This window comes from Coregonus clupeaformis, chromosome 10 (assembly GCF_020615455.1).
Source record: "Coregonus clupeaformis isolate EN_2021a chromosome 10, ASM2061545v1, whole genome shotgun sequence".
NCBI lineage: Eukaryota > Metazoa > Chordata > Actinopteri > Salmoniformes > Salmonidae > Coregonus > Coregonus clupeaformis.
In genome coordinates, this window is record NC_059201.1 from 48,648,783 (window position 1) to 48,792,961 (window position 144,179).

The following is a 144,179-nucleotide window of genomic DNA, read 5'->3' on the forward strand; positions in this document are numbered from 1 at the left end:
GGCATATTATTATTATTTTCTCAAGTGTTCTCTTTATTTTGGCAGCTACCTGTACATACATACAAATATAATAAAAAATAATGTGCTATATATATATATATATATATATATAGCTTTTAACCTTTTACATTAGAATATTGCAGTATCTTCTCAGGCGGTTTGTCTTCTCCTTATCAAAATAAAAGTAAGTGTCTGTCGCTGTCGCTGTCAGACGTTCTATGGTCAGACGAGTTGCCCCATCACGACCTACGTTGAAAAAACTATTTGACGTCATCGTGGGCGTGTTCCATCGGGAGAAATGAACGGTCATCAACACAATCCTCTCAGCGCCCATGTAAGTTGTAATCTGTAAATACACAATATAGTTTGATTGACTAACTATAATATCAATGTCGAGTGTAGATTTTCCAATTTTGTAGTTGTATATTCTCGAAAGAGGTGTATTGTTTATGAAGTTGTGTTCAACCTGGTGTTAGCTAAACTAGCTGTGTAATAGCTGGCTAGCTAACTAAAGTTAGCTGGCTACCGCTAAAACTAGCTAATTAGCTAGCCACCATTAGCTAACATTACTCTCAACCAACCTGTTCTATCTCGCTAGCATTAGTTAAGCTAGATAGCCGGTAACTAGCTAGTGTGGCTGTCTGGGTGCAAGCGATTTACTTTAATGTGTCGTTACTGTCCGGGCATGAGCTGACTAACGTTACGGTTTTTGTTGGGGTGTGTCAGCATTCAGATATGATCAACCATGCCCCTCCATTATCACACATTTCCAGTAAGCAGATTCGCCCTAGCTACATTGTCATTAAATTAAACTAGCTAACGTTTGCTATTAATCTTGGCTAAGTAAATAGGTACCTACAGTACCTAGCTAATTGTATAGCTAATTATTCAGTATGGTGTCAGGGAGGGAGTAACACGAACGCCATTCTCAGCCGGTGTAACGTCGGGATGTGCTGCGGTGTAAATCCATTGGCACAAACTTGCTAGCTAACGTTAGCTAGCTATGTCGTTACATCCTACAAACACCGGGTGGGTGGATATTTTCAGGCTGTCTGTGAGATCATTAGCCATACACAACACGCAACAACTAAAATGGTTTGCGTTCAGACACATTTTTCATGTTATCTGTCTGTTGCCGGTTTAGCATTTTAATTAGGTCTGTCCACAATAGTGGATTAAACATTAGCTAGTTAACTAGCTAGCTAGCCTCGATTCAAATCCACACCTATGCTAATAGCTAGCCATCCAGCTACATGGCTCATTCTCATATTGATAATGCTGGTGGTAGTGTTGTGTTTTGCCACTCACGGTGACAGTCGCGCGGCTGTTATTTTCAATTCTGAAATGGGATGGGATAATTGTTCTTCTCCACTTTATAATATCAGTAGTTAACATATGTAGTCAATTGCTTAGCAAGTAGCTTAACGTTAGATTGAAGTGTGATTGTAATTCGCTAGGTGTCTTATCGCTAGCTAATTACTCACTGGCCGGCTTTGGGCGTAAACACCTCCCGTAAACACCTCCACATTTCTTACAGCAAACACATTTATCAACGGCTATCTGTCTGATTACGTTTATCGGATTAATTGAGCTAACAGCTCTGTGTTTAGCTCGGCAGTCAACTAGCTAATGTCTCCTATTGTAAAAACAAACCCCACACAACGATTATTTCATTGATTGGAAAATCGATCTCAGTCACAGTTAGCTAAGAAATAGCAACCTCCCAGACATAGGCTACTCAGAGGAGGCAAAGTTCGCTATCTAGGTAGCCGACTGATTGTAGCAGTTGAACGAATCTCACACGATTTAGCAGGGATAATATTAGGCCCAGCTATTCTAGTGCTTTGTGTTGACAGGTAGGCCTATCACACCCCTTGAAAATGTTGGCATTGGTTTGCCTATCCCAGGCAAGTGTCTGTGCACCTGTTTTGTCTTAGTCTTCATGACAGCCCACTGGACTAGACAGAATTATATGCAGTGCAACAGCAAATTGAATCTGGAGAACGTACTTTATGACATTTGACCGAGTTTCTCATCTGCACTGTGAAAGTGAGTCCTTCAAGATGGACCTCATCTTGGATGTAAACATTCAAATCTGGTCCTCTGTAGCTCAATTGGTAGAGCATGGCGCTTGTAACGCCAGTGTAGTTGGTTCGATCCCCGGGACCACCCATACGTAAAAATGCATGCACACATGACTGTAAGACGCTTTGGATAAAAGCGGCTGCTAAATGGCATATTATTATTATTATTATTATTATTATTATTAAGTGTCTGATCAACCACACTTATGAGTGAGTCACAAATGTGTTTCTGAGTCGAGTCTGAAAGTACAGTATTGTACTGCAGCTAATTGAACTGCAGTGAGTTTCTCAAAAGCATTAAGATCATATTTAGCACTAAGATAATATATAAAGCCAATTTGTAGGCAATGGCTGAACCATGATCTCAACCCGATCAGTCCCGAGATCCCAGCAAAAATCGGCGTTTTCATATATCTGACTTTCATTTGTCTGCATGTTCAGCCCTTATATTAGCTTCACAATGAAGGTTTTTTAAAACTATTTTCTTTATAGGACAACCAGTGCTACAAGTAGAACTCAAAACAATTAGTCATAAACAGTTGCGTTCATGAGTTTTATTGACGAGGTCCGCCAAAGCAAAAACCTGATGAATGCTTTAAGTACAGAATTAGTTTGCTCACGGGGAAATGGATGTCCAACTAGTCATTGACAACTGTGTGGAGTTTGTGACAAACTGTGAGCTTATTACAGTATTATAGACACTATGTCCTGGGATTTCCAATGATTTTCTATGTAGAAGAACCCCTTACCTTCTAACGACGCTTGTGTCATAGAGCAAAACATGTTTAATAGTTTGTAGTGTAGCTCAAACTCTTTGGACTCTACAGAGGGATCTGCCCTTGTCTCACAAACACCACTCTAGCTCAGCCCCCGTTAAGCACACAGACTAATGGTTGGTATCTACGTATGCAGAAGAAATAGTCACACTCAATGGTACAACCCAGAAGCTCAACCAGAATGTTTAAAAGGGGTTAGAAGTCCAAAACGTGCTAGCGATACGGTGGGAGTCATTGGGTTAATGGTAAAGATGTTTGAAAACCTGCCCTGAAATATTTCTCCACTCTTTCCTTTTCAGCATGTGATATTCCTAAACATCAATGGAAACTGTTGACTGAAGAGAAAAGGATATCCCAGTTCTTTTACTTGGAAAGAGTGTTCAAAGGAAGTGGGTTTTGGAAATTTCCATGGAATACTTAGCCTTTTCCTATACAGAGAAATCCTAATAGGCCTGTTGATGACCGGCACTCAAGGTATGTTTCCTAGTAAAGCCAAACTAAAGTATCTAGCAAACTAAAGTGATCTTAGACTAATTGCCAATCGCACCTTTCCTAAAGCTATTTTTATAAGAAAGAAGGCTGCTCTTGAGCTTTAAAAATGGGGCCTGAAATATTTGTGGCATTAATGTTACAGCCATGTTGGGTTTCATCAGAATGAAGAATAGCTTTTGGTAGATGAACAGTGGTAAAAATAGATGAAAAGATGGATGATCAGCAGGCTGACACAGCACATTAAGACATTGTCATCTTACATTTACATTTAAGTCATTTAGCAGACGCTCTTATCCAGAGTGACTTACTTCCTGGACAAAGGGCCCTGCTGTAGATGCCATGTGAAAGTAGACTGTTATAGTGAATGGACAGATATGGTGATATGGTTGCCAATGTGGTATTTGCATGCAGCATCTTATCTATGTAGGCACAGGCAGTATAGACTGTAGTGAGAGACACACACAAACACACACGTTACACACATGCTGGTGTGACCTTGGAAGGCTGCATACTTGAGGCGGCCGAGGGAAAGAGAGGGAAGATCTCAATTGCATACTCCTCGCGTCCTCTCTCCTCATCTCGTCTCCTTCTCAAAACCCATTGGAGGAGAAGGTCAGAGGGAAGGGACCTCTGGCTTTCTCATCCAATGGGTTTTGAGAAGGAGACAAAGAGAGTGGATGCAAGGTGTATGCAATTGAGATCTTCCCAGTGATAGGTAAGTGTTGGCTGAGCCGCTTCAGACAGAGAAAATGTAGTGCCCTAAAGGAGGAAGAGAGGCTGGTTGTGTAATAGTGTCATGGTGTGTTTCACTGTGTGAATGTCTGTTAGTATGCTTGTCTATGTACTCATAATGTTTGAAACTGCAGCAGTGGATGTGCATTTTGGACTACATCTGTGGCAGTAGGTAGTCTGAAATTACAGCATTAGGTCTTGTGTTCCATACTTCCATTAGCCTATGGGCCTATCTGATTGTGGCAGGGGGTGTTTTATCCATAAGATGGTTTATAATAATAAATAATAATATGCCATTTAGCAGACGCTTTTATCCAAAGCGACTTACAGTCATTTGAGGTGCCTGCTTGTTTACAGTGACACACAATAGCTGTGCTGAGTCTTGGAGTCACTCCTCTGTTTGTCTGCTTAATAATGCATTCACAACACTATTAGACTCCCTTACCACTCTGTGGAACATGCATGTCACTGTGTGTGTGTAGCCTACCTGCTCACCTGTTAGCCACTGTGTCCCCTCAGTGATTTTGGGCCTGCAGATAGACCTATATATAGCAGGACCTTTCAGTCTGCCTTGCAATAAGTTAAACATGCGGTGAAATGAGGAGGGGAAAGGGTAAGCACATTAGGGGGTTTCCACTGATAGATGAGGAGTATGCAGACATGACTGTTGGTGATGCCTACTTTAGCCTATTTGGTGAGGTCAAGTGTTAGTTACACCGAGTGTGCAGCGCTTCTTGGCGAGATTAGCCATAGTGTTACCTCAGTGTTGGGTTAATGTTACAGGCTTAGTGTTATAGCTATGAGGAAGGGACTTACTCAAATGAAGCAATCTCTCAATCCTATCCATTTGGGATACTTTCACTCCATCATTAGTAGTGTTTTCTCTATGCTGTATTTGGGTGTTGCAGAATGCAGAGAGAAACTGCCTGCATAGCGAAATCTGCTAATGTGAGGGAAATTCTGGTGATGTATCATAATTTGCAAGTGGGTAGGGATTTGTGTGGGAGGCATCGTGTCCTGCTGGTGCCAGTAAACTGGTGGTGACTGAATTCTTTCCCTTTTCCTCTTCCTTAGTTGTGTGCTGATTGGGCAAATGCTGTGATTGGTGGGTTCCACTGACAGGCACTGACTCTGTCCCAAACGACACCCTGTCCCTTATCTGGTGCACTACTTTTGACGGGCTCTAGTCAGAAGTAGTGTACTATGTAGAGGATAGGGTTCCATTTGGGATGCAGGCATTGACTCAAAAGCAGGTTCTTTGCTCACTACATGAAAGGAGCTCCATTAGGTTATTGACAGCCTCTGCTAGTCAGTGTCTCTCAAGCTTTGTGTCCCTCATTACTTCCGTTATTTACTGTAACACTCATGATGTATCAGACATCTACTGCTCTGCTCTTAGCTCTCCTGAGTAATCTGGATGGAGTCATCACTGTGAGGTGTTCCACACACCTTCATGTCAGTCTCATATTTTGAGTGTACACTGGGCAGTGAAGATATTTGCTGTTAAGATGAGGATTTCCCATTAATACATTTTAGAAGTCACTGATGCCCCTCAAAGTGTGTGTGTGTACATGTCTCTTTGATTCTGTGCAGTTTGTACATGGCTGATTTGAGACGAGTCTGTGTGCCGCCATGCCAGCGTCATTTATTTGTATCTCGTCATTGGTTCCAATTTGATAGTGATTTTCCTCTTATGTTGACCTCTTCCTCCGCAGCCAACCCTGAGCTGTGAGTCCGAAGAGGAAAAGCCGGACAGATGGTAAGCTCTTTTTCTCTTCTCTTTCTTGCCACCTGTTTCTTCTTACTCTCTCCTTTTCCCTCGCGCTCTCTTCCTTCTAGATCTCTCCCCCCTTTCTCTCCCTCCCTCTTTCTATGCTGTTGATAAGTAAAATACAGTCTTTATATAAAGTGCTTTCCCGGAGCTCAGCTCTCAGATGTGGATTAGCTTTAGCCAGCTCCGCTCACAGCTCCATGTTTGATCCGGTCTCTGAGGTCAAAGCTCTCTACAGGGATATCATGGTGCAACTCTGGGTGCCTCAGGCAGATAAGACCCCACCAGAAAATGTGATTCTATTCATTTATATTTGAATGTTTCATTATTACTTATCATCCTTTTCATACTATTTACTATACTTTAAACTCATTCCAAATCCTCAAAGGATATATGGTTTCGCTCACCCATTTAGTAAATAAATAGTTTCTGAAATGCTGTGTATCTTATATTAGACTACAAACAACGACTTTTGAAGTAAATAACTCATTAAGGCAATGTTTGTTAACCTCAGCCTTACAAGGAAACCACAGCCAGATTATGCTAGTTAACCCAGGTCCTGTGACATGTGACACGCTTTCGTCCTCTAAAAGTGCATTTGCAATATGATACACTGAAGTGCCACAATATCTATGGAAACTGTACAATAAAGCCCCAGCATTTCAGAAATTATGTTTTTGGAAAGTATTTTGTTTAGCACGACACCGTCATTGTTGTAGAAGACTGCTTTCTTTAGAAGGCTAGTAGAGTTGTTTTGTAAGTGGGTTTGGACATCAGACGTTGTGGTTCATATGGATTTACTATACTGAACAAAAATATAAACGCAACAATTTCAAAGATTTTAGAGTTACAGTTCATATAAGGAATTCAGTCAATTTAAATAAATTCATTAGGCCCTAATCTATGGATTTCACATGACTGGGAATAAAGATGTGCATCTAATGGTCACCTTTAAAATAATGGCCCTGTGTCTTTGTGCATTCAAATTGCCATTGATAAAATGCAGATGTGTTCGTTGTCCATAGCTTATACCTGCCCATACCATAACCCCACCGCCACCATTGGGCAGTCTGTTCACAACGTTGACATCAGCAAACCGCTCGCCCACACGAGGCCGTACACATGGTCTGTGGTTGTGAGGCTGGTTGGACCTCCTGCCAAATTATAGTAGAGAAATTAACATTAAATTATCTGGCAACAGCTCTGCTGGACATTCCTGCAGTCAGCATGCCAATTGCATACTCCCTCAACTTGAGACATCTGTGGCATTGTGTTGTGACAAAACTGCAAATTGTAGTGGGCTTTTATTGTCCCCAGCACAAGGTGCACCTGTGTAATGATCATGCTGTTTAATCAGCTTCTTGATATGCCACACCAGTCAGGTGGATGGATTGTCTTGGCAAAGGAGAAATTCTCACTAACAGGGATGCAAACAAATTTGTGCACATAATTAGAGAGAAATAAGGTTTTTGTGCGTATGGAACATTTCTGGGCGCTTTTATTTCAGCTCATGAAACATGGGACCAACACTTTACATGTTGCATTTATATTTTTGTTCAGTGTAATATTCGAATAAAAAAATATAAAGAATATTTGAACATAAAAATTAAATAAATCGAGTCAACTAATAAATGTCTCAAAGCCGACACGAGTTCAACCTCTGACTGCCGCTTTTTGTAATCATTGTTTTAATTCTGGTGCTTTCTTTTGTCCCATCCACTCACTGCTGCATGTCATAATCCATTTTATTTTCCTTCTTGTTAGACGAGCATGACTTTGAGCCAATTCGCAGATGCATGCATGCGCACAGGGCCCAAGTGAGCGAGCGCCATACCCCCTGCTTCCCGACTTTGAAGCTGCCTCTCAAAGGGGGTGTGGTGTCGTGGCGTAGCTAGACCCCCGCACCCCCAGAGTTGACCCTGTGGCTGAGCGTCAGCCTGGCGCCCCCTGATGGATCAGGCTAGTAGTGAGCAGAATCCTGAGGAGCCGGATGCGGGAGGTCGGGTGGAGCAGGAGGTGGCCCGGAGGGCGTCGGAGTCCGAGCACGGCCTGTCCAAAATCACCCACAATGCACTGGAGAACATGGGCGCGCTTGGCCACGGCCTGAAGCAGCTCTTCCAGCCGCAACGCCGCCGCTCGTCCGTCTCCCCGCACGACGCCGCCGCCTCCTCCTCGGGTGGCCCCGCCCCTGAGCCCCCTGACGGTGGGGGGCCAGAGGTTGGGGACGCCCACTCGGTACCCGGTCCGGACTCTGACCCCCACACTACTTCCTCCGCTCCCCCTGCAGCTCTGAGCCGCGTTCTGCAGCAGATCCGTGGCGCGCCCCCCATAATGAAGCGAGGGACTAGTCTGCAGAGCCGCCGCAGCAAGGTGGGGGGGACCGGGGACCCCCCCCAGAAAGGCAGCCCCCAGATCCACCGGAGGAGTACCCAGGAAGTTATGCTGCTGCAGGCTGGCCGCCCGCGCTCCTCCTCCACCACGGACACGCCCACCAGCCCCGCCCTGGCCGACATGCTGCTTACCTCCGGGTACCACTCCACTGAGGAGCCTGATCGGGTGAGTTGAAACTAGGGCCCTACAGGGGTTGGTCCCCGGTAAAACCTACCCACTGGTGCAGACAGGCCACTGCAAGCTTTTCACCTATATTTAAAAACAAAACAAAAAAAAGCTACTACTAGAGAAACGCATATCTAAATGGAAGCACAGTATTTGAAGGTCAGAATTCATGATGATGTGATGTGAAATGAAATTGGTAATATTGGGCTAACTGGCTTGCCTTCCTCTGGATGTTCTTGGATGAAGGAGTGAAAGTAGCTGTCATTACTGGCAGGTCAGTGTGTGTGTTGGTCACTATGTGCTCTAAGCCTTTCTATATTTAGCTGTGGCTGTCTCCAAGTGTACTTCAGGTCAGCCAGCGAAGACTTGCAGGCCAAAACAAGCTGAAAAGTTTAAAGAACGGATTGTCCCCTGACATCTTTGACACTGTCCTCCAACATTTTAGATGTAGAATGGTCCTCACTGGAATTGCTCAAATCCATAGAAATCTGTAGTACACTGTATTGCAATATTTTGCAGGACAGTACATTTAGCAGGACAGTACATTTCAAAATCCTTTCAAAGCCTTTTACACTGTTAGGATTGAGTGTTGAACTCCTAGACAACTAGTACAGCTAGCAGCCCATTGTGTCTGAGGTATACCTGTCATGCCCAGTGCATATCCCTGGCAGTCACCTCACAATGCTTGATGACACAACTAAGGCTTTTGAGCAGTAATGGTATGAATCAGGCAGTAGGATGATGAGTCTAAGCCATCTGTTCCAACAGCAGACAGTGGACACCCTATTGTGTGAACTGTAATTAACTTGCATTATATGAGCAGCTATCGGGCTAGTGTCTAGCTAGCGTCTGGACAGGGCTGTGGTTGAGTGACTCAGTCTGTCTGTCATTCTTGGAGAAAGCAAAAGTCCTGTCCATCCCCCACTGGCTGTCTGTTACATAAGCTGTCTGAACTGACAGTGTTTGAAGGGGGATGGAAGTGCAACTCCACTGTAGTTAGTGGCCTACGTCTGTCCCAACTCCCCAGAACAGCCCAGAATGAATGATTATGTTCTGATCTCCAGCACCCCCATTCTAGAATGCCACCACATCTCTGTATAGCAAATTGATTTGAGAACATAACATTTCATTTTTCTGGTTGAGCCTCCCTCGTTAGCTTCTTCAGTTAAGCCACCTCCTAATTTACTGTGAATAGGGAAGGTGTACACACTGTATGGCATCCCTGTCTGATGGATTACTGCTCAGTATAAAGACATGGATTCCTCTGGAGATATTTATGGAAGGTACGACTCAGCTGTTTTTACAAATTATGATCATGCTCCTTTATGGTAAATCAGTCTGATAGGTAACATTATGTAGGGTGTCCAGCCACTGCCCAGAGTGGGTGAGAATGTCACTTTATGTTATAACAGGCAGAATCTACTGCAAACCCAAAGCTTCCTTATGCTATAAAATACATTTTACCAAGACAAATATGATTATTCATGTTCTGAATCGTTCAGTGGGGTCTTTCTCTAATGTATCATTAACATTATATCCAAAAAGTCTGATTTTGTAACTTAATATATCCGATAATAAGCACAGAGCTCTGACATAGCGCTGCAGGTTCCTCATAACTTTTATGATTTACAATTTTGTGGTTCTCGTCAAAGTTGTTTCTGCGGGTCGGAAAAAAAAAAAGCGTACATGTCATGTCTCAAAATCGATATCCATCTTACCTCTATTGTTTGATGTCCTGCGGATTTGAGAATGACGACAAGTTCAATGGGAAAGTGAGCTTGTCAGGTAGCCCATAGCCTTAATTTTTTCACAGAATCCAGCCTAGCTGACGCGATGCAATTTTCCTTATATATATATTTATTTATTTATTTATTTCTTGGTCATTGATTTAGTCACCCTAATTCTGGCCATCCTACAAGGGTAAAGACTCAAATAACTTTTGAAATGATTATGATAGAGACATGAGGTTTGGACCACTGGGTTTTCTTGGATGATTATCTACACAATTAACATTATTTTACACATTGGTCAAAATATGTGTTTTTGATTGGAGACCCTACATTATGATTATAAGATGTTGGTGTTGGCTGATTTTATAATGTTTGCCTTATAGTTTATAAAATGGCCCCTATTGATATAGGCCTCTTTCCACTCCATTTGGCTACTTTTAATGCACTTTCTCCATCTTACACGACAGTCTCTGATCTATCCTTTTCTCCTCCCCATCCTCCTATCTTCTCTTCCTCCTCATTACTCTCGGTCTTTCCTGGGTCAGCTGGATTGTCTGGATGGCTCCGGCCCGGCCGTATCGCCCAACGCCCTCTCCTACGGAGCCGACGGCTACGGGCTGGACTCGGTCGACAGCACCCCCGACCCCCAGCGCACAAAACAGGCCATCGCCCATCTGCAGCAGAAGATCCTCAAGCTCACCGAGCAGGTCAAGATTGAGCAGACGGCCAGAGACGACAATGTGGCCGAGTACCTGAAGTTGGCCAACAACGCGGACAAGCAGCAGAGTGCCCGCATCAAACAGGTGTTTGAGAAGAAGAACCAGAAGTCGGCCCAGACCATCCAGCAGCTGCAGAGGAAGCTGGAGCACTACCACCGCAAACTGAGAGAGGTGGAGCACAACGGGATCCCCCGCCAGCCCAAAGACGTGCTCCGGGACATGCACCAAGGCCTCAAGGGCGTGGGCGCTAAGGTTAGCGTTATGAACATTTTAATCATATATACTTTCCTGATGAGCTGTTTAGAGGTCATCCCGCTTATTTTTCACCAGTGTTATTTCTACCACTGTAGTGTGCCACTGCAACTGCTAATGTGAGTACTACCACCACCATCAAAATATAGTTTGTCTGGTTTTAGCCACCTGTCCTTTGCAGAGTAATTAGCAAAACAGTTTTGTAGAATATGTGTGTCTCAGACCTGGGTTCAAATACTATTCGAAATCATTTCAAATACTTTAGCTGGGCTTGACTGGTGCAATAACCTAGAGAATAGTCGCAAACCCCACCCATCTGCAACTCCAGGCAGACTAAAGCAAACGCTAAAAGTATTTGAAAGATTTCAAGTAGTATTTGAACTAGGGGTGTGAAACGTTAAAAAGTTTAAATGAAATTGGGATCCTTAACGTTTAGAAAAATCCCTAACAAAAAAAAAGAATCCCCACACAATATTAAAATGACAGTGCAGCTGGCTCGCCTGCTGTTTCTCTTTGCTAATATTGCGTGTGTGTGTGTTCAGTCTTCAGTCTGTTGCGTGTAGAATATACTACCTAGCCTGTTTATGGATAATAGGCCCTGGTTTATTGAAATTGCGAGACATTTCAAGCAAAGAAATTGCAAAATACATTGCGTGATACAGCTTCTGATTGCCGATATAGGCCTAGTGCACAGTTCTGACTGGCTGCCTGGTGGCCGACCTTCCTATACTCTGCCCCTCCCCACGCTAGCTCGCTAGGAAAGATGCAAGTGTTTGTGAAGTACAGCAACTAAACAGTCTCCTCCGTTTAAAAAATACTAAATCTTAGGAGTCGATTCCTATCGAATGATGTTTTCTTTCTACTAAATGTCTTGGTAAGTCATGGTATTTAACGAAATTTAGGCCTAAAGTACTTTTTTAGGAGACCGGTCTGTGTGCATGCAGGCAGTTCGATTATTTGATTGACAATTCTGGTTGCCTAGTGATGGACGTTAGTACCGCTTCAGTGGCATTCCTTTACAGACAAGTAAAATGCCTGTTCAGTGGCGCTTCAAAACTATCTCCAGAAAAAGTTTAGTGTCGACATTTTTAAAAAGCAGTAATGCACCCTTACAGACAAACAAACATGCCGTGACCGAGTCGCTTTCAAGGGTATATGACTGCAGTAGATATAACTTCATTGCCCGGCCCAGCAGTCATACATTAGGAAAATTATTCTGCATTGTGAATTGATGTGGAATTTTGAGATTTTTCTGATAAATTGTAAAAAGAAAATGGAAACGTTAAGCAAAATTCTCCATTTGTCACATCCCTAAGTTGAACCCAGGTCTGGTATCTCTATGTCCCTATCCATGAATCTGTTTTCACTACCCCCCCACCCCCCCAGTTAGTAACTGACCCATCTCCCCCAACAGGTGACCGGTGGCCTCTCCAGCTTCTCCCACGCCACTCACTCGGCGGCTGGGGCCGTGGTGTCCAAGCCTCGAGAGATCGCCTCCCTCATCCGCAACAAGTTTGGCAGCGCAGACAACATCTCTGCCCTGAAGGACTCCCTGGACGAGCCCCAGGATGATGGTCACGTTCTGGGGACGGGGGGGTCCAGGACACTGGGGGGGGCCTCTAGCCCCAAGTACGGCAGCGAGGACGACTGCTCCAGTGCCACCTCCGGCTCGGCCGGGGCCAACAGCATCACAGGGGCCCCCGGGGGCCCGCCCAGCTCTAAGGGCCTGAACACACTGGAGCACGGCCAGATCTTGGGCTTGGACACGCTGCTCCATGAGGTCCAGGAGCTCCGGAACAGCCAAGGTCGGCTGGATGAGTCGTTTGACAGCCTGAAAAGCCATTACCAGAGAGACTACACCATGATCATGCAGGCCCTGCAGGAGGAGAGATACAGGTAGCCACTGCATGCCACACACACCCTAGGACGCAACCGGTACTAAATAGACTAGACCAGTTGTTGTCGTGGAAAATTATCACTATACTTATTAAAAATCAAAGTTCTTCCAGACACTCGGCCCTCAGTTTATATACAATTTCCATTCCTGCTCGTTTTACATACTTTTTGGCTTAAACCCTCCCAGTTCAGTTTCTCCACTATTGTAAAAAATAACAGAGCCATCTCCTGGATCTGCTCTGTTTATTCCAAAACCTATCAATCGATACTTAAATATGGTTTAAACATGGCAGGTCCATAACCCATTCTCAACCATATACATTTAAGACATTCCTAATGCATTGCCTCATACATAACAGTATAATCAATCCAGAGCCATGTCCTGACTCTGGCTCAACCATAATATCTATTTAAGGCAGTTATCTTGCGGTTTGTATAAGCAATACATGAAATACTAAATCCTTTATAATATTATTCTTCATAATATCATCCCTTATGTTTTACAAGGCCTAGTAATGCTTGCTCCCTTTCGGACACCTCCCTAACAACCATTTTCTGAATCTAAGCTGAACCTGTTTAGGGGATTAAGATACATTGAAACCCTATGTTACATGCATATACTACATAGAGAAAACATGAGAGAGGCCTATTCTATATTTTTAGGATTCCAGGTTTTCCCCAGACGTCCTATATGGGACCCCTAGTTCCAACACCAAAATCAATTTAAATGTTACTCACCTTCTTTAATTAATGCTTAGACTCTTTATCATCACTAAAGCAATATGGAACAGGATTAATATCTCCATGTCCAGTGTGCTTCAGCTGTTGCTTGTCCTTGTGGTCATGACAAGCCCATCCTCCTCCTGCAACGACCCCATACAGACATTCTAGGTTGCCATAAGGGCAGTCAAGTTGTCCTCATTGTTGTGAGGGCCAAGCAGGGCTCTCTTCCGATAATGACTATCTGCTTCTGGGCCTCTACTCCGGGCCGGCGTTGGGTCCCTTTGGCTCGGGACCTTCTCTGTCACTAGGGTCTCGGCAGCCTCAGCTTTCTCATCTCTCGGTCGTCGGTTTCCATGCAGTACTCTGGTGCAGTGGTTTAGATGATACCAGGTCGAGCTCCCCTCAACCCTTATGGCAGTTGGTGTAGCCTGGATGAAGGTGTAGGGTCCCTCACGTCTCTGTTCGTTCCACTTCCTTCTGAAGACCCTGACGTAGACCTTCTCCCCCGGGACCACTGGTCGTGGTGGATTCGCCTCTGGTTCTGGAACTCTGCTTCTCTCCTGTTGGTATATAACTTCATGTATGATAGTTAGTTGCCTGATATACTCTTCTAATTCCCTTTCCATTTGCTCTAGAGGCAGACCCTCATATGGTCCCATAAGCACCGGCACTGGCATGTGTCGACCCGTAAGCATTTCATGCGGTGTTAGATGCGTTATTCTGTTAGCTTGCATACGATAGCTCATTAATGCCAGAGTTGAGGCCCCCCCCAAAAAACGACAACACTGTCTGTTAAATCAAAATAACAAATCAAACTAGAATGATAACCCTTGATAACACCTTAACTTAATTGTGTCCCTCATTCAGGGCTAGTTCTCTCGCTCTGTCCTTGTCATGGTATGAATCATTACATACTACATATACAGTGGGGGAAAAAAGTATTTAGTCAGCCACCAATTGTGCAAGTTCTCCCACTTAAAAAGATGAGAGAGGCCTGTAATTTTCATCATAGGTACACGTCAACTATGACAGACAAATTGAGAGAAAAAAAATCCAGAAAATCACATTGTAGGACTTTTAATGAATTTATTTGCAAATTATGGTGGAAAATAAGTATTTGGTCACCTACAAACAAGCAAGATTTCTGGCTCTCACAGACCTGTAACTTCTTATTTAAGAGGCTCCTCTGTCCTCCACTCATTACCTGTATTAATGGCACCTGTTTGAACTTGTTATCAGTATAAAAGACACCTGTCCACAACCTCAAACAGTCACACTCCAAACTCCACTATGGCCAAGACCAAAGAGCTGTCAAAGGACACCAGAAACAAAATTGTAGACCTGCACCAGGCTGGGAAGACTGAATCTGCAATAGGTAAGCAGCTTGGTTTGAAGAAATCAACTGTGGGAGCAATAATTAGGAAATGGAAGACATACAAGACCACTGATAATCTCCCTCGATCTGGGGCTCCACGCAAGATCTCACCCCGTGGGGTCAAAATGATCACAAGAACGGTGAGCAAAAATCCCAGAACCACACGGGGGGACCTAGTGAATGACCTGCAGAGAGCTGGGACCAAAGTAACAAAGCCTACCATCAGTAACACACTACGCCGCCAGGGACTCAAATCCTGCATTGCCAGATGTGTCCCCCTGCTTAAGCCAGTACATGTCCAGGCCCGTCTGAAGTTTGCTAGAGTGCATTTGGATGATCCAGAAGAGGATTGGGAGAATGTCATATGGTCAAAATATAACTTTTTGGTAAAAACTCAACTCGTCTTGTTTGGAGGACAAAGAATGCTGAGTTGCATCCAAAGAACATCATACCTACTGTGAAGCATGGGGGTGGAAACAACATGCTTTGGGGCTGTTTTTCTGCAAAGGGACCAGGACGACTGATCCGTGTAAAGGAAAGAATGAATGGGGCCATGTATCGTGAGATTTTGAGTGAAAACCTCCTTCCATCAGCAAGGGCATTGAAGATTAAATGTGGCTGGGTCTTTCAGCATGACAATGATCCCAAACACACCGCCCGGGCAACGAAGGAGTGGCTTCGTAAGAAGCATTTCAAGGTCCTGGAGTGGCTTAGCCAGTCTCCAGATCTCAACCCCATAGAAAATCTTTGGAGGGAGTTGAAAGTCCGTGTTGCCCAGCGACAGCCCCAAAACATCATTGCTCTAGAGGAGATCTGCATGGAGGAATGGGCCAAAATACCAGCATCAGTGTGTGAAAACCTTGTGAAGACTTACAGAAAACGTTTGACCTGTGTCATTGCCAACAAAGGGTATATAACAAAGTATTGAGAAACTTTTGTTATTGACCAAATACTTATTTTCCACCATGATTTGCAAATAAATTCATAAAAAATCCTACAATGTGATTTTCTGGATTTTTTTTCCTCATTTTGTCTGTCATAGTTGACGTGTACCTATGATGAAAATTACAGGCCTCTCTCATCTTTTTAAGTGGGAGAACTTGCACAATTGGTGGCTGACTAAATACTTTTTTTCCCCACTGTAGGTGGGTTGTGTGTGTGGTGAAACGTAGGGCAAAAACAAACAAATGGCTAGGCCTTATTTAATTTGGTAGCTCCCTTTTATGGCCTAATTATAAGATTGCTGAGTTTTACTAACTGCTCTCCTCAGATCACAGACCCGGGAAACATTCCAAAGAGATAATGAAACTCCCATTCTCCTGGAAAAGAAAGTGTACATTTCGTTAACATTCACTATAGTACATCTTAATCAGCCCCCCAAATGTTTTAATACAATCAAAACATGAAGATAATTCCACTGTACTCCATCAAATGAGTAATCGTTTGTTTCAATCTAATTCCTTGTTTATATAAATTGCTGTCCTTTGTAAATAAATGCAAACAAGTGTCTACTTTCTTATGCTAAAGGTACACTAAAAAATGCTCCACATAAGTCTATTACTGAGAAGCATTTTGCATCTGGTGGAATGTTTGTTAAGTGTGTGTGGATTGGACACCTGTGCTTGGTGGTCTTAAACTACTTCATTCACTGCTGTTTGTTTGTTTTTAGTACTGGTTCCAGTCACTCTGGGTTTTAACCAGTACTCCTGCTTTTATCAGTCCCTCTATTGTAGCTTGAATTCCTGCCTCTGCTTCCGGTGTCATTGGGTATTGCTGTTTCCATGGGGTCTTGTGTCTGCCTTTACTTTAATGCAAATTGGATTAGCTGATTTTACCCAACCCACATCTGTATCAAGTCTTCTGTAATCACACTTTTCATTTGTTTCCTTAGCTTTTCTTTTTTTTTCTTTTTTAACAACTGGTTCAAAACTGGCCTTTCCTCAGTTATTTCCACTTCCTGTTGTTCCCCCATCAGTTCTGCAAAGCATAGGACTTTAATGAGGTTTTTGTCAACAGACTGGAAAATGAATGAATTCTCTGTTTTCTGTGTATATAATTAGCCCATGCCTTCCTTAACCATAGTTGTTCTAGCAAATGATTTTGAAATGGATCATATTGCAGTGTATAATGATAGCCTAATTTTGGTACTCTCATTTCTGTAATTTGAGCCCTGATACATTTCCCCCACTTCTTTAATAACTCTTATATTGGTGATTCTATGTTCCCTATCCAGTAAACATTTGTTGTTTTTGTCTGTAGCCATCATCTGTGGGTGTACACCTTCCTATTATTAGTCCCTCTGATGTGCATTTAATTTGGATGCCCATTCGACACAGTGAATCTCTCCCTAATAGATTAACTGGAGTTTGTTCTGATACTAATATAGGTATGATGCAGGTAGCTTTTTCTCCTGCTTCTATTTTTACTGGAACTGTCATAGGCATTAGCTGCGTTTGTCCCGTACATCCTACTGTCTTTACATATTTGCCTGACATGGGGAGGTGAGAGGCATAATTTGGACTTACACATGAGTAAGTTGCTCCAGTATCTATCATCATGGGTGTGCCTCTATTCTTCACCTGAACCTGCAGCATAGGTTCTTCATCAGCCTGCATAGTTACTGCCACTAGCAGACCCTCCCCTCTAGGATTCTCTGGGCATCCCTAGTATCCCTGATTTGGTCCTCCCCACGGGTTCACTGGGCCCTGTGGAGCCTGTGTCTGAACTGCCGCCATGCATCTGAGCTGGTGTTATTTATTTGCCAATTACCCTGCTGTGGTTGCTTAGGCAGCAATGGGTTGGTAGGACAATTCCTTCTTAGATGTCCTGATTGATGACACCCCCAGCAGACACCTAGCGGTCCTCCTGGTCCACCATTTTGGTATGTCTGCTGTTGTGATCGGTGCCCTTGATTCTGGGGTCTGTTTCTATTTCCTTTGTTTTGCCACTGTCCAGGGGATTATTGTGTGTGTACACATTCACTATTGGTAAGGCAGGAGCTATTTGGCCTTGTGGTTGAGGCTGTAGTTGTGGACCTCCTTGGAGAACAGGTGCCATGGCGCCCTCTTCTGGCAGTGCTGGAGTAATCACTGGGGTCATCCCTCCTGTATTTCTCCATTGCGTGGATAATATGGTCGCAGAATTCCTTGTGTGATTTTGACGTTAGTCCCACCACATCTTCCAGTCTGCTTCTGACAGGCGTTGGCATTGCCTCCATCAGTGATGTCCTGAATAGTGTTGTCATCAGTGGATCCCCCTCTGGGTCTTTTTCTGTTTCTTGTCGCCACCTCTTGAGCTGATCCTCTAGGTAGCGTGCAGGGCTTTCTTTATCCCCCAATGGTTCCCCTCTCAGTGCTTTAGGGTGTATTTTTCTTGATACTCCATTCTCAGTGTGCCATAGTCCTATAATTGTCAAAGGCCACTCCATCCAGTAACGTCCTGTATGAGGCCACCAGCCTACAGGTCCTCCATTTTGGCCACTCCCACCACCCTAGCCAGCAATGCCTTCAAATCTCCCACTGCCAGTAGCTTCCCCATTGTTTGTTCTTCAAATGTTCTAATCCAGTTTCCTGCTCCTTCATGCATGTTTGGCAGTCTAGTCACCAGGCCTTCCAGGTCCCGTGATCCCCAAGGCACATAGTGAACCTTTGTCCCCTTTACCAAAATGGGATACTGGGCTCCATACTTGTCTGGCTTTTTTTATGTTCTTCTGTTTCTTAATTCTCTCTTAGATTTTTCCAGGTGGGCTTGCAGTGCTTCACCTAGTTCTGTTACTATAGATTTGCCTCCTGTGACTCCTTGCTGTGATAATTGTCTTTCTGTCTCACTCTGTTCTTGCTCAGTCAGCACACTGTTTTAGTTCCTCATCTTCCTCATTACTTGCATCATCCCACTCGCTCTGTCCATCACCATCTTGTTCATCTATCCCATAATTTTCCAGTTTGCTTAACATACCCCTCAGTCCCTCATAACAGTCTGTCTAAATGTGATCCTCTTTCTCCTGTTTTATAGTTCTTTATTAGGGTATCCATGTCCTCACACACTGTCACATCAAACATCCCTAAGGCCATTTTGTTGCTAGTTTTCTAGTTCTTATTTATCAGAGATTTTTCCAATCTCTTCTTTATTTTCTGGGAACCTTCTTTTCATGATTTCTACTGTCTCTATTCCCTGTATTCTTGGTCTCCCTGACGCTAGCCTTAGGTTTGGTTCAGTGTCTCTATTAGGGTGTAGAGTCAGCAATATCTTCCTTACTGTTTTTCTCGTTTACTTGTTTATATCTGGACAGCTAATCCCTATCCTGAATTCTCCTACCCAGATTTATTTTATTACTATTTCCTGTATCCTTACTGGATCAATGACATAAGTAATAGCTGTTTCACATTAGATTTAGCCTCTTTCTGATAATGTTATCATTGTAGCCTATTGCATTAATTTAGTCAAATATAAATGTGTTGTTTAATAAATCTAGAACCTACAACAAGTTGGTGCTATCCCATTAGTGTAATAGTCAAAACTACCTGCAATCCACTGTTCCATGTAATGGAAACAGATTATCGTTTTAGAATTCATTAACTATTTGCATACGTCACTGGTGTTACGCAAACTATAGAATTGAGTAATAACAATTTGTCAAAGAATGTTTCCCGATTCAACTATTATGACCTCTGCTTCAAATGTCCCTTACAGCCCGATACAGTCCAGCGAGTACGACTCTCTTTCACCCGCGAGCTAAAACATGGCATTTGTAAAGTCTATTCACAAACCACCAATAACTATTTGTATAACCTACAGGAATATTTTATTCTATAAAAGGGCCCAAATTTGGAATGTTAACCCTATCACATTTTATCATTTTACTGTGTTCAATTTTACCATAATCCTACATCACCTCTAAATTTCCAAATATAATGTCCGAAACACATCCTACAAGATTGGCCGAAATACAATGTGTAGACGTTATACAACCACACATGACCTGTTCCTCCAACAGGATTTATTCTACCCCTCCTGGTAACGTGAATTTTCCACACTCAGTTGGTCAATGAATATCCACATACCATTTATTATTCTCTTCCTAATGCAAGATTGGGCACGCCCTTTCTCCACCAGACATAGAAGCTTCAAGCGACCTTTAAATATAGTCCCTTTCCTGACACTTCCTCAACACAGAAAAGGCTATTATTTGCAGGGTTTCTTGTTATTTTCTGATCACCCGCACAGATGAGCAGCCACTCGTGCTTAACTGAATCAGACAGAATGACCAGCAGGACGAACGAATGAATCAGACGAATTGAACAAATACATCAGATGAACAATCGAGTGAATTTGACAGATTGAATGCACGAACCTAGTCAGACCAGTGGACCAAGATGAAAGAGCTACTTTCGCAATCCCAAGCAAGTCCAACAAGCCAGTCTTGTACAAAATGAGTCAGACAAAACAATCGAATCAAACAAACTGATCAAGCTGACCAAATGAGCAACCTAAATGAGATGGATAAAACATACAATTGAATGAATCACAGCCGCTCAAGCAAACCATTCACCCGCACGAGGTGAGCAGACCTACTCTATTTAACACTTTATTTATATTTTGAAGCCCTAGTGGCTATTTCACAACCATTCACCTACTCTGGATGACCGGCGCTACTTCCAATTTATGGTGTCACCTACTCAGGATGACCTACTTCTTTACCTGATTGGCCCTGTCTAATTATTGCATCACCACCACAGGATGATGCAACACCTACTCGAGCAGCCTCTAACAATGAACTCCACGTTAGAGCGGTAACCGTAGGCACCTATTCATGTACTGGCTAGCCACTGGCCCATTCAGCCCTCTGGAGTGCTAACCTTAGCTCTCCAAAGCGGTATCCACAGGATTTAACTTATTTGTAATTACCAACAATATTCAACAATCCATAACATTGCATGCATGCTTATTTCTCATGCCAACAAAAACTCTGTACTTTTCCTAAATTTAGTCCTTAATACTGGAGAGACCCCACGGTACCTGACCTTCAGAATCAGCTTGAACGAATCACACACTTTCAATGTTAAAAGTAGGAACGTTGCTTACCTCTTAACAGTGGCCACTGTATTTTTGTGTGTGATTCGTCCAACCTCCTCCAGATGGTGCAGCACCCCTGTGGTCTCTTTTCCCAGGCCCATCTGGGGTGCCAATTATGTTATGGAAAATTATCAATATACTTATTAAAAATCAAAGTTCTTCCAGAGTTTTTGTAGAATTAAGATAGACTTTATTACATACGCAATAGAGCCGAGGTGGTTTGCAAAACATCTGAACTCCCAACACTCGGCCCTCAGTTTATATACAATTTCCATTCCTGCTCGTTTTACATACTTTTTAGCTTAAACCCTCCCAGTTCAGTTTCTCCACTATTGTTTCCAGGCCATCTTTTGACCGCTCCGCCCACTCTCTTAATTTTTGATAGTGGTGAAATCTGACCCTATTCAGTCTCCTCCTTCTATTTATCTAGTTTGGAAACAATAGTGGTAGAACCAGGCTTTCTCATGTAAAAAATAACAGAGCCATCTCCTGACTCTGCTCTGTTTATTCCAAAACCTATCAATCGATACTTAAATATGGTTTAAACATGGCAGGTCCATAACCTATTCTCAACCATATACATTTAAGACATTCCTAATGCATTGCCTCATACAGTGGGGAAAAAAAGTATTTAGTCAGCCACCAATTGTGCAAGTTCTCCCACGTAAAAAGATGAGAGAGGCCTGTAATTTTCATCATAGGTACACGTCAACTATGACAGACAAATTGAGATTTTTTTTCTCCAGAAAATCACATTGTAGGATTTTTTATGAATTTATTTGCAAGTTATGGTGGAAAATAAGTACAGTGGGGAAAAAAAATATTTAGTCAGCCACCAATTGTGCAAGTTCTCCCAATTAAAAAGATGAGAGGCCTGTAATTTTCATCATAGGTACACGTCAACTATCACAGACAAATTGAGGAGAAAAAAAATCCAGAAAATCACATTGTAGGATTTTTAATGAATTTATTTGAAAATTATGGTGGAAAATAAGTATTTGGTCACCTACAAACAAGCAAGATTTCTGGCTCTCACAGACCTGTAACTTCTTTTTTAAGAGGCTCCTCTGTCCTCCACTCGTTACCTGTATTAATGGCACCTGTTTGAACTTCTTATCAGTATAAAAGACACCTGTCCACAACCTCAAACAGTCACACTCCAAACTCCACTATGACCAAGACCAAAGAGCTGTCAAAGGACACCAGAAACAAAATTGTAGACCTGCACCAGGCTGGGAAGACTGAATCTGCAATAGGTAAGCAGCTTGGTTTGAAGAAATCAACTGTGGGAGCAATTATTAGGAAATGGAAGACATACAAGACCACTGATAACCTCCCTCGATCTGGGGCTCCACGCAAGATCTCACCCCGTGGGGTTAAAATGATCACAAGAACGGTGAGCAAAAATCCCAGAACCACCCGGGGGTTCCTAGTGAATGACCTGCAGAGAGCTGGGACCAAAGTAACAAAGCCTACCATCAGTAACACACTACGCCACCAGGGACTCAAATCCTGCAGTGCCAGATGTGTCCCCCTGCTTAAGCCAGTACATGTCCAGGCCCGTCTGAAGTTTGCTAGAGTGCGTTTGGATGATCCAGAAGAGGATTGGGAGAATGTCATATGGTCAGATGAAACCAAAATATAACTTTTTGGTAAAAACTCAACTCGTCGTGTTTGGAGGACAAAGAATGCTGAGTTGCATCCAAAGAACACCATACCTACTGTGAAGCATGGGGGTGGAAACATCATGCTTTGGGGCTGTTTTTCTGCAAAGGGACCAGGACGACTGATCCGTGTAAAGGAAAGAATGAATGGGGCCATGTATCGTGAGATTTTAAGTGAAAACCTCCTTCCATCAGCAAGGGCATTGAAGATGAAACTTGGCTGGGTCTTTCAGCATGACAATGATCCCAAACACACCGCCCAGGCAACGAAGGAGTGGCTTCGTAAGAAGCATTTCAAGGTCCTGGAGTGGCCTAGCCAGTCTCCAGATCTCAACCCCATAGAAAATCTTTTGAGGGAGTTGAAAGTCCGTGTTGCCCAGCGACAGCCCCAAAACATCACTGCTCTAGAGGAGATCTGCATGGAGGAATGGGCCAAAATACCAGCAACAGTGTGTGAAAACCTTGTGAAGACTTACAGAAAATGTTTGACCTGTGTCATTGCCAACAAAGGGTATATAACAAAGTATTGAGAAACTTTTGTTATTGACCAAATACTTATTTTCCACCATAATTAGCAAATAAATTCATTAAAAATCCTACAATGTGATTTTCTGGATTTATTTTCTCATTTTGTCTGTCATAGTTGACGTGTACCTATGATGAAAATTACAGGCCTCTCTCATCTTTTTAAGTGGGAGAACTTGCACAATTGGTGGCTGACTAAATACTTTTTTTCCCCCACTGTACATAACAGTATAATCAATCAAGAGCCATGTCCTGACTCTGGCTCAGACTCCCTCCTTGTGTACCACTCGGTTACCAACCGGTCGATCGACTGGTCGATCTTCAAGGCATTTCTAGTTGATCACCAAACATTTCAGTAGAAAAGGCTAGTGGTTAAGAGGGTAAGGCCAGTAACTGAAAGGTTGCTGGTTCGAATCCCCGAGCCGACTAGGTGAAACATCTGTCGGTGTGCCCTTGAGCAAGGCACTTCACTCTAATTGCTGCTGTAAGTTGCTCTGGATAAGAGTGTCTGCTAAATGACTAAAATGTAAATAGAAAAATGATAAAGCCTTGTGCTCATATACATACATACATACATACATACAGTACCAGTCAAAGGTTTGGACACCTACTTTATTTGTACTATTTTTTTACATTGTAGAATAGTGAAGACATCAGAACTATGAAATAACACATGGAATCATGTAGGAACCAAAAGAGTGTTAAACAAATCAAAATATATCTTATATTTGAGATTCTTCAAATAGCCACCCTTTGCCTTGATGACAGATTTGCACATTAATTATTTAATAATATGCCAAGTCTTGCTCTGTTGGCTGTAGGTGCACTTGATTCAAAAGCCTGTACAGAATAAAGAATATTCCAAAACATGCATCCTGTTTACAACTTGTCCTGAATCCGAAGTGTTATGTTTGGTCAAGTCCAATACAACAACTTATTGAGGGGGGTTGGGTTAAATGCAGAAGAAACATTTCAGTTGAATGCATTCAGTTGTACAACTGACTAGGTATCCCCCTTTCCTTTCCCTTTACTAAGTACCACTCTCCATATTTTCATGCATAGTGGTGGCTGCATCATGTTATGGTTATGCTTGTAATCGATAAGGACTGGGGAGTTTTTCAGGATAAAAAATAAACTGAATGGAGCTAAGCACAGGCAAAATCCTAGAGGAAAACCTGGCTCAGTCTGCTTTCCACCAGACACTGGGAGATTAATTCACCTTTCAGCAGGACAATAACCTAAAACACAAGGCCAAATCTACAGTGGAGTTGCTTACCAAGAAGACAGTGAATGTTCCTTACAGTTTGGACTTAAATCTGATTTGAAAATCTATGGCAAAACTTGAAAATGGTTGTCTTGCAATGATCAACAACCAATTTGACAGAGCTTGAAGAATTTTGAAAATAATAATGGGGAAAAATTGTACAATGCAAGTGTGCAAAGCTCTTAAGAGACTTACCCAGAAATATGTAAACGCTGCCAAAGGAGATTCTAACGTGTTGAGTCAGGGTGTGAATACTTATGTAAATGGAGATATTTCATTTTCAATATATTTGCAAGAAACTCTAAACATGTTTTCACTATGCCATTATGGAGTATTGTGTGAAGAAAATAAATACATTTATTCCATTTTGAATTCAGGCTGTAACACAACAATGTGGAATAAGTCAAGGGGTATGAATACTTTCTGAAGGCACAGTACATACTCACTGAACTCAGCAGTTACTCAAGTTGTGAAGAGATGCAAAAACCCCTTGTTACTAAATTTAGAATAAAGGTATATTTTCTCACTTCAAAATAACTCTTATCACTCAGCTCCAGCAAACATTTCCACTACCTTCATGAAAGGGAGTGTTTGATTGGTACCTTGTGTGTGTGTGTGTGTGTGTGTGTGTGTGCGTGTTCAGGTGTGAGCGTTTGGAGGAGCAGCTCAATGACTTAACAGAGCTGCACCAGAATGAGATCCTGAACCTGAAGCAGGAGCTGGCCAGCATGGAGGAAAAGATCGCCTATCAGTCTTACGAGAGAGCTAGAGACATTCAGGTAGGTTCTGTCAGCTCTTGAAAATAGGGTTATTCTTACCTTATCCCTTTTAGGTCCTGGTGGAGCAAAGGGCCTACCGATGAATCTCCAGTAAACTTGTGTGTGTGTGTACATACACGTATATGTATACTACCGTTCAAAAGTTTGGGGTCACTTAGAAATGTCCTTGTTTTTGAAAGAAAAGCAATTTTTTTTTGTCCATTTTTAAAATATCATCAAATTGATCAGAAATACAGTGTAGACATTGTTATATTTCTAAAAGGCTATTGTAGCTGGTAACGGCTGATTTTTTAAATGGAATATCTACATAGGCATACAGAGGCCCATTATCAGCAACCATCAGTCTTGTGTTCCAATGGCACGTTGTGTTTGCTAATCCAAGTTTATCATTTTAAAAGGCTAATTGATCATTAGAAAACCCTTTTGAAATTATGTTAGCACAGCTGAAAACTGTTGTGCTGATTTAAAGAAGCTATAAAACTGGCCTTCTTGAGACTAGTTGAGTGTCTGAAGCATCAGCGATTGTGGGTTCGATTACAGGCTCAAAATGGCCAGAAACAAATAACTTTGTTCTGAAACTCGTCAGTCTATTCTTGTTCTGAGAAATGAAGGCTATTCCATGCAGGAAATTGCCAAGAAACTGAAGATCCCGTACAACGCTGTGTACTACTCCCTTCACAGAACAGCACAAACTTGCTCTAACCAGAACAGATAGAGGAGTTGGAGGCCCCGGTGCACAACTGAGCAAGAGGACAAATACATTAGTCTAGTTTTTGAGAAAGACGCCTCACAGGTCCTCAACTGGCAGCTTCATTAAATAGTACCCGCAAAACACCAGTCTCAACGTCAACAGTGAAGCAGAGACTCTGGGATGCTGACCTTCTAGGCAGAGTTGCAAAGAAAAAGCCATATCTCAGACTGTCCTGTCTTTTTTTTTATTGGCCAGTCTGAGATATGGCTTTTTCTTTGCAACTCTGCGTAGGTCAGCATCCTGGAGTTGCCTCTTCACTGTTGACACTTAGGTTGGAGTCATTAAAACTTGTTTTTCAACCACTCCACAAATTTCTTTTTAACAAACTATAGTTTTGGCAAGTCGGTTAGGACATCTACTTTGTGCATGACACAAGTAATTTTTCCAACAATTGTTTACAGATTATTTCAGTTATAATTCACTGTATCACAATTCCAGTGGGAAAGAAGTTTACATACACTAAGTTGACTGTGCCTTTAAACAGCTTGGAAAATTCCAGAAAATGATGTGATGGCTTTAGAAGCTTCTGATAGGCTAATTTACATAATTTGAGTCAATTGGAGGTGTACCTGTGGATGTACTTCAAGGCCTACCTTCAAACTCAGTGCCTCTTTGCTTGACATCATGGGAAAATCAAAATAAATCAGCCAAGACCTCAGAAAAAAATTGTAGACCTCCACAAGTCTGGTTCATCCTTGGGAGCAATTTCCAAACACCTGAAGGTACCACGTTCATCTGTACAAACAATAGTATTGGACCACGCAGCCGTCATACCACTCAGGAAGGAGATGCGTTCTGTCTCCTAGAGATAAACGTACTTTGGTGCGAAAATTGCAAATCAATCCCAGAACAACAGCAAAGGACCTTGTGAAGATGCTGGAGGAAACCGGTACAAAATTATCTTTATCCACAGTAAAACGAGTCCTATATCGACATAACCAGAAAGGCCGCTCAGCAAGGAAGAAGCCACTGCTCTAAAACCGCCATGAAAAAGCCAGACTAGGGTTTGCAACTGCACATGGGGACAAATATCGTACTTTTTGGAGAAACGTCCTCTGGTCTGATGAAACAAAAATAGAACTGTTTGGCCAAAATGACCATCGTTATGTTTGGAGGAAAAAGGGGGTTGCTTGCAAGCCGAAGAACACCATCCCAACCGTGAAGCACGGGGGTGGCAGCATCATGCTGTGGGGGTGCTTTGCTGCAGGAGGGACTGGTGCACTTCGCAAAATAGATGGCATCATGAGGAAGGAAAATTATGTGGATATATTGAAGCAACATCTCAAGACATCAGTCAGGAAGTTGAAGCTTGGTCGCAAATGGGTCTTCCAAATTCCAAGCATACTTCCAAAGTTGTAGCAAAATGGCTTAAGGACAACAAAGTGAAGGTATTGGAGTGGCCATCACAAAGCCCTGACCTCAATCCTATAGAAAATTTGTGGGAAGAACTGAAAAAGCGTGTGCGAGCAAGGAGGCCTACAAACCTGACTGCGTTACACTAGCTATGTCAGGTGGAATGGGCCAAAATTCACCCAACTTATTGTGGGAAGCTTGTGGAAGACTACCCGATACATTTGACCCAAGTTAAACAATTTAAAGGCAATGCTACCAAATACTCATTGAGTGTATGTAAACTTCTGACCCACTGGGAATGTGATGAAAGAAATAAAAGCTGAAATAAATTATTATTCTGACATTTCACATTCTTAAAATAAAGTGGTGATCCTAACTGACCTAAGACAGGGAATTTTTACTAGGATTAAATGTCAGGAAATGTGAAACTGAGTTTAAATGTATTTGGCTAAGGTGTATGTAAACTTCCAACTTCAACTGTGTGTGTGTAGGTATATTTAAAATATGTGTGTAGGTATATTTAAAATATACATACATACATGCATACATGCATACATGCATACATACATACATACATACATACATACATACATACATACATACATACATACATACATACATACATACATACATATACAGTGAGGGAAAAAAGTATTTGATCCCCTGCTGATTTTGTACGTTTGCCCACTGACAAATAAATGATCAGTCTATAATTTTAATGGTAGGTTTATTTGAACAGTGAGAGACAGAATAACAACAAAAAAATCCAGAAAAACGCATGTCAAAATGTTATATATTGATTTGCATTTTAATGAGGGAAATAAGTATTTGACCCCCTCTCAATCAGAAGATTTCTGGCTCCCAGGTGTCTTTTATACAGGTAACGAGCTGAGATTAGGAGCACACTCTTAAAGGGAGTGCTCCTAATCTCAGCTTGTTACCTGTATAAAAGACACCTGTCCACAGAAGCAATCAATCAGATTCCAAACTCTCCACCATGGCCAAGACCAAAGAGCTCTCCAAGGATGTCAGGGACAAGATTGTAGACCTACACAAGGTTGGAATGGGCTACAAGACCATCGCCAAGCAGCTTGGTGAGAAGGTGACAACAGTTGGTGCGATTATTCGCAAATGGAAGTAACACAAAATAACTGTCAATCTCCCTCGGCCTGGGCAACAAAGGAGTGGCTCAAGAAGAAGCACATTAAGGTCCTGAAGTGGCCTAGCCAGTCTCCAGACCTTAATCCCATAGAAAATCTGTGGAGGGAGCTGAAAGTTCGAGTTGCCAAACATCAGCCTCGAAACCTTAATGACTTGGAGAATATCAGCAATGAGGAGTGGAACAAAATCCCTCCTGAGATGTGTGCAAACCTGGTGGCCAACTACAAGAAACGTCTGACCTCTGTCATTGCCAACAAGGGTTTTGCCACCAAGTACTAAGTCATGTTTTGCAGAGGGGTCAAATACTTATTTCCCTCATTAAAATGCAAATCAATTGATAACATTTTTGACATGCGTTTTTCTGGATTTTTTTTTTGTTATTCTGTCTCTCACTGTTCAAATAAACCTACCATTTAAAATTATAGACTGATCATTTCTTTGTCAGTGGGCAAACGTACAAAATCAGCAGGGGATCAAATACTTTTTTCCCTCACTGTATATATATATATATATATATATATTAAATATGTTCTACGATAGGGTCTAGCTGTGTTTTGTGCTGAAGCGAGTTGGTGACGTTCCAAACTGTTTAACCATGTCCCCCCATGTAGGAGGCTCTGGAGGTGTGCCAGACACGTATCTCCAAGATGGAGCTGCAGCAGCAACAGCAGCAGGTGGTCCAGCTAGAGGGCCTAGAGAACGCCACGGCCCGGACCCTGCTGGGCAAGCTCATCAACGTGCTGCTAGCCGTCATGGCCGTGCTCCTGGTGTTCGTCTCCACCGTGGCCAACTGCGTGGTGCCCCTGATGAAGACGCGCAGCCGCACCTTCTCCACACTGCTCTTCGTCGTCCTCCTCGCCTTCCTGTGGAGGAACTGGGAGGTCATCTCGCAGTACCTGGATCGCTTCCTGCTGTCCCCGAGTTGACCTACGGGGGGGCTCTCTTAATAAATGACGAGGGGAGGCGACCTAGGGGTGGGGCTCCCAGAACAATGAGGGACGGAGAGGCGGGGCCTGGTGTGAGGGGAGGGGACTAACTAACAAACTCGTACACTGCCTCTGATGTAACTGTGGTGGCGCCAGCACAAAGGGCGGGCTTAGCGGAAAGGAGGAGGATGTGGAGCAACTGCACACTTTTATTTCTCTCTCTCTTCAAACAGTGAAATTGTTTACATGTGGAAGACGTTTTATTGCTTTAGAATTGATTCAAGTGGTATTGAATTTGTTCCTTCATGTTATTGCAGTCATGAATGGAGATGCTTGAGGGCTTTCTCTTGTGGCTGGATACGGAAGGTAAACAGCTGGCATTTTGATGATCCACATGGCAAGTGTCTTTCCCTTTTTTCGCTCTCCTTTTCTCTAACCCCAAAATCTCTCCTTTCTCCCTTCCTTTTCTTACTCCCAATATGTTCTCTTCCTTTGTTTCTCTTCCTCTGCCCCTCTCTTTGCCCATTTCACCAAATCGCTCTTCTTTCTGGGAGGATTGATGTGACTAACTACAGTGCACTACTGAGGACAACATCTAATTTGTTCATCACTGGATCAAGCAAGTAATGGGTTCTTGACTTGTTTCTATTGGACGCGACGTTGGGCCTGATTGGATCAGGACACTGAGTCGGAATATGCTCAGCTTGAAGCCCTGCAATCTTGGCCCTGCCCCTGCAGAGACTAAACTGAATGAACATACTTGAAGAGCTGTGAAACTGCTCAGACTTTCAGTGCTTCCGTACTGTTTATTAGTGACAATTAAATTAACTTTTTATTTTTTAAAACAAATAAAAATGCTGTTTTAAAAATGAAGGATTGACTTGTCATTGAGTCAACATCACCCAGTTTCTATTTCAACCTCATGTTTTTGTTGTGTAGCAAATATTGTCAAGCTAGTCGAGTGACCGCTCTAACAATGTCCTCAAAGATGGAAGGCAGGCGGGACCATTCTAACCAATGAGAGGGCATCTGTGACCGCTTCAATGGCGTTGCCTATGGTCTCCATGTTAAAGTATTCAATTTTCTCCAATGGCAGATTTCTCCCAACTCAGGAATTCCCACCCAGTTGACTACGTTAAAATAGTGGAAGCCCTCCATGGCAATGTCCATAAGTATCACAACAGACACAACTCCAATATGTAGTTTTCAGTTGCAGAAATGCCACGTGCATCCACTCTGCATAACCTAACAATTACAACAACAAAAAATCAATCAAAATAAGTCCCATGTAGCAAATTGGCAATTATTTGTTGACCAAATTTGACTCATTGACCCCCGTACAAATTCCTCACGTCGTGGACAGATTCTGGGCAGAGTAAAACCTTGCTTCGCCTCTGCCCGTGTATCCTTTTTCAAATCCAGGCCTTGAGGTCCACAGCATTAATGATTTATTATTCTCCTTAGGGGTGGTTGAGTAGAAGCTGGTTAAACTTCCAGGGAATAAAGAACCAGGAGCACCACCGGACCGCAATGCTCTGTTTTGGGTACCTTTGATCAGGAATATCAAACTGTGTCCACAAGGGGGTGCAAGAACTAATTTGGTATTCAAACTGAAGTGGTACAACATGTTCCATTGCACCATTGTGGGCACTGACCCATAACAGAATAGTTTAATAATTTCCCATGGCTTCATAGCTTTGGGAAATGTTAGTTTGAGATGGTTAGTTCTAACTGTACAGAAAGACTGCTGCTACCACAAACCAGCAGGACCAAAAATGCCATGGTGAAGAGAACAGCAAAAGACCAGTATAAACTGTCCCTCAGGAGACTAGTACCAAGATGTCATGTCCAGTGTGCCGGGCTCTGATTGGTCTCAGCCATGTGTACACTCACTGTACCAGATTATCCCAATGAATCGTGTCATGGTCATCAACCTATGATGGACGAACAACGAAGTCTTGACTGTATAGAAAACACCTTTGCCATCAATATTTTCCAGGAACAGGGGAGTCACTGTCCTAGTGAAACAAGTAACCTGGCAGAAGAGGGTACTCATTAAGCAGGTATAAGAAACAACTTTTTTTAAAAGCATCAGTGAATCATTAAACATCTTCACAAACCCCTAGCTACCATCAACGCTTTTCTACAGGAAAAGTGGAGACTGCACAATTACATTTTACAGCAGCCAGGTCTACACTTAATACCACAAACAAGAACTTCAAAAAACAAACTGCTTTATTCAAAAACATACAAAGTGAATCTTTAAAACCAACATTTGGATAAAAGGAGTGCAGTCACTCTGCTGCTGCCCTCTTGCCTCGTTTCCCTGTGGTTTTAGCTTCAGGAGCAGCATTGTCCCCTTCATCACCCTCTGCAGGCTTCTGGGAAGCTTTGGCCTTTGCACCCTTCTTGGCTGCTCCTTCACCCTTGGCAGCTTTGGTAGTCTTCTGTGCTTTGGGTTGATCCTCAGCTCTCCCTCTGCCTCTTTGTCCTCTGCAGGCCTCTTTGACCTGGGCTTCTTAGCAGGGGACACATTGGAAGCAGATGCTTTTGCGGCCTTCCTGAGATCTGCATCCTGATAGATAAATGACAGGTTTGCCAGACAATCACCCATTGAATATTTTAGGTTCATTTTAACCATAAAGCCCAAATAGGGAACAGTATCCATTATGACAATTATTAAAAAAATTCCCTATACACCAAAACCACTTGAACAATGCCAATAGTCAGAACATAACTGAAACCATACCTGCCTCTGAAGGTTTCTCCTTCTGCTTTTTCTTCTCAGCTCCAAGAGACAAGAGTTAGCAATGTATATAGACATGCCTACGCATGCAATCATGGACACCATGAGGAGAAGTGAGATACCCATACAAGTAATTGAATGAGCAATGTTAAATGCCCTCCATTGCAATGGGTGTAGCTCAATAACAATAATCCCATACAAGTGGGCAGACTATAGGGTGATCATAAATCTCTCAACCACAAATGCAGGGTTTTTGTAATTAAACTTTGTGCAGCTATCAAAAACTTAAAACAAAAGGTCAAAGATAAATATTTTACTCAGACAGACATGTTAGTCTGTTGGTTTTAAAAATCAAATTGACGCGAATAATGATACAAAATAATATCTGTTAAAGACATAGCTTTAATGACTGATGTGGTTCTCTGTAGCCCAGCTGGTAGAGCACGCGCTTGTAATGCCAAGATAGTGGGTTCGATCCCCGGGACCACCCATACACAAAAAATGTATGCACGCATGACTGTAAGTCGCTTTGGATAAAAGCGTCTGCTAAATGGCATATTATCATTATAAATGATTCTGAATGTTCAGCCCCCCTGTCCTCTGCAACATTAGCCCACACTTGCCATATGAGACATCTGTGGTTTTCCTGTGAACAAGCTCCACATCTACTTCTCTATTGAAACATTTATTCTATGTCCCAGTCACAGCCACCATATTCTGTGAAGTCAGACTAACAGTATGTATGTAGCTCTCTAAAAAATAGCTTTGTTCATCCCTGATATGGCTGGTTATCTGTTTTTGGTCATCCTCCTTTTCAGTGAGTTTTTCCTCCATTCCAAATTCCATCATCTGTTTGTGCTACAGGTTATTCCTCTTCTTCTTCTTCTTTCCCTTCTTTTAGTCTTTTACTTTAGGAACTCTTGATATTTCTACATTTTATGGTTATAATAAGTGTCTTATTCCATTGATCATCCAATTTATACATTTTTCTCTGTCATTATTTTACATTTTGTTCAGCTAAGGAGGACCACTGCTTGATAACATGGCCGTGAATGCATTACAGGCTATTCTGCTTCTCCAACTTGTGTAAAGTGTTCCCCTCTCATGTTTTCTTATTTTTCATAATGGTAAAAAGAGCATGATAATGACGCATTTTGTTATTTCTAGATACCTTCCAATACATCAAAGGCCAAGGTCAGTATCATTATTCTGAATTTAAAGCTGCAATATGTATTTTTTTGGGCTACCAGACAAATTTCACATAGAATTGTGAGTTATAGATCTGTCATCCGCATTGAAAGCAAGTCTAAGAAGCGGTAGGTCTGTTCTATGTGCGCTATTTCTATGCTTCCCATTTTTAAGTTTCGTTTTTGCGTCTTTTACTTTCTGTTTTGTACACCAGCTTCAAACAGCTGAAATTACAATATTTTTGGTTATGGAAAATATATTTCACAGCGGTTTAGATGGTTCAATGATTCTCTACACTATACTTGCTTGTTTTGTCACAAACTGAAATTAGGCGAACTATTAGAATTTTAGCAACCAGGAAATGGCGGAGAGATTTCTGTTTAGTGCATCTTTAAACTCAATCAATCAATGATGTCGCTCTTGCTGCTGGTGACGCTCGGATCCACCTCTATGCGGATGACACCATTTTGTATACATCTGGCCCTTCATTGGACACCGTGTTAACAAACCTCCAAACGAGCTTCAATACCATACAACACTCCTTCCGTAGCCTCCAACTGCTCTTAAACGCTAGTAAAACTAAATGCATGCTCTTCAACCGAACGCTGCTTGCACCCGCCCACCCGACTAGAATCACTACTCTCGGTGGGTCTGACCTAGAGTATGTGGACAACTACAAATACCTAGGTGTCTGGTTAGACTGTAAACTCTCCTTCCAGACTCACATTAAGCATCTCCAATCAAAAGTTAGATCTAGAATCGGCTTCCTATTTCACAACAAAGCCTCCTTCACTCATGCTGCCAAACATGCCCTCGTAAAACTGACTATCCTACCGATCCTTGACTTCGGCGATGTCATTTACAAAATAGCCTCCAACACCCTACTCAGCAAATTGGATGTAGTCTTTCACAGTGCCATCCGTTTTGTCACCAAAGCCCCATATACTACCTACCATTGTGACCTGTACGCTCTTGTTGGCTGGCCCTCACTACATATTCGTCGCCAAACCCACTGGCTCCAGGTCATCTATAAATCACTGCTAGGCAAATCCCCGTCTTATCTTAGCTCACTGGTCACCATAGCAACACCCACCCGTAGTCTGCGCTCCAGCAGGTACAGTGGGGAAAAAAAGTATTTAGTCAGCCACCAATTGTGCAAGTTCTCCCACTTAAAAAGATGAGAGAGGACTGTAATTTTCATCATAGGTACACGTCAACTATGACAGACAAAATGAGAAAAAAATATCCAGAAAATCACATTGTAGGATTTTTAATGAATTTATTTGCAAATTATGGTGGAAAATAAGTATTTGGTCAATAACAAAAGTTTCTCAATACTTTGTTATATACCCTTTGTTGGCAATGACACAGGTCAAACGTTTTCTGTAAGTCTTCACAAGGTTTTCACACACTGTTGCTGGTATTTTGGCCCATTCCTCCATGCAGATCTCTAGAGCAGTGATGTTTTGGGGCTGTCGCAAGGCAACACGGACTTTCAACTCCCTCCAAAGATTTTCTATGGGGTTGAGATCTGGAGACTGGCTAGGCCACTCCAGGACATTGAAATGCTTCTTACGAAGCCACTCCTTCGTTGCCCGGGCAGTGTGTTTGGGATCATTGTCATGCTGAAAGACCCAGCCACGTTTCATCTTCAATGCCCTTGCTGATGGAAGGAGGTTTTCACTCAAAATCTCACGATACATGGCCCCATTCATTCTTTCCTTTACACGGATCAGTCGTCCTGGTCCCTTTGCAGAAAAACAGCCCCAAAGCATGATGTTTCCACCCCCATGCTTCACAGTAGGTATGGTGTTCTTTGGATGCAACTCAGCATTCTTTGTCCTCCAAACACGACGAGTTGAGTTTTTACCAAAAAGTTCTATTTTGGTTTCATCTGACCATATGACATTCTCCCAATCCTCTTCTGGATCATCCAAATGCACTCTAGCAAACTTCAGACGGGCCTGGACATGTACTGGCTTAAGCAGGGGGAAACATCTGGCACTGCAGGATTTGAGTCCCTGGCGGCGTAGTGTGTTACTGATGGTAGGCTTTGTTACTTTGGTCCCAGCTCTCTGCAGGTCATTCACTAGGTCCCCCCGTGTGGTTATGGGATTTTTGCTCACCGTTCTTGTGATAATTTTGACCCCACGGGGTGAGATCTTGCGTGGAGCCCCAGATCGAGGGAGATTATCAGTGGTCTTGTATGTCTTCCATTTCCTAATAATTGCTCCCACAGTTGATTTCTTCAAACCAAGCTGCTTACCTATTGCAGATTCAGTCTTCCCAGCCTGGTGCAGGTCTACAATTTTGTTTATGGTGTCCTTTGACAGCTCTTTGGTCTTGGCCATAGTGGAGTTTGGAGTGTGACTGTTTGAGGTTGTGGACAGGTGTCGTTTATACTGATAACAAGTTCAAACAGGTGCCATTAATACAGGTAACGAACGAGTGGAGGACAGAGGAGCCTCTTAAAGAAGAAGTAACAGGTCTGTGAGAGCCAGAAATCTTGCTTGTTTGTAGGTGACCAAATACTTATTTTCCACCATAATTTGCAAATAAATTCATAAAAAATCCTACAATGTGATTTTCTGGATTTTCTTTTCTCAATTTGTCTGTCATAGTTGACGTGTACCTATGATGAAAATTACAGGCCTCTCTCATCTTTTTAAGTGGGAGAACTTGCACAATTGGTGGCTGACTAAATACTTTTTTCCCCCACTGTATATCTCACTGGTCATCCCCAAAGCCAACACCTCCTTTGGCCACCATTCCTTCCAGTTCTCTGCTGCCAATGACTGGAACGAACTGCAAAAATCTCTGAAGTTGGAGACTCTTATCTCCCTCACTAACTTTAAGCGTCAGTTGTCAGAGCAGCTTACCGATCACTGCACCTGTACACAGCCTTTCTGAAATTAGCCCACCCAACTACCTCATCCCCATATTGTTATTTATTTTGCTAATTTGCACCCCAGTATCTCTATTTGCACATCTATCATTCCAGTATTATACGAAATTGTAACTATTTTGCACTATGGCCTATTTATTGCCTTACCTCCATAACTTACTACATTCGCACACACTGTATATATATTTTCTGTTGTATTTTTGACTTTATGTTTTGTTTACCCCATATGTAACTCTGTGTTGTTGTTTTTATCGCACTGCTTTGCTTTATCTTGGCCAGGTCGCAGTTGTAAATGAGAACTTGTTCTCAACTGGCTTACCTGGTTAAATAAAGGTTAAATAAAAAAAAAAAAAACTGGAATGATTTTCAATTTTAACAATTCAGTTTACTATTTTTACTAAATAATATTACCACCAATCAATCAAAGTGATCTTTATCCACTGTAAATCAAAATGGCAACTTTGTCGTTCTAATTACCTTGTTAATACATAACTTTAGAGACTCTGTTGTCTATTATAAAACATGTTGTTGTGAATCAGGATGGCCAGATTGCTAGCCAGAATGACAAGAAACTGCCATGTGGGGAGTCATAAGTGGCTTGTTTCATCTTGTTATTGCTACCATGTCTTGTTTTGAGGTGTTTTGACTGATTTCATGTCAATGCTACTATGGCAAAAATGCGCTAGCTAGCTAACCAAAAACTGTACCTTAACGATGTATTTGAGAGACAACAAGCGCTCATTGTGCAAATTAATTTATATTTTCAATAAACATTGGAGACGAAATACAATTGACATGTTGTTTCTATAGAGATAAATAGTAATCACGTCTTTTTGTAGGCAATAACTCCGCCATGGTTCGTTGGACAAAGCCTATGAGGAAAATGTATGGGGTTTTTGGAGGGTTTTTGGATAAACACTGAAAGTAAGGTCTGTGGTAAACAGAGGCTTAGGAGATCTTATACGTTTTGTTCTATGAGATCATCTTCATCAGCTAACATCACTTTTTGTGAATTTTGAAGAATTTATGTAATAATAAAAAACACATAAATCACATAAAGACTTCATAATTTATAAAGGTCATGTTAACTGACTGCTATTATCTCATAGAATGAAACGTATAAGATCTCATAAGCCTGTGTTAAATTCAGACCTTATTTTCAGCGTTTATACCAAAACCCTATTCTTTCCCCATTCCTTTTTCCCATAGGAATGGCTGAACGAACCAGAGGGCCGTTTGGTATACTCAGTGTAGTTCCGACACAAATCTAGGGTTGGTACCCAAGCCGGCTGGTCAATCATTCTAAATGTTCCGTTGCCATGATGGCTGTCAACGTTCTTATCCCTTGCTTGCTAGCTAGGCAAATTCGGCTAACACAGTCACGTCCCACAGTGCAGCCAGAATAACAGCAAAGAAGCTGCATTTGCGTTTGTTAAAGCTGTTTTCTATAGATTTTTTGGGGGGGATACATCCATAACAATGAGCTAATGACTCGATGCGCGATTTCGACTGGCATAGAAAATGTGCTCTCTCTCCAGGACACTATTCAGAGGAGCCAGCCAACTACACAGCTAACATAATCATTTCAAACTGAAGCTGGAATGACAGCAAACTAGCTGGATTTTGTGTTCTTTATATATATATCCATAAAAATTATACTGATTCATGATTTCAACTGGCTGAGAAAAGATGCCAGACTGTATCATCCCGACACATTCGTTTATTACTATGGGACAGCTGGAGTTCGAATTTCAAATATTAGCGTTAAAAGATTTGGCATGGGTCCTCAGATCCTCAAAAAGTTTTACATCTGCACCATCTAGAGCATCCTGACTGGTTGCATCACTGCCTGGTATGGCAACTGCTCGGCCTCTGACTGCAAGGCACTACAGAGGGTAATGCGTATGGCCCAGTACTTCACTGGGGCCAAGCTTCCTGCCATCCAGGACCTCTATACCAGGCGGTGTCAGAGGAAGGCCCTAAAAAGTGTCAAAGACTCCAGCCACCTTAGTCATAGACTGTTCTCTATGCTACCGCATGGCAAGCGGTACCGGAGCGCCAAGTCTAGGGCCAAAATGCTTCTTAACAGCTTCTACCCCCAAGCCATAAGTCTCATGAATAGTTAATCATGGCTACCCGGACTGTTTATTATCTATGCATAGTGAATTTAACTCTACCCACATGTACTTCACAACACAAAATAATCTGAAACACAACCAAAACAAACAGCAAATGTATCCAACAAATTTGTAGAGTCACAAGCTTGATGTAGTCATTTCGTGCAATGAATGTTGGACCATATACTTTTGCTCCCCTAAAATGGGGGGACTATGTACAAAAATGCTCTAATTTCTGAACGGTTCACCCGATATGGATGAAAATACACGCAAATTCAAGTTGACAGTCTGCACTTTAACCACATAGTCATTGTTTAATTTTAAATCCAACGTTTTGAAGTATTGAGCCAAAATAATAACAAATGCTTCACTGTCCCAATAATTATGGAGGGCACTGAATTCACTGCAGTATTAAGGGTAACATTGAGTTTATGAATTATTGGCTAATATGCATATGCTTCTAACTTAGGCTATAGGCTACATCTCGAGTCTATCTTAATTGTTCTGTTGCTCAATTACGCACCTGTCCTCTCTGCTGCCACGGCTATTCCTTTTAAATCTTGTGGAGTCCCAGGAAAAGTCAGACTACAAAAACTTGTTGGACACTTATTTAGACTTGTTTTCTGTAGCCTATTGTAGCCTTTTGAAGGAGAGATGCATGCTTGCTCTTGCTTGCTGAATGTAAAATAGGGTACAGCATTAACGGGCGGGGAGTTGGAGAAGCCCATATTTTCCGATAGTAGGCCTATCTTAACACCGGGCTACATCCTGACAAAATAGGCCTACACCATATGAGTGGCCTGCTAATGTACCTTTCTGGACCTGCTGAATCTAAACTGTCGAGAATGGACCCAAACTGATCAAAATGGTTACATAATCAGGCCTAGGTTGTTGGCCTATGCAGTTATTTAGGCATGAAACAAAACATGACGCATGAGCGGTTATTCAAATTAGCACTGCAGTTTACAACCTATGTAGAATAATTGTGTATTCACTTGATAACAATAATACATTCTTCATTGCACTGTGTTGTTGTAGCCCAGGTATAATAATTGTATTGTCTAAAAACGTAGGCCTGATCAATAGTGGAGCTTTGCGAGCCTGAGGACAACATAGCAGAGCGTTGAGGAACGCACTACAGATCTACCATTTCATAACGTGTTAATTTATTTGACAGGTAAATATTTAGCCAACAGTCCTAATATTTAGCTAATGAATGGCATAATATCTAGCTAATATTTAGCTTCTTACTTCGGCTACACATCACTAGCCACTCTTCCAGCTGTTCCCGTTCGCAACAGGCTATAGGCTACGCATGCCTCTCCGCAATGGGACATTCCTATAGGCTGCAAAAGCTATAGGACATTTATTTTGATAATTGTTTATACTAGGCCTAATAGCCTATTTGGGGAAAGAAGCAGGCTTGCTCTTGCTAATTGCTGAATCTAAAACAGGCCTACAGCATAGAAAATGTATGTCGGGGAAAGTTGAGGAGAGAAAATGCATTGGTGTGATCACTTTTGGCCGGTTATGATAACATTGTTGCACTGATGTATTGCAAATAGTTGCACAGGACATACACAGATGAGCACAGTCAAAAAGAAGACCCAAAGGCATTGACAACCATTAGCAAAATGGAAATCACTTGCAAACCACTTGAGCAAGGAGGCAATGACATGCTGTAAAAGATTAGCAGGCTAAACAGCATTTGTTGTTGAATTGCTACATTTAAATACTATATTATTTTTCATTAGGTCTACATGTAGCCTACATTGAAGTATTAGTTGTAGTTGTCACTGACAATGAACACACCCTGAAAGCATTGAATGGTCTGAACCAGTACTTGAATGAAATAAATATAAAATTACACTTATACTTGTTTACTTGACATTCATACTCTATAAATGGACTCTTTTAAATAATTTACTCTGGCAAATTTGCCACCAGCGCGCTGCAGTAGGTAAATCAAGCAGAAGTCGAATCCATCACTTCCATTGTTTGGCTGTGCCCATATAGCAACGTTCGAAAATGAGGCGCATATGTTCTGGTGGAAGGATTAAATAAAGCAAATTTACTCATTACAATAACGTCTTTAATGAAAACATGTCCTTAATCTTCTTTTTTTTAATGTTGGCAACCATTTTATAAAAGCAAAATGACCCTCGAACCCGGGGATTGTTTTGTTATAACTTCCTCCTAAAGGCTGTTCCTGGCACAGGTTCTCATGGTTTATTGCTTAAATAGACAACAGTGACAGTTTTTTTTGTCTTTCAAACTTATATAATATTAAGTGGTACAGTATCTATATGAGTGGATGCTGCTGAGGGGAGGACGGCTCATAATAATGGCTTGAATGGAGCGAATGGAATGGCATCAAACACATGGAAACCATGTTTGATGTATTTGATACCATTCCACTTATTCCGCTCTAATCATTACCGTGAGCCTGTTCTCCCCAATTAAGATGCCACCAACCTCCTGTGATCTATATGAGTACTTAAACATTGAAAATTAATTCCTAATTAAATTAAGAGACACTCCATCATCCCTCTGATCTCACAGATCTTCCTCAGCCCAGTCTAACAGTGATTCCTGCAGTCATCAAAGAGAGAGACTCAGTTCAGCTGAACTGTCAGACTGCTCCATCTGTCTCTGAGTGTTACTTCAAAATAGAGGGGCAAGTGGAATTTACCCTACCATCACCCTGTCAACAGACACTCACAGGAACACTACTGTTGAGGTGGACAGGTCAGAGTTCACCAGCTGAGGTCAAAATACAATGTCAGTACATTGCTACAGGTTCACAGTTTAGATCCATATACAGTGAGCCTTCTACAGTCACAATTCAGGGTAAGAAGATTGTTTTTAATGGTTGTAAACTATTTACTGTTGTGCCATGATTACCATGTTCCTCTTGGGATATTTTATCATACTGTTTGTTGTAATAAGTTATTACATTAAGTAATCAAGCAATATATGATATCTCCTTAATTTCCCATAATGTCGCTACATGAGATAAGTCTGACATAACAAGGAGGGATTAGGCTGTCAGTAAATTTCTCAAAACCGCTAAATGCTTAATTCCCCTATTCTCACAGACCATCCTCAGCTGACAGTGAGTTCTGCAGTCATCAGAGAGAGAGAATCAGTTCAGCTGAGTTGTCAGACTCCTCCATCTCTCCATGTGTCTCACTGTTACTTCTACATAGAGGGGGTGAAGAATCTTCCAGACTCATTGTGTACGCAGACAATAACAGGAACTGAGCTGCTCAAGAGGGCGGGATCAACAATTCCAGCTGTGGTCAAAGTGAAATGTTACTACTCTATAGGGAAGTCTCACAAATCTCCTTTCAGTGACCCTGTCTCAGTCACTGTTCAGGGTAAGTAGGTGGTTTGTAAAATTATACACTTCACTGTTATACTGTATGCTCATTATGCTTGTTCAGAAAATTAGATCTTATGTCATATTTCACCAATGTCTTCATTTCACTTAATAGGTCTTACTGTAGGTTTTACTGTACTATGCAAACATAGATACTGATGTAGTTGAAAATGAAGAGTTCGACAGTATTTATAGATTTTACATACTGTTAGTGTGTATGGATTACCTGTAATGTTTTTAAATGCAACAATCAAAGAAGCACACTCTATTCTTCTGATCTCACAGACCCACCTCCTCCCAGGCTGACAGTCAGTTTTACAGTAATCAGAGAAAGAGACTCCTCCATCTCTGTGTCTCCCAAACTAACACACCAGTTCATTCCCGATCGGTGGCCAATGTTCATTTGGGTCTTTCTGAGCAGGGTTCGTCTCTTCCTCCCGAGCAGGGATCGTAAGTCGATGGCTGGTCTGGTAGTCGATGGCTGGTCTGGTAGTCGATGGCTGGTCTGGTAGTCGATGGCTGGTCTGGTAGTCGATGGCTGGTCTGGTAGTCGATGGCTGGTCTGGTAGTCGATGGCTGGTCTGGTAGTCGATGGCTGGTCTGGTAGTCGATGGCTGGTCTGGTAGTCGATGGCTGGTCTGGTGTTCAACGGCAGGTCGCCTACTGTCCCTCGCTCCGCACCAGCCCAGCTGCGTGGTAGAGTTGGGTTTAGCCTATCACAGCAGCGTCGGGCGTGTCCCCAGTGTCTGTAGTCGTGGGAGACACAAAACATACAATTAGAGCATGTACTGGCCAACAATTGGGGTAACAGTCACACGTTTGAAACAAGCACTTTCCTTTAGTACTGCTATAGAGAGCGTTGTGATTTGTGTCTTTCCCACAGCAGGGGACCAGCGGAGAGGAGCAGTGAGTCGGTCGAGAGGTCACTGGTCCAGTTCCTTTTAACTCTAGTTCTGGGGCGTGTTTAGTAATTTGTTTGGGGAGGGAGGAGTTGATAGAGAATTGACAACAGCTGTCTCAATGTCACTTTAGTCCATGCTAATCTGTGGAATCACAGGACACCATACAAGCAGGCAAAATAGTCCATGCGATTCCATTTGATTTCACACGTGAGAATGTAAGGAATTAAGTGAAAGGCAATTGTTGTAAACACACAGCACACATGATTTAAATGGCACTCATAAATATGCATGACAAACTATTCAGACACCTTCTATAGCAGGTAGGCTACACATTTGTTATTTTATAGTGGCACTGCTGTTATTTTAAAACATAGCAGGTTTCAGCAATAAGAATAGTTGTGTAAATGTGTAAATTAAGCTGTTCTGTTAGATAATTAAGCAGTTCTATAGATAGGACACCAGCCTCAACACCAATGCCTGGGATCATCAGCACAAGTAATATCATTTCTGTGTTCATCTAGTCGAGTGTTTAGATTGTATCTATGCACTGTTATGCTTCTGCTGTTAGATAACATGGTGATCTTATTCTAGGAAGCCGTCAACAACAATCAACACCTTATCTGTCCTGAAAGACTTTATCACCTTATGAATTGGTCTTATCATCTCTATAATGAGGAGAAATATAATCTACCTGGGCTAGAAGCAATCTGTCCGTAGTGATTTTTATAGTCCTACTTTGCCCACTTTGAAAAGACAAGTCATAAAGATATTTAAAAAGGCCAACAACAACATAATGATCATTAATATGATCATGAATAAAATGCTAATTGTATTAATATGCCTTCTCAGTGGGTTTGACTCCAGGTCCTAGATCTACTTTGCCGGCCACCACGACAGTGAGTCCTACAGAAGGTGTGTTGGTCCTCTAAATCACCATCTCTGCAAATACCAATAGTACAGTCAATGGTTTAGATTACGGGCCTGTAAAATTAAGTGACCAAAGTGTTAATGTAATACTGTATTCTTGTGTAATCATATTGCTTCTCACTAGTTTCAACTGTTACTTCTACTTTGACCCCAGACACCACAGTGAGACCAACTACCAGTAAGTAGGCCTACTAAGTTTAACTTACATCTATATTTTTGTTCACATTAATTCACTAAAGCTCCAACCGATTTATGAATTGACCCATTCATAGCTGCTTGTGATTTTCAGTCCAGATTTGGATTGATTGATCTGATTTGTAGATAATGTGTAGTGTACTTCTCTCTTTCTGCTTATTGAATGACCTTAGATATTACATTAATTTATATTTGTTTTTGTGTAATATGAGTTATCTCATCTCACCAGGTTTGACCTCTCCTTTGACCCTCAGTACAGCAGTGAATCCTACATCAGGTGTGTTGGTCATCTTTCTCTAGTTAGTAGATAGAACCTAAACAAATAGAATAGCTTTATCTTACCCAGGTTTTTTACTCACAAATGTTCCCTGTGTTATGTGAATTCTTTAACAAACTATTTTAGTGTCTCTGTGCGTCTCCCAAAAGGTTGTAAGTCTTTTGGGATTTAAGTAACGGCCAGAGTCCCGGTCTGCATGGTCAGAGATATTTATTCATTGAGAATTCTGCCATCACAATTTCAGAGTCCATCTTTTATACTCATACGTCATACAAAAAGAAATCCCTTCCCTCTGTAGGCGGGCTGTAGTTTTCCACTCCAAAACGGCTCTACTGACCTTCAGTTCACACACACACACATATACACACATGCATACACACATACATACACACACACACACACATATCCTACTCCCTGCTTTACTCAGTTATTGCCGTTCTCACAATATTCTGCACCATGTTTTCATAACAGTTTCTCCCCTCCCTAAATTGGGAGGCCTCTTTATCTTAGTTTCTCAGTTGTCTTTGTTGTCTGGCCTGACTCTTACTCACATTGCTAAATAGTGGCTCAATGCCATAGCCTTTACTGGTCCTACACTCACACATTATACACAGTTTCAGGGTGTAATAATTAGTCATTAATAATTAATCTATCAATTCCACCCTTTGACTAAATATTACACACATACAAAATATATGTTGTTATAGAAATGAATCACACTCATTGAAGTATATAAGTTGGTTTGCATATTAAAACATTACAGGTTCATCAGGGTTACCCCATGATTAAAAGCATAACGTTACTTTTTAGCAATGGTAACTAGTACATCATACTTAAAACGAGACTTTAATACACAAAAGATCATTACAATAACTTTTAAACTAGAGATTTATAGTTCTAGGAAAACATCCAGTCTCAAACTATCTGGATCGTCGTCGTCCCTCCACCAAGCCTGGTAGGTCATATCCTTCAGTCGGAGTCCGGGATTGGGCCGTATCTCACCATCTGTTGGGAAACCGCCTTGCTCACCAACCCTCAGACACAGGGAATAAGACAACATTCACAAAGAACAAGTATACCCATAGAAGCTATAACTTCACCCAGAATAGTTACAACAATAGTTTTCCATTTACCAAATATGTTATCAAACTAACCGTTTAGGGAGCTATCAATACCAGAGTTCTCAGCCAGTTCGTTCGCCAGCGTGGTGAGTCCCTGAAGCGCTTTGGTCACGGACCCGTCCGGTGCTGTATTGTTTGGGGATGAAAGTACAGCACATAGATCCAAACAGAACACAAACCCCGTCCCGCTCAGCCAAAAGCATATCTAAAGCTATTCTATTCTGCCATGTCATTAAGCTAGTTGCCGCTGTCTGCTCAGCTAATCCCTTTATTGCATCACAAGTGTGGTTTATAAATCTTTGCTGGTTATAGTAAACATAATTCATCCAATCTACGTTTTTATTAATTGTTGACCACCAGAAAATACTTGATTCAAACCCAGCTGCGATCTGATTGTGGATCCCATCAATATATATCCTTTCATCAAAGGATCCCGGGAGGAGGTCCTACTTTCTACGAGACAACTCACCAGTCTCTGACACGTTTGATTGTTTGCGTATGTAGGTAAGTTCACAATCAGTTATCACCACACAACCATCAGATGTCAGCATGGGCCTGGTTTTGGTTCCTAAAATCCTCTGGCTGCAACAAAGAGGAGAGATTAGTCATGGTCTCTTTAGGTGTGACATTCTCTGTGTGGGAGCAGGAGCTAAGATGCCCTACCCTGTATCCTATCCTTACTAGTCCTAGAAAAACAATAATAAGAATCCCCTGAGACTTCAAACGGAGGCAACCTAGGTTGGGGTGACTTTGTTATCAGGGGATACAGAAAGTGCAAGTTACTACAATACTATTTCACCACATTCCCAGGTGGCTTGCATGGAGGATAAACCTGACAGAGTCAAAGCCTGTCAAGGGGAACGGAGTAGTTGTTAACCCTGGTTTGGCTGTCCCACAGGCAAAACAGTCCTCTTTAGACATAGTTCTTGCCGTATACTGAATCCATTCCAACCACAGGTTAAGATTTCTATACCCCGTTTCCACCTGTACTACTTCCTTCAGGTCTATAGTTTGCACTATCTTCACCCCGGCCCCGGTCTCACTACCTCCCTCAGAGAGGTTTACTCTATAGGGTGCCCCAGTTGAAGAAGATATCTCACTTGTCAGGTCTGTAATCTGTTTTAGCATAGTTCAGACTTTCAGACAGTACCTACCCTCATATGGGTCGCACTGCCATTTCTGATAATTCCCTACTTTCACAATACTACACCTGTCCCTGAACTGTGTATGGAGATTGACATATCCCCCCCCGCTTGGTATAAGCAACTACATAGTCCCAGGATGTACATGGTGACATACATATGGTGATGTCCTTCCCTAAAGTCCCTAGAATTTCCCCTTTCCCTACGTCTAGCTGTCTCCTATGCCTTTTCAACTTGTGTTAGGTTAACTACCACTTCTGGCTGAAACAGGAGGGTCCGTGTGTGTTAGGAATATGGCCCCCACAATCAGACAGCTACCTACCGTCGGGAGACCTGTGAATCCCCACCCTCGCCCTGAGAACATGTCAGATGCCAGAGGCCAACCCATTGCTTTACCTTCTATCGAACTCACACAGGGATGATCAGACAGGGTAAGGGAATCTTCGTTAAGGAGCCAACCCCCGAGCCCTAGTGGTGATCGGATCTTTCTCCTAACTCTGTGTTTGTTCGTCAGGTGTAGCTGGTTTTACCTTTTTACAGTGTGTGACATGCACCCAGATGGATCTCTCAGCTATTCTGCTGGCAAAGGCAGTACTTGGTAGGGCCCTTCCCGCCAGGCCTGCTTCAGTCTCCTGGTTAGATAGAGTGGGTCACCTTCTCCTTTAATTCACCTGTGGGGGCACAAAACCTCTGACATACAGGTGTGGTTAATAAACGACCTTCTCACGTGTTCTGCTAGGGTGCTCTCTAGTTCTATGTCTGCCTGTCTGGTCCTGCCAACTGTGGCATTCTGTAAGGTCTTCCAAACACTTTCTCAAAGGGGGATAACCCATCTTTATCTGGGGTTACTCTAAATTTCTTCCCTTCACTCCGTGATAACTCTATAAAATCCATTTCCAATTGCTGGAAAGGGTACTTAGCCGGAGGATACTCACCCTGAGGTGCCCTTTGTCTGCCCTGGTGATTATTTTGAGCACAGATAACACATATTTTTTTAAAAATAATTAGTAATCCCATGTGCAACAAAGTGTTGTCTAATCTGTTCTACCATCCATCCCTCCTTTTGACACATGTCACTGCCCATGTGTCAATATTATCACCTACCTAACAATCACTTAGGTAATATTGGTAATTTATCATCCAATTGCCATCCCTTATTTTTATTTCTTGGTAAAATAAACTATCTTAAAGTCCTCCTCTCATGCCTTTAGAATTTACCAGTGTGGATGATTAATTAACACCAGAAAGTTAAAACAGAGTTCAGAGGTAATTGAAATACCATCCCATAGAATACCAAACATTACCATTATTCTAAATATTTAATAAATGTTACTTATCCCAAGTGTTCATTAATCCTCATGACATTCATTCTCATAAGAAATCATATATACCCCAAACTCAGCCAAAACCTAAAAAACTCCATAAAATTCACTGTGTGCTCCTCTAAGATCTATCACCCTTGACCTGCTGAAAACCCCCCAAAATTGAAACAACAAGGCTTTATAAACATCATACTAGGTGTGTTGTTTTTTATTTGAAAACCCCAATTAAAAAACAACAACCAAACAGCCAGGTCATGAGGACTCCTGATTTCTCTCTTCCCCTTCTGCCTACAGTTTCTTAACTGGTGCCCTTTCCTTGCACAGTAACTACACGGTTCCTCACATTCTCTAGCAAAATGTCCCGTTTTGTCACAATTGTAACACTTCCACTCACTCCTGTCTCCACTATTACCATTTCCTTCTTGTCTGTCTTTGCTACCGTAACCTCTCTTCTCTCCTAGGTATTGACTAATAGTCTCACTGTCTCTAATTCAACACAAAACCCCATCATCCAATGTACTCCCAGCAGAACTGAAAAAAACAAAACAGACTGTGATTTCCAGGACACTGCACCTTTGTTTCTGGCCTCACTATCTCCCCGGGAATTGGCCCTCCCTCAAGGTCCCTCCCAATCTGCTCTTGGTAAACTGCAAACCTTTTATTGCTTCTGGTTTCATAGGGTATTGCTTCTGATATGGCCTATGATTAGATTTGGGTATCACCTGTACTGGAATTACCCCTTTTATTAATCCTACGTCTGCTGGACCCCGGGACCACAAATGCTCTGGAACTTCTTTTAAGTCTGACTCCTGTTGTTCTGTCAACAGGTATTCCTCTCCTCAGCATCTGCTATTCTCATCTAAATGTACTATCTGTGGATGGGCTGTGTTGATCGCCACTCACAATATTGACCCAATCAGTGATCCTCTTACCCTTGGATACCCACTGGCCCATGTCTTTCCAGTCCTCTGCTGGCTCCTTTGCTAGGGACACATGTGGGCTCCATATTTCCCTGAACAGTCTCTGACTTTGGGGCCCTATTTCCACCTCCACTACTGCGTGGGTGTTGTCATAGTGAAACCATTTCAAGGCTATAGTCCTTTCTGTGGTTTTAAATAATGCTTTCTCATAGATTGCATCTGGACCTGGGTGTTTGTTATACCAGAGAGTACAGTGTAGGTCATCGGGGGACATTTTAGTGGGGCCTGGTACTACATCATCAGCAAGTTCCATCAAGGTTCGGGGAATATCAGTTATTCCCACCCTAAACAAATCTTGCCTATCCCAATAACATGGCTCCCCTTCCCCACAGACCACCATATTGTCTCTGACTATGTGTACTTCCATTCCCCTCTCAGCGGAAATGACAGCCACATTCAATTTAGTCATTACATCACGTCCTAGTAAATTTACCCGACACAGCTTAGATATCAGGATGGGTATGGTTGCCTCTCATCCTGATTGGTCATGTTTTAGGGTTATTGGGGCTGATAACCTTTCAATAAATTGATGACCAGAGGCAGATCGCACTATGATTTTCTCCCCATCAATCCTGACTCCATCTGGCTTGTCTGTTGCACAGGTTGCTGTCCTGCAGGCTCCCGTATCACAAAGGAATTTAATTTTCATACCCATTACTGTCAATGTCAAATAAGGTTTCTGTTCCTGTTGAAGTGCTAAGTCAATAGTAGCCAATTCAAACACCTCACAATTTGGATCAAAGGGTTCCTTAGTCTTCCCCCCACTAGAGTCTACTATTTCTCCCTCAAGGACTAGTCACGCCTTATCTTCCTCTTCCTCACGCTCAAAGCTGGGGGATGGACTTCTCTCTCTCTTTTCTCTCTTTTCTCTCCTGTCTGACTTTCTCTGCCCTTGTCCTGTACTCCTCTACCTCTGGCTCTTCCTCACCTTCATCTTCCCTTCCTCCTCCAGCCCCTTCTTCCTCATAGGGAGGTGGGGCCGGTGGGGGGCAACATTATTCCCCTGCACTCTCCTTCTCCTCCCTACGTATTCATCATCTGGATTTTCTCTCCATGCCTGGTCTGCCAAGTTTGGATATAACCTTTCTGCCCTCTGCTCTGGGGGAGGCACGGAGACCTCAACCTTCACTTCTCTTTCCCTCTCACTCACTTCTCTTTTCTTCCTGCCTTATCTCCTCTCTCTCCTAAGTTTCTAGTTCTACCCGCCATCTCTCCCAGAGTGGCAATTAGTTACTCTGCATCTTCCTCTTCTTTCTTGGCTCTGTCCTGTCTGTTATTCTGCTCATGATGGATTGCATGTCTCTCTGAGGCTATTACACAATTCAGTTATTTTCCCAACATACTCTCCGTAATCGGCCCATGGCAAAAGTGTCCTCTGGGCATCCCCTGAAACCCACTGCCCTCTAACGGCAGCCCAAACCTTACTATTCCTGTTTTGGGGTGGGTCATTCCTTCTACCGCTCTGGCCACGTCCTCTGTGTTCATGGCCTGTCTGCTAAATGGCATATTATTATTATTACTGTATACATCTAAGGTTGCTGGGGCCCCTTTCATTCCCCCCCCAATAGATTAGGTAAGGCTATCAGTGGGTACTGGCCCCCTCCTACTCTCTCTCTCTCTCACTGCTTATTTCTCCTTTACACACCTTATGTATCTGTTTAAGCATGGATTCGAGTTTATCTGCGTCTAGACGTCCCTCAAAACCATACCTCTCCCTCCACCTGGTTACATAATGGAGATTTCTTCTATCCCTGGATTCCATTTTAATTACATCAAGTATTTCTCGTCCCCAGTAAATTCTGGGACCTCTTGTGAGGATTTGCCCCCCCATGGTTGGTACTGTTAAAAATCCCTTAGCCACCTCTTCTATATAACAAGTCAATTTAACAAGTAATTCAAAATAGCTTCACACAACAACACCTTGAATCACCCCTTCCTGTATATGTAATCTTGACTAGTCCCCCAGAATTATCTCATACTTTTACAGAGGGATTGATCCCCACAATGTAATCTTGATAATTCCTGACAGTCTCATACAACAGGAATGGGTTATTCCTCCTCTAAACAACCACCTGGAATTATTCATGTGACTTTTGAGCAAACATTAGGTCTCACACGTATACAACCTTACATGATTATTGGTGTTGTATCGGTAACCTGGAGTTTATAAGGCTCCAGAACGGATAGAGTTACAGCAAAATCTACAGTTGTTTGTGACTTTTGACTTAACTAATATTCTATTTCTCACACATGCTATTTTAATTCCTTCTGGTGTACTTTTTGTATTTGTTTAACCCGGATTATTTGTTGACTGCTCAATAATCTCTTACAGGTTACAACCCATAGGTGTACTTTTAATAGTTCCTTCTATTTCAACACCGGGTAGTTTCTTTTGGTAATGGCCTATTACCGTGAATCATTACGGACCCACCACCAGGTTGACTAGTCCCCCAGAATTATCTCATACTTTACGGAGGAGTCTATCCTCACAATGTAATCTTGATAATTCCTGACAGTCAACCCCACATTTCACTTAAAATGGCTACGCATTGATCAATTTGCTACTTTTCAATATTTTAGCAAGTCCTCAAATCAATTTCACCAAGTTAATGAATAAAGACACACATGCATACACACATACATACACACACACACACACATATCCTACTCCCTGCTTTACTCAGTTATTGCCGTTCTCACAATATTCTGCACCATGTTTTCATAACAGTTTCTCCCCTCCCTAAATTGGGAGGCCTCTTTATCTTAGTTTCTCAGTTGTCTTTGTTGTCTGGCCTGACTCTTACTCACATTGCTAAATAGTGGCTCAATGCCATAGCCTTTACTGGTCCTACACTCACACATTATACACAGTTTCAGGGTGTAATAATTAGTCATTAATAATTAATCTATCACCCTGATAAAAAAATGAAGTTGATATTTAATTAATTAAATCAACCCATTTAGATATCTTTATTTTTGTATAGTCAGATCCAATGACTTTGCTTTGCACCAGGTTGGACTACTAGTTCTACTTTGACAACTGATACCCCAAAGTGGCCAAACGATTTTAGTTTAGTGGCGTAATAAGTTGTGTTGTGTGTTAACTGTTATTAAACAGTCTCTCTCTTGCATGTGCCCAGGAGGTCAAAGCTCCACAGAAAGCGTTCTGGGTAAGTATCCTTCTCTAGCTGACTACCTGTCTTTTCTCACACAAATGAGACAACCTCATAATTTAAATTTTGATCAAATCTTGAGATGTAATATTGACCCTGGGAATACAAGTTAATGACCTTTCCAATGTCACCAAACATCTGTGCAATTATGGCAGGCAGCAGTGGGTGTGGCTTCTGGAGTGGGCGCTCAAATACTGTTTCCACTTTTACCTTATGTCAAGGGTCTGTTTATTTTTTTGTGATCAACATTTGATTTTTATTTCACCTTATACAGCACACAAGGCAGGATCATGTTACAAATATTAGCAGACATGACAACACTAACATAAGATAAACTATTTACATACTGTCAGGAGTCAATTATTTGAGTGCACAATATGACATTTACAGGAAGGAAGTAGAGTTTACAAAAAAAAATATTCTATATTATTCTCAGAAAATAAAATGTCGTCCCCCCACTCCCTTACCATGTAGGTCCACTGCTTGGTCAAGAGTTGTTGATATCTGATAGAGTTTTGCATAATACATCCCATGCATCAACTGTATTTGCCCGAGCTTTGTTTATCACGGCCGCTGATCGCTCTATACGAACAATATCTTGATAATATGATAACCATGTTTGAGGCGAGAGGATTGTAGGGGTAATCCAAACACTAAGGATAACATTTTTTGCTGCTTTTAACCTCGCATAATGGCTTATTTTCTGAACCAGTTGCAGTACAAAGGAAGAGTCATCATTCAACAAAAATAAAAGTGGATCTTTGTTCACAGGGAAACATAATTTTTGGAAGGAAATCTGAAACATGTGACCAGAACATGTGCATTAGTGTTTCAACAGCATTCATACGGCATCTATCACATATTGGAGTAGGAATCTGCTTCATCTTAAAACATCTAAATGGGGTTGCATAACTTCTACGCGTAACCTTATAATGTATAAGCTGGTGTGCTGGGTTTTTAGAGGTAACAAATATATTTTCCCAAATGGTATCCCAGTTCAGGTCATGCCCCAATCCCTGCATTTCACAGTTCCATACTAGAGTGACACCCAATGTAGAGCATTTATCAGACAGCATTTACTCACTGGACAAAGATTTTTTCTTTAATGAATTGGAGGAGAAAGATTGACATCTCCTCTCGGACCAGGCCCCATCATTCGCATGAAGAGGAGACGCCGATACAGGGGCCGCAGATCCGGATGCTTGGTGAGAATTAGTCTGCAAGTGGATAATCCGCCTTTACCATCTGTCCCACTATCTTATGTTTCACCGAGTCGTGGCTGAACGAGGACATGGATAATATGCAGTTGGCTGGGTTTTCCGTGCATCGACAAGACAGAACAATAAACTTCCAGTAAGAGGAGGGGTGGTGGTCTGTGTCTATTTGTCAATAACAGCTGGTGCGCGATCTCTAATATTAAGGAAGTCTAGAGGTTTTGCTCGTCTGAGGTAGAGGATCTCATGATAAGCTGAAGACCACAATATTTACAAAGAGAGTTTATCTATATTTTTCATAGCTGTCTATTTACCATCACAAACCGATGCAGGCAATAAGACCGCACTCAACGAGCTGTATAAGTCCATAAGCAAACAAGAGAATGCTCACCCAGAAGCAGCGCTCCTATTGGCTGGGGACTTTAATGCAGGAAAACTTAAATCTGTTTTACTTCATCTCTACCAGCATGTAAAATGTGCAACCAGAGGGAAAACAACTCTAGACCACCTTTACTCCACACACAGAGACACGTACAAAGCTCTCCCTCGACCCACCATTTGGCAAATCTGACCATAATTCTATCCTCCTGATTCCTGCTAACAAGCAAAAACTCAAGCAGGACGTGCCAGTAACTCGCTCATTACGGAAGTGGTCAGATGACGCGAATGCTAAGCTACAGGACTGTTTTGCTAGCACAGACTGGAATATGTTTCGGGATTCATCCGATGGAATTGAGGAGTATACCACCACAGTCACCGACTTCATCAATAAGTGCATCGACGACGCGTCCCCACAGTGACCGTACGTACATATCCCAACTAGAAGCCATGGTTTACAGGCAACATCCGCACTGAGCTAAAAGCTAGAGCTGTCGCTTTCAAGACTAACTGTCGCGGGTAACTAATCCAGACGCTTATAAGAAATCCCGCTATGCCCTCCGATGAACCATCAAATAGGCAAAGCATCAATACAGGACTAAGATTGAATCCTACTACACCGGCTCTGATGCTCGTCGGATATGGCAGGGCTTGTAAACTATTACGGATTACAAAGGGAAACCCAGCCATGAGCTGTCCAGTGACGAAAGCCTACCAGACGAGCTAAATGCCTTCTATGCTTGCTTCGTGGCAAGCAACACTGAACTATGCATTAGAGCACCAGCTGTTCCGGACGACTGTGAGATCACGCTCTCCGTAGCCGATGTAAGTAAGACCTTTAAACAGGTCAACATTCACAAGACTGCAGGGCCAGACAGATTACCAGGACGTGTACTGAGAGCATGCACTGTTGGTTAAGGGCTGTAAGTAAGCATTTCACTGTAATGTCTGCACCTGTTGTATTCGGCGCATGTGGCCAATACAATTCGATTTGATTTGATTTGCACTGACCGACTGGCAAGTGTCTTCACTGACATTTTCATCCTCTCTGTCACGATCGTTAGAGAGAGTGGACCAAGGCGCAGCGTGATGAACGAACATACTTTATTGAAAGAGAGTTAACACTCGAACAAAACAATAAACGATACCGTGACGTCCAAAGGTTAAACACAACAACACGGAATAACCCAAAAGGAACAAGATCCCACAACTAATGTGGGAAAACAGCCTCTATAAGTATGGCTCCCAATCAGAGACAACCAGCAACAGCTGACACTCGTTGCCTCTGATTGGGAACCACTCTGGCCAACACAGAAATACAACACTAGAATCCCGACATAGAAACACAACACATAGAATATACACACCCTGGCTCAACATATAGAGTCCCAGAGCCAGGGTGTGACAGTACCCCCCCCTAAAGGCGCGGACTGCGACCGCATCTAAACATAAACAAACCAGGGGAGGGCTGGGTGGGCATTCCTCCTCGGAGGCGGTTCCGGCTCTGGGCTCGCCCACCACCCTCCAATAATCCCCCTGTAGCGCCCCTGATCCGGTCTGGCCCCGCTGGCTGGAGCTGGACTGGACATCGTAGGAGCGGATTGCTTAAGCTCCGGTGTGGAGCAGCTGACCGGTACCTGACCAGGCACCGGTGACCCAGGCACGGGTTGTGCCGGACTGACGACGCGCACCCCTGGCTTGGTGCGTAGAGCAGGAACGGGCCGACCGGCCTGACGATGCGCACCCCTGGCTTGGTGCGTGGAGCAGCAACGGGCCGGACCGGGCTGACGATGCGCACCCCTGGCTTGGTGCGTGGAGCAGGAACGGGCCGGACCGGGCTGACGATGCGCACCCCTGGCTTGGTGCGTGGAGCAGGAACGGGCCGGACCGGGCTGACGATGCGCACCCCTGGCTTGGTGCGTGGAGCAGGAACGGGCCGGACCGGGCTGGCGACTCGCACCCCTGGCTTGGTGCGTGGAGCAGGAACGGGCCGGACCGGGCTGACGATGCGCACTCCTGGCTTGGTGCGTGGAGCAGGAACGGGCCGGACCGGGCTGACGACTCGCACCCCTGGCTTGGTGCGTGGAGCAGGAACAGGCCGGGCCGGGCTGGCGACGCACACCGTAGGCTTGGTGCGAGGAGCAGGAACAGGCCGGGCCGGGCTGGCGACGCACACCGTAGGCTTGGTGCGAGGAGCAGGAACAGGCCGGGCCGGGCTGGCGACGCGAACCGTAGGCTTGGTGCGAGGAACAGGAACAGGCCGGACCGTACTGGGAACACACACCACTGGCCTTAAACGGGGATCAGGAACGGGCCGGACCGGACTGGCAATACACCTCAGTACCTCTCGCCGTGCCTCTACAACTTCCTTCCCTTCTCTCACCAATGGCTCCCGTAACCCGGTGGCCTTCTCTCCTCGTCTCCCATTTCGCCCTGTGGCAGCCTCCTGCTGCCCAGTCGCCCATGCCGTGTGCCCCCCCCCTAAAAATTTTCTGGGGTTGCCTCTCGTCTGTCCGATGACGACACTGTTGACGCCGTTGCTCCTCTCTCGCCAGGGCCTTAATCTTAGCCCATGGCCCTTTGCCCCCGAGCATGTCCTCCCAGGACCACGATTTGCCCACCTGGGCCATCGCCAACTTCTCCAGCTCCTTTCCCGGCGCTTCCTCCCATGTCCAGGCCGCCTGCTCCTGGACACGCTGCTTGGTCCTGGTATGGTGGGATCTTCTGTCACGATCGTTAGAGAGAGTGGACCAAGGCGCAGCATGATGAACGAACATACTTTATTGAAAGAGAGTAAACACTTGAACAAAACAATAAACGATACCGTGACGTCCAAAGGTTAAACACAACAACACGGAATAACCCAAAAGGAACAAGATCCCACAACTAATGTGGGAAAACAGCCTCTATAAGTATGGCTCCCAATCAGAGACAACCAGCAACAGCTGACACTCGTTGCCTCTGATTGGGAACCACTCTGGCCAACACAGAAATACAACACTAGAATCCCGACATAGAAACACAACACATAGAATATACACACCCTGGCTCAACATATAGAGTCCCAGAGCCAGGGTGTGACACTCTCCCTGACTTTCAAGCAAACCACCATAGTCCCTGTGCCCAAGAACGCCAAGGTAACCTGCCTAAATGAATACTGCCCCGTAGCACTCACGTCTGTAGCCATGAAGTTTTTTCAAAGGCTGGTCATGGCTCACATCAACACCACATCCCAGAAACCCTAGACCCACTACAATTCACATACCGCCCCAACAGATCCACAAATGACGCAATCGCTATTGGTCTCCACACTGCCTTTTCCCACCTGGACAGAAGGAACATCTAAGTGGGAATGCTGTTTGTTGACTGCAGCTCAGCGTTCAACACCATAGTTCCCCTTAAAGCTCATCAATAAGTTAAGGACCCTGGGCCTAAAATCCTCCCACTGCAACTGGATCCACGACTGCGTGGTCACGTACGACTCCAACACCATCATTAAGTTTGCCGACGACACAATGGTGGTAGGCCTGATCACCGACAATGATGAGACAGCCTATAGGGAGGAGGTCAGAGACCTGGCAGTGTGATGCCAAGACAACAACCTCTCCCTCAATGTGAGCAAGACAAAGGAGCTGATTGTGGACTACAGGAAAGGAGGGCCGAGCACGCCCCCATTCACATCGACGGGGCTGTAGTGGAGCGGGTTCGAGAGCTTCAAGTTCCTTGGTGTCCACATCACTAACAAACTATCATGGTCCAAACACATCAAGACAGTCGGGAAGAAGGCACGACAACGCCTATTCCCCAAGCTTCCTGCCATCCAGGACCTCCATACCAGGCGGGGTCAGAGGAAGTCCCTAAACATTGTCAAAGACTCCAGCCACCCAAGTCATAAACTGTTCTGTCTACTACCGCATGGCAAGCGGTACCAGAGTGCCAAGTCAAGGTCCAAAAGGCTCCTTAACAACTTCTATCCCCAAGCCATAAGACTGCTAAACAGTTAATCAAATGGCTACCCAGACTATTTGCATTGACCCCCTTTTTCACGCTGCTGCTACTCGCTGTTTATTACCTATGCATAGTCACTTTAACCCTACCTACATGTACATATTACCTCAATAACCTCCTGTATTAGCCTCATTATTGTTATTTTATTGTGGTACTTTCGTTTATTTTAACATATGTATAACTGTTTTAGCAAATATTTTCTTACTTTAAAAAAACGGCATTGTTGGTTAAGGGCATGTAAGTAAGCGTTTCACGGTAAGGTTGTATTGTAACACCTGTTGTATTCGGCGCATGTGACAAATAAAAGTGTATTTTATATGAAACAAATATACATTTTTCTTCCCATCTCTTCTCACCAGGTTTGACCTCTCCTTTTGCCCCCAGCACAGCAGTGAATCCTATATCAGGTGTGTTGGTCATCTTTAGTTAGCAAAACTGAAACAAATGGACTTCCTTTATCTTACCCAGGTTTTTTTATTTTTTTTCCCGATCACAAATTTGCCTAATTTCTAGAAAAGAGGTAGTTATTGGATTGATTAAATAATCCTATTAAGATACCTTATTGTATAACCAGATCCAATGACTTTGCTTTGCACCAGATTTGACTGTTAGTCCTACTTTGACATCTGACACCCCAAAGAGTCCAACTGAAAGTGAGTGTGGCCACACGATTTTAGTTTATTGGTATTTACTAAGTTGTGATGTGTGTTAACTGTTAACAAACCGTCTCTCTCTTGCATGTGAACAGGAGGTCAAAGCTCCACAGACAGTGTTGTGAATTCAAACGGTCAGAAAAGAGTTTTGGGTAAGTATCCTTATTGAGTAATCCCACAGCAAAAATGCACTTGTCTTTTCCTGCTAAATCAAATCAAATCAAATGTTATTTGTCACATACACGTGTTTAGCAGATGTTATAGCGGGTGTAGCGAAATGCTTGTACTTCTAGATCCGACAGTGCAGTCATATCTAACACTTACACAACATATACCCAATACACACAAAAAAGTAAGGAATGGAATTTAAGAATATATACATATATGGACAAGCAATTACAGAGCGGCATGGACTAAGATACAGAATAATATTATAGAATAGAATGCAGTATATACATATGAGATGAGTAGTGCAAGATATGTAAACATTATTAAAGTGACTAGTGTTCCATTTCTTAAAGTGGCCAGTGATTTCAATAGGCAGCAGCAGCCTCTAATGTGCTAGTGATGGCTATTTAACAGTTTGATGGCCTTGAGATAGAAGCTGTTTTTCATTCTCTCTGTCCCAGCTTTGATGCACCTGTACTGACCTCGCCTTCTGGATGATAGCGGGGTGAACAGGCAGTGGCTCGGGTGGTTGATGTCCTTGATTATCTTTTTGGCCTTCCTGTGACATCGGGTGCTGTATGGGTCTTGGAGGGCGGGTAGTTTCCCCCCGTAATGCGTTTGGCAGACCGCACCACCCTCTGGAGAGCCCTGCGGTTGTGGGCGGTGCAGTTGCCGTACCAGGCGGTGATACAGCCCGACAGGATGCTCTCAATTGTGCATCTGTAAAAGTTTGTGAGGGTTTTAGGTGATAAGCCAAATTTCTTCGGCCTCCTGAGGTTGAAGAGGCTCTGTTGCGCCTTCTTCACCACACTGTCTGCGTGAGTGGATCATTTCAGTTTGTTGGTTATGTGTACGCCAAGGAACTTCCAACCTTCTCCACTGTGGTCCCGTCGATGTGGATAGGGGGGTGCACCCTCTGCTGTTTCCTGAAGTCCATGATCATCTCCTTTGTTTTGTTGATGCTTGACACCACACTCCCAGAGCCCTCACCTCCTCCCTGTAGGCGGTCTCGTCATCGTTGGTAATCAAGCCTACTACTGTTGTGTCGTCTGCAACCTTGATGATTGAGTTGGAGGCGTGCTTGGCCACGCAGTCATGGGTGAACAGGGAGTACAGGAGAGCGCTGACTTTGCTGATAACTACTTTGTTGAGGGAAAATGTACTTGCTACGATTGTGATATGTTGTTGTCTCACCTAGCTATCTTAAGATGAATGCAGTAATGTCAGTCGCTCTGGATAAGAGCGTCTGCTAAATGACTTGTCGTGGAAATTACCACCAGGGACACCTGAAATCAATATTAAAATAATCATTCTTTATTATCAGCAAGCTGGAGAGGTTCCAACAAACTTAATGCACCATAGTACACGTCGGTTGGGAGCTGCGCCGGGGCAGTCCCGTTAGTTCTCTTATATACTGCTTACACAGACAAGTTATATTTGCATGATTTAGGTTATTACTTACTCATCATTAATTCATCATTAATATTTGGTTCATGCATGTGACCAACCAATACCTCACGAGGCTTCTTCTCTTCAAGCTGAGACCTTGAAACTGAGACACCCCGTTCTGTTCTCCAAACAATGTTTTGGGCGTACTGACAAATTGCTTATACTGATAGTGAGGATTCCTCCCATGCACGATCAATCAGTCACTTGCATGAACCCAGTTGAATTGTCTATTAGAAAAGCACAAACATAAAATGTTCTATCACAGATTGAAATGTAAATGTAAAATGTTTAGCTGACTACCTGTCTTTTCTCGTCAGCGCCAGGTTTGTTCCTGGCGCCGACGAAGATGGCGGCCTCGTGAGTAGCTCTTAGGAAACGTTGCAGTATTTTGTTTTTTTTATGTATAATTTTTTACATTATTAGCTCAGAAATTTTTTTGCATCATTACATACAGCCGGGAAAACTATTGGATATCAGAGCGGCGGTAACTCACTAGCATTACGACCAGGAATACGACTTTCCCGAAGTAGATCCTTTGTTTGCTCTACCCAGGGCAACTGAACTGATTCAAGCGGCTGACCCAAAACATCGCCGGCGGAGGAGAGGCACTCGGAGCGGCCTGCTGGTCCGACATAGGAGGCGCGCACACCACCCACCGCTTCCAAGTATTCTACTTGCTAATCTTCAATTATTGGTTAACAAAGTTGACGAACTACGGGCAAGGATTTATTTCCAGAGAGACATCAAGGCCTGTAACATACTCTGTTTCAAGGAAACATGGCTCTCTTGGGATATTCTGTCGAAATCGGTCCAGCCAGATGGGTTCTCAGTTCATCACGCAGACAGGAATAAATATCTCTCCGTGAAGCAGAAGGGCGGAGGTGTGTGTTTCATGATTAACGACTCATGGTGTAATTGTAGTAACATAGAGGAACTCGAGTCCTTCTGTTCACGCGACCTAGAATTTCTCACAATCAAATGCCGACTGTATTATCTCCCAAGAGAATTCTCTTCGGTTATAGTCACGGCCGTGTATATCCCCCCTCAAGCCGATACCACGACGGCCCTCGGAAAGAACTTCACTGGACCTTATGCAAACAGGAAACCACATATCCTGAGGCTGCATTTATTGTAGCCAGGGATTTGAACAAAGCAAATTTGAGGAAGTTGCCAAAGTTCTATCAACATATCGACTGTTGTACCCGCGCTGCTAAAATCCTCGACCATTGCTATTCAAACTTCCGGGATGGTTATAAGGCCCTCCCCCGCCCTCCTTTCGGCAAATCTGACCACGACTCCATTTTGCTTCTCCCTTCCTATAGGCAGAAACTCAAACAGGAAGTACCCGTGCTAAGGACTATTCAATGCTGGTCTGACCAATCGGAATCCACGCTTCAAGATTGTTTTGATCACGCGGACTGGGATATGTTCCGGGTAGCTTCCGAAAATAATTTAGACATATACACTGAAACGGTGACGGAGTTTATCAGGAAGTGTATAGGTGATGTTGTGCCCACTGTGACTATTAAAACCTACCCTAACCAGAAACCGTGGATAGACGGCAGCATTCGCGCAAATCTGAAAGCTCGAACCACCGCATTCAACCATGGCAAGGTGACTGGGAATATGGCAGAATACAAACAGTATAGCTACTTACTCCGCAAGGCAATTCAACTGGCAAAACATCAGTATAGAGACAAAGTGGAGTCGCAATTCAACGGCTCAGACACGAGACGTATGTGGCAGGGTCTACAGACAATCACGGACTACAAAAAGAAAACCAGCCACGTCGCCGACACCGACGTCTCGCTTCCAGACAAGCTAAACACCTTCTTCGCCCGCTTTAAGGATAACACAGTGCCACTGACGAGGCCCACTACCAAGGCCTGTGGCCTCTCCTTCTCCATGGCCGACGTGATTAAGACATTTAAGCATGTTAACCCGCGCAAGGCTGCCGGACCAGACGGCATCCCTAGCCACGTCCTCAGAGCATGTGCAGACCAGCTGCTGGTGTGTTCATGGACATATTCAATCTCTCCCTTTCCCAGTCTGCTGTTCCCACATGCTTCAGGATGGCCACCATTGTTCCTGTACCCAAGAAAGCAAAGGTAACTGAACTAAATGACTATCGCCCTGTAGCACTCACCTCTGTCATCACCTCTACCTTTCCTGTCACCCTAGACCCACTTCAATTTGCTTCCCGCCCCAATAGATCCACAGACGATGCAATTGCCATCACACTGCACACTGCCCTATCCCATCTGGACAAGAGGAATACCTATGTAAGAATGCTGTTCATTGACTATAGCTCAGCATTCAACACCATAGTACCCTTGTAGTACCGCGTCAATGCTGGTAATTATTGCTGTCAAACAAAGAGTCCGCTTAGGCTGTACTTTGATTATAAGTTTTATTTATATCACAAGATGTCAGCATAAGTTTACAGACCCTGCCGGGCTGGAGAACAGTGTCCAAAGATAATATGCCTGTTCTAACCTCTTCTTCGTTTTTACCCAGTATATATAATCTTCCCAAGATATGGGTGGCTCCCTCTACTGTCCAATCCCCTGTCTACAACACACACTTCCTGTCTGTTGTATGTGGCGTCACACTAAAACATTCCCTCTTGACACTAAAATAAACATCCTCTCAGGTTCCACTTAAAACCATTAACAAAGTCATAATCTTAATACACTACACCCTCCAAGCTCATCATTAAGCTCGAGGCCCTGGGTCTGAACCCCGCCCTGTGCAACTGGGTCCTGGACTTCCTGACGGGCCGCCCCCAGGTGGTGAAGGTAGGAAACAACATCTCCACTTCGCTGATCCTCAACACTGGGGCCCCTCAAGGGTGCATGCTCAGCTCTCTCCTGTACTCCCTTTTCACCCATGACTGCTTGGCCAAGCACGCCTCCAACTCAATCATCAAGTTTGTAGACGACACAACAGTAGTAGGCTTGATTACCAACAATGACGAGACCGCCTACAGGGAGGAGGTGAGGGCTCTGGGAGTGTGGTGCCAGGAAAATAACCTCTCCTGCGTGGGTGGACCATTTCAGTTTGTCGGTGATGTGTACGCCAAGGAACTTGAAGCTTTCCACCTTCTCCACTGCGGTCCCGTCGATGTGGATAGGGGGGTGCACCCTCTGCTGTTTCCTGAAGTCCACGATCATCTCCTTTGTTTGTGGTGAAGAAGGCGCAACAGAGCCTCTTCAACCTCAGGAGGCTGAATAAATTTGGCTTATCACCTAAAACCCTCACAAACTTTTACAGATGCACAATTGAGAGTATCCTGTCGGGCTGTATCACCGCCTGGTACGGCAACTGCACCGCCCACAACCACAGGGCTCTCCAGAGGGTGGTGCGGTCTGCCGAACGCATTACCGGGGGCAAACTACCCGCCCTCCAAGACACATACAGCACCCGATGTCACAGGAAGGCCAAAAAGATCATCAAGGACATCAACCACCCGAGCCACTGCCTGTTCACCCCGCTATCATCCAGATGGCGAGGTCAGTACAGGTGCATCAAAGCTGGGACCGAGAGAATGAAATACAGCTTCTATTTCAAGGCCATCAGACTGTTGAATAGCCATCACTAGCACATTAGAGGTTGCTGCTGCCTATTGAAATCACTGGCCACTTTAAGAAATGGAACACTAGTCACTTTAATAATGTTTACATATCTTGCACTACTCATCTCATATGTATATACTGCATTATATTCTATAATATTCTACTGTATCTTAGTCCATGCCGCTCTGTCATTGCTTGTCCATATATGTATATATTCTTAAATCCCATTCCTTACTTTTTTGTGTGTATTGGGTATATGTTGCGTAATTGTTAGATATTACTGCACTGTCGGAGCTAGAAGCACAAGCATTTCGCTACACCCGCTATAACATCTGCTAAACACGTGTATGTGACAAATACAATTTGATTTGATTTGATAATGACCTCTCCTGATGTCATCATGTCACCAAACAGCGGTGCAATTATGGCAGGCAGCAGTGGGTATGGCTTCTGGAGTGGGTGTGTTCCTGATGGGATTGACAGCTGTCTGTCTCTGCAGGAGGACCAGTGAGTACTTCTGATTCTGCATAACAAAAAATTTGCAAGCATTTTCCTTTCTCATTTGAATGTAAGTGCCTTTGACATGGGTTAATCTATCAACTCCTTTTGGTCATATTGTATAGGTTAGGCTATAATCAATCAAATTAATTTAGCCTAATTTGTTTTTCAGAGAAAAACTATTCCCAGAGGTAAGAATTCCCCTTGTGGATATTTTATGATGCAGATTCTATCAACCTTTAGTTCTGTATTGTCCATGATGAGATGTTCTTACCACAACCTTCTTATAATTGTATTTTGTATAGCCCTACAGCCAGACAGGATGATCACAGCCGATGTATGTTCCAAGAAAACATCAAACACTGCACACACTACTAACACAACTACACACATACATGTACAAACACATATTGTAATTACATTTTCATTTAGTATCTGTTCTAGATGATTTGGGGATGGGAGCTGTGAGCAGTGCAGGCATGTTGGATTCAAGGGATGCTGGGATCAATTCTCTCATCACCTTTGTACCGTCCACGTTTTTGCCCTCAGGTGAGTTTGTAACAGAATGTCTTCTGTCCCTGTCTTCCTGACCTGGGACGTGAATTTGGGACCCCCAGCACAATAACACTTGGTCACTCAATGCCAACCATACTAACTTAACATGTATTAGTCAGAGCATCTTAAGAGTGTGAGAACAGAGATGAAAGTCACCAGGGTGGTTTGAGTCAGGAGGAGAAGTGTGAAGTGACATCAAGCTCTGTTATTTTCACTTCTTCTGACCCCACCCCACCCCAACCCCCACACACACAACCTCTTACTTGTGGCTTTGTCTCTCTTGTTGACATGCAGGTCCTGTGCAGGTATCTGCAAATGAAGATGTAAGTACAGCAAAAATAATAACCTTGGATAGAGATACATACTTGTTTTCGGACGGACAGACAGACAGACTGAGGGATAATATGGATCGATCTCTCTCTCTTTCCTCCAGGTGGATTCAGAGAATGTAAGGATCTACAGCCTGATCACTTCTGTACCATCCACATCTATACCATCAGGTTAGTCTATTTGTTGTTTAGGCTTGGATTTTGGTCTGATGTAGTCACATCAGTAAGCATGTACAGTGGGGAGAACAAGTATTTGATACACTGCCGATTTTGCAGGTTTTCCTACTTACAAAGCATGTAGAGGTCTGTAATTTTTATCATAGGTACATTTCATCTGTGAGAGACGGAATCTTAAACAAAAATCCAGAAAATCACATTGTATGATTTTCAAGTAATTAATTTGCATTTTATTGCATGACATAAGTATTTGATACATCAGAAAAGCAGAACTTAATATTTGGTACAGAAACCTTTGTTTGCAATTACAGAGATCATACGTTTCCTGTAGGTCTTGACCAGGTTTGCACACACTGCAGCAGGGATTTTGGCCCACTCCTCCATACAGACCTTCTCCAGATCCTTCCAGGTTTCGGGGGCTGTCGCTGGGCAATACGGACTTTCAGCTCCCTCCAAAGATTTTCTATTGGGTTCAGGTCTGGAGACTGGCTAGGCCACTCCAGGACCTTGAGATGCTTCTTACGGAGCCACTCCTTAGTTGCCCTGGCTGTGTGTTTCGGGTCGTTGTCATGCTGGAAGACCCAGCCACGACCCATCTTCAATGCTCTTACTGAGGGAAGGAGGTTGTTGGCCAAGATCTCGCGATACATGGCCCCATCCATCCTCCCCTCCATACGGTGCAGTCGTCCTGTCCCCTTTGCAGAAAAGCATCCCCAAAGAATGATGTTTCCACCTCCATGCTTCACGGTTGGGATGGTGTTCTTGGGGTTGTACTCATCCTTCTTCTTCCTCCAAACACGGCGAGTGGAGTTTAGACCAAAAAGCTCTATTTTTGTCTCATCAGACCACATGACCTTCTCCCATTCCTCCTCTGGATCATCCAGATGGTGATTGGCAAACTTCAGACGGGCCTGGACATGCGCTGGCTTGAGCAGGGGGACCTTGCGTGCGCTGCAGGATTTTAATCCATGACGCCGTAATGTGTTACTAATGGTTTTCTTTGAGACTGTGGTCCCAGCTCTCTTCAGGTCATTGACCAGGTCCTGCCGTGTAGTTCTGGGCTGATCCCTCACCTTCCTCATGATCATTGATGCCCCACGAGGTGAGATCTTGCATGGAGCCCCAGACCGAGGGTGATTGACCTTCATTTTGAACTTCTTCCATTTTCTAATAATTGTGCCAACAGTTGTTGCCTTCTCACCAAGCTGCTTGCCTATTGTCCTGTAGCCCATCCCAGCCTTGTGCAGGTCTACAATTGTATCCCTGATGTCCTTACAAAGCTCTCTGGTCTTGGCCATTGTGGAGAGGTTAGAGTCTGTTTGATTGAGTGTGTGGACAGGTGTCTTTTATACAGGTAACGAGATCAAACAGGTGCAATTAATACAGGTAATGAGTGGAGAACAGGAGGGTTTCTTAAAGAAAAACGAAAAATGGTCTGTGAGAGCCGAATTCTTATTGGTTGGTAGGTGATCAAATACTTATGTCATGCAATAAAATACAAATTAATTACTTAAAAATCATACAATGTGATTTTCTTGATTTTTGTTTTAGATTCCGTTTCTCACAGTTGAAGTGTACCTATGATAAAAATTACAGACCACTACATGCTTTGTAAGTAGGAAAACCTGCAAAATCGGCAGTGTATCAAATACTTGTTCTCCCCACTGTATGTATATAAGTTATACAGTGAGGGAAAAAAGTAGTTGATCCCCTGCTGATTTTGTACGTTTGCCCACTGACAAAGAAATTATCAGTCTATAATTTTAATGGTAGGTTTATTTGAACAGTGAGAGACAGAATAACAACAAAAAAATCCAGAAAAACGCATGTCAAAAATGTTATAAATTGATTTGCATTTTAATGAGGGAAATAAGTATTTGACCCCATCTCAATCAGAAAGATTTCTGGCTCCCAGGTGTCTTTGATACAGGTAACGAGCTGAGATTAGGAGCGCACTCTTAAAGGGAGTGCTCCTAATCTCAGCTTGTTACCTGTATAAAAGACACCTGTCCACAGAAGCAATCAATCAATCAGATTCCAAACTCTCCACCATGGCCAAGACCAAAGAGCTCTCCAAGGATGTCAGGGACACGATTGTAGACCTACACAAGTCTGGAATGGGCTACAAGACCATCGCCAAGCAGCTTGGTGAGAAGGTGACAACAGTTGGTGCGATTATTCGCAAATGGAAGAAACACAAAAGCACTGTCAATCTCCCCCGGCCTGGGGCTCCATGCAAGATCTCACCTCATGGAGTTGCAATGATCATGAGAATGGTGAGGAATCAGCCCAGAACTACACGGGAGGATCTTGTCAATGATCTCAAGGCAGCTGGGACCATAGTCACCAAGAAAACAATTGGTAACACACTACGCCGTGAAGGACTGAAATCCTGCAGCGCCCGCAAGGTCCCCCTGCTCAAGAAAGCACATATACAGGCCCGTCTGAAGTTTGCCAATGAACATCTGAATGATTCAGAGGAGAACTAGGTGAAAGTGTTGTGGTCAGATGAGACCAAAATCGAGCTCTTTGGCATCAACTCAACTCGCCGTGTTTGGAGGAGGAGGAATGCTGCCTATGACCCCAAGAACACCATCCCCACCGTCAAACATGGAGGTGGAAACATTATGCTTTGGGGGGGGGGGTTCTGCTAAGGGGACAGGACAACGTCACCGCATCAAAGGGACGATGGATGGGGCCATGTACTGTCAAATCTTGGGTGAGAACCTCCTTCCCTCAGCCAGGGCATTGAAAATTGGTCGTGGATGGGTATTCCAGCATGACAATAACCCAAAACACATGGCCAAGGCAATAAAGGAGTGGCTCAAGAAGAAGCACATTAAGGTCCTGGAGTGGCCTAGCCAGTCTCCAGACCTTAATCCCATAGAAAATCTGTGGAAGGAGCTGAAGGTTTGAGTTGCCAAACGTCAGCCTCGAAACCTTAATGACTTTGAGAAGATCTGTAAAGAGGAGTGGGACAAAATCCCTCCTGAGATGTGTGCAAACCTGGTGGCCAACTACAAGAAACGTCTGACCTCTGTGACTGCCAACAAGGGTTTTGCCACCAAGTACTAAGTCATGTTTTGCAGAGGGGTCAAATACTTATTTCTCTCATTAAAATGCAAATCAATTTATAACATTTTTTACATGCGTGTTTCAGGATTTTTTTGTTGTTATTCTGTCTCTCACTGTTCAAATAAACCTACCATTAAAATTATAGACTGATCATGCCTTTGTCAGTGGGCAAACGTACAAAATCAGCAGGGGATCAAATAATTTTTTCCCTCACTGTACATAAAATAATGTGTTAGAGCATCTTGAAAGCATGAGAATAGAGCTGTAAGTCTACAGGATGGTTTGAGTCAGGAGGAGAAGTGGGAAGTGACATTAAGCACAGCAAAGTGACACGCAGTACCACACCCACACTGACGCGCGCGCACACACACACACACACACACACGCACACGCACACGCACACGCACACACGCATACATACATATATAAGTACATACATACGTACGTACATACATACATACAAACTCTAACTTAGTTTCCCTCTGTGTTGTACAGGCCCTTTTGAAGAAAATGGACAGTCATCTGAAAACGACAATGTAAGTTCAGAATCATCCACTGTGTTTGGTGATTGTGAACGACTCTCAGTTTCAGATTGATGTTACATCTTAGTATACACATTTACATGTACAATATTGTAGATTCAAAGGACTGAAGTTAAACTGTCTGTTTATTTTCTCTAGTCTGATGCGTACCACGTATACAGCTCAATCCCCGACAGACCAGCAACCTCAGCCCAGCCGGATGGGTTGTACAGTTTTCTGCAGGCACAATGAAACTACACCACTGGCTTTCTATAGCTATGTCTCACAGAAATACTCTTCTATGTAGGATGTCCTTTATTTATCATACAACATGGTACTGTGAATAAGTATCTAATACATCTACTGCTGTGCCGTTTCTAGTCATAAGAGACATAAGTGGCCGCTAGAGGCCCCCCCCACACCAAAAAAACGTCAGTTGGGGTCTCAAGTTACTGTTACTTAGGAAAGTAGAATACACAACGTGCAGTTTCTAAATGTGGTTCTGCATAAGCAGTTTTCCTCTTGTTATGTCACTGACAGTCACTCAATTAGCCCATGTCAGCTACATTTGATAGATTGCTATGCAAGTTAGTCTAGCCAGCTATCTAAGCCTTGTAGCAATGGCTAAATTACTGCCCAGGGGCCCTGACATCCAGGGGGCCCCAAATGATTTTGTTAGTCACTCTCACTCAGATATCAAATGAACATGGCATAAGTCATGGAAAAATGTGTAGAACTGTAGGAAATTAGCTTTTAAAACTGAATTGTATTATTTCAACCCCATGACACAATGTGTAGAATTGCAGGAAATTAGCTTTATAAATGCAAAGTTCTCTCCGCCCCATGGCAAAATGAGTAAAATTGCAGGACATTAACATTAAAGCTCTAAATGTTTCTCTCCGCCACCGTGAGGGAGGGCCACTAAATTGTTTTTTCCACGAGGTGGGCAAATCTCGCTTAGGGCCCCCAAAATGCTTGAAACTGCCCTAATCTACTGTATCACACATAGACACCTGGCTTGTGTTACATGCCTATCCATAATATGTTACTGTGTCAGTATTTTTATTTGGGGATTTTGGAGGGGTCCGGAGAATACTCTCTTTAAAAAAAAAATCTTATTCCCCTCCCACCCCAGTAAATGCTAAATATATACTGTATTCATATCTATTCTGTCATCTGTGTGATACCTCCTTCCATAACGGTTTGATACAATTGACTAAATAAAATGTATTTGGAATCAAAATCGATAGATACAGACAATTAAAAATAATATTATCGTCGATAAATACAGTGGGGGAAAAAAGTATTTAGTCAGCCACCAATTGTGCAAGTTCTCCCACTTAAAAAGATGAGAGAGGCCTGTAATTTTCATCATAGGTACATGTCAACTATGACAGACAAAATGAGAAAAAAAATCCAGAAAATCACATTGTAGGATTTTTAATGAATTTATTTGCAAATTATGGTGGAAAATAAGTATTTGGTCAATAACAAAAGTTTCTCAATACTTTGTTATATACCCTTTGTTGGCAATGACACAGGTCAAAAGTTTTCTGTAAGTCTTCACAATGTTTTCACACACTGTTGCTGGTATTTTGGCCCATTCCTCCATGCAGATATCCTCTAGAGCAGTGATGTTTTGGGGCTGTCGCTGGGCAACACGGACTTTCAACTCCCTCCAAAGATTTTCTATGGGGTTGAGATCAGGAGACTGGCTAGGCCACTCCAGGACCTTGAAATGCTTCTTACGAAGCCACTCCTTCGTTGCCCGGGCGGTGTGTTTGGGATCATTGTCATGCTGAAAGACCCAGCCACGTTTCATCTTCAATGCCCTTGCTGATGGAAGGAGGTTTTCACTCAAAATCTCACGATACATGGCCCCATTCATTCTTTCCTTTACACGGATCAGTCGTCCTGGTCCCTTTGCAGAAAAACAGCCCCAAAGCATGATGTTTCCACCCCCATACTTCACAGTAGGTATGGTGTTCTTTGGATGCAACTCAGCATTCTTTGTCCTCCAAACACGACGAGTTGAGTTTTTACCAAAAAGTTCTATTTTGGTTTCATCTGACCATATGACATTCTCCCAATCTTCTTCTGGATCATCCAAATGCACTCTAGCAAACTTCAGACGGGCCTGGACATGTACTGGCTTAAGCAGGCGGACACGTCTTGCACTGCAGGATTTGAGTCCCTGGCGGCGTAGTGTGTTACTGATGGTAGGCTTTGTTACTTTCGTCCCAGCTCTCTGCAGGTCATTCACTAGGTCCCCCCGTGTGGTTCTGGGATTTTTGCTCACCGTTCTTGTGATCATTTTGACCCTACGGGGTGAGATCTTGCGTGGAGCCCCAGATCAAGGGAGATTATCAGTGGTCTTGTATGTCTTCCATTTCCTAATAATTGCTCCCACAGTTGATTTCTTCAAACCAAACTGCTTACCTATTGCAGATGCAGTCTTCCCAGCCTGGTGCAGGTCTACAATTTTGTTTCTGGTGTCCTTTGTCAGCTCTTTGGTCTTGGCCATAGTGGAGTTTGGAGTGTGACTGTTTGAGGTTGTGGACAGGTGTCTTTTATACTGATAACAAGTTCAAACAGATGCCATTAATACAGGTAACGAGTGAAGGACAGAGGAGCCTCTTAAAGAATAAGTTACAGGTCTGTGAGAGCCAGAAATCTTGCTTGTTTGTAGGTGACCAAATACTTATTTTCCACCATAATTTGCAAATAAATTCATAAAAAATCCTACAATGTGATTTTCTGGATTTTTTTTCTCAATTTGTCTTTCATAGTTGACGTGTACCTATGATGAAAATTACAGGCCTCTCTCATCTTTTTAAGTGGGAGAACTTGCACAAATAGTGGCTGACTAAAGACTTTTTTCCCCCACTGTATGTAGCATATTCACACATAATGCAACAAACATCTAAATAGAAAATTAAGTTAAATTAATTGAAATTAAGTCATTAAGATCCAAAGTGGAATTTTCTAAAAACAAATGCAGATATTCTCCATGTTATTTTTTTTATTACATTTTACATTTACATTTTAGTCATTTAGCAGACGCTCTTATCCAGAGCGACTTACAGTTAGCGCATACATTATTTTATCGAACCCACAACCCTGGCGTTGCAAACGCCATGCTCTACCAACTGAGCTACATCCCCTGCCGGCCATTCCCTCCCCTACCCTGGACGACGCTGGGCCAATTGTGCGCCGCCCCATGGGTCTCCCGGTCGCGGCCGGCTACGACAGAGCCTGGATTCGAACCAGGATCTCTAGGGGCACAGCTAGCACTGCGATGCAGTGCCTTAGACCACTGCGCCACTCGGGAGACTCGAATCCAGGCTCTGTCGTATTATTGTTTTATGAACAATATAAAAATTACTGTATGCATCCAACATTGCTAATAGATTTTTCTTGGTGAAATTCATCTTGCCTCTAGCGCTTAAATTTACTTATATATGCACCCAAAAAAACTGAGGTAAAAATTAAATGTTAATTTAACAGTTTTTGCGGCAAAAGTTTGCAAACCCCAAAAGCCTTATCTTATAGCAAAAGCATTTATATTGATATTGCCCACACACTTTGCTTCATGCTACAAAATATAATATTTTAGTTTTAAAAGTGTTTACATTGTTGGCAACATCAGATCATCAAAACTTTAAATACAGATTTCCTAAATGCTATGCAAATCTCCCAATTTCCCTGTGTTTACCTGTTATTTTCCAAGTTCCCAGTTTAAATTCTATTTACTCAGCACTTCAGTCGCTCCTTCAATGTGCAGTGTTGTAGACACTTTCTAGCGTTTTAGTCCAATGACTGCGGAGTGGTTAAGATGCAAACGGTGTGAGACCATAACTTTCATTACATATTTTTATAGTTAACATGCGGGGATTAGCCTCGTTTGACCTTCCTGATCTTGTGAGCTTACATTCTGTTTTGATGCACACTTGAGCCCAGCGGTCAGGATGGTGGATCAGGCTATGGGGGCTGGCTTTGTTTGTTGAAAAAATGGGTGGCTCCCCCCTCACCTCCTATATAAATCCTTCTTCTATAAGACCCTTGAGGTACAGTAAATACAAAATCCTATGCTTTTTTGCTCTGTTTGAAATACTCTCTTCTGTAAAACAAAAAAGTAACATAATAAATTGACTTAAACCGTTCCTTCGTCTTTGTTAGTATTTTACATTATTTGATTTTGATTATTCAAGATAATGCTAAAAATATGTACTGTTATCTGTCACCTTTTTCTGGCCATTGGTGACTTTTGGATGTTGGCAATATATACTGTAGTTGTACATGAAACCTGCTTTTTATTGTGAAGTGTAGTTGTCATAATCAAAAAGGTTAAAAAGAAAGCCTGAATAAAATATAGTCATTTACTCTGACAGATAAGCAAATGGTTTTGGCTCATGTAAGGAGCAGGAGACATTGACCCCTGCCCAACCTCCCATCACACCAGTTGATTAACTTTCTTTGTGGTTTTCCTGTGAGCAAGCTCCTCATCTTTCGCTCTATTAAAACCATTCTCTCAGTCACAGATACCATACTCATTATGTAGTTTGTGACAGTCTGTTTCTCTGAAAAATAGCATTATTCACCCCTGATCTGGCTCGTCATCTGTTTTTTGTCATCCTCATTTGCTGTGAGTTATTCCTCCGATCCAAGTCTTATACTAGTATATATACTGTATACAGCTAGAACAATGGTATTGAGTGTCTAATTTGATCATATATCATGTGAATATTGTACACTGAATATACAAAACATTAAGAACACCTGGTCTTTCACCAATTTCATTGGATTTAGGTGAAAAGTTGGGTGAAAAAAAGATCAAATACATTTGCTGTATCTGACCGTTTCTGAAACACAAAAACAATTGCAAATATTTTTGGACCTGTAAACAGATCGTTTGCATTCAATAATGTTTTGCATTTACTTTTTACCTAAATATACTGCACTGCCTGCGAATTCTCAAATAAAATTATGAAAACTACAGTAGGCCTACTTGCAGTGGTAGCCTACACACTTCAATGCAAAAAACTGCCTGTTCACCTGTCAAATTCTACTGTAGGCCTGTGTTATAAACCGCGCTCCCTTTCGGATGCATAGAGCAAAAACAATAGATGCCTATTTCTAATTATTTTAGAATCCAAAGATAAAATAAATAGGCCTAGATTTGAACTCTTCTCACTAAAGGCACATGATTGCGTCTTGTTATTATATTTAGCTACCTGTTTTTTTGTTATGAATAAGAGTGTCATCATACACTGAGTGTACAAAACATTCCTAATATTGAGTTGCACCCCTTTTGCCCTCATAGCAGCCTCAATTCGTCGGGGCATGTACTCCACAAAGTGTTGAAAGCCTTCCACAGGGATGCTGGCCCATGTTGACTCCAATGCTTCCCACAGTTGAGTCAAGTTGGCTGGATGTCCTTTGGGTGGTGGATCATTCTTGATACTGTTGAGCATGAAAAAACCACCTTTCCTGGTCAGAGGAATAAGGCAACCTCACAGAGAACTAAACACACTAAATAACTTTATTTCCAGAGGACATATGAGATGGTGTCACGATCGTTTAAAGATTCGTGGAACCAAGGCGCAGCGTGATAAGCGTACATTTTATTAAAGAACTGAACACACGACAAAACAACAAACAAACGATACGTGAAGTCTCAAGGTACACCAAACAAACCTATACAGAACAAGATCCCACACAGACTGGTGTCAAACGGCTGCCTAAGTATGGTCCCCAATCAGAGACAACGAGCTACAGCTGCCTCTGATTGGGAACCACCCTGGCCAACATAGATCTAAACATAGAAAACAACAACACGGAATATCCACACCCTGACTCAACAATTAAACGTCCCCTGAGTCAGGGCGTGACAGATGGTTGTGGTTCTTTACAGAGAATAATATAAATGAATATACTAATAAACATAGCATGAGAATTAATGAGTAATAGCACATGAGCAATAATAATATTGACTGTATAAGGAGATAGTGACATAAGCAAAGGACTGTATAAATCACAGCATCAACTGCTATTAAAAACTAGCAATAGTAACAACCAACAGTAAATGCACAAGTTTCAATAACAACATCACTCACTTCTGTCCACGCACTCCATCACTCTTGTCCACTTGGAGAGAGACTGAGGAGGCTCTGACCTGAGCAGGCAGAAGGACTGTCAGGTGTCCTGCCCCCTAGCAACCTATTGGTGGCCTGGTAGCAGAGGTCACTGGGAGTTTGGGGAGACAGTTTATGATCGCCTAGTCTCTCTGGAATCGTTAGGGGATGGGTGGAGTGAGCTGCATGAAGTTATAAAACTCACAGGCAGGGAAATCTGTAACAGTGGGAAGGAACATTGCCTTTCACTTTCTATCACGCTGTAGCCGAGATCTTTAAATCAAGCCCCTTGTAACCCTTGTTTCATTATTAGTTCCTCGAGAGAAAAAAACATTCACCGAAAAAATCATCATATATTTGCAAAGCTTCTTGGTATCATCTAACAGACATATTCATGAAAGCTTTGATTCATTTCAACAGAATGAATCAGATCACACACACACACACACACACACACACACACACACACACACACACACACACACACACACACACACACACACACACATATTGAGAGACAGTTTGGGGGAAACTGATACATACCAACCACTGTCCAGTTACATCTGTTGCAAGTACTGTGCGATTTATGGTAAGTAGTTAAGATATTCTAAAGCGGAAGATATCTTAGTAAATACTGTTGCTGTGATAAATAATTAAGATGCTTATTGGACAGTTTCTTCTCACCAGGTTTGACTTCCGGTTCTCCTCCCCCCTTCAGCATGACAGTGAATCATCCAACAGGTGTGTAGGTTCTCTGAGAGAGCCTGTTAAAAAGTGTTTACATTAAAATCGGTTTTACATTACAAAATGTGAACATTTCTAATACACTACATGACCAAAAGTATGTGAACAGCTCGTTGAACATTTGCTGCTATAACAGCCTTCACTCTTCTGGGAAGGCTTTCCACTAGATGTTGGAACACTGCTGCAGGGACTTGCTTCCATTCAGCCACAAGAGCATTAGTGAGGTCGGGCACTGATGTTGGGCGATTAGGCCTGGCTCGCAGTCGGCGTTCCAATTAATCCCAAAGGTGTCCGATGAGGTTGAGGTCAGAGCTCTCTGCAGGCCAGTCTTCCACATCGATCTTGACAAACAATTTCTGTATGGACCTGGCTTTGTGCACAGGGTTATTGTCATACTGAAACAGGAAAGGGCCTTCCCCAAACTGTTGCCACAAAGTTGGAAGCACAGAATCATCTAGAATGTCATTGTATGCTGTAGTGTTAAGGTTTCCCTTCACTGGAACTAGGGGGCCTAGACCGTATCATGAAAAACAGCCCCAGACCATTATTCCTCCTCCACCAAACTTTACAGTTGGCACTATGCATTGGGGCAGGTAGCGTTCTCCTGGCATCCGCCAAACCCAGATTCGTCCATCGGACTGCCAGATGGTGAAGCGTGAATCATCAGTCCAATGGCGGCGAGCTTTACACCACTCCAGCCGACGCTTGGCATTGCACATGGTGATCTTAGGCTTGTGTGAGGCTGCTCGGCCATAGAAACCCATTTCATGAATCTCCCTACGAACAGTTATTGTGCTAAAGTTGCATCCAGAGGCAGTTTGGAACTCGGTAGTGAGTGTTGCAACCGAGGACAGACTATTTTTCCACGCTACGTGCTTCAGCACTCGCCGGTCCCGTTCTGTGAGCTTGTGTGGCCTACCACTTCGCAGCTGAGCCGTTGTTGCTCCTAGATGTTTCCACTTCACAATAACAACACTTACAGTTGACCGGGGCAGCCCTAGCAGGGCAGAAATTTGACGAACTGACTTGTTGGAAGTTGGCATCCTATGATGGTGCCACATTGAAAGTCACTGAGCTCTTCAGTAAGGCCATTCTACTGCCAATGTTTGTTAATGGAGATTGCATGGCTGTGTGCTTGATTTTATACACCTGTCAGCAACGGGTGTGGCTGAAATAGCCAAATCCACCAATTTGAAGGGGTGTCCACATACTTTTGGTGATGTAGTGTATTTATAAGTGACTATTTACCAGTTGTACACTCATTCTTAGAGACTAGGTTTTTGTTTGTTGGGTGATGTCTGTACAAATGAAAGTTGTGGGTTCGTTTTAAAAATGCCTTTTGTCCGGTATCTCGCAAACACACTGTCAGCAGCGTCTCTAGTAGCCTACTTGAGCCAACTCTGAGCTGGGGTAGTTCATTTCACGTCTAATCGTTTGAGAGAGTGGCACAGCTTCAGGATGTAAGGGTGCTGAGGGTGCTGTATCACCCCCTGAAAAATTATTAATAAAAAAAGAAAGAAATAACAAAACCCTGTCCTCAAACATTTACACTACAAGTCAAAAGTTTGGACACACCTACTCATTCAAGGGTTTTTCTTTATTTTTACTATTTTCTACATTGTAGAATGTAAGTGAAGACATCACAACCATGAAATAACACATATGGAATTATGTAGTAACCAAAAAAGTGTTAAACAAATAAAAAATTTAATTAGCCATCCTTTGCCTTGAAGACAGCTTTGCACACTCGTGGCATTCTCTCAACCAGCTTCACCTGGAATGCTTTTCCAACAGTCTTGAAGGAGTTCCCACATATGCTTAGCACTTGTTGGCTGCTTTTCCTTCACTCTGCCTTCCGACTCATCCCAAACCATCTCAATTGGGTTGAGGTCGGGTGATTGCGGAGGCCAGGTCATCTGATGCAGCACTCCATCACTCTCCACTCGTTCGCAGAGGCATGTGTGATTAGAACTCAGTCAGATCAAAAATATAAGCATTCTGAGCTTTGATCAACACTGGGAGCAATATTTAGATGTTGACCCATAATTGATGTTCTTTATTATGTAGAAAAAAGATATGTTTATTATTATAATTTTTTGCAAATTAGAGGAAGTTACAGATGTCCGGACCTTGGTGTCCTCCTATGTTTTTACGGCCCTGTGGGAGAGGGGTCTATATTAAAGCACATTCTAAAAGAATCCCACCCTTCCAGTATGCCATACATTTGAGGATTCCATTGATCATTTGGTGTGCCTAATACAAAGTGTCATTGGTGTAACTCAATTTAATTGTAACCAAAATGATTAATCATATCGATTTAGTCTATTATTTTAAAAGGGTAATTACCTAAAATTACCAAAAAATGGTCATTGGTGTTACTACTCTACTGGTGGCACAATGTTACCATAAGGGTAAACATGATTTAAAGTAATTAAGCTACCATATTAGTTGATTTAGAATGGGAAGATGTACCCAAAACATTTAAATAAATAACAAATCTTTAAAGAAGTAAGTAATTTTTCACAAAATGCTATGCCTAAATGCCACCGCAATTCAAGAATGACCCTTGAACATTCAAAGTGACAGACAGACAGACAGGATAACTAATATCTCTTTCTCTCTGTCTCTCCTCCAGGTTGATGCAGGGGATACAGGAAACTACAGTCTGATAACTTCTGTACCATTCACGTTAATGCCCACTGTTGGAGTGGATACACAGGCATCTCAAAAAGGACAGCACAAATAATAGTGATAGCCATAGTTTGTCTAATTCACAATCACCCGTGTGGTTGTGTTCTGCACTTCTTTAAATTGTTCTTACCATATCATTTATATGCCAAATTCTGTAGAGTCAAAGGCCTAATTGTCAAACTGTCTGTTTCTGTCTTGTAGTATGATATGTACCACGTGTACAGCACAATCCCCGACAGACCAGCAACCTCAGCCCAGCATGATTATAGTGAGACCACAACTGTCACTTTCTCTAGCTACAGATCCCAAAATACACCTCTCATATAATGTCCTATGTCTGTTCCGCCCAACAAGTTAAATGCTTGTCTCTCACAGGATGCTGTATATACAGCATGTCTTGAGTATAATGGTCAGATAGTAAAAATGTATGTTACACACTTACCTATCTGTTAGGCCTGTCTCTGTGTTTTTTGTATTTCTCATGTTTTTATTATGATAAACTGAGGTGGCTTAATAAGTATATTAGCTTTTTATTCATCTGTTTAGCTAATTCCATTAGGTGTCAATTAGGCAAACTGTAAAACAACACCAACATCCACCTTACACATAAAAGCAACTGTTGAAGTTGAACCAAAGCTCAGATACATTCAACTGACACTATGCTTACATTCAACATCTTTACCAGACTATTTTAGATATGAATACCAAAACTAAATTCACCCTCTAAAAATACCAATATGAGAAATGTATTAATGCTTCAATTACTCAAGATGTCAATAGAAATGTACAGTGTTGTTGAGTTACAGAGTCTTTTTATCAGAGTTGTCACAGTCAAAAAGGCCTCAAATAAAATATATTAATTTACTCAGACAGTGAAGCTAATGTTTTTTGGTTCATTTAAATTTTTAGGAGCCAAAGATAACTACAGACACCATGTTGAACATTGATTGTTATTCACCCCTGATATGGATGGTCATCTGTTTTTGGTCATCCTCCTTTTCTGTGAGTTATTCCTACATTCTAAGTTCTTGTAGTAGTCGACAGCAATAACTGTGGTGAGTTGATGTCTCATTTTATCAGTTCATTCTACTTTGATATGAATATGTTATGTTTTGCCTAGAGGGGTATTGCCATTGCTAATAAATAACATGAGCTCAATTGAAATAAGATGTCTGATCTGAAGTAATAATGTTATGAACTTGTGTGAATAGTTACTAACATTATGTTACTATAGCACTGTGACTCATGCATATCAATACTGGTTTTGAAAAAATGTGTGTCAAGAATTTTCTTATAATTTGCATAGTGAACCTTTTTTGTTATTTCTAGATACCTTCTAATTCATCAAAGCACAAGGTCAGTATCATCATGGTCAAATAACTCAAGCATATATTGGGAACTTTTTTTATTTATTTTGCACACAGAAACTAGAGGCCGTGAGTAACTTGGTCAAAAGGAATGGCACCGATTGGCCTATAGGTGGCGCTGTTATAAGAAGACTCACTTACACCCTCATATCCGCTGCCCCGTTTGACCTAGAGCAGGGGTGTCAAACATACGGCTGGTTTGAGTGGGGAAAAACGAACTCAATATACGGTGGATTCAGAAAGGATTCAGACCCCTTGACTTTTCCCACATTTTGTTACGTTACAGCCTTATTCTACAATGGATTAAATTATTTGTTTCCCTCATCAATCTACGTACAATACTCCATAATGACAAAGTGAAAACAGATTATTAGAATTTTTTGCAAATGTATTACAAATACAAAACAGAAATACCTATTTTTACATAAGTATTCAGACCCTTTCCTATGAGACTCGAAATTGAGCTCAGTTGCATCCTGATTCCATTGATCTTCCTTAAGATGTTTCTACAACTTGATTGGAGTCCACCTGTGGTAAATTCAATTGATTGGACATGATTTGGAAAGGCACACACCTGTCCCACAGCTGACAGTGCATGTCAGAACAAAAACCAAGCCATGAGGTCGAAGGAATTGTCCGTAAAGCTCAGAGACAGGATTGTGTCGAGGCACAGATCTGGGCAAGGGTACCAAAAAATGTCTGCAGCATTGAAGGTCCCCAAGAACACAGTGGCCTCCGTCATTCTTAAATGGAAGAAGTTTGGAACCACCAAGACTCTTCCTAGAGCTGGCCGCCCGGCCAAACTGAGCAATCGGGGGAGAAAGGCCTTGGTCAGGGAGGTGAACAAGAACCCGATGGTCACTCTGACAGAGCTCCAGAGTTCCTCTGTGGAGATGTGAGAACCTTCCAGAATGACAACCATCTCTGCAGCATTCCACCAATCAGGCCTTTATGGTAGAGTGGCCAGACTGGGGGCGAAGGTTCACCATCCAACAGGACAATGACCCTAAGCAAACAGCCAATACAACGCAGGAGTGGCTTCGGGACAAGTCTCTGAATGTCCTTGATTGGCCCAGCCAGAGCCCGTACTTGAACCCGATCAAACATCTCTGGAGAGACCTGAAAATAGCTGTGTAGCGACGTTCCCCATCCAACCTGACAGATCTTGAGAGGATCTGCAGAGAAGAATGGGAGAAACTCCCCAAATACAGGTGTGCCAAGCTTGTACCGTCATACTCAAGAAGACTGGAGGCAGTAATCGCTATCAGAGGTTCTTCAACAAAGTACTGAGTAAAGGGTCTGAATACTTACGTAAATGTGATATTTCCATTTTTATTTGTAATACATTTGCAAACATTTCTAAAAACCAGTTTTTGCTTTGTCATTATGGGGTATTGTGTGTAGGTAGATTGGTGAGGGGAAAAAACGATTTAATCCAATTTAGAATAAGGCTGTAAAGTAACAAAATGTGGAAAAAGTCAAGGGGTCTGAATACTTTCCGATTGCACTGTACTTTAAAATCACTAAAACCAAATCGAAACTTTAGAAATAATAATAGACCTACATTCATCCAGTTTATTGTCTAGCTTGCTTATAAATCACCCAAATGAAAGCTAGACAGTCAGGGAGCATAACAATTTCAAAAAACGATGGATAGAAGACATACATTTTTGATGGCAAGGAAATATAAATGATTGTCAGTGCGGTCCTCCGGACCTCGTTTATCACCGAATGCAGCCCCCGGGGCAACATTTGTTTAATACCCCCCCCCCGATCTAGAGACTTGAAACATTGTATGTAGGTGTCTTTCCTCATGCTCAACAAATTTGCCTCAAGGACAGGATAGATTTTCCTCCATCTTGGAAATATTCTCAAACTTTTGAAAAATGTATTCTCAGGAAACACACTGTAGGTACAAATAACACCAAATTCGTTATGTAGGCCCTTGGTACATCTCTTAATTTAGCTAAGCCAAGTGATTGATTCAGAGATGGCAGAGTTATTGATAAATCAGGGAATCAGATTTGTCCATTTAAATCCTTTGTAAATTCTCTTCATAATGGCCTATCAACTTGAAACTTTTTAGGGTCATCAAAGACATTACAATGATAACCTAAAAAATAAGGAAACTATGAACTATTCACTCAATTTGCCCTTGCACTCCTTCTAAACAACACCATTTTTAGAAACATTGCCAAAAGCTAGTCTGCAAAATTCTGCAAAACTTAGTCCAGTCTGTTCAAAACTGATTTTAGTTTTGGGAACAGAAACCTGTATTGAGATCAAATGTTTAATCGATGATAAAATTAGCAGAATGACGGCCAAAAATCCATCTCGCTCCAACTTCTCAGTCAACATTTCCATGTGGGACCCATATCGGTTAATGAAGGGCTGTTTCACGGGCCCCATTAGAGAAACCCAACAGTGACCCACCAAGTTTTGTCCTCAGTATCCACGTTGGCCCCACATGTGGTTGCCATGTTGGTCTTTATGTGGGTTCATGTTGGGCTTATTGAGGGACCCCAGTGGGCAAATGTGTGATAACCCATGTGGGCCCCCGATTTTTACCCAGGTGGGTTAACACTTGGACCCCCATGAAGGATAACCACAAGGGTCCCACAAAGTTTTGTCCTCAATAACCACATTGGCCCAACATGTGGTTGCCATGTGGGCTTCATGCGGGTTCATGTTGGGCTCCATAAATTGCCCTAGAGGGCGAATTGAGGACTTACCTGCATAGGTCCCAGGTGTTTACCCAAATGGGTTACCCAGATGTAACCGATTTGGGTAAACACCTGGGACCCATGCGGGTAAGTCCTCAATTTGCCCGCTAGGGCAATAAGTAGGCTGTAAATGTGTTTTTCAATTGGGCTGTCCACCTGGGACCAAACTGGTTTTATTCTCATTCTCCAAGCAGCCCCCAGATGTTGCTGCCCAAGCTGCTTTTTTAAGAGATGAGAAAAGCATGGTTTTCTTTAAAATAAAAAGTGTATTTATATCACATCAAATGCATTGCAGGAACTCCTATTAGAGGGATAGTTCAACCAAATTACACATTGGTTTCCTTACCCTGTAAGCAGCCTTATGACAAGTTACGACAATAATCCATGCTTTGGTTTTATTTACCTGGCCACTGTTTCCAAATGCTAACTTTTTAGAATTTGTAGTACATATCCAATGCAAATCAATGATACAAACATTAGCATTTTTTGCACTTCCTGTCTAAATCATCCTAAATCAATAATACAGTATGTACAAATGTGTATTTTCAAAGGTCTAAAGTGAAATTGTCTGTTTCTTTTATCTAGTCTGATATGTACCACGTATACAGCTCAATCCCCGACACACCAGCAACCTCAGCCCAGTAGGACAACCTACTGATGTAGTTTTGAAACCACAACTGTGACTTTCTCTGAAGTGCCGTGAAAAAGTATTTGCCCCCTTTCTGATTTTCTCTATTTTTGATACTGAATGTTATCAGATCTTCAACCAAAACCTAATATCAGATAAAGGGAACCTGAGTAAGATACTTATTTTATTTTATTAACAAAGTTATGCAACACTCAATTCCCCTGTGTGAAAAAGGAATTGCCCCCTTACACTCTAACTGGTTGTGCCACCTTAAACTGCAATGCCTGCAACAAAACGCTTCCTGTAGTTGTTGATCAGTGTCACAACTTCCTCCGAAGCTGCCTCCACTCCTCATCTAATCATTACATTTGTTTTGTCTTGTTTATTACACACACCTGGTTCATATCCCCTCATCAGTACCTGTATACGTTTTCCCACTGCCCCCTTGTCTTTGTGTGTGATTGTTTATTGTGAGGATCGTGAAGCTCGGTAGAGCTCCTTGTATTTTGTATTCGCCGGGTTATTTTCCCTGTGTGCCTTGTTTATTCCAGTGCGCCTGTTTTGCGCACTGGTCTGTTGACGCTTTACTGCGTACTCTGTATTCCGGAATAAATCCTGTTATTCTGTGATTTACCCTCCTGCGCCTGACTCCTTCAAATCACTCATCACAATCAGTCTCTCATGTCACTCTGTATCAGAGAATTCTACAGGAGAATGTCAGGCCATCTGTCTGTGAGCTGAAGCTAAAGCGCAGCTGGGTCATGCAGCAAGACAATGATCCAAAACACACAATATGGTCCACATGAAAATGGCTAAAAAGCAACAAATGTGAAGTTTTGGAATGACCTAGTCAAAGTCCAGACCTAATCCCAATTGAGATGTTGTGGCAGGACTTGAAACGAGCAGTTCATGCTTGAAAACCCACAAATGTCACTGATTTAAAGCAGTTCTGCATGGAAGAGTGGGCCAAAATTCCTCCACAGCGACATGAGACTGATCAACAACTACAGGAAGCGTTTGGTTGGAGTCATTGCAGCTAAAGGTGGCACAACCAGTTGAGTGTAAGGTGACAATTACATTGGGTGCTGCATAACTTTGTTTCTGAAATAAATGAAATAAGTATGTAATTGTTGTTATTTTTTCACTCAGGTTCCCTTTATCTAGTATTAGGTTTTTATTGAAGATCTGATAACATTAAGTATCAAAAATATGCAAAAGTAGAGAAAATTAGAAAGGTGGCAAATACTTTTTCACAGCACTGTAGCTACTGATCGCAAAATGTCCTATGTCTGCACCACACCCTTTGAGTCTCTTACAGAATGTTGTATGTAGAGAATGGCTATCACTGCTCTCTATTATCACATGGCTCTATGATGGGATTTATACTTATTTTATGTTTTACTAGTTTTCGTAAGATCATTATGATAAACCGTAATGGCTAAATACATTAGCTTTTTATTCATTAGTTTAGCTAATTCCATTAGGATTACTGTAAAATAACACCAACATAAAAGCAACTGTTGAAGTTTTGTAAAGAAATGGAGCTGAAAGACAATGATAGAAAATGTGTGTTTATTTAGATATTAGCAGCGTTCTCAAAAGGAAGCGGTTTGGGATCGGGGCAAGCATTAGGGGTTTTAGTCAAGGTTACAATAACATTTTTAAAACAGGCAAATGTTCATATTTTCAGTTTGCAGCCAGAGCTCTGAACTTTACTCCTTTCAAGGAACTTAAATGTATTTTATATCCTTCACATGCTACTTTTTAGTCTTTAAAATGTTCTCTGCTGTCAAATGTAAAGCAGGCAGAATACATTGACTTCAACCATCCTCCCGTCTCTGTTATTTTACAAGATCCCTTCCATATCCCAAAAGACAGAATTAGATTCTTCAAAATAAAGCTACAAATATTTACCTCTAAAAACGGTACAATCGCGGCTCTATACCATAATTTTTACATTTTTTTTTCAATTGTATATTACTCTTTTTTTAAAGGTGCCATTTTTTCTAGTTCTTTTCATTCATATAACTACCTTGACATAGAAACTCTTGTTACTTTCTACAGTGCATGTACAGTAGACAGGGATATTGATTTCTTTGCTCTGTCATCCACTTAGGTGTCTGTAATGCTCTCAGGATCTCATCATTGCAGTCACAGTGCTTTCTCATCCTTTATTAGGGGTCCAGAGCGAAGCTGTGAAACCTATTGTTATTCTTAGATTTTATTTCCCCTTGACATGGTCAAATAACTCAAGCATAGATAACTTTATTCTAATTTTGCTTACAGAAACTGGAGTAACTTGGTCAAAAAGAATTGCACCGATTGGCCTATAGGTGGCGCTGATACAAGCAGTCTAACTTAAACCTTCATATCTGCTGCCCCGTTTGACCTAGAGACAGGAACATTTGTATGTAGGTGTCTTTCCTCATGCTGCACACATTTTTCTCAAGGACCCATAAGGTCTGTTAGGATAGATTTTCCTCCATCTTGGACATTTTGGAAAATCTTTGAAAAACGTGGTTTGCTTGGTTTAGAGATGGCTAAGTTATTGATAAATCTGAAATCAGATTTCACGTATCCATTTAAATCCTTTGTAAATCCACTTCACAATGGCCATTCAACTTCAAACGTTTTAGGGTCATCAAAGACATTACCGTTATGAACCATGTTAAGTTTGACATTGTGGAATCTCCTGCGTGCCCCCTATGCTCCAAGAGAGGGACACTGGAGCTGCTGACCTAAAGCTCTGGGAGGGGGCCGTTATCGCTGGCGCCATGACCAGGTTCTCAAGACCATCGCAGAAGCAATCGACACAGGAATCGGCAAGAGCAAGCGAGCTCGGGACACCTGTCAGAAGATCACTGTCGTTCGAGCTGGAGAGCAGCCAGGCTCAAAATCCAGACCACCAGCAGGGATCCTAGCTACTGCTCGGGACTGGCAGCTGACAGCAGACCTGGAGAAGCAGCTCAAGTTCCTGCAGCACATTGTCAAGACAACCCTTAGACCAGACACAACCCTGGTCTCAGTCCACAAAGACCATCATTATTCTGGAACTGACAGTCCCTTGGAAATTTTTCGTCTTCAGGAGGCATACGAGAGGAAGAGGGCGAAGTACGAGGGACTGGTCATGGACTGTCAGAAGCAGGGTTGGAAGGCTAGGTGCATGCCTATCGAGGTAGGCTGCAAGGGTTTTGATGGGCAATCCCTCTACAGAGCCTACAGCACACTTGGCATCAATGGAGCGAAGAGGAGGAGAGCCATCAGCAACACCATCGAGGCAGCTGAAAAAGCCTCAAGATGGCTCTGGATCAAGAGATGAGATCCATGGGGAGCAGCGTAATGCCACCTGGAGACAAGTCGGGGTCTGATCAACATTGGCTGGGTCGCCTGGGTGAGGGTGTGTGATGTTGACCCGGAACAACCTACGACTCCAGGTTACATCACTGATGATGTGTTCAGGAGCATCGAGATGTATTAATTCAATAAAAAAAATAAGGAAACTTAACAAATCACTTTTTCTCTATTTCTTAGATTGTTTTTAAATCCCCTGACATCCATTTTTGGGAGATGTAAGATTATCGCATATCCGGTCATGAAAGTTACTTATCTGTCGTATTTGGTTTTGAGGCTTCTTTGGTGCGTGACGTCACTCCGAGCCCTTACCAAAACACAAAACATGGCGGACAGTTTCACTCGCCATCTGAAACCAGTAATGACCACCAACTTCAATGACAGTTAAATTCAAATTAAATAACATTGCTGCTGAGGAGGCCTTGCTAGCTAGCTACAGTGTTTGCGTAATCTCAGCCGTTTTCTTGTAAAACAGAACGCGTTAGCTAAACTGCTTCTAGATTTGGGATCTCGTGTGTGGACTGCATGTCTCGTAAAGCCCAAGGGCGGCCTCCCTGTGCACCCCTAAACACATCTGTCACCTCTCGGCCGTATAAACGTATAGCTGTGGATATCTTGGATCCCCTCCCTCAAACCAGCCATGGGAATAAGTACATCCTAGTAGTCTGAGATTATTTCTCGAAATGGACAGAGGAGTTTCCTCTTCCCAACGAATAAGCCTACTCCCCCCCCACACGTTTGCAAATCTCAAACCTCTGCGTATCATCCCCAGTCAGTTGGGTTGATCGAGCTCATCTAGCACACGAGAGGGGTCTTCTGGCTTTCCTCAGCAATGGGAGGCACCATCAGCGTCTCCTTCAGTGGGAGGGAGGTCAACGGGAGCCCAACTTTCTAGGGGAGCACGACCAGTGCGAGACCGGAAGCCACAAGCGCGGTCCAAAGTTACCACATGGTTTCGGAGTGACTCAGAGACGGTATTTTCCTCCCAGGATGGGGGATAGTCTGGTGAAGCTGTAGGACAGATAGTAAGGGAAGATGTCACTCAAACATGAACTAATTGCTCGCACCTGTGCCTGCTTACAAGACTCTGCCCGGAACTCTGAGAAACTGATATAAGGCAGAGCCGAGAGTGTAGGCAGGTCTTTGCAGGGGAGCTGTGCTTTGATGAACGTTGGGCTTGTAGCCTTTGCAAGTATATGCTTGCACTCACCTTAACAGGGGAAGGTTTTGGCCAGTTCTCCTTAACCGTTCAGACAAGTAAAAAAAATCAGTCTTACTTGTCTGAAGGACAAGTGGCAGAAAAAGTTAATGTCAAGCCTTGTAGATAATTCCACCATGGGCAACTGGCTATAAGAACTGAGCCGATGGACAAGGGGCAATGAAATGTGGTATGTAAACCTTATGTCCTTAAAAGCTATGTGAATATAAAGTCACTGCAACCTTAGATGGCTGCACCAGACCAGTTAGTGGCACTATAGATCTCATCGGCACCAGTGCCACCATAGGATACTAGAGCAATAATTGTTGGTCAAGTGGACTTTGTCTCATGTAAATGAATGTTAAGATTTAAATTATGTCAAATACTGTGATTAGTATATCTGTATAATCACATATCGTTGCCCGTATTATTTTTTACATTTACATTTTACTCATTTAGCAGACGCTCTTATCCAGAGCGACTTACAGTTAGTGAGTGCGTACATTATTTTTTATTATTTTCATACTGGCCCCCCGTGGGAATCGAACCCACAACCCTGGCGTTGCAAACGCCATGCTCTACCAACTGAGCTACATCTCTGCCGGTCATTCCCTCCCCTACCCTGGACGACGCTGGGCCAATTGTGCGCCGCCCCATGGGTCTCCCGGTCACGGCCAGCTATGACAGAGCCTGGATTTGAACCAGGATCTCTAGTGGCACAGCTAGAACTGCGATGCAGTGCCTTAGACCACTGTGCCACTCGTAGCGAAAAGTTGATATTTTATTCTGTAAAATTCTGTCTTGCCACTGCACAGTCAGCGTATTACAGCTGTAAGAGTGTGCTGGAGTATTTTGGAACGCTAATGTGGAGTGTACCAACTGAAATTTAAATCAATATGGTAATGTTTTCACTGATTGCACATAAAGGAAGATAGTTCCTACATTATAGAGTGCTTGCTTTGTTATCCAACTTATCTTGTGTCTTTTCTGTCATCCTGTGAACCCCGCTCATTGCTGCTCGCAGGTATATTTTTTCAGTCTAATGTCAATACGGTTTTCCCCTTGGAATATTGTTCTGTTTCTCTTGAACAATGTCTTCTAATTCATTAATTCTCTGCTGGTCAGGGAGATGCTTTATAATTGCCAGTCTCTATTGGTAATAAGCAACTCAGTTAGTTATGAGCAAGTTCTTCTTTTTGGCGAGGCTCCCTGTGCATTATCATCATTTGATGGTATGCCAGTCTATCAATCTCTCCAGTGTTGGGTCCTGTGTTGGGTCCAGGACGGTGGGCCGTGTGGTCACCTGCTAATGAGAGTGGCCAGTAGGGGGAGCAGTGCTGCTGTGAGGGGGGCAGAGAGGCCTGCTGCTCTTCCACACTCCATGGCATTCTCCTGCATCAGACACAGGGGGCATCACAGGAGTTTCAGACCTTAGAAATTAATTAATACATACACTATATATCTATATGGTTCAGACAATATACAGATGGTCACATTATTAAACACTCAAACAGACATTCATGTACTTTTCGTGTAATCACAGAATTGTGACGCAGACGCACACACACATGTACATACTGCGTACCTCGGGATGGAAAGGATGACACGATTCTGGCCGCTTTCTGTCCTTCTGAAACTTCAGCCTATCACATTTCAGAGAGTCATTGTTTGCAGAGGGGTTAAGGATAGAAATACTGATGATGAAGCGAACCTCAGATACATTTAACTGACACTGTGGTGACCATTTCTGCAACATCATTCTAGCATGATGAGAAAACAAAACCATAACGCACGCTTCATAAATACCTACATGTATGAGACATGTATTAATACCTCTGACAATGAAGAAGGTTGTTCACGTTCTCAGAAAACAAAAGTCTGAGTTCAGAGTTCACTTACTGTTAACTTACAAAACCCATCTACTAAACATCTACACAAAAAAAATACTCACAAAAGCTTTGTACTAAAAATACAAACTCCTCAATCTTATTGAGGCTTAGTAAAGGATATACATAATCTCGATGGGATCCATGGAAACCAGGGGGGCAGAGCTGCAGTCACACTTGTTGTCCACGACGACCATGAAGAGGTTACTACTAGGAATTTGCTGAATTAAAAAAAGATCTGAGGAGGGAGAGAGAGACAGAATGAAAGACAGAAAGAGAGAGTCAAAAGGCGAGAGAGAAAAATAAAGAGTTGCGTTGATTCAGTTGATGCTTTTAATATTACTACACTAACGCATGAAATTACCCTGTATAGTGTATACACCATCAACACACAGGCTAAGTGAGTTTATCAGTGCCTAATACACAGTTAAGGTAACTGTTACCAGTACCTGGCACAGCCCTCACAGTCGATGTTTCCCGTGGTCTCTTTGATGGTGCACTCAGAGACGAAGGCAGGGTACTCAACTTTATTCAAAACTGGTACCATAAAGTTAGTAGCTTACCTGCCAAATGAGCCTATCACATTCAGAAACTAAAGTCTATACACCTTGGAACACATTTTCCTTGATTTAATAACTTGGGTTAACGAAGCCTAGTTGCCAATTAAAGTAACTGTCCAGTGAATATCTTTTTTTTTTTTTTCAGATTCTGTTAACTCGTACCCAAATAATGTTGTGGACTCATCCTATATAGTGATGTTACGTTTGATGCCTGAGCTCTGAGGCATGCGTTGAAATCGCTGAGCAGTGTGCTGATGCCTGTATCACTTTATCAGAAGCACGTGATCAATGACGTCTGAAGCTTTGTTTTGTCGAACAACCACCTGATTGGTAAAGACAAAAAGGCTACACTGCACACATGCTATGGGGTGTGGGACGTCAGTAATAATTTGGCTGCTCTAAATTATTTTGACACGCAGGTACCACTAGTGTACACTTGATCAAAGCCTCGAGTAATGAACCTAGACACAATTAGCTGGAAAACCTCCAGGAAGCTTAGTTTCCCCATCACTTATCCTATACTCGTATTTGTAGCCAAAGCATAACTTGGAGGAAAATCGTTGAAAAACGAACTAACTTCACTCTGTGTGGCGGCGGTTCGGCACGGCTGTGCTGTGAATGGGGTCAGAGATGGTAGGAGATATTGATGGAGAAGAAAGTGAAGCAAGTATGGAACATAGCGGTACAAATAAAGGAGGGAGTAAGAAAGAGAAAAAGAAAGCGGGAGAGAAAGAGAGTAGGGGTATGAAGGGGAGTGAGGTCTATGGAGGCAGAGAGGAGGCAGAAAAGGAAGTTTGAGGAGAGCAACCTAGCTTCCAATGCTAGCGGAAGTTCGGAGGTAGAAAGTGCAGAGGAAGGGCAAGATAAGACGCGAGGGGAACATGGAGGTGAGGAGGAGCATAAAGTGATTCTGAAGTTTAGGGAGGAAGGGGGAGTTGGGGGCGATGAGTCCAATAAGGTTGACGGCAGTGATAAAACAGTTGATTGGGGAAGTTGTCAATACTAAAGTGTTAAGAGATGGGAGCTGGTTGGTGTTCTGTAAGGAAAAAGCTCTGAGTGAAGCATATAGGGAAGTGTAAAGTGGAGTCGAGCAGCTGAACTGATCAAGCAGGGAAGCAGTGGATTAAAGGGGTGATACCAAGAGTGCCTGTGAGTGTTCGCACTAAAGAGGTAAGGGACAATTTGAAAGGAGGCGTTCTAGTGAATGTACAAAGACTGTAAGCAACAAGGGGTGGAGTTAGGGTAGATAGCACGTCTATTGTGTTACATTTCAAGGACCGGGGGATGTGCCACCTTCATAAAGCAAGGAATTCCCTACAAGATGATAGGCAAAGGTATTGAACAGGAGTATGTGGTGGTGGAGGTGTGGTTGAGAGGAGGGGTGCTAGTGGTGGTGAACTACTATAATCAGTGTCAGATATTGGATATGGAAGTGCTAGAGAGGGTGGAGGGCCAGGAAAGAAGTAAGGTAATGTGGTGTGGGGATTTTAACGCCCACAACACGCTTTTGGGGGGACGGACAGATGGATGGAAATGGCCAAGTGATGGAAATGTGATAGAAAATAAAGATCTGGTGTGCCTGAATGATGGCCGAGGGACCAGGATTGATGTATCCACAGGGAAAGAGTCTGCCTTGGACCTCACTCTGGTATCTAGTGCGATGGCAGGAATATGTGAGTGGGAGGTATGGGAGGAGTCGACAGTAGGGAGTGATCATTACCCCATTGTATGTACAGTAGGCCGGAGGAGGCGTCAGTGGATGGAGTAGGCAGGTGGGTGTTTGGAAGGGCAAAGTGGGATCAGTTTCAGGAGCTGAGTGAGCAGGTGATGGCTCAGGTGGATATGAGAGGGGATGTGGATAGTATGAATAACTGGATGAGAACAGCTTTAGTGGGGGCAGCTACTGAGGCTATACCTAAGAGTTCAGGGAGGAGGAAAGCAGTTCCATGGTGGACGGAGGAATGTGGGGCAATGGTGAGGAGTAGGAACAGGGCATTTAGAGTACTGAAAAGGACACACAACTTCCAACATCTGATTCAGTATAAGCAGGCCCAGGCCCTGGTGAGGAGAACTATCTGTCAGGTAAAGAGGTCATGTTGGCATCGGTTCTGTGACACCATTGGAAGGGCGACACCTGTGGGAGAAGTGTGGGGGATGATTAAGAGGATGAGTGGGGTCAGAAGAGAGTGGGATTATCCAGTGTTGACGAGTGGGGAGGATGTGGCAGTAACAGATGAGAAAGCAGAGATGATGGCCAAAGCATTTGTCCAAGTGCATAGCTCCGCAAATCTGTCAAAGGAGGGGGAGAGAGAGAACATGAGAGAGGAGCATCCTGGAGTGCTGGATAGGAGGGAGGATGTAAATGATGCGTTGAATGCACCATTTACCAGGGCAGAGGTGAAAAGAGCAATAGGTAAGGCTGGGTTAACTTCACCTGGGAAAGATGAGGTGTGCTATGTTATGTTGGCCCATCTTAGTGATGAGGCATTGGATAAGGTATTGGTGTTGCACAACAGAGTGTGGGAGGAGGGGAAACTACCAGGCAGCTGGAAGGAGGCAGTAGTGGTACCAATCCGGAAGCCCGGGACGGATCCAACGAAGCCAACAAGCTATCGGTCAATAGCTTTAACATCACATGTATGTAAAATGATTACGGAGAGGCTAACTTACTTCCTGGAGAGCAGAGGGCTAGTATCGCCACATCAGAGTGGGTTCAGGAAGGGGAGGGGAACTATGGATCCAGTGCTCTGCTTAGAAGCAGAGGTCAGGAAGGCTCAGGGGAACAAGGAGGCTGTTGTAGCTGTCTTTTTTGATGTGGAGAAGGCATATGATATGATGTGGCAGGAATCGGTTGTTAATCAAACTTGATATTATGGGGGTAGGAGGAAGAACGTACAAATGGATAAAGGATATCCTGTTTGGAAGGTCTATCCAGGTGAGGGTGGGGAAGTCTTTATCAGGCAGCTACTTGGTGGATAACGGTACACCACAGGGGAGCGTGATTAGTCCTCTGTTGTTCTCAATCATGATCAATGATGTTTACTCTCAGGTACAGCCGGATATAGGGAGGTGGTTATTTGCAGATGATGGGGCCTTATGGAACAGGGGAAGAAATGTGCCATACATAGTCTGTAAGGTACAGGAAGCAATTGATGAGGTAGAGCGGTGGGCATTCATGTGGGGATTCAGGTTCTCTGTAGAGAAACATCAAACAGTGTTCTTTACCAGGAAGAAGGTGGGAGATGAGGTATGCTTGAGGTTATATGGGAGAAACCTGGAGAGGGTGGGGGCCTTCAGGTTCCTTGGGGTATACTTTGACACTAGACTGACCTGGACAGAACACATTGAGAGAGTGGTGGGAAAGTGTAAGAAGATGCTAAATGTGATGCGCTGTCTGACGGGGAAGGAGTAGGGGGCTGGGCGTTCCTCATTGAAGATCATGTATGTTGCATTGATCCGATCTGTAATAGACTATGGCAGTATAGCGTATGGTTCGGCAGCCCGGACCTCATTGGAAAGGCTAGATGTCATACAGGGGCAAGGACTCAGAATACGTAGTGTGGCGTTTCAGACGTCCCCAGTGGCTGCATACAGGTGGAGATGGGGGATATGCCATTGCAGATTAGGAGACAGCAGCTGCCAATGAATTATTGGGTCAACCTACAAGGACATGGGGTGTCTCATCCTGCGAAAGGGATTTTACAGGCATGCTGGGAACATGAGCGAAGACAGAACACAAGCTTTGTGTGGGTGGGTAATACCCAGGCGAAGGAGATGGGACTGTATGGAAGGGAGTTTAGTCCAACGGTAGGTAGTTATTCCTGTAAATTCACCATGGCTACTCCCGCCTCAGGTAGTTGATCTAGAAGTGTTGGAGAGACTACAGAAAGATAGGGAGGGTGTTGATCCAGCTGATTTCTTTAAGAGACGTCTGGAAACTGTATCAGGATTGTGTGGCCATTTACACAGATGGTTCAAAAGATCCAAGGACAGGACGTACTGGGTCAGCATTTGTAGTGCAGGAATGTGGGGTGGAAGTCAGGAAAAGTATTACAGATAATCTGGCTGTATATACGGCGGAGCTGATGGCCATACTGTTGGCCTTGCAGTGGGTGGAGGAAGTCAAACAAGACAGAGTAGTTATTTGCTCTGATTAATGTGCAGTGTTAATGAGTCTCCAGTCCTTTAGCTCACGTAGCAGACAAGACCTGCTTTATGAGGTGCTAAAAACCCATGGCAGGATTAAACAGATGGGTATTCAGATAAGATTTACTTGGGTCCCAGCCCATGTGGGGGTGGAGGGGAACGTGGCAGTAGATGAACTGGCTAAACAAGCACTTAGTAGTGGGGATGTTGACGTTGAAGTTTCAATGAGCAAGGCAGAGGCAAAAAGACTGATATATACAGTGATGGTGCAGAAATGGCAGGAGCAGTGGAATAGAGATAATAAGGGAAGGCATTTATTTCAAGTACAGAGGAAAGTCGGGGAGGGGAGGACAGCAGGAAGGGACAGAAGAGAGGAGGCTATTTTTACAATATTAAGGGTGGGACACAGCCAGTTGAATAAGACATTAAATGTGATTGGAAAGCATCCAACAGCAAAGTGTGATTATTGTCAGGAAACAGACCGTGGACCATGTATTGCTACAGTGTGGGCAGTATCAGAGGGAAAGAGAGAGGATAAGATCTAGTATGAGGGAGAAGGGGATACAGGAAATTAGTTTAAAGAGTATATTGAGTAGAACGTCATTAGATATAGTCTCAAGTATTTTGTTATCTTTTTTAAGAGAAACGGGGCTGGCAGCTAGGATTTAGTTTCTTACTGTCTCTGGCCCACACTCCAGCACAGTAGGTGGTGGTAATGCACCATAACGTTGGATACCAACCGCCGATAAACCCCACTGAAGAAGAAAGAAGCCTACAGTCGGGAAGGCCGCAATTTGGGCAGCATGCATGCCAAATATACAGCTTGTTGTGTTGTGGCCATAGACATAATACATCGATTTTTGGAACCTCTTAACCTGGCAATTTGAGTGGTAACTCATGGGTACACTGGCAATGGCTGCCAGTCCTGATTTGAATGGGAACTGCCATCTATGGATTATATTTATATGGTTGGTTGTAGCGGTCTGTTTGCCTTCTGCACATTTCAAAATACAAATCGCGGGATAAACAGTTTGGAAAGCAAATGTCTACTGCTGAAACAGAAGACTGTCTGTAGAACCAATATAAAGCAAATGCCTACTGCTGAAACAGAAGACTGTCTGTAGAACCAATATAAAGCAAATGCCTACTGCGGAAACAGAAGACTGTCTGTAGAACCAATATAATTCTCAACTCCCAATTTTTTGTGACTAGTGTAATATTCATATGTGTCAGCATACTGAATTGTAATTGGATGCATTCTACTGTCATATCATACTGTGCTATGATTGGTTAAGACCACCCAGGTGGTGAGGTCATTCTAAAGATGATCATGGACAGAGACACATGGACATGCCAGTTATAGCTAGTTAATAAAGAGCTACGTTTATAAATATCCTGTCGTCCTGCATTTTATTATTTTGTACAAAGCATACAAAATAAGACATGGTGTCAGAGTAAAAGGACTAAAAGATGGATTTTGCTGGAGTTCTTTCACCTCGAATGTTTTTATTTATTTATTTTATTTCACCTTTATTTAACCAGGTAAGCCAGTTGAGAACAAGTTCTCATTTACAACTGCGACCTGGCCAAGATAAAGCAAAGCAGTGCGATAAAAACAACAGAGTTACATATGGGGTAAAAAAACAAAGTCAAAAATACAACAGAAAAGATATACAGTGTGTGCAAATGTAGCAAGTTATGGAGGTAAGGCAATAAATAGGCTATAGTGCAAAATAATTACAATAGTATTAACACTGGAATGCTAGATGTGCAAGAGATTATGTGCAAATAGAGATACTGGGGTGCAAAAGAGCAAAATAAATAACAATATAGGGATGAGGTAGTTGGGTGGGCTAATTTCAGATGGGCTGTGTACAGGTGCAGTGATTGGTAAGGTGCTCTGACAACTGATGCTTAAAGTTAGTGAGGGAGATAAGAGTCTCCAGCTTCAGAGATTTTTGCAATTTGTTCCAGTCATTGGCAGCAGAGAACTGGAAGGAATGGCGGCCAAAGGAGGTGTTGGCTTTGGGAATGACCAGTGAGATATACCTGCTGGAGCGCAGACTACGGGTGGGTGCTGCTATGGTGACCAATGAGCTAAGATAAGGCTGGGATTTGCCTAGCAGTGATTTATAGATGGCCTGGAGCCAGTGGGTTTGACGACGAACATGTAGTGAGGACCAGCCAACAAGAGCGTACAGGTCACAGTGGTGGGTAGTGAATGGGGCTTTGGAGACAAAACGGATGGCACTGTGATAGACTACATCCAATTTGCTGAGTAGAGTGTTGGAGGCTATTTTGTAAATGACATCACCGAAGTCAAGGATCGGTAGGATAGTCAGTTTTACGAGGGCATGTTTGGCAGCATGAGTGAAGGAGGCTTTGTTGCGAAATAGGAAGCCGATTCTAGATTTAACTTTGGATTGGAGATTCTTTATGTGAGTCTGGAAGGAGAGTTTAATCTAACCAGACACCTAGGTATTTGTAGTTGTCCACATACTCTAGGTCAGACCCGTCGAGAGTGGTGATTCTAGTCGGGTGGGCGGGTGCCAGCAGCGTTCGATTGAAAAGCATGCATTTAGTTTTACTAGTGTTTAAGAGCAGTTGGAGGCTACTGAAGGAGTGTTGTATGGCATTGAAGCTCGTTTGGAGGTTTGTTAACACAGTGTCTAATGAAGGGCCAGATGTATACAAAATGGTGTCGTCTGCGTAGAGGTGGATCTGAGAGTCACCAGCAGCAAGAGCGACATCATTGATATACACAGAGAAAAGTGTCGGCCCAAGAATTGAACCCTGTGGCACCCCCATAGAGACTGCCATAGGTCCAGACAACAGGCCCTCCGATTTGACACACTGAACTCTATCTGAGAAGTAGTTGGTGAACCAGGCAAGGCAGTCATTTGAGAAACCAAGGCTATTTAGTCTGCCAATAAGAATGCGGTGGTTGACAGAGTCGAAAGCCTTGGCCAGGTCGATGAAGACGGCTGCACAGTACTGTCTATTATCAATCGCGGTTATAATATCGTTTAGGACCTTGAGCGTGGCTGAAGTGCACCCATGACCAGCTCGGAAACCGGATTGCATAGCGGAGAAGGTACAGTGGTATTCGAAATGGTCGGTGATCTGTTTGTTAACTTGGCTTTCAAATACTTTCGAAAGGCAGGGCAGGATGGATATAGGTCTGTAGCAGTTTGGATCTAGAGTGTCACCCCCTTTGAAGAGGGGGATGACCGCGGCAGCTTTCCAATCTCTGGGGATCTCAGACGTTATGAAAGAGGTTGAACAGACTAGTGATAGGGGTTGCGACAATTTCGGCGGCTAGTTTTAGAAAGAAAGGGTCCAGATTGTCTAGCCCAGCTGATTTGTAGGGGTCCAGATTTTGCAGCTCTTTCAAAACGTCAGCTGTCTGAATTTGTGTGAAGGAGAAGCGGGGGGGGGGGGCATGGGCAAGTTGCAGCGGAGGGTGCAGAGTTGGTGGCCGGGGTAGTGGTAGCCAGATGGAAAGCATGGCCAGCTGTAGCAAAATGCTTGTTGAAATTCTCGATTATTGTAGATTTATTGGTGGTGATAGTGTTTCCTAGCCTCAGTGCAGTGGGCAACTGGGAGGAAGTGCTCTTATTCTCCATGGACTTTACAGTGTCCCAAAACTTTTTGGAGTTAGTGCTACAGGATGCAAATTTCTGTTTGAAAAAGTTAGCAATGGATTAAGTTAGAATGGATTGGGGGTCTACAAATCTACCCGATGCATGGCGTAAGTTCAAACAGCATGTGGAGCTGATGTTCACGGGTCCTCTGAAGGAAAGAGGAGAAGAGGAAAAGTGCAGCTACCTGCTCCTCTGGATCGGTGAAAAAGGGAGAGACATTTACAACACATGGACACTTACCGAGGCTGAATCAAAGGTACTGAAAACATACTACGATCGTTTTGAAGCATATGTTGTGCCAAAGACCAATACAATTTTCGCTAGGTACAAATTCCATGAGAAAGTACAAGGCGCTAGCGAATCGTTTGAAAAGTTTGTCACTGAGCTGCGTCTGCTTGTGAAAGACTGATTATGCAAACAAGGATGAGATGGTCAGGGACCGTATTGTATTTGGAATACACTCACCGCGAGTGAGAGAGAAACTTTTGAATGTTGGATCAGAGTTAACGCTGGACAAAGCTATCGACATAGCCAGATCTCACGAGCTAGCACAGGTTCAGATTAAAACCATTTCAGGCGGCAGCACGAGCGCATCACGTGAACAAGTAGTGCACGCAGTCAGGCAGACATCAAAGCACACCTCCAGTGCCCAGAGAGCATGTTTCAGAACGGAGAAAGACGGAACTCCAAAACAGAGCGACACAGACTACAAACGCCCCAAAACATGTGGATATTGTGGATACAAAGTGCATGGCGAACAGGGGAATTGCCCAGCTAAAGGCAAACAGTGTACTAAATGTGGAAAATGGAATCACTTTGCAAAAGTGTGCAGAGTTTACCGTGGAAAAACAGTACATACAGTGAGTGAAGATGAAATGTTGATGATTCAGTGACACAGAAAAGTCAGATACCAGAGACAGAGCAAGCCTTTGCTGACATTGAGATAGGAAGACAAGGCACAGAGCTAAAATTCAAACTAGACACTGGTGCACAAGTAAACATTATTCCTCTGAGTAAGTACAGAAGCTTGACATCTGAGTGTGAGCTACAGCCCACCACTCGCAGACTGACTGGTTATGGTGGTGAACAGCTCCCAGTAAAAGGCACATGCACTCTCAAATGCAAATACAAGGAAAGGGACATGATGTTGGACTTTTACGTTGTTGACACTCGAGCACCTGCAGTGCTAGGTCTTAAAGCATGTTTAGACATGGACCTTATCAAGCTAGTTTTATCAGTGACAGCACCAGTAGAGATAGAGAATGTCATGGAGGAGTTTGCTGATGTTTTTACAGGAATATGACTATTCCCAGGAGAATGTACCATTCACCTTGACCCAGACGCAACCCCTGTGGTCTACCCACAGAGAAAGATTCCACTTGCTCTCCGCGCCCATCTGAAGAAAGAGTTGGAGAGCATGGAGCAATCTTTCATCGTCACTAAGGTTACAGAACCGACGGATTGGGTCAACGCGTTAGTGGTGGTGGAGAAACCACCCACAGGCAAGCTCAGAGTATGTCTCGACCCAAGAGACTTGAACAAGGCTATCAAACGCCCCCATTACCCCTTACCGACGCTAGATGGCATCACACACAAGCTAGCGGGCGCACGCTACTTCAGTGTCATGGACGCCAGATCAGGCTACTGGGCTATCAAGCTCACAGAAGAGTCATCTAAGCTCACAACGTTCAACACACCATTTGGACGCTACAGGTTCCGTCGCCTGCCTTTTGGGATTATCTCAGCCCAAGACGAGTTTCAGCGAAAGATCGACGAGGTGTACGAAGGCCTCGACGGAGTCGTGGCAATTGTGGACGACATCCTTGTCTATGGTCGAACCAAAGAGGAACACGACAGAAACCTCAGTGCGATGCTGCAAAGGTCCCGCGAGAGAGGAGTCCGGCTCAACCCCGAGAAGAGCACAGTCGGCGCTACAGAGGTCAGCTACTTCGGACATCTTCTCACAGCGAATGGAATCAAGCCAGATCCGCAGAAGATCTCAGCCATAAAGGAAATGGAGCCACCAAAGAACCGCGCAGAGCTGGAAACAGTGCTTGGCATGGTCAACTACTTAGCCAAGTTCGCACCCAGCCTCTCCAATGCTAATGCACCCCTGCGTCAGCTGCTAAAGCAGTCCAGTGAGTTCCTCTGGGACAACCAACACGACATCGCTTTCCAGAAAGTGAAAGACTTGATCACGAGAGAACCAGGACCAATCCTTGCCTACTACGACCCCAACAAAGAGCTCAGACTCCAGGTGGACGCGTCGAAGTATGGACTAGGGGCAGTGCTACTGCAAGAAGGAAAACCCATCGGCTACGCTTCCAAATCTCTCACAGACTGAAATCAACTACGCTCAAATCGAAAAGTAGCTGTACGCCATTCTGTTCGGATGTAAGCGTTTCCATCAGTATGTCTATGGACGACAAGTCATTGTGGAATCAGACCACAAGCCCCTCGAGTCAATCATGAGGAAACCGTTAGCCGCAGCCCCGCCAAGGCTACAGAGAATGATCCTTCAACTACAAAAATACAACTTCACAATCACTCACCGTCCAGGCAAAGACATCCCTGTCGCAGACACACTCTCCAGGAAGTTTCTTACCTACAAGGACAGCAGCCTCAGTGAAGGCATGGACATGCAGGTGCACACTGTGTACAGCAACTTACCAGTTAGTGACACAAAACTGAAGGAGATCCGAACAGAAAAAGACACAACTCACACAGCTGAGGAAAGTCATACAGTCAGGATGGCCTGAGGAGAGGAGAAAATGCCCTCAGAGCGTCTCAGAGTTCTGGAACCATCGTGACGAACTATCACAGATCAACGGAATCATTTTCAAAGGAGAGAAAATCATCATTCCTACCAGTCTCAGAGAAGAGATTTTGACAAAGATCCATGCTGGACACATGGGCATGGAAAAGTGCAAACAGAGAGCACGGGACATTTTGTTTTGGCCCGGAGTGTGCAAACAAATAGAGGACATGGTTGGTAAATGCCCCATCTGTCTTGAACGACGCCCCTCAAACACCAAAGAGCCAATGTTACCTCACCGTATCCCAGACCGACCCTGGCAGGTCGTGGCAACCGATCTGTTCACGTGGAACAACGAGGACTACATTATAACAGTGGACTACCACAGCAGGTACTTCGAACTCGACAAGCTTCACAGCACCACAACTGCAGCTGTGATACACAAGCTGAAAGCAGCCTTTGCCAGGCATGGCATTGTAGAGACTTTAATATCTGACAATGGGCCCTGTTACAAATCAAATGAGTTTGAATCCTTCACAAAAGCATGGGAGTTCACACGCGTCACCACAAGCCCACATTACCCTCAAAGTAATGGCCTTGCTGAAAAATCTGTGCAGATCGCTAAATCACTCATGGACAAAGCAAAAGCAGACAAGAGAGACCCCTACCTCAGTCTCCTTGAATACCGCAACACTCCAGTTGACAACTTCAAATCACCAGCCCAGCTGTTGATGAGCCGCAGACTTCGCTCAATCCTTCCCAGCACCAACCAGCAGCTGCAACCTGAGGTCGTCAGCTACAAGGAAATGCATGCAAAACGTGCACAGAGGCAACAACAGCAAAAACGATACTACGACAGGTCAGCCAGACCACTGCCACCACTGAACGACGGAGAGTCAGTTAGAATCCAGGAGCATGGCTACTGGAAGCCAGCAGTCGTCATCCAACCAGCTGACACTGAACGTTCATATCACGTTCGCGTCGCAGAAGGAGCGGTGTACCGCCGCAATCGTCGTCACCTACTGAACACAAAAGAACAACACACTGACGAGATGAACTGTTCCCCTGAAAGAGAACGGGATGGACTAAACACAGACACAACACAACATACACCATACTTACCTGCAACACCACAAGAACTGTTGACTGACACAGAAGCATACTCAGCTTCATATCACACAAGGTCAGGAAGAGAGGTCAAGCCTAGAGCTGTCCTAGACCTGTGAAATGTCAAAGGGTGTAGGGGGATTGCTGCTCTAAAAGAGTTCCGGACTGTAAACTTGTTATTGAAAGTTAACTTGAAATGCTTTTGTATTGTATTTGTTTGATATGTTGAGATGTCATTGCTACAGTGAAAACCTGAGTTGCTGAGAAATTTTGTTCTAAAAGTAACAGTATGCTGAATCATTGTTTCAGTCTGTTATGTTGATGCAGTTGAAATGGTTACTTACCTCGAGTTCAAACTACAGAGCATGTATTCAAAAGAAACGCTTTGTTGTTCTACTTTTTTTTTTTTTTTTTTTTTAAGAAGGGGGATGTAATATTCATGTGTATTCATATGTGTCAGCATACTGAATTGTAATTGGATGCATTCTACTGTCATATCATACTGTGCTATGATTGGTTAAGACCACCCAGGTGGTGAGGTCATTCTAAAGATGATCATGGCCAGAGACACATGGACATGCCAGTTATAGCTAGTTAATAAAGAGCTACGTTTATAAATATCCTGTCGTCCTGCATTTTATTATTTTGTACAAAGCATACAAAACAAGACAACTAGCAGCACTATTTTTCAAAGTAGCTCATCTTGAGATAGGCTATTGCCAAGAGGTGTTCATTGGCCATCACCGTGAGTAGTAGCCCATGGCTTCTTCATTACGTGAGTCAGTGTGCCACTGGAAATTGTTTTAGTTACCTACTGTAGTTATATATACACACATATAAATAAAACACCCACACCATTCAAACAGGAAAGCTGCTATAACATACTCAATTACAATTTGGGAAGTTAAACCATTTCACTCATTGTAAATTATAGGTCATATTTAATAGAAATCTGGAAACACTGGGCATTTACTTTAAGACGACATGCATGGGTCACTTACCCAAAACCTCCATTGTGCGCCGTTTGCAATCGAGTTAGGTGGCCTCACCAATACCTCGTCCTCGATTCCTTTGTTCAGGGTCTTGCGTATTATGTACTTGAACATCACCAGGTCCACAGATGGATATGTCTCTGTTATGTAGCCGCGAATGGCCTGCGAGGAGACCCCTTTCGAGAGTCCAACTCCTTCAGCGCTTCTTTGACCATCACCATCGTCGGTGGATGAAGAGGGGTTTTCAGTGCCACAGCAATTGCTTTGCTGGATTCTAACACAATGAAATCGGCAAATGTATCAACCGTAATCTAACCAAATAACCGTAATATTAGGCTACTCAAATTGGCCTAAACCGCATATTGTTTTACAAACCTGATTTAGCTTTTCCCGACACTTTCTCATATTTTATGGGCACATCAGAAGATGAAGTTACTTCTTCCGTGGCTGCTGCTTTTTTAGGTGGCATGGTCAAACGGTTAATCTCTAAATTAGGCTATATAAAAACGTCAGTTTAAAAACAGAGCAATTGCATTCTCAGCCTACACACGTTCAATTTTATGCACTTCAAGGAACACCGCCGCAGAGCACGTGGTTTATCAGAACATGTGCTGACAATTAAGGACCAGTCACAGCTGTAAAGGTAAACTGATCAGTCCGAGTAGTGTGAACTCGCATTTCTTCTGGCCTCCGTTCCGTTCCTTCCTTCCTGACTCACCAAACATAAATGAAATATGAAAACCCTTATACATTTTAGAGATCATAAAACTCTCAACCACAAATGCAGGGTTTTTGTAATAAACTTTGTGCAGCTGTCAAAAACTTAAAACAAAAAGTCAAAGATAAATATTTTACTCAGAAAGACAAGTTAGTTTGTTGGTTTAAAAAATCGAATTGACGCCAATAATGATACAAAATAATAAATTTTAAAGACAAATAGCTTTAGAATCTCAAAATAATGACTGATAAATTATTCTGAATGTTCAGCCCCCCTGTTCTCTGCAACATTAGCCCACACTTGCCATATGAGACATCTGTGGTTTTCCTGTGAACAAGCTCCACATCTACTTCTCTATTGAAACATTTTTCTCTGTCATTATTTAACATTTTGTTCAGCTAAGAAGGACCACTGCTTGATAACATGGCCGTGAATGCATTACAGGCTATTCTGCTTTGCCAACTTGTGTAAAGTGTTCCCCTCTCATGTTTTCTTATTTTTCATAATGGTAAAAAGAGCATGATAATGACCCATTTTGTTATTTCTAGATACCTTCCAATACATCAAAGGCCAAGGTCAGTGTCATTATTCTGAATTTAAAGCTGCAATATGTAACTTTTTGGGCTACCAGACAAAATTCACATAGAATTGTGATTTATAGATCTGTCATCCGCATTGAAAGCAAGTCTAAGAAGCAGTTGGTCTGTTCTATGTGCGCTACTTCTACGCTTCCCGATTTTAAATTTCGTTTTTGCTTCTTTTACTTTCTGTTTTGTACACCAGCTTCAAACAGCTGAAAATACAATATTTTTGGTTATGGAAAATATATTTCACAGCGGTTTAGATGGTACAATGATTCTCTACACTATACTTGCTTGTTTTGAAACTGAAATTAGGCGAACTATTAGAATTTTAGCAACCAGGAATTGGCGGAGAGATTTCTGCTTAGTACATCTTTAAACTGGAATGATTTTCAATTTTAACAATTCAGTTAACTATTTTTACTAAATAATATTAGTAATAAGTGGCTTGTTTCATCTTGTTATTGATACCATGTCTTGTTTTGAGGTGTTTTGACTGATTTCATGTTAGTGCTAATATGGCAAAAATTCGCAAGCTAGCTAACCAAAAACTGTACCTTAACGATGTATTTGAGAGACAACAAGAGCTCATTGTACAAATGTATTTATATTTTCAATAAATATTGGAGAGGAAATACAATTGACATGTTGTCTCTATAAAGATAAATAGTAATCGCGTATTTTTGTAGGCAATAACTCCGCCATTGGTTCGTTGGACAAAGCCTATGAGGAAAATGTATGGCGTTACTGTAGGGTTTTTGGATAAACACCGGAAATAAGGTATGTGGTAAACAGAGGCTTAGGAGATTTTATACGGTTTGTTCTATGAGATAATCTTCATCAGCTAACATCACGTTTTGTGAATTTTGAAGAATTTATGTAATAATAAAAAACACATAAATCACATAAAGACTTCATAATTCATAAAGGTCATGTTAACTGACTGCTATTATCTCATAGAATGAAACGTATACATCCATAACAATGAGCTAATGACTCGATGCGCGATTTCGCCTGGCATAGAAAATGTGCTCTCTCTCCAGGACACTATTCAGAGGAGCAAGCCACCTATACAGCTAACATAATCACTTCAAACTGAAGCTGAAATGACAACAAACTAGCTGGATTTCGTGTTTTTCTATTGGCATTTCTTTATATATATCCATAAAAATGATACCGATTTATGATTTCGACTGGCTGAGAAAAGCAGCAGACTATCTCATCCCAACATATTCGTTTATTACTATGGGACAGCTGGAGATCCAATTTCAATATTGAAACAATGTTTCAAATGTCGGAGACAGACAGCAAGATTAATACAAATCTCTGCTGTTTAAAACCAAATGCTAGTCTAAAATAAATGGGATATAATGTCTAGATGCTTTTTACAGTGGAGATCAAGTTTATAAATGGCCTGGCTGGGCGGATGAGACAGTAGATTGCGCAGTCAGATGGAACAGTGAATAGACTCCTTTTGCGTTTGCAAACATTGCCGCACGAGGGCGATGCGTGCAAGGTGGTGGCAGAACACCGGGGAGTTTTTAGATAAGGCCAGCGAAAAAATGCTCTATTTACATGTTGCTTATGAGTGCATTTCACACTACATTTGGATTATAATTGGAGTTTAAGTCTCGTATGAATGTCCTACTTAATACCTTTTTACGTAGTTATTACACATTGATTACACTATCACTTGTATTTCATATGTCACAGCGATTCCCCGATATATATGATGCTGGTCAAGTTTTATCTTGCGCACCTGCATCTGCCTTACAAGTGCTGACACACTTCCCCAAGCTCTGGGACAGTGCTGGTCAGAAAAAAAGCTAGCTAGCTGATTGATGCAAACAATGTTCTTCCCCAAAAACATAGCAAAACGAGATTTGTTTCCGTAGCTATAGTTAGATAGCTGTCATCATCTAGAATACCCTTAATTTATAAAACAGGTCGTATTCAATTAATGAAGCTATGTGAAACTAGCCACAATAAGGATTAGCCACAATAGTGGAATTTGCGGTTTTGCCTTCAAAATAAAAGTCCTTAATTGAAAGTGATGCAAATTAATACAAATAGTGGAATCATGCCATAATGGAATAGATCATGCTAAACAATGCTTCAACAAAATAATTTGTTAATTTGACAAAAATCTGTTGAAATCACACTGGCTGTATTAGACTTTAGAATTGCATTGGGGGCATACTTATTTCACTGTACGGCCTTACCCCATTTAATTGATCCACAATCCATAGGTATCAGTCTATTCAGGGACACCCACAGAACACAACTGAGATTACACAAATATTAGCGTTAAAAGATTTGGCATGGGTCCTCAGATCCTCAAAAAGTTCTACAGCTGCACCATCGAGAGCATCCTGACTGGTTGCATCACTGCCTGGTATGGCAACTGCTCGGCCTCTGACTGCAAGGCACTACAGAGGGTAGTGCGTATGGCCTAGTACATCACTGGGGCCAAGCTTACTTCTATACCAGGCGGTGTCAGAGGAAGGCCCTAAAAATTGTCAAAGACTCCAGCCACCCTAGTCATAGACTGTTCTCTATGCTACCGCATGGCTGGCGGTACCGGAGCGCCAAGTCTAGGTCCAAAAGTCTTCTTAACAGCTTCTTCCCCCAAGCCATAAGACTCATGAACAGCTAATCATGGCTACCCAGACTATTTGCACCCCCCCCCCTCTCCCTTTTACGATGCTACTCTCTGTTTATTATCTATGCATAGTCAATTTAACTCTACCCACATGTACATATTACCTCAATTACCCGATTAACCTGTGCCCCCGAACATTGACTCTGTACCGGTACCCCCTATATATAGCCTTCCTACTGTTATTTTATTTTATTGCTGCTCTTTAATTATTTGTTCTTTGTTCTTTTTTACTTATCTATATTTACTTAACATTATTTTTCTTAACTGTATTGTTGGTTAAGGGCTTGTGAGTAAGCATTTCACTGTAAGGTCTACATGTGTTGTATTCGGTGCATGTGGCAAATACATTGGATTTGTAGCTCATATTGAGGGACTCTGAAACCACTGTGAAATGAGCCACATCTATTGTACCAGTCAACCTACTACTGTGCATTCGGAAAGTATTCAGACCCCTTGACTTTTTCCACATTTTGTTACGTTACAGCCTTATTCTAAAATGTATTAAATAGTTTTTTCCCCTCATCAATCTACACACAATACCCCATAATGACAAAGCAAAAACAGATTATTTGAAATTTTTGCTAATGTATAAAATATGTATAAAATATTACATTTACATAAGTATTCAGACCCTGTAATCAGTACTTTGTTGAAGCACTTTTGGCAGCAATTACAGCCTTGAGTCTTCTTGGGTATGAATCTACAAGCTTGGCACACCTGTATTTGGGGAGTTTCTCCCATTCTTCTTTGCAGATCCTCTCAAGCTCTGTCAGGTTGGATGTGGAGCGTTGCTGAACAGCTATTTTTAGGTCTCTCCAGAGATGTTCGATCGGGTTCAAGTCCAGGCTCTGGCTGGGCCACACAAGGACATTCAGAGACTTGTCCTGAAGCCACTCCTGCATTGTCTTGGCTGTGTGCTTAGGGTCAGTTTCCTGTTGGAAGGTGAACCTTCGCCCCAGTCAAAGGTCCTGAGCGCTCTGGACCAGGTTTTCATAATATAATAATAATATAATATGCCATTTAGCAGACGCTTTTATCCAAAGCGACTTACAGTCACGTGCGCATACATTTTTACGTATGGGTGGTCTCGGGGATCGAACCCACTACCCTTGCGTTACAAGCGCCATGCTACCAATTGAGCTACAGAGGACCTTCATCAAGGATCTCTCTGTACTTTGCTCCATTCATTTTTCCCTCGTTCCTGACTAGTATCCCAGTCCCTGCCGTTGAAAAATTCCAACATCATGATGCTGCCACCACCATGCTTCTGGAAGGCTCTCCAATCTCCACAGAGGAACTCTGGAGCTCTGTCAGAGTGACCATCAGGTTCTTTGTTACCTCCCCCGATTGCTAAGTTTGGCCGGGCGGCCAGCTCTAGGACAAGTCTTGGTGGTTCCAAACTTCTTCCATTTAAGAATGATGGAGGCCACTGTGTTCTTGGGGATCTTCAATGCTGCAGACATTTTTTGGTACCCTCCCCCAGATCTGTGCCTCGACACAATCCTGTCTCAGAGCTCTACGTATAATTCCTTCAACCTCATGGCTTGGTCTTTGCTCTGACATGCACTGTCAACTGTGGGATCTTATATAGACAGGTGTGCGGCTTTCCAAATCATGTCCAATCAATTTAATTTACCACAGGTGGACTCCAATAAAGTTGTAGAAACATCAAGGATGATCAATGGAAACAGGATGCACCTGAGCTCAATTTCGAGTCTCATTGCAAAGGGTCTGAGTACTTTATGTAAATAAGGTATTTCTATGTTTTATTTTTAATAAATTTGCAAAAGTTTCTAAAAACTTGTTTTTGCTTTGTTATTATGGGGTATTATGTGTTGATTGATGAAGAAAAAATATAATTTAATCCATTTTAGAATAAGGCTGTAACGTAACAAAATGTGGAAAAAGTCAAGGGGTCTGAATACTTTCCGAATGCACAGAATGTGTATTGAACACTATTCCAGATTAAAAACAGTACAACATGGATGCTTTGGAGTCTGAAAACTCTGAGGAGGACTTTGGGGGGAAAAGCACTTGAGTACTGAGTAGACTGATACCCCATTTCATTGATCCACAATCCTTAGGTAAGGCTGTACAGTGCAATATGAATGTCAATATGCAAAATAGGCTGACTGGGGAGGGGGGGGGGGGTATGGGGGGGGTTCGCACAGTCAATGTCCCGCAATAAGAGCTACAACGCTAATATTTGTGTAAACTCTTCACAATTGTGTTCTGTGGGTGTCACTGAGTAGACTGGTACTCCACATTCCAACACTCCAAAGTTGTTTAGCATGATCTAGTCTATATATGGCATGATTCCACTGTTTGTATTTATCCACTATTGTGGCTGATCCTTATTGTTGCTAGCTTCACAACACAAAATAATCTGAAACACAACCAAAACATACAGCAAATGTATCCAACAAATTTGTAGAGTCACAAGCTTGATGTAGTCATTTCGTGCTATGAATATTGGACCATATACTTTTGCTCCCCTAAAATTGGGGGACTATGTACAAAAAATGCTCTAATTTCTGAACGGTTTACCCGATATGGATGAAATTACACATAAATTCAAATTGACAGTCTGCACTTTAACCACATTGTCATTGTTTAATTTTAAATCCAACGTTTTGAAGTATAGAGCCAAAATAATAAAAAATGCTTCACTTTCCCAATAATTATGGAGGGCACTGTATTCACTGCAGTATTAAGGCTAACATTGAGTTTATGAATTATGGGCTAATATGCATATGCTTCTAACTTAGGCTATAGGCTACATCTCGAGTCTGTCTTCATTGTTCTGTTGCTCAATTACGCACCTGTCCTCTCTGCTGCCACGGCTATTCCTTTTAAATCTTGTAGAGTCCCAGGAAAAGTCAGACTACAAAAACTTGTTGGACACTTATTTAGACTTGTTTTCTGTAGCCTATTGAAGGTGAATGTAAAATAGGGTACAGCATTAACAGGCGGGGAGTTGGAAAGGAGAAGCCCATATTTTCCGATAGTAGGCCTATCTTAACACCGGGCTACATCCTGACAAAATAGGCCTACACCTTATGAATGACCTGCTAATGTACCTTTCTGGACCTTCTAAATCTAAACGGTCAAGAATGGACCCAAACTGATCCAAATGGTTACATAATCAGGCCTAGGTTGTTGGCCTATGCAGTTATTTAGGTAGCTTAGTGGTTAAGAGCGTTGTGCCAGTAACCGAAAGGTCGCTGGTTCTAATCCCCGAGCCGACTAGGTGAAAAATCTGTCGATGTGCCCTTGAGCAAGGCACTTAACCCTAATTGCTCCTGTAAGTCGCTCTGGTTAAGAGCGTCTGCTAAATGACTAAAATGTAAATGTATTTAGGCATGAAACAAAACAGGACGCATGAGCGGTTATTCAAATTAGCACTGCAGTTTACAAACTATGTAGAATAATTGTGTATTCACTTGATAACAATAATACATTCTTCATTGCACTGTGTTGTTGTAGCCCAAGTATAATAATTATATAGTCTAAAAACATAGGCCTGATCAATAGTGGAGCTTTGCGTGCCTGGGGACCACAGCGCAGTGTGGAGGAACGCACTACAGATCTACCATTTCATAACGTGTTAATTTATTTGACAGGTAAATATTTAGCCAACAGTCCTAATATTTAGCTAATGAATGGCCTAATATCTAGCTAATATTTAGCTTCTTACTTCGGCTACACATCACTAGCCTCTCTTCCAGCTGTTCCCGTTCGCAACAGGCTATAGGCTACGCATGCCTCTCCACAATGGGCCATTCCTATAGGCTGCAAAAGCTATAGGACATTTATTTTGATAATTGTTTATACTAGGCCTAATAGCCTATTTGGGGAAAGAAGCAGGCTTGCTCTTGCTAATTGCTGAATCTAAAACAGGCCTACAGCATAGAAAATGTATGTGAGGAAAAGATGAGGAGAGAAAATGCATTGGTGTGATCACTTTTGGCCGGTTATGATAACATTGTTGCACTGATGTATTGCAAATAGTTGCACAGGACATACACAGATGAGCACAGTCAAAAAGAAGACCCAAAGGCATTGACAACCATTAGCAAAATGGAAATCACTTGCAAACCACTTGAGCAAGGAGGCAATGACATGCTGTAAAAGATTAGCAGGCTAAACAGCATTTGTTGTTGAATTGCTACATTTAAGTACTATATTTCTTTTCATTAGGTCTACATGTAGCCTACATCGAAGGATTATTTGTAGTTCTCACTGACAATGAACACACCCTGAAAGCACTGAATGGTCTGAACCAGTATCTGTGCGTTAGAGACCTCATGAATGGTCTTGTGTTACCACCTAATTAATAGGCAGCGTGCACTAGGATGCGTTGATCAGTTGATTGACAGGTGTAGGACTGTAGAATGATAAACTATCAATTTTCCTCTAGTATGGATGCTCACCAACGTTTTACAGTTATGTAGCCTATAGTTTGTCATTATAGTTTTTGTTATAGTTATTGGCTTGGATGGCCCGGGCCTTAACACAACACAACTAACGTTTTTATCACAACAGAACTAGCCTAGGTTACTAATAGGTATAGCTAACGTTACCGAACTTGAATGAAATAAATAGAAAATTACACTTATACTTGTTTACTTGACATTTATACTCTATAAATGGACTCTTTTAAATAATTTACTCTGGCAAGTTTGCCACCAGCGCGCTGCAGTAGGTAAGTCAAGCGGAAGTCGAATCCATCACTTCCGTTGTTTGGCTGTGCCCATACAGCAACGTTCGAAAATGAGGCACATATGTTCTGGTGGAAGGATTAAATAAAGCAAATTTACTCATTACAATAACGTTTTTAATGAAAACATGTCCTTAATCTTTTTTTTTATGTTGGCAACCATTTTATGAAAGCAAAATGACCCTCCAACCCGGGGATTATTGTGTGATAACTCCCTCCTAAGGCTGTTCCTGGCCTGGGTTCTAATGGTTTATTGCTTAAATAGACAACAGTGATTATTTAGTCTTTCAAACTTATATAATATTAAGTGGTACAGTATCTATATGAGTGGATGCTGTTGAGGGGAGGACGGCTCATAATAATGGCTTGAATGGAGCGAATTGAATGGCATCAAACACATGGAAACCATGTTTGATGTATTTGATACCATTCCACTTATTCCGCTCTAATCATTACCACGAGCCCGTTCTCCCCAATTAAGATGCCACCAACCTCCTGTGATCTATATGAGTAGTTAAACATTGAAAATTAATTCATAATTAAATTAAAAGAGACACTCCATCATCCCTCTGATCTCACAGATCTTCCTCAGCCCAGTCTAACAGTGATTCCTGCAGTCATCAAAGAGAGAGACTCAGTTCAGATGAACTGTCAGACTGCTCCATCTGTCTCTGAGTGTTACTTCAAAATAGAGGGGCAAGTGGAATTTACCCTACCATCACCCTGTCAACAGACACTCACAGGAACACTACTGTTGAAGTGGACAGGTCAGAGTTCACCAGCTGAGGTCAAAATACAATGTCAGTACAATGATACAGGTTCACAGTTTAGATCCATATACAGTGAGCCTTCTACAGTCACAATTCAGGGTAAGAAGATTGTTTTTAATGGTTGTAAAACATGTACTGTTGTGCCATGATTACCATGTTCCTCTTGGGATATTTTATCATACTGTTTGTTGTAATAAGCTATTACATGAAGTAATCAAGCAATATATGATATCTCCTTAATTTCCCATACTGTCGCTGCATAAAGTAATTGACTCAAGATCCTTAAATCTGACATAACAAGGAGGGATTAGGCTGTCAGTAAATTTCTCAAAACCACAAAATGCTAAATGCTTAATTCCCCTATTCTCACAGACCGTCCCCAGCTGACAGTGAGTTCTACAATCATCAGAGAGAGAGAATCAGTTCAGCTGAGTTGTGAGACTCCTCCATCTCTCCATGTGTCTCACTGTTACTTCTACATAGAGGGGGTGAAGAATCTTCCAGACTCATTGTGTACGCAGACAATAACAGGAACTGAGCTGCTCAAGAGGTCGGGTTCAACAATTCCAGCTCTGGTCAAAGTGAAATGTTACTACGCTATAGGGAAGTCTCACATATCTCCTTTCAGTAACCCTGTCTCAGTCACTGTTCAGGGTAAGTAGGTGGTTTGTAAAATTATACACTTCACTGTATCGTATGCTCATTATGCTTGTTCAGAAAATTAGATCGTATGTCATATTTCACCAATGTCTTCATTTCACTTAATAGGTCTTACTGTAGGTTTTACTGTACTATGCAAACATAGATACTGATGTAGTTAAAAATGAAGAGTTCGACAGTATTTATAGATTTTACATACTGTTAGTATGTATGGATTACCTGTAATGTTTTTAAATGCAACAATCAAAGAAGCACACTCTATTCTTCTGATCTCACAGACCCACCTCCTCCCAGGCTGACAGTCAGTTGTACAGTAATCAGAGAAAGAGACTCAGTTCAGCTGAGCTGTGAGTCTCCTCCATCTGTCTCTTGTTCTCCCAAACTAACACAGCAGTTCATTCCCGATCGGTGGCCAATGTTCATTCGGGTCTTTCTGAGCAGGGTTCGTTTATTCGGTTCTACCCGAGCAGGGTTCGTTCGGCTCTACCTGAGCAGGGTTCGTCTCTTCCTCCCGAGCTGGGATCGTAAGTCGATGGCTGGTCTGGTAGTCGATGGCTGGTCTGGTAGTCGATGGCTGGTCTGGTAGTCGATGGCTGGTCTGGTAGTCGATGGCTGGTCTGGTAGTCGATGGCTGGTCTGGTAGTCGATGGCTGGTCTGGTAGTCGATGGCTGGTCTGGTAGTCGATGGCTGGTCTGGTAGTCGATGGCAGGCAAAATAGTGCATGCGATTCCATTTGATTTCACACCGACGAATGTAAGGAATTAAGTGAAAGGCAATCGTTGTAAACACACAGCACACATGATTAAATGGCACTCATAAATAGGCATGATATCAAATAAGACATGCTGATACGTAATATAAAGAGAATGGTAGGCCCTAGTTTAGTAAGAGTCAGTGTCACTTGTGATATATACATTACATTCAAATAGAGTAATGCAAAAAGGAGTCTCTGCCCTTTCCTAACAGATCCAAAACCAGACATTAGAGTCCATTTTGATGGGTACTTCAACATCATCTGTTTGATTCCTGGATCTGTGAGTCCTGACACCACCTGTAACCTGTATGTTGGAGAGGAGAGTCAGCCATCCTTCACAGCAAAGATCAAGAAGACAAAACCACACTCAGCATCCGTTAACTGGTTCTGTCAATTCTTTGTGGCTGAGAGTGATCTGATCAGACGTCTACAGTCAGTGAGGCGTAAGGAGGTGAGCTGTGACTATAGAGTGAGCTCAGGACCAAACTCTCTCTCTCCACACAGTGATGGGTACAGATTTACAGGTGAGTGATTAACTATACAAATCTATCAGTGCTGCAGGTCTTCATAATCTGACTCACTTAGATTTTAGCATTTTCTTAGTATTACTATATTCATTCTGACCCACAAACGAAATACCACATTTCAATCCCAAAAATGTTTTTAGATCTGGTGGGAGTTCACATTAGTGATCCAACAATTATACAGACACCTTCTATAGCAGGTAGGCTACACATTTGTTATTTTATAGTGGCACTGCTGTTATTTTAAAACATAGCAGGTTTCAGCAATAAGAATAGTTGTGTAAATGTGTAAATTAAGCTGTTCTGTTAGATAATTAAGCAGTTCTATAGATAGGACACCAGCCTCAACACCAATGCCTGGGATCATGAGCACAAGTAATATCATTTGTGTTCATCTAGTCGAGTGTTTAGATTGTATCTATGCACTGTTATGCTTCTGCTGTTAGATAACATGGTGATCTTATTCTAGGAAGCTGACAACACCAATCAACACCTTATCTGTCCTGAAAGACTTGATCACTTTATGAATTGGTCTTATCATCTCTATAATGAGGAGAAATATAATCTACCTGGAATAGAAGCAATCTGTCCGTAGTGATTTTTATAGTCCTACTTTGCCCACTTTGAAAGTCATAAAGATATTTCAAAAGTCCAACAACAACATAATGATCATTAATATGATCATGAAGAAAATGCTAATTTCATTAATATTTCTTCTCAGTGGGTTTGACTCCAGGTCCTAGATCTACTTTGCCGGCCACCACGACAGTGAGTCCTACAGAAGGTGTGTTGGTCCTCTAAATCACCATCTCTGCAAATACCAATAGTACAGTCAAGGGTTTAGATTACGGGCCTGTAAAATTAAGTGACCAACATTTTAATGTAATACTGTATTCTTGTGTAATCATATTGCTTCTCACTAGTTTCAACTGTTACTTATACTTTGACCCCAGACACCACAGTGAGACCAACTACCAGTAAGTAGGCCCACTAAGTTTAACTTAGTTTGCAATTACAATATTTTTGTTCACATTAATTCACTAAAGCTCCAACCTGTTTACTAATAGACCTATTCATAGCTGCTTGTAATTTCAGTCCAGATTTGTGTACTTTTAGTCCATCTGATTTGTAGGTAATGTGTAGTGTACTTCTCTTTTCTGCTTATTGAATGACCTCAGATATTAAATTAATTTACATTTGTTTTTGTGTAATATGAGTAATCTCTTCTCACCAGGTTTGACCTCCCCTTTGACCCCCAGCACGGCATTGAATCCTATAACAGGTCTCTTAGTCATCTTTATCTAGTTAGCAAATAAAAGTAAAACAAATAGATTAGCTTCATATTCTCTAGGTTTTTGTACGTGTTTTTCCCATCACAAATTTGCCTCATTACAAAAAGAGGTTGATATTTGATTGAATAAAACCCATTTCGATGTATTTGTGTATAATCCGATCCAATGATTTGCTTTGCATCAGGGTCGACTGTTTGTTGTACCTTGACCACTGACACCCCAGCGAGTCCAACGGAAAGTAAGTATAGCCAATAGGTTTAATTTAATTTGCAAAATATTTTTGTTTACTAAAGCATAAACCAGTTTAGCAAATATAGCCAAATGTAAATTCAGTCAAGGGTTTAGGATTAATCAAACAATTTGTCTCATTATAGAAATATGTATATAACTCTGTTATTAATTTGTCTCTCTCTTGCATGTGCCCAGGAGGTCAAAGCTCCACAGAAAGTGAGGTGGAATCAAACAGTCAAAAAAGCATTCTGGGTAAGTATCCTTTTCTAGCTGTCTTTTCTCACACATATGAAAATGGAGCTGTGCACATTTTCTCAGAAGAACAATGTGGTCTCCAAGAGCTAATGACTTCTCCCGATGTCATCATGTCACCAAATAGTGGTGCAATTATGGCAGGCAGCAGTGGGTGTGGCTTCTGGAGTGGGTGGGTTCCTTGTAGGATTGACAGCTGTCTGTCTCTGCAGGAGGACCAGTGAGTACATTCGATTCTGCATAACAAATCATTTGCAAATTTACCATGCTGACATTAATGTAAGTACCTTTGGCATTATTGATTTTGTATAGGGTAGGAAATATTCAATATAATTAATTTAGCCTAATTTGTTTTTCAGAGAAAACCAATTCTCAGAGGTAAGAATTCCCCTTGTTTGGGGTATTGTATGATGCAGATTCTATCAACCTTTAGTTCTGTATTGTCCATGATGAGATGTTCTTACCACAACCTTCTTATACTTGTATTTTGTATAGACCTACAGCCAGACAGGATGATCACAGCCGATGTATGTTCCAAACAAAATACATCAAACACTGCACACACTACTAACACAACTACACACATACATTTACATTTTAGTCATTTAGCAGACGCTCTTATCCAGAGCGACTTACAGTTAGTATGTAAAAACACTCATTCAATTTTCATTGTGTTTCTGTTGTAGATGATTTGGTGTCTATGGGAGTGGTGAGCAGTGGAGGCATGGTGAGTATTCTAGACATTACAGTGGTATCTATGTACATATACCCCTCTGACAGAGGAGACTGGTGGGAGGAGTTATGGGAGGACGGGCTCATTGTAATGGCCGGAATGGAATCAATGGAACGGAGTCAAACAAATCAAATACATGGAACCCACGTGTTTGACTCCATTCCATTGCAGCCATTACAATGAGTCCATCCTCCTATAACTCCTCTCACCAGCCTCCCCTGCCCTCTGACTGTCTGATATGAGGTTCAAGACCTTAATGTTATATTAGTAGTGCTTCAACATATGAATGTTCAAAGTATCGAACCAACAGCTATATTTATATGGTCATTTATATTTATTACCAAATAAGATGTTTTCACCTGAAATAATTTCCTAATACATTAATTAATGTAAACCTTGTATATTTGTTCCTAAGTAGGTACAGAGTTCAGTCGTATAAACTATTTTTGATCAAATAACCTACATCTAGCATTGGATATGGGTTGACCTCAAAATGACAAAACCCACAAACACTTCCTGTGATACAAAGGAGGGTGCAGTTCATGTCATGAGTTAGACAGTAGAATAGACAGACAGTTTGTTAGACTGGAGCATAAAAAGTCTCTCTCTCTCTTTTCTCTCTCTTTTTCTCCCTCTCTCTCTACTACAGGTGGATTCAGGAGATAATAGAATCTATTGCCAGATCACTTATGTACAGTCCACGTTCATGCCCTCAGGTTTGTCCCTCAGAACTCAGGACCATCTGCAAGTACACAGCTACTGTACATGTTTAGTCAGCATTTTAAACTTTGGGCCTAACCATATCAACCATATCAACAAGCATATATGGCACTTAAAACAGAAATGAATGTGTCAGAGCATCTGTGGAGCGTGAGAATAGAGCTGTAGATCTGCAGGGTGGTTTGAACCACGAGGAGAAGTGTGAAATGACATCAAGCCCTGTTACTTGCACTTCTTCTGTTTTGCTGTTACTAACGCAAAAGGGCAAAATCGACTAAGTAACACACATGCAATGTACACATGCAATGTACACATGAACCCCCCCAAACACACACTCATACATACACTACCGTTCAAAAGTTTTAGAACACCTACTCATTAAAGGGTTTTCTTTATTTTTACTATTTTCTACATTGTAGAATAATAGTGAAGACATCAAAACTATGAAATAACACATATGGAATCATGTAGTAACCAAAAAACTGTTAAACAAATCAAAATATATTTTATATTTGAGATTCTTCAAATAGCCACCCTTTGCCTTGATGACAGCTTTGCACACGCTTGGCATTCTCTCAACCAGCTTCATGAGGTAGTCACCTGGAATGCATTTCAATCAACAGGTGTGCCTTCTTAAAAGTTAATTTGTGGAATTTATTTCCTTCTTAATGCGTTTGAGCCAATCAGTTGTGTTGTGACAAGGTAGGTGGGTATACAGAAGATAGCCCTATTTGGTAAAAGACCAAGTCCATATTATGGCAAGAACAGCTCAAATAAGCAAAGAGAAACGACAGTCCATCATTACTTTAAGACATGAAGGTCAGTCAATATGGAACATTTCAAAAACTTTGAAAGTTTCTTAAAGTGCAGTCGCACAAACCATCAAGCGCTATGATGAAACTGTCTCTAATGAGGACCACCACAGGAAGACCCAGAGTTACTTCTGCTGCACTGGATAAGTTCATTAGCGTTATCAGCCTCAGAAATTGCAGCCCAAATAAATGCTTCACAGAGTTCAAATAACAGACACATCTCAACATCAACTGTTCAGAGGAGACTGTGTGAGTCAGGCCTTCATGGTACAATTGCTGCAAAGAAACCACTACTAAAGGACACCAATAAGAAGAAGAGACTTTCTTGGGCTAAGAAACACAACTATAATTTATTTTTCAACAGAACAATGACCCAACACACCTCCAGGCTGTGTAAGGTCTATTTTACCAACAAGTTTGCCACCAACTGACACTATGCTTACATTCAACATCTTTACCAGACTATTTTAGATATGAAAACCAAAACTAAATTCACCCTCTAAAAATACCAATATGAGAAATGTATTAATGCTTCAATTACTGTAAGCACCTCAAGATGTCAATAGAAATGTACAGTGTTGTTGAGTTACAGAGTCTTTTTATCAGAGTTGTCACAGTCAAAAAGGCCTCAAATAAAATATATTTACTCTGACAGTGAAGCTAATGTTTTTTGGTTCATTTTATTTTTTAGGAGCCAAAGATAACTACAGACACCATGTTGAACATTGACTGATTGACCTTCCCCCAACCTCATGATGTGAGAAACGGACATTGTGGTTTTCCTGCGAGGAAGCTTCTCATCTACCTCTCTATTCAAACCATTCTCTCAGTCACAGACACCATACTCTTAGTAGTTTGTGACAGTCTGAGGATCTGTGCAAATTGTGTTATTCACCCCTGATTTGGCTGGTCAACTTGTGTGAATAGTTACTAACATTATGTTACTATAGCACTGTGACTCATGCCAATCGATACTGGTTTTGAAAAAATGTGTCAAGAATTTTCTTAGAATGGGACATTTGCATAGTGACCCTTTTTTGTTATTTCTAGATACCTTACAATTAATCAAAGCACAAGGTCAGTATCATCATGGTCAAATAACTTGACGTGGTCAAATAACTCAAGCATAGATTGGGAACTTTTTTTCTAATTTTGCACACAGAAACTAGAGGCCGTGAGTAACTTGGTCAAAAAGAATGGTACCGATTGGCCTATAGGTGGCGCTGTTATAAGAAGACTCACTTACACCCTCAAATCCGCTTCCCCGTTTGACTTAGAGCAGGGGTGTCAAACATACGGCTGGTTTGAGTGGGGAAAAACTAACTCAATATACGGTGCATTCGGAAAGGATTCAGACCCCTTGACTTTTCCCACATTTTGTTACGTTACAGCCTTATTCTAAAATTGATTAAATTATTTTTTCCCCCTCATCAATCTACACACAATACTCCATAATGACAAAGCGAAAACAGGTTCTTAGAATTTTTTGCAAATGTATTACAAATAAAAAACAGAAATACCTAATTTACATAAGTATTCAGACCCTTTGCTATTAGACTCGTAATTGAGCTCAGGTGCATCCTGTTTCCATTGACATTCCTTAAGATGTTTCTAAAACTTGATTGGAGTCCACCTGTGGTAAATTCAATTGATTGGACGTGATTTGGAAAGGCACACACCTGTCCCACAGTTGACAGTGCATGTCAGAACAAAAACCAAGCCATGAGATCTGGGGAAGGGTACGAAAAAATGTCTGCAGCATTGAAGGTCCCCAACAACACAGTGGCCTCCCTCAATCTTAAATGGAAGAAGTTTGGATCCACAAAGACTCTTCCTAGAGCTGGCTGCCCGACCAAACTGAGCAATCGGGGGAGAAGGGCCTTGGTCAAGGAGGTGACCAAGAACCCGATGGTCACTCTGACAGAGCTCCACAGTTCCTCTGTGGAGATGTGAGAACCTTCCAGAAGAACAACCATCTCTGCAGCACTCCACCAATCAGGCCTTTATGGTAGAGTGACCAGACAGAAGCTACTCCTCAGTAAAAGGCACATGACAGCCCACTTGGAGTTTTACAAAGGCACCTAAAGCCTCTTAGACCATAAGAAACAAGATTTTCTGGTCTGATGAAACCAAGATTGAACTTTTGGGCCTGAATGTCAAGCGTCACATCTGGAGGAAACCTGGCACCATCCCTACGGTGAAGCATGGTGATGGCAGCATCATGCTGTGGGGATGTTTTTCAGCGGCAGGGACTGGCAAACTAGTCAGGATCGAGGCAAAGATGAACAGAGCAAAGGACATAGAGATCCTTGATGAAAACCTGTTCCAGAGCGCTCAGAACTTCAGACTGGGGAGAAGGTTCACCATCCAACAGGACAATGACCCTAAGCACACAGCTAAGACAACGCAGGAGTGGCTTCGGAACAAGTCTCTGAACGTCCTTGATTGGCCCAGCCAGAGCCCGGACTTGAAGCCGATCTAACATCTCTGGAGAGACCTGAAAATTGCTGTGCAGCGACGCTCCCCATCCAACCTGACAGATCTTGAGAGGATCTGCAGAGAAGAATGGGAGAAACTCCCCAAATACAGGTGTGCCAAGCTTGTACCATCATACCCAAGAAGACTCGAGGCTGTAATCGCTGCCAGAGGTGCTTCAACAAAGTTTGAAAAGGGTCTGAATACTTATGTAAATGTGATATTTCCGTTATTATTTGTAATACATTTGCAAAGATTTCTAAAAACCAGTTTTTGCTTTGTCATTATGGGGTATTGTGTGTAGGTAGATTGGTGAGGGGAAAAAACTTTTTAATCCAATTTAGAATAAGGCTGTAAAGTAAATAAATGTGGAAAAAGTCAAGGGGTCTGAATACTTTTCTGATTGTACTGTACTTTAAAATGACTAAAACCAAATCGAAACTTTAGAAATAATAATAGACCTACATTCATACAGTTTCCTTACTGTCTACCTTGCTTATAATCACCAAAATGAAAGCTAGACAGTCAGGGAGCACAAAAAATTTAAAAAACAATGGATAGAGAACTATTTAGGGATATTTTTGATGGCAAGGAAATATAAATGATTGTCAGTGCGGTCCTCCAGACCTCGTTTATGACTGCAACCCCGGGGCAACATTTGTTTAATACCCCTGACCTAGAGACTTGAAACTTTGTATGTAGGTGTCTTTCCTCATGCTGAACAAATTTGCCTCAAGGACAGGATAGATTTTCCTCCATCTTGGAAATCTTTTCAAACCTTTGAAAAATGTATTCTCAGGAAACACACTGTAGGTACAAATAACACCAAATTCATTATGTAGGCCCTTGGTACATCTCTTAATTTAGCTAAGCCAAGTGATTGGTTCAGAGATGGCAGAGTTATTGATAAATCAGGGAATCAGATTTGTCCATTTAAATCCTTTGTAAATTCTCTTCATAATGGCCTATCAACTTGAAACTTTTTAGGGTCATCAAAGACATTACAATGATAACCTAAAAAATAAGGAAACTATGAACTATTCACTCAATTCGCCCTTGCACTCCTTCTAAACAACACAATTTTAAGAAACATTGCCAAAGGGTAGTCTGCAAAAGTCTGCAAAACTTAGTCCAGTCTGTTCGTAACTGATTTTAGTTTTGGGAACAGAAAACTGTATTGAGATCAAATGTTTAATCGATGAAACAATTAGCAGAATGACGGCCAAAAATCCATCTCGCTCCATGTTCTCAGTCAACATTTCCATGTGGGACCCATATCGGTTAATGAAGGGCTGTTCCACGGGCCCCATTAGAGAAACCCAACAGTGACCCACAAAGTTTTGTCCTCAGTATCCACGTTGGCCCCACATGTGGTTGCCATGTTGGTCTTTATGTGGGTTAATGTTGGGCTCCATAAGTTGCCCCTGCGGGCGAATTGAGGACTTACCTGCATAGGTCCCAGGTGTTTACCCAAATGGGTTACATCTGGGTAACCCATTTGGGTAAACACCTGGGACCCATGCGGGTAAGTCCTCAATTTGCCCGCTAGGTTAATAAGTAGGCTGTAAATGTGGTTTTCAATTGGGCTGTCCACCTGGGACCAAGCTGGTTTTATTCTCAGTCTCCAAGCAGGCCCCAGATGTTGCTGCCCAATCTGTTTTCTTAAGAGATGACAAAAGCATAGTTTTCTTTAAAATAAAAAGTGTATTTATATCACATCAAATGCATTGCAGGAACTCCTATTAGAGGGATAGTTCAACCATATTAAACATTTACACATTGGATTCCTGACCCTGTAAGCAGCCTTTAGACAAGGTATGACAACAATCCATGCTTTGGTTTTATTTACCTGGCCACTGTTTCCAAATGATAACTTTTTAGAATTTGTAGTACATATCCAATGCAAATCAATGATACAAACATTAGCATTTTTTGCGCTTCCTGTCTAAATCATCCTAAATCAATAATGCAGTATGTGCAAATGTGTATTTTCAAAGGTCTAAAGTGAAATTGTCTGTTTCCACGTATACAGCTCAATCCCGACACACCAGAAACCTCAGCCCAGCAGGACAACCTACTGATGTAGTTTTGAAACCACAACTGTGACTTTCTCTACAGTGCTGTGAAAAAGTATTTGCCCCCTTTCTGATTTTCTCTATTTTTGATACTGAATGTTATCAGATCTTCAACCAAAACATAATATCAGATAAAGGGAACCCGAGTAAGATACTTATTTTATGTATTTAATTAACAACGTTATGCAACACCCAATTCCCCTGTGTGAAAAAGGAATGGCCCCCTTACACTCTAACTGGTTGTGCCACCTTAAACTGCAATGTCTGCAACCAAACGCTTCCTGTAGTTGTTGATCAGCGTCACGACTTCCTCCGAAGCTGCCTCCTCTCCTGGTTCAGGCAGGCTTCGGCGTTCGTCGTCACCGGCCTTCTAGCCACTGTCGCTCTGCTCCTCATCTCATCATTCCATTTGTTTTGTCTTGTTTATTACACACACCTGGTTCATATCCCCTCATCAGTACCTGTATAAGTGTTCCGTCTGCCCCCTTGTCTTTGTGTGTGATTGTTTATTGTGAGGATCGTGAAGCTCGGTAGAGCTCCTTGTATTTTGTTTTCAGCAGGTTATTTTCCCGTGTGCCTGTTTTGCGCACTGGACTGTTGACGCTTTACTGCGTACTCTGTATTGCCGAATAAATCCTGTTTTTCTGTGATTTACCCTCCTGCGCCTGACTCCTTCAAATTACTCATCACAATCAGTCTCTCATGTCACTCTGTATCAGAGAATTCTACAGGAGAATATCAGGCCATCTGTCTGTGAGCTGAAGCTAAAGTGCAGCTGGGTCATGCAGCAAGACAATGATACAAAACATGCAATCAAGTCCACATGAAAATGGCTAAAAAGCAACAAATGTGAAGTTTTGGAATGGCCTAGTCAAAGTCCAGACCTAATCCCAATTGAGATGTTGTGGCAGGACTTGAAACGAGCAGTTCATGCTTGAAAACCCACAAATGTCACTGTGTTAAAACAGTTCTGCATGGAAGAGTAGGCCAACATTCCTCCACAGCGACGTGAGAGACTGATCAACAACTACAGGAAGCGTTTGGTTGGAGTCATTGCAGCTAAAGGTAACACAACCAGTTATTGAGTGTAAGGAGACAATTACTTTTTCCCACAGGGGCATTGGGTGCTACAAAACTTTATTTATGAAATAAATGAAATAAGTATGTCATTGTTGTTATTTGTTCACTCAGGTTCCCTATATCTAGTATTAGGTTTTTGTTGAAGATTTGATAACATTAAGTATCAAAAATATGCAAAAGCAGAGAACATTAGAAAGGGGGCAAATACATTTTCACAGCACTGTGGGGGGGGTTGTGCCACCTTCATAAAGCTAGGAATTCCCTACAAGATGATAGGCAAAGGTATTGAACAGGAATATGTGGTGGTGGAGGTGTGGTTGAGAGGAGGGGTGCTAGTGGTAGTGAACTACTATGATCAGTGTCAAATATTGGACATGGAAGTGCTAGAGGGTGGAGGGCCAGGAAAGAAGTAAGGTAATGTGGTGTGGGGATTTTAACGCCCACAACACGCTTTGGGGGGACGGGGACGGGGGGTGGGGGACAGATGGATGGAAATGGCCAAGTGATGGAAATGTGATAGAAAATAAAGATCTGGTGTGCCTGAATGATGGCCGAGGGACCAGGATTGATGTAGCCACAGGGAAAGAGTCTGCCTTGGACCGCACACTCTGGTATCTAGTGCGATGGCAGGAATATGTGAGTGGGAGGTATGGGAGGAGTCGACAGTAGGGAGTGATCATTACACCATAGTATGTACAGTAGGCCGGAGGGAGGAGGAGGTGTCACTGGATGGAGTAGGCAGGTGGGTGTTTGGAAGGGCAAAGTGGGATCAGTTTCAGGAGCTGAGTGAGCAGATGATGGCTCAGGTGGATATGAGAGGGGATGTGGATAGTATGAATAACTGGGTAAGAACAGTGTTAATGGGGGCAGCTACTGAGGCTATACCTAAGAGTTCAGGGAGGAGGAGGAGGAAAGCAGTCCCATGGTTTAAGGAGGAATGTGGGGCAATGGTGAGGAGTAGGAACAGGGCATTTAGAGTACTGAAAAGGACACACAACTTCCAACATCTGATTCAGTATAAGCAGGCCCAGGCCATGGTGAGGAGAACTATCTGTCAGGCAAAGAGGTCATGTTGGCATCGGTTCTGTGACACCATTGGAAGGGCGACACCTGTGGGAGAAGTGTGGGGGATGATTAAGAGGATGAGTGGGGTCAGAAGAGAGTGGGATTATCCAGTGTTGACAAGTGGGGAGGATGTGGCAGTAACAGATGAGAAAGCAGAGATGATGGCCAAAGCATTTGTCCAAGTGCATAGCTCCGCAAATCTGTCAGAGGAGGGGGAGAGAGAACATGAGAGAGGAGCATCCTGGAGTGCTGGATAGGAGGGAGGATGTAAATGATGCGTTGAATGTACCATTTACCAGGGCAGAGGTGAAAAGAGCAATAGGTAAGGCTGGGTTAACTTCATCTGGGAAAGATGAGGTGTGCTATGTTATGTTGGCCCTTATTGATGAGGCACTGGATAAGGTATTGGTGTTGTGCAACAGAGTGTGGGAGGAGGGGAAACTACCAGGCAGCTGGAAGGAGGCAGTAGTGGTACCAATCCGGAAGCCCGGGAAGGATCCAACGAAGCCAACAAGCTATCGGCCAATAGCTTTAACATCACATGTATGTAAAATTATGGAACGTATGATTACGGAGAGGCTAACTTACTTCCTGGAGAGCAGAGGGCTAGTATCGCCACATCAGAGTGGGTTCAGGAAGGGTAGGGGAACTATGGATCCAGTGCTCTGCTTAGAAGCAGAGGTCAGGAAGGCTCAGGGGAACAAGGAGGCTGTTGTAGCTGTCTTTTTTGATGTGGAGAAGGCATATGATATGATGTGGCAGGAGGGGTTGTTAATCAAGCTTGATATTATGGCGGTAGGAGGAAGAACGTACAACTGGATAAAGGATTTCCTGTTTGGAAGGTCTATCCAGGTGAGGGTGGGGAAGTCTTTATCAGGCAGCTACTTGGTGGATAACGGTACACCACAGGGGAGCGTGATTAGTCCTCTGTTGTTCTCAATCATGATCAATGATGGTTACTCTCAGGTACAGCCGGATATAGGGAGGTGGTTATTTGCAGATGATGGGGCCTTATGGAAGAGGGGAAGAAATGTGCCATACATAGTAAGGTACAGGAAGCAATTGATGAGGTAGAGCGGTGGGCATTCATGTGGGGATTCAGGTTCTCTGTAGGGAAAACTCAAACAGTGTTCTTTACCAGGAAGAAGGTGGGAGATGAGGTATGCTTGAGGTTATATGGGAGAAACTTGGAGAGGGTGGGGGCCTTCAGGTTCCTTGGGGTATACTTTGACACTAGACTGACCTGGACAGAACACATTGAGAGAGTGGTGGGAAAGTGTAAGAAGATGCTAAATGTGATGCGCTGTCTGACGGGGAAGGAGTAGGGGGCTGGGCGTTCCTCATTGAAGACCATGTATGTTGCATTGATCCGATCTGTAATAGACTATGGCAGTATAGCGTATGGTTCGGCAGCCCGGACCTCATTGGAAAGGCTAGATGTCATACAGGGGCAAGGACTCAGAATATGTAGTGGGGCATTTCAGACGTCCCCAGTGGCTGCATACAGGTGGAGATGGGGGATATGCCATTGCAGATTAGGAGACAGCAGCTGGCAATGAATTATTGGGTCAACCTACAAGGACATGGGGTGTCTCATCCTGCGAAAGGGATTTTACAGGCATGCTGGGAACATGAGCGAAGACAGAACACGATCTTTGTGTGGGTGGGTAATACCCAGGCGAAGGAGATGGGACTGTATGGAAGGGAGTTCAGTCCAACGGTAGGTAGTTATTCCTGTAAATTCACCATGGCTACTCCCGCCTCAGGTAGTTGATCTAGAAGTGTTGGAGAGACTACAGAAAGATAGGGAGGGTGTTGATCCAGCTGATTTCTTTAAGAGACGTCTGGAAACTGTATCAGGATTGTGTGGCCATTTACACAGATGGTTCAAAAGATCCAAGGACAGGACGTACTGGGTCAGCATTTGTAGTGCAGGAATGTGGGGTGGAAGTCAGGAAACATATTACAGATAATCTGGCTGTATATACGGCGGAGCTGATGGCCATACTGTTGGCCTTGCAGTGGGTGGAGGAAGTCAAACAAGAGAGTAGTTATTTGCTCTGATTAATGTGCAGTGTTAATGAGTCTCCAGTCCTTTAGCTCACGTAGCAGACAATACCTGCTTTATGAGGTGCTAAAAACCCATGGCAGGATTAAACAGATGGGTATTCAGATAAGATTTACTTGGGTCCCAGCCCATGTGGGGGTGGAGGGGAACGTGGCAGTAGATGAACTGGCTAAACAAGCACTTAGTAGTGGGGATGTTGACGTTGAAGTGTCAATGAGCAAGGCAGAGGCAAAAAGACTGATATATACAGTGATGGTGCAGAAATGGCAGGAGCAGTGGAATAGAGATAATAAGGGAAGGCATTTATTTCAGGTACAGAGGAAAGTTGGGGAGGGGAGGACGGCAGGAAGGGACAGAAGAGAGGAGGCTATTTTTACAATATTAAGGGTGGGACACAGCCAGTTGAATAAGACATTAAATGTGATAGGAAAGCATCCAACAGCAAAGTGTGATTATTGTCAGGAAACAGACCGTGGACCATGTATTGCTACAGGGTGGGCAGTATCAGAGGGAAAGAGAGAGGATAAGATCTAGTATGAGGGAGAAGGGGATACAGGAAATTAGTTTAAAGAGTATATGGAGTAGAATGTCATTAGATAGTCTCAAGTATTTTGTTATCTTTTTTTAAGAGAAACGGGGCTGGCAGCTAGGATTTCGTTTCTCACTGTCTCTGGCCCACACTCCAGCACAGTAGGTGGTGGTAATGCACCATAACGTTGGATACCAACCGCCGATAAACCCCACTGAAGAAGAAAGAAGCCTACAGTCGGGAAGGCCGCAATTTGGGCAGCATGCATGCCAAATATACAGCTTGTTGTGTTGTGGCCATAGACATAATACATCGATTTTTGGAACCTCTTAACCTGCCAATTTGAGTGGTAACTCATGGGTACACTGGCAATGGCTGCCAGTCCTGATTTGAATGGGAACTGCCATCTATGGATTATATTTATATGGTTGGTTGTAGCTGTCTGTTTGCCTTCTGCACATTTCAAAATACAAATCGCGGGATAAATAGTTTGGAAAGCAAATGTCTACTGCTGAAACAGAAGACTGTCTGTAGAACCAATATAAAGCAAATGCCTACTGTGGAAAACAGAAGACTGTCTGTAGAACCAATATAAAGCAAATGCCTACTGCGGAAACAGAAGACTGTCTGTAGAACCAATATAATTCTCAACTCCCAATTTTTTGTGACTAGTGTAATATTCATATGTGTCAGCATACTGAATTGTAATTGGATGCATTCTACTGTCATATCATACTGTGCTATGATTGGTTAAGACCACCCAGGTGGTGAGGTCATTCTAAAGATGATCATGGCCAGAGACACATGGACATGCCAGTTATAGCTAGTTAATAAAGAGCTACGTTTATAAATATCCTGTCGTCCTGCATTTTATTATTTTGTACAAAGCATACAAAACAAGACATGGTGTCAGAGTAAAAGGACTAAAAGATGGATTTTGCTGGAGTTCTTTCACCTCGAATGGATTGGGGGTCTACAAATCTACCCGATGCATGGCGTAAGTTCAAACAGCATGTGGAGCTGATGTTCACGGGTCCTCTGAAGGAAAGAGGAGAAGAGGATCGCCTGCTCCCCTGGATCGGTGAAAAAGGGAGAGACATTTACAGCACATGGACACTTACCGAGGCTGAATCAAAGGTACTTAAAACATACTACGATCGTTTTGAAGCATATGTTGTGCCAAAGACCAATACAATTTTCGCTAGGTACAAATTCCATGAGAAAGTACAAGGCGCTAGCGAATCGTTTGAACAGTTTGTCACTGAGCTGCGTCTACTTGTGAAAGACTGTGATTATGCAAACAAGGATGAGATGGTCAGGGACCGTATTGTATTTGGAATACACACCGCGAGTGAGAGAGAAACTTTTGAATGTTGGATCAGAGTTAACGCTGGACAAAGCGATCGACATAGCCAGATCTCACGAGCTAGCACAGGTTCAGATGAAAACCATTTCAGGCGGCAGCACGAGCGCATCACGTCAACAAGTAGTGCACGCAGTCAGGCAGACATCAAAGCACACCTCCAGTGCCCAGAGAGCATGTTTCAGAACGGAGAAAGACGGAACTCCAAAACCGAGCGACACAGACTACAAACGCCCCAAAACATGTGGATATTGTGGATACAAAGTGCATGGCGAACAGGGGAATTGCCCAGCTAAAGGCAAACAGTGTACTAAATGTGGAAAATGGAATCACTTTGCAAAAGTGTGCAGAGTTTACCGTGGAAAAACAGTACATACAGTAAGTGAAGATGAAATGTTGATGATTCAGTGACACAGAAAAGTCAGATACCAGAGACAGAGCAAGCCTTTGCTGACATTGAGATAGGAAGACAAGGCACAGAGCTAAAATTCAAACTAGACACTGGTGCACAAGTAAACATTATTCCTCTGAGTAAGTACAGAAGCTTGACATCTGAGTGTGAGCTACAGCCCACCACTCGCAGACTGACTGGTTATGGTGGTGAACAGCTCCCAGTAAAAGGCACATGCACTCTCAAATGCAAATACAAGGAAAGGGACATGATGTTGGACTTTTACGTTGTTGACACTCGAGCACCTGCAGTGCTAGGTCTTAAAGCATGTTTAGACATGGACCTTATCAAGCTAGTTTTATCAGTGACAGCACCAGTAGAGATAGAGAATGTCATGGAGGAGTTTGCTGATGTTTTTACAGGAATAGGACTATTCCCAGGAGAATGTACCATTCACCTTGACCCAGACGCAACCCCTGTGGTCTACCCACCGAGAAAGATTCCACTTGCTCTCCGCGCCCGTCTGAAGAAAGAGTTGGAGAGCATGGAGCAATCTGACATCGTCACTAAGGTTACAGAACCAACGGATTGGGTCAACGTGTTAGTGGTGGTGGAGAAACCACCCACAGGCAAGCTCAGAGTATGTCTCGACCCAAGAGACTTGAACAAGGCTATCAAACACCCCCATTACCCCTTACCGACGCTAGATGGCATCACACACAAGCTAGCGGGCGCACGCTACTTCAGTGTCATGGACGCCAGATCAGGCTACTGGGCTATCAAGCTCACAGAAGAGTCATCTAAGCTCACAACGTTCAACACACCATTTGGACGCTACAGGTTCCGTCGCCTGCCTTTTGGGATTATCTCAGCCCAAGACGAGTTTCAGCGAAAGATCGACAAGGTGTACGAAGGCCTCGACGGAGTCGTGGCAATTGTGGACGACATCCTTGTCTATGGTCGAACCAAAGAGGAACACGACAGAAACCTCAGCGCGATGCTGCAAAGGTCCCGCGAGAGAGGAGTCCGGCTCAACCCCGAGAAGAGCACAGTCGACGCTACAGAGGTCAGCTACTTCGGACATCTTCTCACAGCGAATGGAATCAAGCCAGATCCGCAGAAGATCTCAGCCATAAAGGAAATGGAGCCACCAAAGAACCGCGCAGAGCTGGAAACAGTGCTTGGCATGGTCAACTACTTAGCCAAGTTCGCACCCAGCCTCTCCAATGCTAATGCACCCCTGCGTCAACTGCTAAAGCAGTCCAGTGAGTTCCTCTGGGACAACCAACACGACATCGCTTTCCAGAAAGTGAAAGACTTGATCACGAGAGAACCAGGACCAATCCTTGCCTACTACAACCCCAACAAAGAGCTCAGACTCCAGGTGGACACGTCGAAGTATGGACTAGGGGCAGTGCTACTGCAAGAAGGAAAACCCATCGGCTACGCTTCCAAATCTCTCACAGACTGTGAAATCAACTACGCTCAAATCGAAAAGTAGCTGTACGCCATTCTGTTCGGATGTAAGCGTTTCCATCAGTATGTCTATGGACGACAAGTCATTGTGGAATCAGACCACAAGCCCCTCGAGTCAATCATGAGGAAACCGTTAGCCGCAGCCCCGCCAAGGCTACAGAGAATGATCCTTCAACTACAAAAATACGACTTCACAATCACTCACCGTCCAGGCAAAGACATCCCTGTCACAGACACACTCTCCAGGGAAGTTTCTTACCTACAAGGACAGCAGCCTCAGTGAAGGCATGGACATGCAGGTGCACACTGTGTACAGCAACTTACCAGTTAGTGACACAAAACTGAAGGAGATCCGAGCAGAAACAGAAAAAGACACACAACTCACACAGCTGAGGAAAGTCATACAGTCAGGATGGCCTGAGGAGAGGAGAAAATGCCCTCAGAGCGTCTCAGAGTTCTGGAACCATCGTGACGAACTATCACAGATCAACGGAATCATTTTCAAAGGAGAGAAAATCATCATTCCTACCAGTCTCAGAGAAGAGATTTTGACAAAGATCCATGCTGGACACATGGGCATGGAAAAGTGCAAACAGAGAGCACGGGACATTTTGTTTTGGCCCGGAATGTGCAAACAAATAGAGGACATGGTTGGTAAATGCCCCATCTGTCTTGAACGACGCCCCTCAAACACCAAAGAGCCAATGTTACCTCACCGTATCCCAGACCGACCCTGGCAGGTCGTGGCAACCGATCTGTTCACGTGGAACAACAAGGACTACATTATAACAGTGGACTACCACAGCAGGTACTTCGAACTCGACAAGCTTCACAGCACCACATCTGCAGCTGTGATACACAAGCTGAAAGCAGCCTTTGCCAGGCATGGCATTGTATAGACTTTAATATCTGACAATGGGCCCTGTTACAAATCAAATGAGTTTGAATCCTTCACAAAAGCATGGGAGTTCACACACGTCACCACAAGCCCACATTACCCTCAAAGTAATGGCCTTGCTGAAAAATCTGTGCAGATCGCTAAATCACTCATGGACAAAGCAAAAGCAGACAAGAGAGACCCCTACCTCCGTCTCCTTGAATACCGCAACACTCCAGTTGACAACTTCAAATCACCAGCCCAGCTGTTGATGAGCCGCAGACTTCGCTCAATCCTTCCCAGCACCAACCAGCAGCTGCAACCTGAGGTCGTCAGCTACAAGGAAATGCATGCAAAACAACAGCAAAAACGATACTACGACAGGTCAGCCAGACCACTGCCACCACTGAACGACGGAGAGTCAGTTAGAATCCAGGAGCATGGCTACTGGAAGCCAGCAGTCGTCATCCAACCAGCTGACACTGAACGTTCATATCACGTTCGCACCGCAGAAGGAGCGGTGTACCGCCGCAATCGTCGTCACCTACTGAACACAAAAGAACAACACACTGACGAGATGAACTGTTCCCCTGAAAGAGAATGGGATGGACTAAACACAGACACAACACAACATACACCATACTTACCTGCAACACCACAAGAACTGTTGACTGACACAGAAGCATACTCAGCTTCATATCACACAAGGTCAGGAAGAGAGGTCAAGCCTAGAGCTGTCCTAGACCTGTGAAATGTCAAAGGGTGTAGGGGGATTGCTGCTCTAAAAGAGTTCCGGACTGTAAACTTGTTATTGAAAGTTAACTTGAAATGCTTTTGTATTGTATTTGTTTGATATGTTGAGATGTCATTGCTACAGTGAAAAGCTGAGTTGCTGAGAAATATTTGTTCTAAAAGTAACAGTATGCTGAATCATTGTTTCAGTCTGTTATGTTGGTGCAGTTTAAATGGTTACTTACCTCGAGTTCAAACTACAGAGCATGTATTCAAAAGAAACGCTTTGTTGTTCTACTTATTTTTTTATTTTATTTTTTAAGAAGGGGGATGTAATATTCATACGTGTCAGCATACTGAATTGTAATTGGATGCATTCTACTGTCATATCATACTGTGCTATGATTGGTTAAGACCACCCAGGTGGTGAGGTCATTCTAAAGATGATCATGGCCAGAGACACATGGACATGCCAGTTATAGCTAGTTAATAAAGAGCTACGTTTATAAATATCCTGTCGTCCTGCATTTTATTATTTTGTACAAAGCATACAAAACAAGACAACTAGCAGCACTATTTTTCAAAGTAGCTCATCTTGAGATAGGCTATTGCCAAGAGGTGTTCATTGGCCATCACCGTGAGTAGTAGCCCATGGCTTCTTCATTACGTGAGTCAGTGTGCCACTGGAAATTGTTTTAGTTGCCTACTGTAGTTATATATACACACATATAAATAAAACACCCACACCATTCAAACAGGAAAGCTGCTTTAACATACTCAATTACAATTTGGGAAGTTAAACCATTTCACTCATATTGTAAATTATAGGTCATATTTAATTGAAATCTGGAAACACTGGGCATTTACTTTAAGACGACATGCATGGGTCACTTACCCAAAACCTCCATTGTGCGCCGTTTGCAATCGAGTTAGGTGGCCTCACCAATACCTCGTCCTCGATTCCTTTGTTCAGGGTCTTGCGTATCATGTACTTGAACATCACCAGGTCCACAGATGGATATGTCTCTGTTATGGAGCCGTGAATGGCCTGTGAGGAGACCCCTTTCGAGAGTCCAACTCCTTCAGCGCTTCTTTGACCATCACCATCGTCGGTGGATAAAGAGGGGTTTTCCGTGCCACAGCAATTGCTTTGCTGGATTCTAACACAATGAAATCGGCAAATGTATCAACCGTAATCTAACCAAATAGCCGTAATATTAGGCTACTCAAATTGGCCTAAACCGCATATTGTTTTACAAACCTGATTTAGCTTTTCCCGACACTTTCTCATATTTTATGGGCACATCAGAAGATGAAGTTACTTCTTCCGTGGCTGCTGCTTTTTTAGGTGGCATGGTCAGACGGTTAATCTCAAAATTAGGCTATATAAAAACGTCAGTTTAAAAACAGAGCAACTGCATTCTCAGCCTACACACGTTCAATTTTATGCACTTCAAGGAACACCGCCGCAGAGCACGTGGTTTATCAGAACATGTGCTGACAATTAAGTACCAGTCACAGCTGTAAAGGTAAACTGATCAGTCCGAGTAGTGTGAACTCGCATTTCTTCTGGCCTCCGTTCCGTTCCTTCCTTCCTTCCTGACTCACCAAACGTAAATGAAATATGAAAACTGTCGTAGTAAATATATTATGTTATAGCTTGGTCTGACTAAAATCTTGTGCATAACCCATCTTGTGTTGGGCCTTTGGATTTAATACAATGCACAAAGACTTCTATCTTGTCGGCCTTATCAGCAGGTGGCTATGGACAACACCCACGCCATAGGTCTCTCAGTTCTCCCAAACTCACGAGTTATTGCTCTGAGGACATACACACACACACACACACACACATCATCATTGTTAAACATACACACACATACACACACACGCACACACACACACACATCATCATTGTTAAACATACACACATACACACACACACATACACACATACACACACACACACATACACACACATACACACACACACACATACACACACACATACACACACACACACATACACACACATACACACACATCATCATTGTTAAGCACACACACACAAAAACCCCCTTCTCTTAGGCTGAACATCTGAAGACAGAGAACCCGACTCAGAGCCAATGCAATGGAGGTGACCTCGACCAACTCATCAGGACCAATCAGAAGATCAGAACTACTAGAATCAACCTACTTTATTTTATTGTATAAAATGTCAGCACACAATGTTTAGGGGCTCGCTCTCAGATATCTCCCTACGAGGTTGACGAACGGGTCCGTGCACGCGATTTCAGATATCTTTACCTCTGAATAAACTGCCTTATATTATACAATTATCCACCTTGTCCAAAAGTCTCTACTTGGTCTCCGTTCTCCAGTAAACTTGTTTCATCAACAAACTTGGTAGCAGAGGGTGGTTTTCTAACTCTGAATTCGGTCCATAAAAGTTGATAGAGACAGGAGACAAGTAAGAGACGGATCTGAAAGGACGGGTGACCTGTCCGCAGGAGCAGCCGGGAATCCAGCTCGCCTCAGGAAACTGATCTAAACGGACGTCAATACAAAGGTAAGCAGAACCTGTTAAAACAAAATCTGCATATTGTATTGTAGGATAAACCAAATTATGATCAGTAGTACTGGGGGTGAGTATGGATTACTGTGAAATTTATAACATATCTATTATGACTCAAAAGGCACATATGTAAAGATATCTGAATTCTTTAGGTTTTTACTGTTGAAATGTGACTCTCTAGAGAGGAGTCTAGTTACAGTGGTTCACAAGAGGAGGACCGACTTTTATTTTCTGTTGAATTGTGATTCTCTAGTGAGGAGTCTATTTACAGAGGTTTGGTTCACTAGAAATGGACCCTTTTATTTTTTGCTGTTGATATCTGAAATCTTAGGTTTTTACTGTTGAAATGTGACTCTAAGAGAAGAAGTCTAGTTACAGTGGTTTTTTTTCCTGTTGAAATGCGGCTTTCTAGTGAGGAGCCTATTACAGAGGTTTTGGTCCACAAGCGATGGACCCTTTTATTTGATCCACAAGAGAAGGATCTGGTGACTTGATAAAAAGATTCAGATAGTCGGGTTGAGTTAATTCCGTGAGAATCCAAGTCCAGAAAAGGTTCTCCCGACTAGACGCCAGTTGAATGGTTTAAACGACTGGGAGTCTCCTTGAGGAGAATCAAAAAAATAAAAATAAAAATACAAGTTCAGATAGTCGGGCAATTTGGTTGACGTGGCACTCAACTATATGTACTGTGAGGAACTTAAACTGAATTCGTGTGTTGATGCTGATATGTAATGAAAATGTAATTGTTGAAATGATAACCTGAATGTTGTGTAAGATTGGCCGTTTCATGAGACTAACTAGTTGATAACTTTTAAGAGGACCACGGAGTCCTATTTTGCTTGTTATGTAGCCGCTGCGCTAAAAGCTGACTTGAACTTTTTCCCTCTTGTGGAAGTTGGTATTTCCTTAGTTCCTAAAATTAGATTGGTAATTATTTTGGAAGCGCTCGAGTTTGCTAATATATTCTTCCAAAAGGGCGATTCTGATACCTTTTGGGAAAATATATAATAACTCGAATACCTGAAAAACAATAATAACTTTTGCTAAATAAATTCCTAGAATTAGATTGATAATTATTTTAGGAGCGCTTGGGTTTGTTAATGTATTCTTCCAAAAGGGCGATTCTGATACCTTTTGGGAAAGTATATAATAGCTCGAGTACCTGAAAGACAATAATAACTTTTGCAAAATAATTCCTGGGATTAAATTGATGATTGTTTTGGGAGCGCTCGGGTTTGTTAATGTATTGTTCCAAAAGGGCGGTTCTGATACCTTTTGGGAAAATATATAATAATTCGAATAATTGAAAAACAATAATACCTTTTGCAAAATAATTCCTAAGAAAAAAGTATTGAACATTCTTTGTGTACGAGGGTGGGACATCAGAGATAAGTCTGAGTCAGCGCCAAGAATACATTGCTGGTTTCGGCCAGTGACGGGCTAAGTGCACCAAGATAGTCTAAAAAAAAAACTGTATAACCATGGCAACCACTACCGTCCCAAAACTCAAGTTTAATGAATATCTAGATCAAAAATACAGGATAGAGCGGGAGTGGTGCCGAATGGTTTTTAATTCGATCTAAAAGTTGGTGCGAGAGGAAAAGGCAAATCATCGATCTAAAAAACAGACGGAAGAGTGACCTGAAAATCCTGGAGAAATCAATTATTCGTCTTGGCTCAGGAAACCTGATCAGAGCGCGCTCTTCTAAAAAGGTATGCAGAGCCTGTTAAAACGAAATCTTGCATATTGTATTATAGACCAATACCAAATTATGATCAGTAGTACTGAGCGTGAGAATGAATACTTGTTAAATAATTTTCCATCCTAATGAATTAAGGCATACATGAGATATCTGGTACTGTGTTATATACTAAGGAATTAAGGAATAAGGAATAAGGAATAAAGATAAACGTATCCAGAATGTGTCGAACTACGGATTGACGCATTGGTGGATAAGATTTGACCCACAACTAGATTCCTAAAGGGACCCAGTTTGAACTGAGACCTTTTGCATAAATCCTATTAGGGGAGGTCCTACCCTATAGGTTGCGAGGAGGTAGAAGTTTAACTGTGGCAGAGTTCTAGACATTAGGTGGGGAGAATCACCGAAAATTGACCAGAGGTATTAAATTCCCGGGGATGCCAGTTATCTCTGTGATTTCACACTTAAAACGTTCCATATAAATGGTTGTGTGAAAGGTACAATTAAGCTGAGATTAAGTCTTTCCTAGTGATTGAGTTGTCTAAAGAAAATCCTTTGATAGGGATCCAGTTGCTTCTGTGACTTCACATAAGTATAAGGTTGTGTGAAGGGTGGCAGTTGAACTGAGACTATGTTTTAGGACGCTCTGGTAACCAACATTTTTTAAGGTATTGTATTCTAATTGGCAGTTTTGTTTTGCTGTGTTTATATTTTAACGTGTCTGTGTTTTTATGTATTATAACGTGTAATGGATGATGGGAAGTTATAGTGAGACTTATGAGACCGAACACCAATCTGTGGAATTGAGTGAATTTGACCTAGGGTTTCAGGAACCGGGGACTGGGGAGACTGATATTGAAGTTGTGCATGATTCTAGAACAAGCGTGAGATAACTAAAGCGTGGTGTGTGCTGTGTGTAGAGATTACTGCATTGGTATATGTGACTGGAATTCTGATTCTTATGATAATAATTGCATTACAAATTATATAAATTAGCCTCTTTATATATGAGGGTGTCATACATGAGATAAGTCTGTATTTGATACCGATAATACATCCAAGATAGAGAAAGCAAGATGGCAGGACCAAACATAACCATACCCAAATTCAATGAATACATAGAACAACGAATGACAGGGAGAGTAATGCCAGGTCCACCAAGGGAGGGAGGTCATATGCCCGCCCTTGATGTACAACAGATAGAAATGACTGATTATGTGAAGAAATTGACGGAATTTTCTGCAGCACTCTCTTCTCAGGCGCAGAAGGCCCAAGAGGGGGAGCTGTCGGGAAGTACGCTGACACTGAAGGTAAACGTGGGAGGCTGGGTGAGGGTTAAAGTCCACAAGAGAAAGTGGCTGGAACCCAGGTGGACTGGACCGTACGAAGTGAAGGAGGTTACTTCACACTCAGTCCAGGTCAGAGGTAAATTAGGCGCACACTGACACCATCTAACTCATTGCACACCAGCCCCCCACTCCTTCTAGATCACTGACAGAAGTCAGGGCTGATTTGAGCAGCGAGAACCAATCCTGACAACACAATGAAGAAACCCTTATGGGAACAACAATCTCACTCAGGGTGAAGAAGAACTTTTTCCCCCTGGGAGAGATTGGGAGTGTCTGAATGTTTGTATGTATGTTTTCTGATAGGAATTGGACTCCTGCTGGGCACTCCTTATGAGGTGTTGTTCTTTTACATTACATTTGAGTCATTTAGCAGACGCTCTTATCCAGAGCGACTTACAGGAACAATTAGGGTTGGGTGCCTTGCTCAAGGGCACATCGGCAGATTTTTCACCTGGTCAGCTCGGGGATTAGAACCAGCGACCTTTCGGTTGCTGGCACAAATGCTCTTAACCACTAAGCTACCTGCCGCCCCGTGTTGTGTGAAGCTATTTAGAATTACTTGTTAAATTGACTTATAATATAGAAGAGGTGGCTAAGGGATTTTTAACAGTACCAACCATGGGGGGGGGGCAAATCCTCACAAGAGGTCCCAGAATTTACTGGGGACGAGAAATGCTTGATGTAATTAAAATGGAATCCAGGGATAGCTTCAAATCTCCATTATATAACCAGGTGGAGGGAGAGGTATGGTTTTGAGGGACGTCTGGACGCAGATAAACTCGAATCCATGCTTAAAACAGATACACAAGGTGTGTAAAGGAGAAATGAGCAGTGAGAGAGAAAGAGAGAGTTGCGAGGGGAGGGGCTGGAGAGAGCGAAAGTGTGGCTTTTGGAGCGAGGAAAGACTGGAGTTGGCTGGGAACACCACGGGGTGATTATTTGAGAGGTGCCTATGGGTTTCTGACGTGGGATGAGATGGGTGAGAAAGTAGAGAATATTTACATTTGCATTTTTGGTGATTTGGCAGACGCTCTTGTCCAGAGCGACTTGCAGGAGCGATTGGGGTTCAGTGCCTTGCTCGAGGGCACATCGGCAGATTTTTCGCCTGGTCGGCTCGGGGATTGGAACCGGCGACCTCTCGGTTCTTGGCGCGGCGCTACTGATCACTAAGCTGCCTGCCGCCCCATATGAGTTTAAGGTTGTGGCGTTGTTTGATCATGTGATAAGGTTTAATTTGTAATCGGACCATAACTAAAGTGGTTGTAGAAGTAATGTATAGGTAGGGGAGAGCCAATAGGGGGGCTCCATTGAACTATTATGGTTTATTTGGCATTTCAATGGCATAAGGTGAAATCTGTATGCATGAGGGGAATTCGATTATGTATTATTATAGTATTATGGACACTCCGTAATAAATAAACTGAACCAAACAAGACGTTACTACAGCAATAGAGAATAGTTAATGTTGTTACGTTAGTTCTTAAACCCGATGATAGAGGAAAATGCAGAACGCTGTTAGAGTGTGTTTTATTTAGGCTACTAGGGTGTTTGAGACGGAAGGGCTGGCTAGACGGGGGTGATGACGTGGCTGGATGTGCGACGTGAAAGTATTTACTTTGTGAGAATCGTAGAGGGTGTGGAGTGACTGGCGATGTCCCTGGTTCGAACACAGGTAGGGACAGTAGACAAAGCTTTCGCAGTGGGGCTATATACCTAGATTACTATGTGGATGTGAAAGGTTGAATTAGATAGCTTAAATAGAAGTATTCTAGAAAAGTCTATGAAAATATGTTATAAGGTTACCATGCGCTCTCCCGAAGGAGCAAGGGGAGGGTGAGAGACAGTACAGTTCAGATGGTAGGAACATTATTAAATGTATGCTAATCAACGATAGCAAGTATTTGTTTTATTAATTAGGGCATAATCAGAGAGAACAGTTAAATAAATTGAATAGCGAACTGAAATGGTTTAGCGGGAAAATATAAATGTTTGGTACATGTAGCAGAGTTAGGGTAATCCATTAAATAATAATTGTATACTCGAGGAATTTTGAGTGGTTTTATAGATTAGTTATGAGGAATTAGATTGATACAAACAATTATTGATGGGTTAAGACTGGGGATAACCAGGAGAAAGAGATTAGCTCATCTCGTTGGAATGTTGCCAAGGGCTAGGGGAGCAGTAGTGAAGTTAGGCCGTATTTAGGTCATAAAAGTGAGCTACCAAATTAGGGCCTGGCTATTTGTGGTTGTTTTTCAAATTGGGTTTTCAAATAAAAAACAACACACCTAGTATGATGTTTATAAAGCCTTGTTGTTTCAATTTTGGGGGGTTTTCAGCAGGTCAAGGGTTATAGGTCTTAAAGGTGCACACAGTGAATTTTATGGATTTTTTAGGTTTTGGCTGAGTTTGGGGTATATATGATTTCTTATGAGAATGAATGTCATGAGGACTTAATGAACACTTGGGATAACTAACATTTATGAAATATTTAGAATAATGGTAATTGTTTACTATACTATGGGATTAAACAGTTCGTTAAATGATTTCAATGGCCTCTGAACTCTGTTTTAACATTCTGGTGTTAATTAATCATCCACACTAGTACATTCTAAAGGCATGAGAGGAAGACTTTAAGATAGTTTATTTTACTAAGTTGAGGGTAATTTATAGTACTGTGAAAATTGTGAAGAAGATTATAATTTGGTAATAATATATTTGATTTGAACCATAAATAACAGAAGAGAGAGTGGAGGAATGGCAATTGGATAATGAAATACCGATATTAACTAAAGTGATTGTTTAGGTAGGTGGTAATATTGACACATGGCCAAATCATGTGTCAAAGAGGGGGATGGTTGGATTAAATATTAAATATATACGAAGGAGAGGACAAAATACTTTAAAAAAAACATATATGATAGTTTATTAACCACACCTGTATGTCAGAGGTTTTGTGCCCCACAGGTGAACTAAAGGAGAAGGTGACCCACTCTATCTAACCAGGAGACTGAATCAGGCCTGGCGGGAAGGGCCCTACCAAGTACTGCCTTTGCCAGCAGAATAGCTGAGAGATCCATCTGGGTGCATGTCACACACTGTACAAAACCAGCTACACCTGACGAACAAACACAGAGTTAGGAGAAAGATCCGATCACCACTATGGTCCGGGGGTTGCCTCCTTAACGAAGATTCCCTTACCCTGTCTGATCATCCCTGTGTGAGTTCGATAGAAGGTAAAGCAATGGGTTGGCCTCTGGCATCTGACATGTTCTCAGGGCAAGGGTGGGGATTCACAGGTCTCCCGACGGTAGGTAGCTGTCTGATTGTGGGGGCCATATTCCTAACACACACGGACCCTCCTGTTTCAGCCAGAAGTGGTAGTTAACCTAACACAAGTTGAAAAAGCATAGGAGACAGCTAGACGTAGGGAAAGGGGAAATTCTAGAGTAAACCTCTCTGAGGGAGGTAGTGAGACCGGGGCTGTGATAAAGATAGTGCAAAACTATAGACCTGGAGGAAGTAGTACAGGTGGAAACGGGGTATAGAAATCTTAACCTGTGGTTGGAATGGATTCAGTATACGGCAACAACTATGTCTAAAGAAGACTGTTTTGCCTGTGGGACAGCCAAACCAGGGTTAACAACTACTCCGTTCCCCTTGACAGGCTTTAACTCTCTGTCAGGTTTTTCCTCCATGCAAGCCACCTGGGAATGTGGTGAAAGAGTCTTATGGTAACTTGCACTATCTGTTTCCCCCGATAACAAAGTCATCCCGACCTGGGTTGCCTCAGTTTGAAGTCACAGGGGATTCTAAATTGTTTTTCTAGTCTAATCTCTCCTCTTTGTTGCAGCAAGAGGATTATAGGAGCCAAAACCAGGCCCGTGCTGACATCTGATGGATGTGTGGTGATAACTGATTGTGAACTCACCTACATACGCAAACAATCAAACGTGTCAGAGACTGGTGAGTTGTCACATAGAAAGTAGGACCTCCTCCCGGGAGCCTTTGATGAAAGGATATATATTGATGGGATCCACAATCAGATCGCAGCTGAGTTTGAATCAAGTATTTTCTGATGGTCAACAATTAATAAAAATGTAGATTGGATAAATTATATTTAATATAACCAGCAAAATATTTATAAACCACACTCGTGATGCAATAAAGGGATTAGCTGAGCAGACAGCGGCAACTAGCTTAATGACATGGCAGAATAGAATAGCTTTAGATATGCTTTTGGCTGAGCGGGACGGGGTTTGTGTTCTGTTTGGATATATGTGTTGTACTTTCATCTCCAACAATATAGCACCGGACGGGCCTGTGACCAAAGCGCTTGAGTGACCATCACCACGCTGGCGAACGAACTGGTTAAGAACTCTGGTATTGATAGCTCCATAAACGATTGGTTTGATAACATATTTGGTAAATGGAAAACTATTGTTGTGACTATTCTGGGTGAAGTTATGGCCTCTATGGGTATACTTGTTCTTTGTAGATGTTGCCTTATTTCCTGGCTGAGTGACTGGTTTGGTGAGTACTCTTCTATGGTGGTTACTGGATTTCTGACCCTAGTAATTGTGTTTTTGCTGTTAATGTGTTGTGCTGCTTGCATCGTCCCTTGTCTCAGGAGGTCAGTGGTAGGAGTGGTGCAGGTGTCAGGTATGATGCTGTTGTTACCGGCCCAGGATGATGCAGGTGACTCTGCTACTGACTCTGAGACCAAGCTGGATGATCCATGTTTTGCCTAGTAAAATACATACACGCATTTATTTTCAGTTCTTGCTCATTTATTACCTTATGTTTTTACTAACCACTGTGATTGTTTATTCTCCCTGATGTGAAGGTAAAGGATTCCTGGGTGGCTGGTAGCCAACTCAGTACATGTTAGGTGTAGGGGAGGAATAGAGGGTTAAAATTATTATTTTTATTTTCTATTAACATTAAATGTTGTGATTTAATTTCCATATCCTGTTATTCTTAAGGGTGATTATACTCAGTTTAGAGTGACACCATAAAATTGTTGGGTTTTATTTTTTGGATCTGTATGTGATGAATAGCTTGGAAGGAATGCATTAATGAGGAGCACTGTACTGATATGGATTCACATAACAGGCTGATAAGAACACTCTCTCTTTGTTGTCTGTGAAACTGTCCTTGAACATGGGTACATGGAGTACAGTTTTTGGGGGCTCGTCCTTTTGGGTGCTGACTGTTGTACTATTAATAAAAACGTTGATAGAATTAACTGCATACATTAATGTTAAAAATTAGGCAATTGGACACAACAAGGTTTTGAGGCGGTGCATGGCCAGTTGGCTGCAACCTCTCTCATGGCTTTCCAAAATCGTATTGCTGTCGACATGCTCCTGGCTGAAAAAGGAGGAGTATGTGCTATGTTTGGTGAACAATGTTGTACCTTTATTCCCAACAATACAGCCACAGATGGCAGTTTGATAAATGCCCTGGAAGGGTTACAAACTCTTAATGGTAAGATGAAGAGCCACTCAGGGGTGGACACTTCAATGTGGGACTCTTGGATGGATGCGTTTGGTAAATATAAAACGCTTGTTTCTTCTATACTTGTATCCATCTTAATTTTGCTGCAATTCTAGTGCTTTGTGGATGCTGTTGCATTCCATGCATACGGACGCTGACAACCAGGATTATAACCACCGCTATTGATCCACATCCTGCAGATAACGGTCAGATGTTTCCTTTGCTTGCTATTGACGATGCTGACCAAGGATATCTGGATGATGAATAGCATTTAAGCTTTTTGTCACGTCTCTTGTGAGACGTGAAGAGGGGGAATGTAAAACTTTATCTTCTGATAAAGTTTTCCCTATTTTGCCAATTGCAGCATTTAAGCTTTTGTCACGTCTCTTGTGAGACGTGAAGAGGGGGGAATCAAAACTTTATCTTCTGATAAAGTTTTCCCTATTTTGCCAATTACACTGTTAGCTTGTGTCACGTCTTAAGTTTTCCTTCTTTACTGTTACTTGGTCACGTCTCTGGGGAGACGTGAAGAGAGGGATTTGTCGTAGTAAATATATTATGTTATAGCTTGGTCTGACTAAAATCTTGTGCATAACCCATCTTGTGTTGGGCCTTTGGATTTAATACAATGCACAAAGACTTCTATCTTGTCGGCCTTATCAGCAGGTGGCTATGGACAACACCCACGCCATAGGTCTCTCAGTTCTCCCAAACTCACGAGTTATTGCTCTGAGGACATACACACACACACACACACACACATCATCATTGTTAAACATACACACACATACACACACACGCACACACACACACACATCATCATTGTTAAACATACACACATACACACACACACATACACACATACACACACACACACATACACACATACACACACACACACATACACACACATACACACACACACACATACACACACACATACACACACACACACATACACACACATACACACACATCATCATTGTTA

General features: G+C 42.6%; 2 protein-coding genes and 4 long non-coding RNA genes across 7 annotated transcripts; 5 read left to right on the top strand and 1 right to left on the bottom strand.

Annotated features, from left to right (window-relative positions):
* Positions 1–236: 236 nt before the first annotated feature.
* tmcc1b (transmembrane and coiled-coil domain family 1b) lies at positions 237–30,474 on the top strand. 2 transcript variants are annotated; one of them, XM_045223054.1, is made up of 8 exons: positions 237–334; positions 3,160–3,334; positions 5,800–5,843; positions 7,620–8,411; positions 10,687–11,112; positions 12,527–13,008; positions 25,275–25,410; positions 29,287–30,474. In XM_045223054.1, the coding sequence occupies exons 4-8, from the start codon at positions 7,806–7,808 to the stop codon at positions 29,599–29,601; spliced, it is 1,965 nt and encodes a 654-aa protein (XP_045078989.1). In that variant the 5' UTR covers positions 237–334; positions 3,160–3,334; positions 5,800–5,843; positions 7,620–7,805; the 3' UTR covers positions 29,602–30,474. The 2 variants fall into 2 exon arrangements, with proteins under 2 accessions (XP_045078989.1, XP_045078990.1); XM_045223055.1 differs by having other exon boundaries at positions 8,143–8,411.
* A 2,451-nt stretch (positions 30,475–32,925) lies between these two features.
* Positions 32,926–42,459, top strand: LOC121575473. The gene is made up of 3 exons (XR_006661496.1): positions 32,926–33,541; positions 41,120–41,407; positions 41,656–42,459. It is a non-coding gene; the product is annotated as an uncharacterized LOC121575473 (long non-coding RNA).
* A 9,457-nt stretch (positions 42,460–51,916) lies between these two features.
* LOC121574642 lies at positions 51,917–63,944 on the top strand. The gene is made up of 5 exons (XM_041887181.2): positions 51,917–51,975; positions 57,938–57,985; positions 58,178–58,231; positions 58,327–58,383; positions 63,838–63,944. Exons 1-5 carry the CDS (start codon positions 51,936–51,938, stop codon positions 63,942–63,944), a joined length of 306 nt encoding a protein of 101 aa, XP_041743115.2. The 5' UTR covers positions 51,917–51,935.
* A 155-nt stretch (positions 63,945–64,099) lies between these two features.
* LOC123491618 lies at positions 64,100–69,859 on the top strand. The gene is made up of 5 exons (XR_006661490.1): positions 64,100–64,470; positions 64,771–64,799; positions 64,910–64,976; positions 68,553–68,593; positions 68,738–69,859. It is a non-coding gene; the product is annotated as an uncharacterized LOC123491618 (long non-coding RNA).
* An 18,259-nt stretch (positions 69,860–88,118) lies between these two features.
* LOC121575464 lies at positions 88,119–103,139 on the bottom strand. Its single transcript, XR_006661492.1, has 4 exons — positions 102,880–103,139; positions 102,514–102,778; positions 89,000–89,538; positions 88,119–88,806 (listed from the first exon to the last, which is right to left on the bottom strand). It is a non-coding gene; the product is annotated as an uncharacterized LOC121575464 (long non-coding RNA).
* An 11,609-nt stretch (positions 103,140–114,748) lies between these two features.
* LOC123491622 lies at positions 114,749–115,425 on the top strand. Its single transcript, XR_006661495.1, has 3 exons — positions 114,749–114,871; positions 115,129–115,176; positions 115,371–115,425. It is a non-coding gene; the product is annotated as an uncharacterized LOC123491622 (long non-coding RNA).
* The last annotated feature ends 28,754 nt before the right edge of the window (positions 115,426–144,179 follow it).

Bases quoted from the DNA above. Each gene is read 5' to 3' on its own strand.
- LOC121574642 (XM_041887181.2), top strand. From the start codon at position 51,936: ATGTGCCCAGGAGGTCAAAGCTCCACAGAAAGCGTTCTGG. The intron at 51,976-57,937 runs GTAAGTATCCTT...TCTTCTCACCAG, and splicing joins CTCCACAGAAAGCGTTCTGG to GTTTGACCTCTCCTTTTGCC. The intron at 58,232-58,326 runs GTGAGTGTGGCC...GCATGTGAACAG, and splicing joins CCCAAAGAGTCCAACTGAAA to GAGGTCAAAGCTCCACAGAC.
- tmcc1b (XM_045223054.1), top strand. From the start codon at position 7,806: ATGGATCAGGCTAGTAGTGAGCAGAATCCTGAGGAGCCGGATGCGGGA. The intron at 11,113-12,526 runs GTTAGCGTTATG...CTCCCCCAACAG, and splicing joins TCAAGGGCGTGGGCGCTAAG to GTGACCGGTGGCCTCTCCAG. The intron at 25,411-29,286 runs GTAGGTTCTGTC...CCCCCCATGTAG, and splicing joins AGAGAGCTAGAGACATTCAG to GAGGCTCTGGAGGTGTGCCA.